This window comes from Prunus avium, chromosome 7 (genome assembly GCF_965620075.1).
Source record: "Prunus avium chromosome 7, drPruAviu1.hap1.1, whole genome shotgun sequence".
Lineage (NCBI taxonomy): Eukaryota > Viridiplantae > Streptophyta > Magnoliopsida > Rosales > Rosaceae > Prunus > Prunus avium.
In genome coordinates this window covers 28,452,502-28,595,261 of record NC_142290.1, presented here as the reverse complement: position 1 = coordinate 28,595,261, position 142,760 = coordinate 28,452,502, and the positions used below count along the sequence as shown (strand labels likewise).

The 142,760-nt window shown below is 37.8% G+C and overlaps 15 protein-coding genes across 18 annotated transcripts; all 15 read right to left on the bottom strand.

Moving 5' to 3' along the window:
• Positions 1-5,149: 5,149 nt before the first annotated feature.
• On the bottom strand, positions 5,150-5,809 carry LOC110759161 (uncharacterized). The gene has a single exon (XM_021961198.1). The coding sequence runs from the start codon at positions 5,807-5,809 to the stop codon at positions 5,150-5,152; it is 660 nt and encodes a 219-aa protein (XP_021816890.1).
• Positions 5,810-7,403: 1,594 nt separating this feature from the next.
• Positions 7,404-8,144, bottom strand: LOC110759135 (uncharacterized). Its single transcript, XM_021961169.2, has one exon. The coding sequence runs from the start codon at positions 8,142-8,144 to the stop codon at positions 7,404-7,406; it is 741 nt and encodes a 246-aa protein (XP_021816861.2).
• Positions 8,145-9,593: 1,449 nt separating this feature from the next.
• Positions 9,594-10,118, bottom strand: LOC110759160 (uncharacterized). The gene has a single exon (XM_021961197.1). It carries the CDS (start codon positions 10,116-10,118, stop codon positions 9,594-9,596), a length of 525 nt encoding a protein of 174 aa, XP_021816889.1.
• Positions 10,119-29,278: 19,160 nt separating this feature from the next.
• Positions 29,279-31,313, bottom strand: LOC110759178 (UPF0481 protein At3g47200-like). The gene is made up of 2 exons (XM_021961213.2): positions 31,187-31,313; positions 29,279-31,022 (listed from the first exon to the last, which is right to left on the bottom strand). The coding sequence occupies exon 2, from the start codon at positions 30,907-30,909 to the stop codon at positions 29,635-29,637; it is 1,275 nt and encodes a 424-aa protein (XP_021816905.1). The 5' UTR covers positions 30,910-31,022; positions 31,187-31,313; the 3' UTR covers positions 29,279-29,634.
• Positions 31,314-34,770: 3,457 nt separating this feature from the next.
• On the bottom strand, positions 34,771-35,982 carry LOC148293285 (UPF0481 protein At3g47200-like). Its single transcript, XM_088244658.1, has one exon. The coding sequence runs from the start codon at positions 35,980-35,982 to the stop codon at positions 34,771-34,773; it is 1,212 nt and encodes a 403-aa protein (XP_088100784.1).
• Positions 35,983-52,933: 16,951 nt separating this feature from the next.
• LOC110744379 (UPF0481 protein At3g47200-like) lies at positions 52,934-55,580 on the bottom strand. Its single transcript, XM_088244657.1, has 3 exons — positions 55,436-55,580; positions 55,158-55,267; positions 52,934-54,301 (listed from the first exon to the last, which is right to left on the bottom strand). The coding sequence occupies exons 1-3, from the start codon at positions 55,578-55,580 to the stop codon at positions 52,934-52,936; spliced, it is 1,623 nt and encodes a 540-aa protein (XP_088100783.1).
• Positions 55,581-57,775: 2,195 nt separating this feature from the next.
• LOC148293284 (UPF0481 protein At3g47200-like) lies at positions 57,776-59,257 on the bottom strand. The gene has a single exon (XM_088244656.1). The coding sequence runs from the start codon at positions 59,255-59,257 to the stop codon at positions 57,776-57,778; it is 1,482 nt and encodes a 493-aa protein (XP_088100782.1).
• Positions 59,258-61,376: 2,119 nt separating this feature from the next.
• EXO70A2 (exocyst subunit exo70 family protein A2) lies at positions 61,377-66,590 on the bottom strand. The gene is made up of 11 exons (XM_021944343.2): positions 66,245-66,590; positions 65,865-65,960; positions 65,555-65,760; positions 64,876-65,112; positions 64,396-64,534; positions 64,062-64,274; positions 62,978-63,183; positions 62,417-62,614; positions 62,239-62,338; positions 61,881-62,110; positions 61,377-61,785 (listed from the first exon to the last, which is right to left on the bottom strand). Exons 1-11 carry the CDS (start codon positions 66,401-66,403, stop codon positions 61,668-61,670), a joined length of 1,902 nt encoding a protein of 633 aa, XP_021800035.1. The 5' UTR covers positions 66,404-66,590; the 3' UTR covers positions 61,377-61,667.
• A 928-nt stretch (positions 66,591-67,518) lies between these two features.
• LOC110763829 (UPF0481 protein At3g47200-like) lies at positions 67,519-70,013 on the bottom strand. The gene is made up of 4 exons (XM_088244444.1): positions 69,942-70,013; positions 69,588-69,716; positions 69,124-69,163; positions 67,519-69,048 (listed from the first exon to the last, which is right to left on the bottom strand). Exons 2-4 carry the CDS (start codon positions 69,628-69,630, stop codon positions 67,686-67,688), a joined length of 1,446 nt encoding a protein of 481 aa, XP_088100570.1. The 5' UTR covers positions 69,631-69,716; positions 69,942-70,013; the 3' UTR covers positions 67,519-67,685.
• Positions 70,014-82,164: 12,151 nt separating this feature from the next.
• On the bottom strand, positions 82,165-83,864 carry LOC110763825 (large ribosomal subunit protein eL21z/eL21y-like). Its single transcript, XM_021966701.2, has 2 exons — positions 83,458-83,864; positions 82,165-82,623 (listed from the first exon to the last, which is right to left on the bottom strand). Exons 1-2 carry the CDS (start codon positions 83,692-83,694, stop codon positions 82,366-82,368), a joined length of 495 nt encoding a protein of 164 aa, XP_021822393.1. The 5' UTR covers positions 83,695-83,864; the 3' UTR covers positions 82,165-82,365.
• A 2,459-nt stretch (positions 83,865-86,323) lies between these two features.
• LOC110763821 (uncharacterized) lies at positions 86,324-88,741 on the bottom strand. Its single transcript, XM_021966696.2, has 4 exons — positions 88,263-88,741; positions 87,966-88,127; positions 87,594-87,783; positions 86,324-86,777 (listed from the first exon to the last, which is right to left on the bottom strand). Exons 1-4 carry the CDS (start codon positions 88,473-88,475, stop codon positions 86,617-86,619), a joined length of 726 nt encoding a protein of 241 aa, XP_021822388.2. The 5' UTR covers positions 88,476-88,741; the 3' UTR covers positions 86,324-86,616.
• Positions 88,742-89,582: 841 nt separating this feature from the next.
• On the bottom strand, positions 89,583-94,364 carry LOC110763814 (zinc finger CCCH domain-containing protein 1-like). 2 transcript variants are annotated; one of them, XM_088244804.1, is made up of 5 exons: positions 94,318-94,364; positions 94,166-94,232; positions 91,545-91,696; positions 90,645-91,459; positions 89,583-90,480 (listed from the first exon to the last, which is right to left on the bottom strand). In XM_088244804.1, the coding sequence occupies exons 3-5, from the start codon at positions 91,579-91,581 to the stop codon at positions 90,376-90,378; spliced, it is 957 nt and encodes a 318-aa protein (XP_088100930.1). In that variant the 5' UTR covers positions 91,582-91,696; positions 94,166-94,232; positions 94,318-94,364; the 3' UTR covers positions 89,583-90,375. The 2 variants fall into 2 exon arrangements, with proteins under 2 accessions (XP_088100930.1, XP_021822378.2); XM_021966686.2 differs by lacking the exon at positions 94,166-94,232 and having other exon boundaries at positions 94,318-94,363.
• A 6,234-nt stretch (positions 94,365-100,598) lies between these two features.
• Positions 100,599-101,968, bottom strand: LOC110763816 (uncharacterized). Its single transcript, XM_021966688.2, has one exon. It carries the CDS (start codon positions 101,766-101,768, stop codon positions 101,034-101,036), a length of 735 nt encoding a protein of 244 aa, XP_021822380.2. The 5' UTR covers positions 101,769-101,968; the 3' UTR covers positions 100,599-101,033.
• Positions 101,969-104,270: 2,302 nt separating this feature from the next.
• CTF7 (protein) lies at positions 104,271-106,870 on the bottom strand. Its single transcript, XM_021966700.2, has 6 exons — positions 106,523-106,870; positions 105,925-106,195; positions 105,739-105,834; positions 105,559-105,627; positions 104,796-105,133; positions 104,271-104,499 (listed from the first exon to the last, which is right to left on the bottom strand). The coding sequence occupies exons 1-6, from the start codon at positions 106,690-106,692 to the stop codon at positions 104,346-104,348; spliced, it is 1,098 nt and encodes a 365-aa protein (XP_021822392.2). The 5' UTR covers positions 106,693-106,870; the 3' UTR covers positions 104,271-104,345.
• A 1,967-nt stretch (positions 106,871-108,837) lies between these two features.
• LOC110763822 (ARM repeat superfamily protein) lies at positions 108,838-121,480 on the bottom strand. 3 transcript variants are annotated; one of them, XM_021966698.2, is made up of 20 exons: positions 121,196-121,480; positions 121,020-121,092; positions 120,500-120,622; positions 120,077-120,246; positions 119,357-119,506; positions 117,371-117,514; positions 116,469-116,529; positions 115,760-116,067; positions 114,723-114,854; positions 113,988-114,194; positions 113,654-113,740; positions 113,353-113,475; positions 113,008-113,125; positions 112,778-112,903; positions 111,891-112,040; positions 111,285-111,451; positions 110,994-111,134; positions 109,989-110,312; positions 109,730-109,858; positions 108,838-109,331 (listed from the first exon to the last, which is right to left on the bottom strand). In XM_021966698.2, exons 1-19 carry the CDS (start codon positions 121,244-121,246, stop codon positions 109,760-109,762), a joined length of 2,754 nt encoding a protein of 917 aa, XP_021822390.2. In that variant the 5' UTR covers positions 121,247-121,480; the 3' UTR covers positions 108,838-109,331; positions 109,730-109,759. The 3 variants fall into 3 exon arrangements, with proteins under 3 accessions (XP_021822390.2, XP_021822389.2, XP_021822391.2); XM_021966697.2 differs by having other exon boundaries at positions 109,741-109,858; XM_021966699.2 differs by having other exon boundaries at positions 109,741-109,858; positions 111,906-112,040.
• Between the last annotated feature and the right edge of the window lie 21,280 nt (positions 121,481-142,760).

The window sequence follows — 142,760 nt, the reverse complement described above, 5'->3', positions numbered from 1 at the left end:
ATACTACTGTCTCTCATCCTCCTCCACCACCAGTACCTCATCATTCTATGGTCACTCGTTCACAGGTTGGTACACGACGCCCTTCTAGTAAATATTCTCTTGACTATGCACTTACAGCTCACCTCCAATCCTCCTTACGTGAGCCCACAACCTATCGACAAGCATCCTCGGATTCCAAATGGGTTCATGCAATGCAGGAAGAATATGATGCCCTCCGTCAAAATAATACTTGGACTTTAGTTCCTCAACATCCTTCAATGAATATTGTTGGCAGTCGATGGGTTTACAAAATCAAGGAAAAATCAGATGGTTCTGTTGAGTGTTTTAAAGCTCGCCTTGTCGCTCAGGGGTATACTCAACAAGAAGGTATTGATTTTGATGAAACATTTAGCCCCGTCGTTAAAGCTACTACGTTTCGCACTATTATCTCTATTGCGGTTTCTATGAAATGGAGTATTCGCCAACTTGATGTTAAAAATGCTTTCCTTCATGGTGTTCTTTCTAAGGAAGTCTATATGGCACAGCCTCCTGGATTTGTTCATCCTACTTATCCGCATCATGTGTGTAAATTACACAAGGCCATTTATGGGCTTCGACAAGCTCCAAGAGCATGGTTTCATCGCTTTAGCTCTACAATTATGGACGCTGGTTTCATTTGTAGCAAAGCAGATCCTTCTATGTTTGTCCTTAAATGCTCCCATGGCACCGTGCTTCTTCTCGTCTATGTTGATGATATTATTCTCACTGGCTCATCCGATTCTTTGTTGAGATCTGTGATTCGCTATTTGTCCTCTCGCTTTGCTATGAAGGATTTGGGGCCCTTACATTATTTTCTTGGCATAGAAGCAAAAAGAACTTTCTCTTCGCTTCAGCTTACTCAAACCAAATACGCTCTCTCTCTCCTATCAAAAATGAAGATGCTTGATTGTAAACCATGTTCCACTCCTGTCCCCAGTGGTCGAAAGTTGTCCATTCATGATGGTACTCTTTTGGAGGATCCTGCTCAATATCGTCAACTTGTTGGAGCATTACAATATCTCACTTTCACTCGTCCCGATATTACATATGCTGTCCAACAAGTATGCCAGTTTATGCATTGTCCTCGCGATCTTCATCTACAGGCAGCTAAACGCATACTTCGTTACTTGAAAGGCACTCTCGGGTTTGGTTTACAATTTTCTGTTACACCTTCTTTATCTCTCACTGGATTTGTTGATGCTGATTGGGCTGGTTGTCCTGATACACGACGCTCCACTATGGGTTATTGTGTATTTTTAGGCAACAATCTCATTTCTTGGTCTGCTAAGAAGCAAGCTAGTGTCTCACAGTCAAGTACTGAGGCCGAATATAAGGCTTTATCTACAGCTACCTCAGAACTGGTTTGGCTTTCTTATTTATTCCGCGACATTGGATTGCCCTTGTCTTTCATTCAGTTATATTCAGATAATATGGGTGCCACTCAACTTGCTGCCAATCCTGTTTTTCATGCAAGAACAAAACATATTGAGGTCTCTTATCACTTCATTCGCGATTTAGTTTTCAAAGGTTTCTTGACAATCCGTTTTGTCCGTTCCTCCAATCAGCTTGCAGATATCTTTACCAAAGGGCTCTCCACTCCTCTTTTCTCATCCTTTCGGACCAAGCTCATGTGGACTTCATCCCCATCAGCTTGAGGGGGCATATTAGAGACAAAGCAATACACATCCCTTTATTCCAGGGGGAACATCCCATATTGGGGAACATTCCATATTGTGGGACATCCCATATTTTAATGCATAGATTTAGGGGATATGTTAGGAATATGTGAGCCATCACTCACGTGCTTGACTTGACTTATGTGCACAACACTTTTGTATAAATATTGGTTATTGTGAATACAACATCATTAAAGTTTTCATCTCCATTCTTCTTCACTCCCTTGTGTTAACAAATGTTCACCATCCACATGTCATGAATTATAATAATATTCCCGGCTCTACCCGAAACACCATACTTGAAATTTTCTCAAATCTGTCACCGTATGTCCGATTGCTATTATCTCCTTCATGCTCAACTATTAGAGGAGAAGCTATGTGGAAGAACATAATTTCCCCATGGAAAATTGTACAATTTTTTTGCAAGTCACTATTACATACATGAACTTGACGTGGCCGTCATTCCCTCACTCCTAAATATGAAATTATCTCTTGATATAGTTGTCGCCCCGCCATACCCACCTACCAACCAAGTTCAAAGTTCCATCTTCAAGGCTTCATCTATTTGGCTCTGTGCAAGTTTCACCTTCCTCCAATTTGCGGAACCTGCATGACGATCCCAACCTGCAAATCAACTGAGTTGGACTTGTCCATGTATCGGTGGTTATAAATCCAATTTACATGATGTGTAACGTCCAACCCTGTCCGATCCTCCAATGCTCATTCTTAATTGAAAGGAGCAAAACAATAATGCTACGAGTACCAACTTGTATACCAACTAATTGATACCAATACATGTGGCACATGACATTGCAATCCTTGTCATTTGCCGTGTCATCTTTTTTTAACTACACATTTTGTTTTTGAAAAAGAAAAAAGAAAAAAGAAAAAAGAAAGAGAAATACCCATCAGTTTTGGTTCAACGGTGAGCCCTTCCCCAACCCCAAAAAAGCCCTAGAAACTCAATAATCACTCCTTCCATTGAAGAGCTCTCATCACACCCTGATTTGTTAAATCCTCAATGTTTTCAGACCAATCATAGTATGAATGTAATTGTCTTGTAGAATTTACAATAATATTAATAATCAACAAAGCAATGATAGTTTTCCAGCCAAGTTCAAAGAGAACCAGTGATTATAATCCAAAGAAAACCAAATATATGGGATGTGATCGGTGAGACTGCATATAGGATCCTATGATTCTTCTTCCTCGCCATACTCTCAACCAAATCCAGGAACCATAAATGTCCAAAACCCAAAATCAGAGATGGGCATCATCTTCATCTATAAATGCAACCATCATTTTGCTCTTTAATGAACAAAGAGATTTAAACTTAGATAAGGAGACATCATCATGGTGGTGGCGGTACTACGATGGAGGAGCTGTTGGCTGGGAATGGATGGTGTTGGGGTGGACGGTGGAGATGACTTTTGAAGAGATAAATATATAAAAGTTAAATAAATAAATTTAAGTTATTCAAATAAAATAGATAATGTGCATTAATTTAAGTTATTCAAATAAAATAGATGATGTGGCAACTGACTTGAATTGCCATGTAAATTGCCACATCAGTTGGTATAAAAAAGTTGATAAAAAGAGTTGGTGGCCGTAGCGCTATTGAGAGCAAAATTCAGTATTTATACAAGAAATTAATCCAACATGGAAAACTAAAAATACAAGAGAATCATACTAAAAATGGTAAATTAGAATGAAAAATACTAGGCTTACCACATTTTTCATACAACATTCATACCACCTCTCTAATAGAGATGGGCCCCATTGTATTGGTAGGCTCTACCTCTATTAAAGAGGTGGTATGAATGTGGTATGAAAAATGTGATAAGCCTAGCATTACCCAACTAGAATATATAAAGGAAACAATCAAGGGAGAAAATGAAGGAATTAAGAAATTAATCGAACATGGAAATAAAAGCCAAAGAAGTAAACAAGGCATGATGAATCATGATTGTGATATTCGAGGACATTTAACATTGAAACGAAGAAAGTGACAAAATCTTGGTATTATTTGACCCTTTTCAAACTTCGCTAGGAAAACAGCAAAGTTATGTAACCTCGTCTCCTTCAGTATGAATGGAGGGTGATGCTGTCAGTTTCATATTTTTCTTTTTTGTGTATTAAAAAAAACAGAGGAGAGTAGAGACTCAAACTCTCTTCTTTGTGTCTGTCTGCTTGATGCCTAATTCTGCGAGGTAATAATTTAAAGGAGGAACAAAACAAAATTAAATAAAAGGGGAAGCAAAAACAAAGATTATTTAGATTGGCATGAGTTGATCATAACTCAAAATTACTCAGGCAATGGAACAAAGCACCATCCTCCCTCACCAATCAGCTTCCCCTCTCCAATCGAAGACACAAACTCAACTCTCAACTCAGAACAAGATTCTTCAACACTCAATCCCCAAAGCCAGGCCCAAATTCTGGTCTTTCCAAACTGGTAAGGCACAACCAGGTCCATTTTCATTTCCAAACGAACCTCCTTCAGAGCTTCCTCTGTCGAAACCCCGAGCCCTTCCTCCCCACACTCACTCATATCAAATCTTATGAACAGCCCATTTGGCCTCCTGAACTCAACGTCCACTGGCTTCACTGAGGCACACCACAGCGGTTCGAATTTCGGGTAGTACACGTAGCCCTGAAAGTGTTTGATGTGAACTTGCAGATCACTGTTTTGGCTGAACTTCAACTCTGCATCCCAAACAGCGCTCTGCATTTCAGAGACGGGTTTCGTTGTGTTTGAGACAGAGAAAGAGTGCTGAGCAATGGCGATGGGATATGTTCGAATGCCGCCGTTCAACGACAAACATACGGTGGTGACAAATGCAAGTAATGTGATGAGGATTGTGGCAGCGGCCAATTTCAAGTACATTTCTTCTGCCAGTGCCTTATGGCGACGAGACCGCAAAGGGCCCATTTTTGTTTTTCTGCAATGGGTTAAGGTTTAATGAGAGTATTGGGGGCAACTAATATTGAAATGACAGTCAAATTCAGAGAATCAGCGCACAATTTGGTACAAAATTTATGTCATTAATTCATGGAGGTCAAAAATGGATAAACTCAGTGTTAATGCTAATTGGCATTTGGCATAAACTCAATGATTTAATACAAGGGTGCTTAAAATTTAAAATGAGAGGAAAACGAGAAAATTAAATCACATTGATTTGATTTCCTTCTACGTGACATCCGTTACTTGTTGAGTTGATAATTCCTTATATAGCAAAACCTTCTACTTTTAAATCACAAGAATTTCTCACAAGTTGGGCCTTGCCTACTTTTTTCAAGTTCTCTGGCCCAAGTAAAAAGGACTCAATTTTTTGAAATGAACAACTTATCTCTATACGAAATTTACATTAGTCCCATTTCATGAGTTTATCTTCGCCTGCTATAATTCCTTAAAATTTCAGAGCCAGCCCTTACCTGCGGTAAGAACTGCATCATCATTTAGGTAATGGAATGGTGCACTTGCGGCCCCCATTTATCTTTCCCTCCCCTTTTGCACCCTCAAACTGAACCTTCAACCCTGAACAGTTAGGATTTAAAGTCACTTGGGTTCCCATTCCCAAAAGCTCCCTCATACTATAAGAAGCATCTATGCGCATTTTCAAACTAAAGCTAAGGTGACCACTCTTTCGATCTTCACTCAACTCCTTCATCACTCGATCCTCCACATACGGCTGTTCTCCTCTGCAACTTGTCGGATCAAATTTGATCTGCAGAGTTTTCTGTTTCCTTGGAGGAACATGCAGCATTGCATCCACAGAAGCACATGATAGAGCCTCACGTTCTTTATAGTACACATAACTCTCAAAGGGGTTGAGGGTAACAGTTAGGCCACCGTTTTGGTTCCCAAATGTCAACTTGGCCTCCCATTCAGCTGAGAATGACGAATTTGAAACCTCGAAATTCGATAAAGAAAATGCATCCAAACGAAGCACAAGGGGGTCTGTTCCTGGGCCGGACTTTGAATCCACATAGTTGCCTAAGAACCAGAGAGAAAATCCGATGGCTGTTGCTAGACTCACCACTATCACAGAAAGCAAGATGTATCCACGAATTTTACTGCAATCTGGAGACTTTTTGCACCACAAAGAAGCCATGCATAACTCTTCCTGAAAGAGAGAATACAAAGTTCATAATGGATATGTTAGGGAAATTTTCACTGATTATTCGGTGAAAGAGAATACTCGTGGTTCATAGTCTAGCAATATACAACATGTTAGAACATCATTTTTTATATATAATCTATAGACCAAATTAATGTTGTTAATTCCTCAATTTAAAAATACTATTTTACTAATTTCACCAAAAAAAAAAAAAATAGTGATCGGCCAAAGCTATAAAAAGTCTAAAAAGAAATTAGAAATAAAATGTAGTAGGTAGTTTGTTCAATAATTTTTTTTTTAGTACAAGTGATAGTCTAAACTAGAGGGGAGGGGAATTTCTCACACACACACTACTGTGATCCCACGGCATCACAGTAGTGTGTGTGTTTGTTCTTAATGCAGTACTGCAGGGGAAGATATATTTGTTGCTACAAACATACTTGTAAGACACTCTCCAAATAGATTATTCACTTGGTATAATTAATCAAATAAGAAGCTTCAAGAGGACAAATCAAAGAGACAATTTGCGAGACTTGGATTTTATAACCGTTCACCAAATTAGTTAACACTGATTTTGACAATTTAATTTCACCCAGAAGAAGTTCATAACAATTTAAGGATAGAGAAAGAAAGCCGTACCTTGTGATGCTAAGTTTTCTTGGTCTTGAATCAATCCAATATGTGTGAAGCAAAATTCCCAGTACTAATTATAAGTTACTGAATTGAAGAATTTATACTGGATGCGAGAAAGGTGGAGATGATGAGAGAGAAGGGAGAGGAACAAATGAGGGAAGATGGCAGCGGTTAAAATCAAGTTGCGTTTGCAGGGCAATTATTTTATTTGTTTGGAAGGATATATATGCGTGGCAGTTGGGGACATTAATTTGGCTTTGGTGAAACGAAGTGATGTTTGCAGTTCGTGCCCTTTCACAAGTGCAAATAGTTTGGAAAGAGTCAAGTACATCTGAAAGGATAGACCCAATATCAACATTTTTTGCCTAAACTACAGAGGGAGAGGGTTTCTACTACCACGGTGCCGTGGAGTTCGATACCTGGAACCAATAGTTTGCAAGTTAAGGCATTTTTTAACTGGACTAGACTCTACTGGCATAAATTACAATTATAATGTAAGTGGAGGATCCAACCTAGAAACAATGAGTGGAGGAAATATTTTTACAAGGAGGATTAGTTGTTTTTAATAGAAAAAAATGAGATTTAAATTTGAGTTATATCCCGATCATTATTTTCTTTTCAGGGTGACTCTAGTCAATTAATAAAAATTCATTTGCACACCCAATATTTAATGAAATTTCTATAAGAATTTATCTACACAGCGTGTAAATTCTAGAAATCTTCTGTTTATTTCACTTATGTAGTGAAACATTTTCTATTTACACAGGTGCAGACAAAGATCATCAAAGAATTTCATAACATCACGTTCATATTCACCTTCAATTTTGATGCGTAAAACAATTTCATTTCTTTGTTCATAATTTACAGGTTCGATTTTGATTCTCCTACATCGATCAAATTAACAATCTAAAACTAAAACCTATAGATGAAAAAAGAAAGAAAAAGTCTAATTTGGTCAATTAATTAATATAGGAACCGAGCACATCATAGGCCCTCCACTAATCCAACTCCCGAACCCAATTCCACGCAAGAACCCAGCCTTCAAATCCAAACACTGAGGGCTCATCACAACATCTTGTGTTCCCCACCAACCAGTCCTATACGTAGCCCAAACAAACATTTGCATGCTAAAATGCACAGCTCCATCCTCACGTCTCCTGCTCATCATTTCATCCAAAACCCTCTTCTTCACCACCAGCTGATGATCACGATCCTCTTCCCTCAACCCCAAAGTCGATATCTTCACGCGCACTGTTCTTCGTTCCTTCAATCCCAACACGAATGGCTCGACGGAGCTTATCGCGAGGATGTTATCTTTGTACGAAATTGAACCCTTGATGTGGTTGAAACGAACCCATGTGACCAGGTTGGGGTTGTCTATTGTAAGGGTCATGTCCCAATTAGCCCCCAATGTTGTGTTGGAGATGTTAAATTTGGACATGAAGAGCGAGTTGAGTTGGACATTTGGGGCTTGTGGATGAACTTGGGACAACAAGGACATGAAAATGCATAGCAATGCCAAGGTCCCAAATATTAATAATGTAGGTGATAATAGAATAATGGGTTGGAAGAGGGATGATTTGGACATGCGTCGTGATTTAAGAGACTGCGAAACGTTGTCGTTTGAAGGGCTATATGAAACTGGAAGCAGAGGCATGGTGGCTGAGTGCTGATTAGCTTTTGCATTGATTTCCATGGCTGATAGGAAATTGAGAGAGAGAGAGAGATGGGATTGAGGAAATGTTTGAAAGAGAGTTGGGATATAAAGTAAAGGCCATATATAGAAACTGTATAACCACTAGAGATTGTTAAAAAAAACTAAATAACTACTAAAAACGGTTAAAAACCTGAATAACTAGATTCTAACAAACATGCGAAAGAAGATTTCTAAACTTCATTAATTTGATAACCGATAAAACTGTTAGTTTGCTTGAATAGTGATATCCGTTAAACATCATTAGTTAATGAAATTAATTCACGGTGATTTCGCAATGGTTCATAACCTGAACTTATACATTGTTTGGTTAACCGTGGGGGAGTGGCTGGCGGTGGCGGCAGCGTGACGCTGGGATTAAATTGTTGCGGTGGCTCTTGAATTCTCACAAGTACTAAATTAGAAAGTTATTGAGGATGTTAAAAATAGATATGATGTGACAAGTGAATATTAGTAATTAAATTAGTTGGTGACAGTAGGATTTAAGGTATAATCTAATCAAATTACATATATTAATAAATGTAATGTAAAATAAAAATTAAATTGTAAGTAAGAGTGTTTTGGATCTAAAATGGACTAAACATAACTTCGATTGACTTAAAATTAATCAAAATTTATTCAATCGCACGTGTATGAGAGCAAAAAAGTATGAACACAACTATATTCAACCTGCTAAAGGCCTTCAAAATGATCAAAAGTGCATTTGATTGGACTGGATTAGTCAGTTTAGGCCATTTTGATTGGATTTTAAGCACCCATGGTCATTTGAAAGCCAAATTTCTTTATAAAGTGTCCAAACTTAAGTTTCAACCTCTCCTCTCTTCAAAGCTATCTACTTCCAAGTAATTCGACATCAAACTAGCTAGGTCACGCGAGTATTTCCACATCGTTAGAGTGCACAAAAAAAACCCAAAAAAGGGTTTCATTTTAAGAGTTCATCTAAAGTTTAATGTGCCAATTAAACAAATATAATAGAATTAGATGTCCAAATTCCACAAATCCATCTGTTCCTTTTTAAAATTTTGGTATGTGTGGTGAAAGCCTCTATTTCGTTAACTATATTTTGAAGGCATCTAGTTAAAATATTTCTAATAGTATGTGCATAAAAAGCATCCTCGATTGCGTTTAGGTAATACATCCACATAGAAAAGGCCTTTTACAAGCATCTAAAAATTTCATAGAGACACAGTTTTATAAGTCCTCCATGCGAAAACATCACCAAAATATTCGTACGTATATAACTTTACTTCTACTCTGATAGATTCCCGTTGGAAACAAAGCTCAACTATACTTTTAATTTGCAAGATCCTTCTACATCGTAACATTACATTACAACCTCCAATTAATAAGCTTAATTTAGGCCCCCTTGTATTGCAACTAAAACCAAAAAGCCTAACTAGGTTACTTGAAAAAGAAAAAAGAAATTCAAATTTAGTCAATTAGCATGGGAACTGCGCAAGTCATAGGCCCTCCACTAATCCAGCTTCCGAACCCAACTTTAGGCAAGAAGCCAACCCTCAAATCCAAACATTGAGGGTTCATTAAAACAGACTTTGTCCCCCACCAACCGGTCCTATACGTAGCCCGTGCAAACATTTCCAGGCTGAAATTCACAGCACCATCTTCACGTTGCCTATGGATTTCTTCCAAAACCCTCTCCTTCACAACCGGCTGATCTTCCTGTAATCCATTCGCGGATATCTTCACTCGCATCATTCTATGTTCCTTCAATCCCAGTACGAAAGGGTCCAACGAGTATGTCATGAGAGCGTTATCTTTGTAAGAAATCGAACCATCTATGCGGTCAAAGTGAATCCACGAGACTAGATTAGGGTTCTCTATTGTGAAGGCCACGTCAAAGTTGGCCCCTAGCTTTGTGTTTGAGACGTTAATTTTCAACATGAAGAGAGAGTTGAGTTTGATTTTCGGGGGCTGTGGAACTAGGGATGTGGCCATGGCTACGCATAGCAACGTGACGATCCCTAACACGAACAACAAAATCTGGTGGAGAAGTACTATTTTTGCAGTGAATCGAGATGTGATAGACAGAGATATGTGAGGGTTTGAAATTGAAGGGTTGTATGAAACTGGGAGTAGTGGCATTGTAGCTGAGCGCTGTGCTGTTCTATTAAAATCCATGGATAATAGAAACTTATGCTTGTAATGCAATAATCAAGCTTACTAGGGTTTCGGGGAGAAAGAGAGATGGGTATGAAGAAATGGGGGAAGGAAAGTTGATATAAAGGAGAAGGGTAAAACTAATTAACTACTACAGAATAGAAGGTTATAAACTGAAACTGAGTCCAACTAACATTTGCTAAAAGGGAGTAACGAATAACTACTTGATTTTCTAAATGTCAGTCATTTGATAACAAATAAAATGGTTAGCTGAGCTAAAACTCTAGAAGTAGAAGGTTGTTCAAGTGTCAACCTACATACTTAATCATACGTGAGAGAAACAATTCACGATTATTCGTACAGGATTTAATAGCAAGGTTGTTTGAAGTATCAATGGGGCCATCTCTGAGATTTATAAGCAGCCTTAAAAAAACAAAAAAAAATTAAATGCTCTTTTTAGCACTTCAATTTATTAGACAAAATAGTGCATGGACGATCTAAACCAAGTCAAATCAAACACATATAATTAGGAGCGAGAGTCTTTACCTATGATCTGAGTAAAAAGTAGACCAAACACTATCATTAAGGTTGTTTTCCTATCAATGTAGAAAGTTCGGCACCATTTTTTGGAAATGTTTTCACAAAATATTTTCAAAAGTGAAAACAAAAGAATGAAATTGTGTTTCCAAAATTGGAGAATCTGTTCAGCCAAAACATTTCCCAACATCACTCACTCTCTCTCTCTCTCTCTCTCTCTCTCTCTCGGTTCGCCAATCTTACTCAGATTGGTTTGTTGAGAGTTTGTCTCACATTGAAAAGTTACCCAACCTGGATTTATAAGAGTTGATGGTGGGTTCGATTGGATGGGGTTTGACTAGGTGATGGGGCCACCTAAGTTTTTTCATTCGTGCATTTTTAAAATTTTATAATCCACGTCTTTTTGTTAAATTTTATAATGAAAAGGAGTTTCATATATGCACCATTCTAGAGATCTTATATACGTTTACTTTCTTTGTGTGTGGTGAATTTTTTTTTCTTCTTATGATTTGATTAAAAATATAGCCACAAACGTTTAGTGGAAAGGTTTTGTAATTGTGATATCCTTTTCAATTTACAAATGGATAAAGATAAAAAAGAATGTTCACATTGTCTCCAATTTTGATGCATGCATTAATCCCTTGAGAAGAAAAGACAAGTTCTTCCTTGTTCATAATTTACAAGCTTCATCTACATCCATCAAATTACAGTCTCAGACTAAAAACCCTAGTCCTGCCTAAAAAAATTCAACAACTTTCCGATTTAATCAACTAGCATACGAACCAGTCGAGCAAGTCATCGGCCCTCCACTGATCCAGCTACCGAACTCAACTTTAGGCAAGAAACCAACCCTCAAATCCAAACAGTGAGCCTCCATGATGACAACTTCTGTTCCCCACCAACCCTTCTTATATGTAGCCCATGCAAACATTTCCATCTTCAAACTCACAGCACCATCTTCACGTTGCCTATTCATTTCTTCCAAATCCGACACCTTCATCGCCTGCTGATCCTGTAATCCGGTCCTCGATATCTTCACACGCAGCAATCTTTGTTCCTTCAATCCCAAGTCAAATGGCTCGACAGAGTATATCGCGAGAGAGTTGTCCTTGTACAGAATTGAACCCTCTATGCGGTCGAATTGAACCCAAGAGACCACATTGGGGTTTTCTGCTAACATTATAGAATTTAGAGAAAAGAATAGAAGAATACTTGAGAGAAAAATCAGAGGAGTAAATCAGAATTGTTATTAAGAAAAAGCCACGAGATATGAAGTCGCTCAGACTTTTTATACATAACAGTTTTGCTTAATCTCTAAGTAAACTTTGTAACTAACTCACATGAATATTACAGCTGTTACAGCTGTGAGCTACACGTGATAGACCCACTTGCCTTAGCTAATAACAGATAGCTAACCAATACTATAAGCTAAGCTAACTAATTCTTATTTTGGTAAACATCCCCCCTCAATCTCAGCTGGGATACCCAGTCTGAGATTGATACAATGTTTAACAAACACAGGGCCATGTAAACCCTTGGTAAGGATGTCTGCAATTTGCTCTTCAGTAGGAATGTATTGCACCAAGATATCCCTGCGTTGAACTCGTTCTCTAATAAAATGAAAATCTATATCTAAGTGTTTTATCCGAGAATGTTGCACAGGATTTGAACTGAGAGCTAAGGCAGAAAGGTTGTCATAGAACAGTAATGGAGGCTCAGGAAGGTACTCATGTAAATCAGCCAAGACTTGTCGAACCCAAGCAATATCGGCAGCTGTATTGGCAAGTGCCCTATACTCTGCTTCTGTAGAGCTTCGAGAAACCGACCCTTGCTTCTTAGATTGCCAAGACACTGGATTTGAACCAATGAAAACCACAAAGCCAGTTGTAGATCTGCGTGTAGATGGATCTCCTGCCCAGTCTGCATCACTGTAAGCATGAAGGTGCATATCACCAGGAGAGAAGGTAATACCATACTCCATAGTGCCTTGTATATACCGTAGGATGCGCTTAACCAACAAGAAATGAGTCTCAGAAGGATTTGTCATATACTGGCAAACAGTATTCACAGAATATGCTAAGTCTGGCCTTGTAAAAGTCAGATACTGAAGAGCACCAACAATGCTACGATATACAGATGGATCTTTCAATTGGTCTCCTTCAGTCGTAAGAACTTGTGTATAAGGCTTACAAGGGGTGGAACAAGCTTTACAAGTTGTCATACCAGCTTTTGCTAGTAGTTCCTTTGCATACTTTTGCTGGCTAACAAAAATTGAACCTGTACTCAGATAAGAGATCTGTAAGCCCAAGAAATATGTTAACTGCCCCATATCTTTCATCTCAAATACAGAACTTAACTCCTCAATTGTAGTTTGAACAAGACTTGGACTGGAACCTGTAAGGATAATATCGTCGACGTATAACAAAAGAATAACTATTTCAGAACCTTCTTTCTTAACAAACAAGCTGGGATCAGACTGAGAAGCTTTGAAACCAATGGCAGGCAGGTATCCTGTGAATTTGGCATTCCATGCCCTAGGGGCTTGCTTTAAGCCATAAAGAGATTTGCGTAACTTGCAAACATATCGAGGATGAGTTGAGTCCTCGAAACCTTGAGGTTGCTTCATATAAACCTCTTCCTCAAGGTCTCCATGTAAAAATGCGTTCTTTACATCCAATTGTCTTAACTACCAACCATGCATAGCAGCTAAGCTAAGAATAAGCCTTACAGTTGTGTGTCTAACAACAGGACTGAAGGTTTCTGAATAATTGAATCCCTGAGTTTGACTAAAACCTTGTGCCACTAGCCGAGCTTTGTACCTAGACACACTCCCATCTGAATTTCTTTTCACCTTGTAAATCCACTTGCTACCAACTATATTCACACCAGGAGTAGGAGAAACCAGTGTCCAAGTACCCTGAATATTCAAAGCTGAGATTTCCTCTTGCATAGCAGTGGCCCACTCAGGAGAATACCGAGCAACTTTATAACTAGATGGTTCATCCAGTTCAGTCAAAGCAAGTAAACTAGTGTGATAACACTCATAATCTGGAAAATCTTTTCTTTGAATGACACCAGACTTTGATCTAGTTTGCATAGAATGATTATTAATAGGAGAGATATCTGAAGCACTAGAGGAATCAAGACTAGGAAACAACACGTCCAATTGTTGATTAGGAAGAACTGGCAGATCAGTGGGAATTGGCGCTGGATCATGAACAATAGATGGAGAAGAGAATAGTAATGTGCTTGGGCCTGAGGAAGAAGACACAGAGACAATAGGAACAGGAGGAGGGGCTGGAGAATCAGACAACGGAGGAGGAACACCTGTGTGAGACAATATAGGTAAAACCACAGAGACATGTGCACTAGAGGGTGATGCAACTGAAGATGAAGATGAGCCTAAAACAGGGACACCTTGTTTAAAAGGAAATATGCTTTCATCATGAACAACATCCCTAGACATAAGCAACTTGGCAATAGACATATTGAAACAAAGAATGCCTTTATATCCCATGAGGTAGCCTAGGAAAACACATAATGTAGTTCGAGCTTGAAGCTTGTTCTGATTGATGGATCTGAGACAGGGATACACAGCAGTACCAAAAATCCTTAAATGCTGAATATCTGGATGTTGATGAAATAACCGAAAATAAGGAGACTTGTGATCAAGAACTTTGCTAGGCATGCGATTGATAAGAAATATAGAGTGAGACATAGCATGAAACCAAAAATGCTGAGGAAGAGAAGCCTCTGACAATAAGGTAATTGCAGTCTCAACCAGATGTCTGTTCTTCCTCTCGGCTAAACCATTTTGTTGAGGTTTGTAAGGACAAGAAAACTGATGCATGATGCCTCTGGAGCTAAAAAACTCATGAAATCGATTGCTAACATATTCACCTCCCCCATCACTTTGAAAATACTGAATAACTGCTGAGAATTGATTCACCACAAAAGCATAAAACTTCATAAAATGAGAGAACACCTCTGACTTTGTAAACATCGGATAGATCCAAGAAACCCGTAAACTCATCAATGAAAGTAACAATATATCGATATCCTTGAAAAGATTTACAAGGGGATGGTCCCCATACATCGCTATGAATCCGATGAAAGGGAGTTACAGCTTTATTATGCTGAGTAGGAAAAGGTAAACTATGCATTTTACCACTCAAACAATACTGGCAAATGTGAGGGTGAGAATCTACTAGGAGAGGTAAGCTAGCAGACTTAAGCATATTATGAACAACTTCATTAGTAGGATGGCCTAACCTACTGTGCCACAAGGAGAACTTGACTTGTTTTCCAAGATAAGCCACTTCATTAGTAGCAACGTTATTAGTAGGTGAGGAGGAAGCAGCCACACCAAGAATCGGATAGAGGCCACTATGACTCCTCCCTGTGAGCAGCACCTGTTTGGTGACCTTGTCCTGTATAGAAAACCCAAACTGATCAAATATCATAGAGCAATTGTTCTCCTTACAAAGCTGATGCACATACATCAAATTAGCAGTGAGTTTAGGGACATGGAACACATTAGACATGTGTAAAATAGAAGAGGAACTAGAAACTGAGGCATGACCAATATGAGCAACAGGCAAACCTTCCCCATTGCCAACTGTTACTCGATTCTCAGAAGCACAAGGCTGAGCAGACTCCAAAGTATTGACATTGGACACCATATGATGGCTAGCACCACTGTCTGCAATCCACATAGTATCAGGAGCATAGGAGACTTGAGCAGTCATAGCATTGAGAGTAGGTGGTGGAGGAGAGCCTTGATAAACATAATTCGAGCGATGATAACACTCAAGAGCACCATGGCCACGTTTGCCACAAATCTGGCACTCCACCACAGAGGAGGAAGAAGATGATGTAGAGGAAGGGTTGCTAGTCCCAATTGGCCCCAAGTGACATTTTTGAGACTTTAAGCTTGGACACGAAGAGTGAGTCGAGTTGGATTTTTGGGGCCTGTGTGGGCGTGAGCATGAAGACGCATAACAATGCGAATGTCCCCAGAGCAACTAATAGAATGCGGTGGACATGTACTAATCTTGCAGTGCATAATGATGTGATCAACTGGGAAGCGATGGGGTTTGAAGTGTTGCTTGAAATTGGGAGCAATGGCGCTGTGGTTGAGTGGTGGTGAGCTTTTGCATTAATTTCCATGGTTAATTAAGAGGAATTAATCAAAGCTTGTAATGTGGTATAGAAAGTTGCCAGGGTGATTATGAGAGAGAGAGAGAGAGAGAGAGAGAGAGAGAGAGAGAGAGATGGGAATGAAGAATGGATGAAAGAGAGTTAATATAAACGAGAGGGGTAAAACTAAATAACTACTAGAGAGTAGAGGTCGTTGTAACTTGAAATTATGATAGCACTTATAACCCTTCTGAGTAGAATAGCCAATGAAGACGCAACAGAGAGCACAAGGATCAAGTTTACTCCGTTGATGGGAGTAGACATGAACATAAGCAACACACCCAAACACCTTCGGAGGTAACTTACAGACTGAAACCGGAGGAGTATGGGCACACAACACATCAAGCGGAGTTTTGAAATCAAGAACCCGACTAGGAGTACGGTTAATCAAGTAGGCTGCGGCCAAGACACCATGTCCCCAAAGATGATGGGGAACAGACATATCCAACATAAGAGAGCGGGCAACTTCAAGTAACTAACAATTCTTCCGTTCAGACACGCCATTCTGCTGAGGAGTGAATGGAGTGGTAGTTGGTGAATGATACCGTGATCACGAAAGAACTGGGTCAAGGTATGATTCACATATTCATCGCCATTATCAATCCGAAATACTTTAACATGAGCATGAAACTGAGTAGACACCATGGCACAAAAATCAGGGAGAATAGAGGCAACATCATGTTTATTCTTCATCAAATACACCCACGTTAAGCGAGTGCAGTCATCAATAAAAGTAACAAACCAACGGAAACCATGAGAAGTCACACGAGTAGGACCCCATACATCAGAACATACTAACTCAAAAGGCTAAGCAGCTTTATTATTACTTAAGGGAAAAACAGTACGGTGGCTCTTGGCCATTACACAAGTCTCACATTTGAAGCTAGACTCATCACACGAACTAAATAACGAAGGAAACAAATGTCTAAGATAACAAAATGACGGATGCTCTAAGCGACGATGCCATAGCCAACATTGTTGCTTGTCTTTGACACTGCCACACGGAACTTTATTAGCGACACAACCACGAACTGCTGCAGCCGGCAACTGTAAGTAATACAACCCCCATATCCGTTTACCATGCCCAATCTTCTCGTGAGTCTTGATATTCTAGAAAAAAACAATGGGTAGAATAGAAAGTAGCAGACGCGTTAAGTGTATCAAGCAAACGACCAACAGATAACAAATTGCAATAAATATTGGGAACCAAGAGTGCATGAGACAGAGGTAAAGAAGGAGTGAGGTGGATGGTACCTTCGCCGGTAACTAGAGAAGGTAAACCATTAGCACTAGTAATATAGGGGTCACGAGGGTTATGCGACAACTCATCAAATATATTATCAGTATAAGTCATATGATCAGAAGCACCAGTGTCAATTATCCAAGTAGTAGAACCCATACCTAGCATAGTATCAGAAGCACACATATTTGCAGACGGGACCGGAGGACGGGCCTCATCTTGAGTCATAGTGCAGGTGGCCTTGGGGCCGTACATACGAGCTTTGTAGTCAGCAAACCAATCAGGGTAACCATGCTCCTTAAAACACTTCTCAGAATAATGATTCCCATTACAATGGCGACATTTAGGTGGACCTTCAAGAGAGCCAGAAGGACGAGACCCAGCAGAAGATCCAAATTTTCTGGACGGAGAGCGACCGGTCGCATCGTGCTGGGTGACCGGTCGTTGACGAGTTGGGTCAACTTTGAGAGCCAACGATCCTCCTCCAAGCATAGCGGACTGACGGGTGTCTTCCTCCATGACCATGGCATAGGCTTCAAGAGGGGGGAAGGGGGGGGGGGGGGGGGGGAACAGGACTAAGAGCAAGAATACGGCTACGGACACCATCATACGGTGGATCAAGTCCACCAAGAAAATCATAAACTCGATCGGCTTCAATTTCTTTCAGACGACGAGCCCCATCAGTAGAACAATTAAACTCATGCGGACGCAGACAATCAATCTCTTGCCAGATAGCATGCAGTTTTTCATAGAATACTTTCACAGATTCACCATTCTGACCTGTGAGTATGGACTGCCGTTGGAGTTGAAACAAACGAGAACTATTCTGAGTCACAGTATAGGTCTTCCGAGCAGGCTCCCATATATCAAAAGCAGTATCACCATGTTCAAACAAGGCACGAACTAGTTTATTCATGGAATTGAGAAGCTATGACTGCACTAGACAATTATCTTCTTCCCATTCGACATAGGCATCAGAATCTAGAGACGGAGCATGCTTCTTCCCATTGATCCAACTTGCCATACGACGACTAGTAATCGTAATACGCGCACCACAAGACCAAGAGGCATAATTGGAGCCATCCAATTTGTCAGACATAATCGGGGTAGAGCAATCACGCGAGGGATGTGCCTCCTTTGGTGTAGACGCAGTAGTACCAATCACAACCTTGGAATCATCACCCATGATAGCAAAGGAAACAAACACAACACGAAGCAGATACGACAAACACAGCACAAGCACGGGCACAAGAACCCTAAAAGAAATTAGGGCACACAGTAGAACACGAGTGGGCACAGGTCACTAGAAACCTGGCTCTGATACCATGTCAAATTTTCCAAGTTAACGGGCCGAGGGCCCACTCCAACAACACCGATACTGTCCCTACTTTACCACCTGCACAATCCTCAGGTGTGGGGTTTTATCACAAAAGGCCTCGGGGTTAGTTAGAGAGGGGTATTTCTATTTTAACTACTTTCTCTTTGGCCATCTGGCCGATGTGGGACAACAATGAGTTCTAACACTCCCCCGCACATGAGACCCCATTTTTATGGGTCACATGTGGAGATCCACATCGGCAACCACATGGAGCCATGTAGGGACTCACCCATCGCCCGGGGCCAAACAGGGACCCACCCATCACATGGCACCTTTGGCCTACGTGGAGCCAAACGGGGACTCACCCATCACGCGGGGCCAAAAGGGGACCCACCCATCACGTGGCAGTACGGGCCCGCAACCTGGCTCTGATACCATGTCAAATTTTCCAGGTTAACGGGTCGAGGGCCCACTCCAACAACACCGATACTGTCCCCACTTTACCACCTGCACAATCCTCAGGTGTGGGGTTTTATCACAAAAGGCCTCGGTGTTAGTTAGAGAGGAGTATTTCTATTTAAACTACTTTCTCTTTGGCCCTCTGGCTGATGTGGGACAACAATGAGTTCCAACAATTACAACTAACATTTGCTAAATGGAAGTAATGAATAACTACTAGAATTTGATAGCCAGAAAATATAACTACTAGAAGTTCTCAACAACAACGGTTTGATAGCAGATATAATCAAGGGCGGAACGTTACCAGGAATTTTTCAACGGGTGGGCTTGCTAAAGTTATTAGCTTAAAATTTAATTATTATTATTTTTTTGTACTTACAATTTCTATAGTATTTCTAGAAATAAAAGTAAACATTAAATCATATAAATCACGCTAGTTCATAGCTCAATAGACTAATTTTCAATAAGTTTTAACATAAACCAAATCAGGTTTAAGCCATAGTGCATTGAACATCTAAGGCTTTTTACCTAGATTGACCTTAGGTTCCTTCATGCATTCATATCATACATGAAAATTTGTTTTATGTAAAAAATATTGACTAAGTATGAAAAATGGGCTTTCGGAATAATTATTTTCTCAAGATAATTTTTGGCGGCTTTTATTCCTCACACATCAAATAAGAAAACTTGATTTTATGGGATTTTAGTATGAAGTATATATTGACTTAATGAGCCATCATTTTTAGCCTAAATCGTATTTTGCACTAAAACTGATTTTTCATATTTTGATTTGGTGGGAATTTGATTTTCTAGTATTTTTATTTGAATCCAAATGGGGGGTACTTCCTTATTTACATTGTAAACTTAAGTAAATGTCTTTGTCATTTTACTTTTATTTATAGACATTTACTTAAATGTTGAAAATAGAAATAAGGTAATCTGTACACTGCCATTGACTGGGCTAATATTGAAAATAAGTTAAATATATAGGTTTTATATATATTTTTTATTAAAAAACCACACTGGCCTACAGCCCATTATAGCCCTTAGTGTGGTTCCGCCCCTGGATAGAATATGATTAACTGAATGATAACAGGAACAGTCTTTGACAAACACATTATTCAGCCTTTATAGATACTTCTCATTGTGGACCATTTTGGTGGTTTGCTCTTGTTGTGGAAACTTGTGGTACATGTTATGACTCAATTAGCATATTGCTAAAAGTGGGTAAGGACTATTTCGAATGTATTGTGCGCTTAATGTTCTTTTGTTGAACCATAAAGCAAATTTATCATATGGATCAAGTGGGAGAATGTAAGAATTTTTTTTATAATATGTTATGTGGCTATGTGTTATGGGAATTATTTGCTATATTACAATTGTTTAATAAATATTATTTGAAAATGTGTGCAGCCATGGTCAAGGAAATATGCTCAAGACAACGTGTGGTTCAATGCCAAATGAAAAGAAGAAGCAATCAATTGTATCTATGCTCTAGGACATGCATGCAAGCTTCCATCATTGAAGAAATAAAGAAAGAATGAATAAACAATGAAGGAGAAGTTCAAATTGACTACTTGCAACCAATGAATGCAAAGAAGAATGATGATGCTTGAGTTGTTATCTAGCTACAATTTGAGGAAAGTTGCTGCAGTTTTTATGAGAAGACACGAAGGAAAGTATGGAAATGCATGATAAAGTGTTCAAGTGGAAGAAAGTTTTGAAGAATTTAGATAAGGAGTCATCATCACAATGAATTAATTAAAGGAAGCAACTTGGCAATTGGTTTGATGGCAAGTGGAAGACATATTAAATTCATGAATAGAGGGATTTAATGAATTTAGAGTTGCTCCCATCCTCCTATAAATAGGTGGAGCTACGGCATTGTAAAACTACACCAAGCTCCACAATTCTTGAGCTTTCTCTCTCTTCCCTCCATCTTCCTAAGTTTTAATTTCTGTTTTAAGTTTTATTTTATTATGGGGAACTAACTCCCTAGCTAAGGCTAGGGAGAAAGCTTTCAATATAAGTGTGTAATTTTTATTAGTTTGATCCAAACTTAAGCTTTAATGTGATTTTGTAGTATTTGTTCAAATGGAATTTGTAGTTTTCTTTTTAATTAATTGATGAATGTTTGATAATCTATTTCATGGGTTCAATCATGTTTTTCCCATTGTGTAGTAAAAACTTTCATGCTTTTAAAAGAGAAGAGAATTACTAAGGATTAATAGAATTTTGATGAAGATTATTTTTTGATAGTTTGTTGCCAATGGTACAAGTTATGCTTAGAATACTTCTAAAGGAAATTAAAAAGAGCTTTAATTATTTTGAACAACTACATTGAAAAATATTTTGTGGATCAAATTATTAAGAGTTGCATGTTTATGTTAAAAGTGGAATCCCAATGCCTTAGTGTTTTAATCAATTAAATTTTCTCTAAATCAAATCTTGCATAAATCTACCTCTCAATCACACTTTTTCTTTTTCATCTCTGTTATTTTCTTTACACTGCTCTCTGTGGATACGACACTCGGACTTCCGAGCTACACTACTATACGATACCTTCCCTTGGGTTTTGCACAAGTGGTACGAACAAAGGGATTTAATATGTCTTCCACTTGCCATCAAACCAATTGCCAAGTTGCTTCCTTTAATTAATTCATTGTGATGATGACTCCTTATCTAAATTCTTCAAAACTTTCTTCCACTTGAACACTTTATCATGCATTTCCATACTTTCCTTCGTGTCGTCTCATAAAAACTGCAGCAACTTTCCTCAAATTGTAGCTAGATAACAACTCAAGCATCATCATTCTTCTTTGCATTCATTGGTTGCAAGTAGTCAATTTGAACTTCTCCTTAATTGTTTATTCATTCTTTCTTTATTTCTTCAATGATGGGAGCTTGCATGCATGTGTCCTAGAGCATAGATACAATTGATTGCTTCTTCTTTTCATTTGGCATTGAACCACACGTTGTCTTGAGCATATTTCCTTGACCATGGCTGCACACATTTTCATCTTTCTTCTATCTTCTTTTCTTGCAACACATTACTTATTCCTCCTCCTCCTCATGCCATTGGTGGAAGACACTTAATATCTACAAATAACCACTCATTAAATATAAAAACAAGATTTGGAATGAAACAATAAAAATACTCTAATAGATTTACATGAAACAAAAGAAAATACTAACAACTATAAATTTAAGGATAAAACTTGTATTAATTTTGTACTCATCATTATTCATATCACTTTCTATTACCGTGGCTGGTGTTGGTGAGACAAGTTTCATTTTCATGTGAGCGGATTTAACTTTTTATTTTGAGGAATAAGAGATAGTACTACTTATACATTGAAAAGCATATCACACGATTTCATGGCATCATTGTGCCATCACTTTCTACGGCTCATTTGCTCACCATTTATCTATCTATATTCGGCATCACTTTCATGGACTAATTCTGAAGCAATCACTTCCATGGTTGTGTGTTCGTTCCACAAATTAGTTCAAAGCTTGAAAATACCGAAAAGCCTAGCAATCAAATATAATCAAATATGCTTGGTGGTGAATGACAGGACCCGTCCCGTATTCCTCGGAACCTAGGACAAATCCCGTGATTTTTCCGAAATTCAACCGATGTCGGGCCCATTTACTAAAGAACAAGACTTTCTGCCAAAATTTCGCAGAGTTTCCCCTGAAAATTGGACTTTTCCCAAATTTTTATTTCGTTTTACAAATAATAAAAAGTTTAACAGAACAGAAACGAAACCAATCTTATCTTACAGAAGCTCGAGGTTCGGAAACTCAGGGCTCGGCTTTGCTTCTCGGCTCAGTCAACTACTGTCTGGGCAAAACAGAAAATGTGTGAGTGGACAAAAACAAAGTTGATTTAGTTTGCAAAACAACATACTAACCCTACTGCTTGGAAAATAATGCCAAAACATGCACTTGATACCATAATTTCTTATTCAATGTGGACTCAACATGTTTTCACTTTCCCAAGAATATATGATCATAACCAAAACAAATCCTTTTAACTTCAATCCAAAATTTTCGAAGAAAAAGACTTCCAACGACATATGTAAGAATATTTTCACACTATTATAAAATGTTATGTAAATACCAAACTATGATAATATATTCTATACAGGTAGATACCTCAAATACCAATAGCATACAAGGTATACAATATACATATAATATATATAAAAAGGTATAAAAGTATCACACCAACTTGAGTACTGGGGAAAAACACTTTGCATCTAGGAATGAGCAATCTAACCGGGGGACAAACACTCTACAGCACACACACTGGAAGTTCCAACGCTATGTGTGGCCAAAACCAATCACTGAATCCTACGAGCGCAGACAACTTTATCACACGCCGGAATAACTAATGCCACGTGTGATAAACTAACAACAAACCATCTATGCCCATATGCCGGAATAATCCAACGCCACGTGTGGGTACAACAAACCAAGGGAGGGTACTTAGCATAGTGCAATCACATATTCACATAACCAATCAATAAAGTACCCCAAACTCATATTAATATTTTACCCAAATACTTCATCATAATATGCATAGAAATTTCTCAAACATAAATCCATATTCAAAACAGCCAAGATACTCCAAATCGAAATAGTAGCAATATATATATATATATCCCATAATCAGAACAATCCATATTGAATGCATATTAATTCAATTGATAAAAACAATGCACTTTCAAAACCCACTCACAAGTAGTCCTATGCTGCTTGACCCTGAGAGGGTCCCGCCTGCTGCGTACGCATGGTCGAAGTATCTATTTCAGAATACGAGCACGAAATTAATACAAAACGCTTCGAACGAGAACTTTAAGTTAAAACCATAATTCCCGAGTTTCAAGTAAGCACGAGAAATGAGACATTCCTAAGGTTCAACTACGTGTTTCGAATGAAGGGATAGCCTCGGAAGACGCTCGATCAACCGGGCGGTCAAACTTTCAAATTGGGTCAACTGGGCCCACGGGACCCACGACCTCCGTTTTATGATCCAAAAGTTCCTAAGGTCTCCACAAGGTTTAGGATACACGTCCTACAAGTTCGGTCCGGATTGGACGGTCGGATCGCTCGCGATCGCATAATCGGACGATTATCGTTTAAAGCAAACTTTAAGTTATTGAATTGGAACATTCGGGGCACCGATTCAGGACCCGTGAATTCTTACGCGATCCTAGGGAAGTCTAGATCAACGTACATTGAAATGAAGTCGATCAAACGGTCCGAACATATCGAACCCAGATAACCAAATTCATATCCGAGCATACCGTCGTGCTCGTGACGACATGAGGATTATTTTAGGACCCTAAGACATGCCAAAAAGTGGCCCAAGCGCGGGCAACACGCGGGTGTCCAAATTAATTTCCGCTGATAGGAAAAACTCCAAACCGTCGGTCAAGACTTATACCTACATGAAGGGCACATAGAGTGGAGCAACTTTTGTTCTTGGACCTACCCCAAAAAGTCACCGGAAGTGGCCAGAATCGGGGGCCGAAACCTGCCAAAACTTCCATCGCTTATTTACATCTCAAAACGCAAAAATTTCTCCTAACTACCACAACCAGCAGCCAGAACAGATTGAAAGGATGAGAAAACATACCAAGTTCGAAGAATTTGGTTGCCATAATAACCCGAACTAGCTTCCAAAAAAGCACGTAAAATCCGGCCTGTTTTTTACATTTTCCAGCAGCGGCAGCGGTGGATCGTGGCTGGGATGGGGTGGGGCTGGTTGTTGGGTTCATTTTTATACATGATTTATCATGTTATTCACCCATTATTTTGAGTTAGTTCTTGACTTTTTTTAGCTTTTTACTTTCATTTTGTGTTTTCATAGACTTTACCTTGGTTAGAATGAAAATGAACTAAAAATGCATTATTGGTTATAAATTCTGTTTTTGTTCATTTTCGTAGGTCAACTTCTTGGCCTTGTATCAGCATGCTCCAGTGCTCGGATGAGCTGAGGATCTTCATGAAACTTGTTCCAATGGATGTTGACTATAACATATCCAAATTTGAGCTCCGTTGGACAAGTATAGCCTATCCAACTTACTTGCATGTTACAACAACTCTAGAGATTTGTCTTGGGCCAGTTTTTACCTCCATAGTGTTATCTTGATTCTTCTTGTTACCATACCATTTGGTAACAAGAAATTACTTTGATGAAGTGCAATTTTCTGAGACAAAGAGCATCTTTGTGAAGACAAAAACTCATCATGACAAGGAGACAAGGAGGAGACAAAGACCAAAGGGTGAGTTGGAAAGGAGGAGAGAGAGAGGAGCATAGAGAAGGCATCAACCACAATTCAACGGATGAATTCATTCGGGCAGATTGTCTTTGAGTTGGAGAGAGCAGATTATTCATTTTTGCAGAGATAGAGAGCAGGTTTTGAGAGCTAGAGAGTTAGAGGAGGAAGACAAGGGCAACCAAGCAAGAAGTGAAGAAGATTTCCACCATTAAAGACCTTGAGCTTCCACCACTTTCACAAAATTTGTAAACTCTTTCTAGTTTTGTTTTGAATTTGTGTTTGAAATAAGTATGAGGAACTAAACTCCATAGCTAGGGCTTAGGTTGAAGCCCTAAACATGAATACTGTTCGATTCATTTTTACACATGATTTATCATGTTATTCACCCATTATTTTGAGTTAGTTCTTGACATTTTATAGCTTTTTACTTCCTTTTTGTGTTTTCATAGGTTTTACCTTGGTTAGAATGAAAATGAGCTAAAAGTGCATTATTGGTTATAAATTCTGATTTTTGTTCATTTTCGTAGGTCAACTTCTTGGCCTTGGATCAGCATGCTCTGGTGCTCGGATGAGGAGAAGATCTTCATGAAACTTGTTCCAATGGATGTTAACTACAATATATCCGAATTTGAGCTCCATTGGACAAGTATAGCCTATCCAACTGATCCTACATGTTACAGCAGCTCTAGAGAATTGTTTTGCTCCAGCTTTTACCTCCATAAGTATCATCTTGATTCTTCTTGTTACCATACCATTTGGTAACAAGAAATTACTTTGGTTAAGAGATATTTTCTGAAGCAATGAGCATCTTGGTGAAGACAAGAGCAAAAGAAACCCATCATGGCAAGGGGACAAAGGCAAAGGCTTTAACAAAAGCAAGACTTTTATATTAAAAGTATGAGCTGGAAATGATGGGCAAGGGAGTGCAATCTGAAATGAAAGGGCTATTGAACATGGGGGAAGCAATTCAATTTCATTTATTCCATAATTTTTGTAGAGATTTTGGAGCTGGAGATGAAGCTTGGAGCTAGGGAGCTCAAGGAGGAAGACAAGGGCAACAAAGCAAGAAGTGGAAGAGATTTCCACCATTGAAGACCTTGAGCTCCCATGTTCACAAAATCTGTAACTTCTTTCTAGTTTTATTTTGAGTTTGTATTTGAAATAAGTATGAGCAACTAAACTCCATAGCTAGGGCTTAGGTTGAAGCCCTAAACGTGATTACTCTATTGTTTTGATGCTTGAGTGTATGAATTTCTAGATTTTGTTGATGAATTTCAATTCACTAAAATAATCTATCCTTGATATATGTTCTTCTTTGATTGATCATCTTTGAAAGCATACTTCTTGAGGTTGTTGGGACCCTGTGAATTAGTTGCTTGAATGCCTAATATAAACATCATGCTATTAGGATTCTTGTGATGTTCATATTCTCTTTGAACTTAATGGGTTTTCCTTGTAATTGAATCGAAGTACGAACCATATCTAGGTTCGGTTATGGGGAGGGCACAAGTATTGTAGCACGAACCATGCACTTTACGTATACTAGAGAGAATCAATGCGTCTTAAGCCACGACCCATGGTTTTGATTGCGAACATCTTCATCAACACATTTAGAGTTCATCATTTGAGTATTCACGAACTTGAGTAGGATTGTTTAGGGTGGATTCCGAAACCCTAGTGTTTGTTACTTGGTACTTTCACATTTTGATAATTCATCTCTGCCATTCTCATTTAAATTCAAAGGTCATTTACTTTCATGCATTAGAAATAGGTCACTTGAACCAAACCAACCCCCCCCCCCCAAGTGTGTTGTGTGTGTGTGTTTGAAACGTTGTGTGTTTTCTTTATTGAATTCTGTTTATTTTCGTAACTGTTTTGGACTTTTAGTCCGCACTATTTCTTCGTTTTTCTGTGCTGAATCCAACCGTATAAAGAACGTGAAATTTGAATAAACGGTTGGAAAGTTATAGGCAAAACACTGGACAGAGGTCGAAACTGGAAAAACAGAGAAACGAATCTGCCACAAAATGACCGGTTGTCACTGTTCATTTTTACTGTTCACAGCACTGTTCATATGTGATAAATATGTGATAAAAGGGTGATAAAAAGTGCTGTTTCTGTTTTTCTTTGGTTTCTTGTTTTGTTTCTTTTCTTTTACATTTCTTTACTCACTTTTAGTTTCCAATTTGTACTGTGTTTGTGTGTTGTGTAAAATTAGTGTTCTTTACGTACTCAAATTAGAACTTATAGGAAGCCGACAAGTTCTTCGTGGGATCGACCCCGTACTTACATAATCTATACCTCAATAGATTCGTGCACTTGTGGGTATTTTTAATTGGTTGTTTGCACATTAATTCGTGTCCTTTTAGGAATACAACAAATACTCTATTGTTTTGATGCTTGAGTGTATGAATTTTTAGATATTGTTGATGAATTCCCATTCACTAAAATAATCTATCCTTGATGTATGTTTTTCTTTGTTTAATCACCTTTGAAAGCATGCTTCTTGAGGTTGTTGGGATTATGTGTATTCTCATGTTTTCCTAAGCAATAAATGGATGAAGTAAGAATTATCCATGTGAATTGGTTTCTTGAATGCCTAATGTAAACATCATACTATTAGGGTTCTTGTGATGTTCATATTCTCTTTGAACTTAATTGGTTTTTCTTGTAATCAAATTAAGCACACCTAGATTGATTATAGGGAAGGCACAAGTATTGTAGCACTAGCCCTGCACTCTACTTATTTTAAAGAGAGTCATGCATTTTGAGCCACTAAACCGGTCTTGATTGCGAACACTTCATCAACACATTTAGAGGTTCATCACTTGAGTGTCCATGAACATGAGTATGATTGTTTAGGGTGGATTCTGAAGTTACATATTATTTTCACACTTTGATTTTCATCTCTGTCATTCTTGTTAAATTTAGAGTTCAATTATTTTCACACTCAAATCAAATCAAACACCATCACCCCCCCCCCCCCCCCCCCCCCCCCCCCCCAAAAAAAAGAAATCGTGTGTATGTGTTGTTTGAAACTTTGTGTGTTTTCTTCACTGAATTATGTTTATTTTTGTAACTGTTTTTGACATTTGGTCCATGAAATTTGGACAAACAGTTAGAAAGTTATAGGTCAAACACTGAACAGAGGTCGAAGCTGAAAAACAGAGAAACGAATATGTCCAAATGATGATAAACATGTGATAAACAGGTGATAAACAGGTGATACAGTGGTGATAAAAGGGTGATAAAAATTGCTATTTGTTTTTATCTTTAGTTTCTTGTTTTCTTTCATTTCTTTTACATTTCTTTACTCATTTTTAGTTTTCAATTTGTATTGTACATTTGTGTTGTGTTAAATAAATGTTCTTTACGTACTCAAATTAGAACTTTTAATAAGTTGACAGTTCCTCATGGGATCGACCCCGTACTTACAAAATCTATACCCCAATGGATTCGTGCACTTGCGGGTATTTTTAATTATGATTAGCACATTTATTTGTGTCAATTATTAATACAACATTGGTAGAGGGAGGAGAGGCGGTCCTTTTGGGACCGGTGCAGCCAAGAATGGCGGCGTGTGACGGCAATGGCAAAGGAGAGAAGCGGCTGCCGTTTCTGTTTGGGGGGCTGTTACGTGGGGAGAGAGAGAGAGAGAGAGAGAGAGAGAGAGAGAAAGAAGAAAAATCAAATTTTATTAAACCCATTTCGCAGAAATTACGGTTATGCCACTGGGTTTATTTTGATCGTAACTTCTTCGTTACAGTTTCGATTAGAGCCCACTATGTGTCTACGGACTCATCTCGGTACGATCTACGTAAAAGTGCATGTCTCCAAAATCCTTCCCAGTTAAAAAGTGACCAAATTACCCCTACCCAGATGGCGAAATTGTAAATTCATATTTAAATTTAATTAAATAATTGAATAGATAAATAAACTAGGGTCGGGGTGTTACAGTGAAAACCGCTTTACTCAACGAATCAACAATTAATTTCATTTAATCACTGACTTTATCTTAGGGAGATTTGAAATCTCGAATGGAGTAGCCAAACCATAGAACATAATCGAAAAATAAAGACAATCACATTAACAGTACTAAGGGTTTTTTTTTTCACACACGCACTACTAAGATGCCATGGGGGTTCGAACTTGAGACTACTAATCTGCAAGTCAGGGCTCTTTTCCACTACCTCGTTGGCAACCTAGAACAACATAAGCTCATGGCATAACAAAATTATTTCAGTTTTAACACTTGGCAAGAACATACGTGCATACACAAGGCCTTAATCTTAAGTTCTGGCCGTGGACCTAATTAAGCGATACGGATAAGATTGAGCATAGGGTTTGGATGAGTGTGAGCACGAGTATAATTGCAGCAACTTCTTTCCATGGAGAGTAGAAATAGTGGCGCTTCAGAATTGATTTCCATCTGGGCCAAGGAGCCTTGCAGTAGTCATTGAGTCTTTGGGAAAGGATAAGGTAATGATAAGTTTGCGAATCGACCGCAACCCCTTGGCCAATGCGGTTAAATAGAGCGGACAGATCATCGTTACTCCCCAGCATATTATATATAATTCCATGTTCAATGAGCAAGTCCACGTCCTTTGAAGTCTTGATCATGGCCCCCATGAGGAACATCAATTGCGAAATGTACTTCACTTGGTGATCGTGGCACTGTTCAAAGGCGATGAGGTTCCTGAAGAGAGTTTCTGTCCAATCGTCAACTCTAAAATTTGGAATTATGAGACTTCCGTTGTTGAATTGTATGTCAAGTGAGAAGGTTGTTCTTCTTGTCACAAACTGAACTCCGGCATCGTCTAGCACTGTCACACTTGGTGGGATAGGGATTTCATAAACCCTTGCATTATATGCATCCTCACTAGGCGGTGGGGGCAAGTAGTAGTATCGTATAAAATCAACAAAATGCTGTACTCCATAATCAACTCCAGGCTCAGGTGCATGATCAGCACCAAACTCGTCGATTTTTACGTAACACTTGAAGAACTCACGCGTAAGCTCGACCAACTTGAGATTTCCTTTGTAGCTGCTATCAACTAGGTCATACAAACCCTCAAGAACAAAGAAGGAAATTTGGTTCTCAATCAACATGACATCACGCATAACATCTTCAATCATACGCAGCTTTCCATATATTCGATCGCCTTCGTCTATATATTGGGCAAACTGATACCTGAGCAAAAGCTCCAAGACAAAAATTGCATCCACCAGTATCAGCTCGGCAAATTCATCACTGCTTAGGTCAATGGGGTCGGCGTAATAACGCCTGGCTTTTTCTTCCCACGTTCTCATAAGGCCAAGGCAATGGTCTAAGCTGAGATGGTTTCGGCCCAAGAAGGCCTCTAAGTATTTGAGTTTAAAGATTTGCATTTGTGGGAAACTGCCTTGGTGAAAGTGATAAGGTCCGATTGAGACCACCAAGGGTTTGTAGACTTCTTCATTTCCTTTGCGAAATCTCTCGGGGACTTTGTAAATACAACAATCTGGCCAAAATGAGGGCGTTTCTCGCACTTTACCCTCGATTAGAATCGCCACTTGATCGCGCGGTTCAACTGCTGGTAGCATCTTTGCTGTATGGATATGGAGGTGCTCTCAAACTAGTTCAAAAGGCTTCTACTTCTTCCACAGCCTCAGCTGGCGCAAAACTTAGATTACCGCATCACCTCTTTCTGTTCATCCTTCAAATTCAAAACATTTTAATTAAAGTTAAGCATTTTCTTTTTTGAAAAATTTTGGTCACAACTTATATATTTCTAATATGTAGAAAGAAATAAATTATGAAATCTTTCAACAAATGTAGAAACAAATTTTTGCATGCATGATTAAAAGACATAAGCCTTACCAGTTTGAGTTCACCCCTGTAGTCAAGATTAGGAAGAAGAAAACGTTAATAAAGCAATCCCTCTGTTTCGACCCGAAAGAAGAAAGAAAAAGAAGAAAAAAAAAAAATCTCTCTGACAAAAAAAGAACAAAACAAGCAGCTTGGGAAGTGGGAGGAGAGGCGTTGGTCGTTTTTTTATAAGCCAGGTGAAAGCCACTTTAAAAATATTATTTTTATTAAATTTTATTTATTAAAGCCGCTTTTGTAAAGCTGAGTGGCCCAAATTATTGGCTTCTTTATTCATTCTCATATTCCTTCTTTTTCTTTTTTCTTTTTTCTTTCTTCTTTCTTCTTTCGTCCAAAAAAAAAAAAAAAATATATATATATATATATATATATATATATATATATATTCCTTCTTTTTATTTACAGTTGTTCTGGTTGTACTACTTTGTACAAAGGAAAAACTACAAAAGACCTCCGAAATTATAGGGTCACCAGTCACACCACCCTCACTAGAATGCCAAAATCAAAAGTGGGTATGAACTTGAAAATGACCTTATAGTTTGGGGGTCTTTTGTAATTTGTCCAAATTAATGAAGTTTCTATTTCTTTATTTTTTAAATAAATAAAAAAACACTTATAATAAGAATCCTAACCACATCAAATATTTGTTTGATGTGGGTAATATAGATGAAAGTTTTGCGTCCGTGTGTGGTTAGCCTCTGCATTCCGAATAGGTGTTCTTAGTTTTTAAATTTGTTATTAATTTATTGGATTGAAGTTCCAGATTACAAACTTCTTAGAAATTTTTTAGGGCTAACATTATTTCACCCCTTTGAGTTTTGGGGTGATTTTTAATATGGGCCATGAGGTTTGAATTTCATCAATTTACACCCCAACGTTATTAAAAGTGACCAATTTACACCCTCCGTTAAGTTGACTGTGTGATCAAACGTTAATTGATGATGTAGATACTGTAAGACCCACATCATGAATTGGTTGACCAATCTCCTTTTAAAAAAGCTGAGTATCAATCACAATAAATTAATAAAATAAAATAAAAACAAAATTTAAAACAAAAACCTATCCAGCCACATCACCCTTGGCCTTCTAATCCTCTCTCTCTCTCTCTCTCTCTCTCCACCTCAAACACCAGACCAGACCCAAAACTCAAATCCACGCCACAATAATGGCTGCCTCCTCTTTAACAACATCTCAACGACCATTAATCTAATTTTTGGTTCTACCAAATAACATAAAACTTTTATTATTTTATATAATTGATTTTAAGTTTTCTTTTTTTTAAAATAGGGACTGGTCAGCCAAGAGTTGAGTCCCACAATATTCACATCATCAATTAACGTTTGACCAGACGGTCAATTTAACGGAAGGTCACTTTTAATAACGTTAGGAGTGTAAATTGATGAAATTGAAACCCCGTAGCCCGTATTGAAAATCACCCCAAAACTCTAAGAGTGTGAAATGATGTTAGCCCAAAATTTTACATTTAATTATTATATTTGTTATATTTGTTCTTCTGCAAATCCATATGTTCTATAATGAAAGGTTTTGTGTTGTCTCTCCACTGATTAGTGTCGTGGGATTTGCCATTCGTCCCTAATATAATTTTCTACTTAGTATTATAATCAAGTTTCAGAGCAGGCTTTTAATTAGCAAGTGCATAATAAGCGATTGTATAGGGCTCCACTTTAAAGGGGACTTCACATTAAATATTATATTTCATTAATATAATGCTATAGCCTAGTAAGAGTATATTAATTTAATAATTAATGCCAAACCGGCGATACGGATTAGGAACACAACCTGATAGTGTTATAGTCACACTAAAAGATTACTCATTTTGATGGCATTTAAACATGGGTAAAGATCAAAAGAAGGTTCCCATATTACCTTCACTTTTAATGCATTATTCCTAGAGAAAGACACACAAGTTCCTCCTTGTTCATAATTTAAGAGAATCTTCTACATCCATCAAATTACAATTTCAATCCTAGTACTACCTAAAAAAATATACAAATTTCCGATATAATCAACTTTCATATGAACTAGTCGAGCAAGTCATTGGCCCTCCACTGATCCAGCTACCGAACCCGACTTTAGGCAAGAAGAAGACAATCCTCAAACCCAAACAATGAGCCTCCATCATGACATCTTGTGTTCCCCACCAACCCTTCTTATAAGTAGCCCATGCAAACATTTCCATCTTCAAACTCACAGCACCATCTTCAAGTTGCCTATTCATTTCTTCCAAATCCGACACCTTCATCCCCGGCTGATTCTGTAATCCGGTCATCGATATCTTCACATGCATCATTCTTTGTTCCTTCAATCCCAAGTCAAATGGCTCGACAGAGTATATCGCCAAAGGGCTATCTTTGTATAAAATTGAACCCTCTATCCGGTCTAAGCGAACCCATGCGACCATGTTGGGGTTGTCTATGGTGAAGGCCACGTCCCAACTGGCCCTTAGTGATGTGTTTGAGACGTTAAGCTTGGACACGAAGAGCGAGACGAGTTGGATTTTTGGGGTTTGTGTGGGGGTGATCATGAAGACGCATAACAATGTGAATGTCCCTAATGCAAGCAATAGAATGCGGTGGACGTGTACTAATCTTGCAATGGATTGGGATGCGATTGACTGGGACACGATGGGGTTTGAAGGGTTGCTTGAAATTGGGAGCAATGGCTCTGTGGTTGAGTGGTGATCAGCTTTTGCATTAATTTCCATGCTTAATTAAGAGGAATTAATTAACGCAAGTAATGTAATAGAAGGTTACTAAGATGATTGCGAGAGAGATGGGAATGAAGAAATGAATGAAGGAGAGTTAATATAAAGGGGAAGGGTAAAACTGAATAACTACTAGAGAGTAGAGGTCGTTGTAACTTGAAAGTGATTACAACTAACATTTGCTAAACGAGAGTAAAATGAATAACTAGTAGAATTTGATAATAGAAAATATAACTACTAGAAGTTCTCAACAACAGTCATTTGATAGCAGATAGAATATGGTTAAACTTCGAGAATCAGAAGTTTGTTGAAATGTCAAAAATAAATTAGGCTCTAATGGTAAAATTTTCAAAAATCCAAATTGCCCACGTTTAAGAATTTTATGTTTTTGCCAATGTGGTATACCTTTGTTGGTTAAGCTTTTCTACCTCCACCTATGTGGGCAAAGGTTCGAAACCCTCAAGTACCCAATGAATATTTGTGTAAACTCCCTCCACCAAATCGCTTGTACTGAAGAAGAAAAATTCTTTAGGATAACTTGCACTAAAGACAAAGTAATTCTAACATCTGGGCCTAATTAATTAAGATAGTCCTTGGGAAGATGCATTTGAACTTTTATTTAATTTACTGTCACTGCAGTCTTTTTCTTCAAAAATGAAAAATATTATAAGGGCACTAAACATAAATGGAACTAAAACACTTTGTTATTATATATGGAGATTCATAAACAATGAGTGCTTTTGAGGATAAAACTTAATGTTTGCAAACCAATTAACAAAAGTGTTATGACCAACGACATTTAATGAGTATGGTGAAAAGATTGTTCTTGGATGTCGATCCGTAATGTCTCCTCTTAGAGGGATAAGATAGAGCATATGGTTTGGATGAGTGTGAACACAAGGAGTATAATTGCAGCGATAGTAGAAGCAAGTTTCCATGGAGTGTTGAAATAGTCGCGGTTCAGAATTGCTTTCCATCTGTGCCAAGGAGCCTTGCAGTAGGCATTGAGTGTTTGGGAAAGGATAAGGTAATGATAAGTTTGCGAATTGACCGCAACCCCTTGGCCAGTGCGGTTAAATATAGCGGACAGATCATCGTTACTCCCCAGCATACTAGATATAATTCCATGTTCTACGAGCAAGTCCACATCCTTTGAAGTCTTGATCATGCCCCCCATGAGGAACATAAATTGCGAAATGTACTTCACTTGGTGATCGTGGCACTGTTCAAAGGCGATGAGGTTCCTGAAGAGAGTTTCCGTCCAATCGTCAACTCTAAAATTCGGAATTATGAGACTTCCGTTGTTGAATTGTATGTCAAGTGAGAAGGTTGTTTTTCTTGTCACAAACTGAACTCCAGCATCGTCTAGCACTGTCACGCTTGGTGGGATTTCTTCAACCCTAGGATGACTATTTGGATTTTCACCCTCCATAGGCATTGTCACGCTTGGTGGGATTTCTTCAACCCTAGGATGACTATTGGGATTTTCACCCTCCGTAGGCATTGTCACGCTTGGTGAGATTTCATCAACCCTAGGCCTATTGTGATTTTCACCCTCCACAGGCAAGTAGTAGTATCGTGTAAAATCAACAAAATGCTTCACTCCATGGTTAACTTGAGGCACAGGTGCATGATCAGCACGAAACTCATCGATTTTGACGTAACCCTTCAAGAACTCATGCGTAAGATCCACAAAGCTGAGATTTCCTTTGTAGCTGCTATCAACAAGGTCATACAAACCCTCAAGAAGAAAGAAGGGAATTTGGTTCTCGATCAACAACACGACATCAAGGAAAACATCTGCAATCATCCGCGGCTTATGATATATTCCATCGCCGTCGTCTATATATTGGGCAAACTGATGCCTAAGCATAAGCTCCAAGACAAAAATTGCATCCACCAGTATCAGCTCGGCTAAGTCATCACTGCTTAGGTCAATGGGCTCGACATAAAAACTCTTGGCTCTTGCCTCGTAGCTTCTCACAAAGCCAAGGCATTGGTCTATGAATCCGAGCTTGTTTCGGCTCGTGAAGGCCTCTACGTATTTGAGCTTATAGCTTTGCATTTGTGGGAAACTTCCGTCGTGTTGTAGTGTTGTTCATTTCCATTGCGAAATCTCTGGGGGACTTGGTAAATAGCACAATCTGGCGAAAACGGCGGCGTTCCTCGCATCTTACCCTCAATTAGAATCGCCACTTGGTCGCGTGGGTTGGGGTTCTCCACTGCTGCAGCAGCTGCTGGTCCAGCAGCATTGGTTGATTCTCTTGGACTTGGAGCACCTCGTGTTGTTGTTGAAGTCTCCTTGGCCGGCCCAGACGACGGCGTTTCTCGCGACGCTAAACCTTCAGATGGAATCGCCGCTTTATCGCGCGGTTTATCCACTGCTAGTCCAGCATTTGTGGAAGCACTTCGAACAGTCGTTGATGAAGTTTCATTTGGAGAAGAAGACGACGCCTTTTGTCGCACCGTACACGCAAGTAGTCTCGCCAATAGACCTGGCCCTTTTTGAATTTTCGGCGCAGCACCCAACCTATTTGGGTCAGCCTCATGAGGACGAAGGTCTCGTGTAAATGTCATTTTATTAAACCTTTTAAACAAAAATAATAATTATCTCGTTAAGTTGTCATCGATTACATAAAATAAATAAAAGAACATATAATTTTAAATTGTATTTGGATCAAGACAATTGCTAGTTAAGTTATCATATTTTAAGATTTTAAGGTATCATATCTTGTTAGTCTACCTGGTTCTTGGAAGAAAAAAGATTCACAAACATCAAGGGTAAGTGCAATTGCCACCCAAAGAAATTAATTTAACGTATGGCACCTAAACTTCACTTTTGGTGTGAATCTATCACCTCCATCTATTTTCATCCATATTTCCGTTAGAAATATTTCTAAGTACACTCTTAAAAATTCTCTAGGGACTAGCATTACTTGACTCGTTTGTTGTTGAGATAAAATACCTCTATAATACAAGTGACGGAGTTAAGCTGAAATCCAACCCAATTGCCATATATATTTCCCACCTTAACTCAGGTGGGCTTGCAGGTTCATTGGTCCATGAATTTGAGCCTGGTATGAATAAGCCTAATTTACGTAGCATCCACTAAAAGGACTTCTAGTCCTAAGCAAGCTACGATACTTTAGGTTGACAAGATACGTCTACTTTAAAGGAATCCTAGTCCGAGAAGGACTAGGTTGTTCTTGAGTTTAACTCTTACAAGGATTAGGTCGTATTGGATACCACAACTTATTGTGCATTTTACTCTCAAACACTAGACTGACTTAAGCATTGGAGAGTCTTTGTGGCATAAAAGATGAACCCACAAGATGAGAGAAAGAGTATTGGTGATTTCTTTTTTTTTATTTATTTAAAAAAAATTCTATTTTTAACATTTAAATTGTCTTCTAAGTGTTTTTTTTTACACACATTGCACTTAGGTGATATACATTTGAGCAAGATAATGAGCTACATTCGTGCCACATCAATATTTGTAACAAACTTTTTTACAAACTTGACAAAGGCAAAGTGAGACGCAAAAACATTAGTAAGAAAGTGGATATGACTTACTTTTAGGGTAACTTATGTAATTAAGCCATTCATTTATAGAACACACTCACGCCACGTGCCTCTTCTGTGTTTTGAAAACATATCTCTATTGTATATCTTTACCCAAAAAATTTGAAGATGCCCAACTCTACTTCAAAGGCTTCCGGTACAGCCTACTCACCTGGCACAAATCTAGATCACCGCTTCTCGTCTTTCCATTCATCCTTACATATTACTAGAAAATAACCTTTCTCTATTTTTTTTTTATTCATTTTCTAACTTTGATTATTATATGAAACGTGTTACTAATCCAACACTATTTTGTTGTTGGGACTGAATGTTACTTATCCAACTATTTTACAACTTTCTTTTGCTACCTACATGGGACTGAATGTCTTTTCTCCTTCCCCGAGGAGGCATTCCTACTTCTTACAAATCACACTTTGACACATATGCAAAAATAATTCATCAAAAATGCAAAAAGAAAAATCTCTACACACATGTCAAATTGTGATTAGCAGGAAAGTAAGAGTTCCTACTTCTAGAGAATGAGACAAATATTTTCCTATTATAAATATTGAAGGTTAAAAAAATATGTTGCCGAGAGTCTCGACAACATGTTGATATTAATAAAAATTGAAGAAAAAAAGAAAACTTTAATAAATTACAGAAAATTGCAAGGAAACTTTTGAATGTTTTTATTTAACCAATTTTTTTTTATTTTTTTATTTTGTCTAATTTAGAAATTTTGACTTTGTTCAAATTCTAAGTTTATCTCATCCATCCAATGCACCCGAATTTGTGGGCCTAGTTTTTCAAAAGTCATGTTTATTATTGTTTCCCCTAAATTGTCATTTTACCTCTTCGATTTTGTTGCAGTAAATAACATCCTTCCCCCATTGGTTGGGTTTGATGTTTTTTGGGTTCATTTCGACGTCTTATCAGAATGCAAAAGAGTATGTTAAGTGATTATGTTCGGGTAGCTAAAAAGATCAAAATTTAATCATGAAATCTTTCTACACATGTAAATTTTGCATAATATATTATTTAAAAGACATAAGGCGTACCAGGTTGGGTGGATGATTTTCACTAGATGACTCCACCTCTGTAATCAAGATATATTATTTTCAAGCAGGCATTTGAGACAAGCTCTGAAAGTGGCTGATCATTATAATTAATGTGTATATAACAGAATGAAAAGTTTCATATTATTCTTTGACATTATTACAAGAAATTTACAAAGTATTATTCATCGACATTGTTACAAGAAATTAACAAAGTATTATCTACTCGTGAAAGAAAAAAAAAAGTATTATCTAAGTTGTGGGAACACATATTTCGGCAACCAATAGATGGGCGACATGTGGAAATGTAATATTTCTTAGGTAAACTGATTATCCTAATTAATCTTATTTAATTAGGGAAATTATCTTTGATTTAAGATGAGAATATCTCCTCAAATCAAATCTCGTTGATTAATTCTAATCTTCTATTTATGGGTAAGAATAATCTTAAACAAATAAGGATTATTCTTCAATCCCTAGCCTACAAGGAGTCTATAAATAAATGGCTACACAACACACAAGAGGTAATTCTAAAACCCTACAGAAAAAGCTCTTTTTCTTGCACGCCACTCTTGGCTCTCTCTCCCTCACGGCTCCGACCACCCACATACACTGTTCTGGCCACCCAGCTCTCTCCGTGAGATAAGACCTGCGTCCTTTCCGTTATCTCCACATCTTTTTCAAGATCATTTAACTGACTTAGGCATCGGAGAGCTTTTGGCCGACACCCCCCGAGTGTGGTCTATTTACTCCAATATTTTTCGCAGAGATTGAGGAAGAAGAGAGAGAAGGAAGCTCAAAGGGCAAAGAATCTCTGTATCTAACATCTTTAGATCACTTTCCTTATCTCACAAATCCATGGACTTTTCAATAGGCTAATGGTCACTGTCTGGACTATTATCTAAGTTGACATCCTTGCCCTTAAGTTTTAACCTTAATGGTTGGTTTAAACAAAGTTTTCATGAAAGACTTCAACTAATGACTGGGCTGGTTTAAACAAGGCTTTCATGAAAGACTTCAACTAATGACTGGCTTTCTGTTTCTTCAATCTTAATACAAATGGCTCGATAAAGTATACTGCGATAGGGTTGTCCTTGTACAAAATTGAACCCTATATGCGGTCAAATTGAACCTAAGAGACCAAATTGGGGTTGTCTATGGTGAAGGCCACGTCTCGATTGGCCCCTAGTGATGCGTTTGAGACGTTAAACTTGGATACGAACATCTAGTCGAGATGAACTTTTGGGGTTTGTGGAAGTCTTGACATGAGGACGCATAACAATGTGATGCAAGCAATAGAACGCAATGGACAAGTCCTAATTTTGCAATGCGTCGCGATGCGAAAGACTGCAATACCATGGGGATTGAAGAGTTGCCTGCACTGGCGTACCCATTTAGGCTCAAGAAGGTGCAGCTGCACCTCCCCTCATCGGAAAAGGCCTTAAAGGCACTAGATTTGCCTCTCTGCTATGCTGCCCACCAACTGTATGAATAAATGCCACAACCATGTTCTTCTTTGTTTGTTGCCCTATGCGAAGCATGCCTTTTTCCTTTTTCTTTTTTAAAGTCTTGGCTAAAATGACTTGTTTTGGACCAGGCAAAAAAATAAATAATTAATTAAGGGAAAGGGAAACGTGCAATATGAAGCCATTGATGAAACAGATTTCCAAGTTGCCATCCCTCCCAGTTTGAAGAATCCTTGCACGTATCACGATGCTCCCAATTTGTATTTCAACGACTTGGTTTGGAGTCATTGGATTGATACTTGAAGAACCCTTTCGTTGAGTCTGTTTGTGCAAATAATCTCGCAGGAGAATATTCGCTTCTGGATCCTTCAACCTTCGATCTTCCTTCTCTCTCATTCTCGATTCCTATAAAAAAAGATTGGAGTAAATAGACCACACCCGGGGGTGTTGGCCAAAGGCCCTCCGATGCCTAAGTTAGTTCGAGTGTTTGTAGGAAAACAATAGCTAAGCAAAGGATACGAAGTTGTATATATGGTGTTAACCGAGCGGCCGGAGCCGTGTGGAGAAAATATGGAGAGTGGAGAGAGAGAGAGAGCTTCAGGTATTTTTCTCGGATATCAGGAGTAGGTTTAGATGTGGGTTTAGATGTGGGTTGAATGATAACTAAAGTCATCTATTTATAGGAGCCTTGGGGCTAGGATTTCGTAGACATTGAGTCGGACTTGATTACATCCTTTTATTATGATAATATTTGAATTAATGATATTATCTCATTAATTATGAGATAATACCCTATAATTAAGATATTATCACCTTATTATGATAATATCCCAATTAATGATATTATCTTATTAAATAAAGATAATATCTTATAATTAGGATATTATCCCTATTAATTAATTAACCAAATAAATAGGTTTAATTAATTAATTTAAGGGATAATCTTCTTTTCCACGTGGCGTGCTATGATTGGAGACGAAAATATTTGCTCCCACAGAGTCAAGGTCTGGTTTCAGTTTTGTTTTTGTTTTGTATTTTTGTATTTTTGTATTTTTTTTCTTCTTCTTAATATGTTTTATTATATATATTTTTTATTCAGTCACGGTCTGGTCCTATCCTAATAATGAAAAACACATATTTGGTAGTTTTAGTTTCGTTTCTTTTTTCTTTTTTTTTCTTTTTTCATAATTTTTTTTTTTCTGTTTGTATTCCCTTTGGATTTGTATGATAAATAGCAAACTCGAAGGAATAAGCTATGCAACAAACGATTGTATGATCAATTATGATTTGTTAGTTTAATTGATAATTTGATATATATTTCAATTAGATTAATTGATATTGCCCCTCTGTTCAAAAATTTCTAGGTCAGCCATTGGTTGTCTGAAACTAGGAGTAGCGGTAGGGTGGCTGAGTGTTGAGTTATTGTTAATGTATGAATTTTGAGTATTTCTTTTGGCTTCCCTTGACAATTTTGTAATACGATTTTTATTGTTTTTATCAAGCTCAAGTTTAGATTAAGAATAGCTTCTCTAGGTGTTCTTAACTATCAACTATCCTATGGAGGTTCAAGCAAATTGACAAAGGTAAATTTTGCATTGCATTTTCCAACTTTTGAAGATTATGACTAGTCAACCTCTGCCTCAATAGGAATTCCAGCTCACTGTTCCAGCTGGATCCTACCCATATGTTTTTGTCTTATTCTGCAAAATTCCGAGCTGTCATTGTACGATTCTAATCTAGGAATTTTGGTGAAAAGGTAAACCAATTCCTTATTTGCAGCCGTCACTTTTGTAGGCAAGTTTTGGAAAGTTTCTTTGTAAACTTTCGCTTCTTCCTCAAGAGCCATCTTCATATTTTTCATCTTTGAGTTTTCCAAATTGTTTCTTTTTGAAAACTACATTTGAAAAATGAAAATCTACATCTAGCTAATTAAAACACTCTCTCATTTATATCTAGGTCAGATTCAAGATTGATTTCTTCAAGAGTATGGTTTCTTGAAGAAATTGGTCATTCTCCTTTGAATCCAAATTTTGGTTTCAGTATGAGTTAGAGCTTGCAAGCTAGTGCCATGGGATGAAAGAGCTGAAGAAGGAGTTGCCATTGCCATGAAGAACTGAGCTTGAAGCTTTGCTAAGTTGGAGAAGAAGATTGCACAAATGAGGTATAGCTCATCTTCCTAAATAGATCTAGGTTTTTCTTGAGCTTGCTTATGTTCCTTTGTAAGAATCTTTTTCTACTTAGTGGATTGCCTGGTCAGTTGATGACCCCCAGTTTTTCCCAATGGTGGGTTTCTGGGTGAACAAATTTCTGGTTTGCAAATCTGAATTTTCTGGGTTTGTGTTCTTGACAGTTGACTAGTCATCACATGCATTTCTGGGTTCGTGTTCTTTCAGTTGACTAGTCATCTTTTTCTGCTGTCTGATGCTTACTTGATTATGATGCTTTCACACACTTTCACCATAGTTGTTGCTAGCACAGGGGATGCCTAGATTGACGGGTTCTTCTGAGTGCCTAGGTTGTCACTAGTAATTCTCTAGGCTTGATATGCTCTGTGTATGTTCTTTGTTGTGATTATTCATGTCTGACAGTTGACTAGTCATACGAGTATTGGTCAAGGTCTAAAGTGTGTGAAGTTTGTTGTGTTTTATTGTTTGAGTGTCATTTAATTTACCCCTCATCACCTAAGTGCCAATTTCAGTTATTGCATTAATTTCCATGGTTGATAACTTAATAGGGAATTAATGTTTGTGATGTAATGTGAAGCTTATTATGCTCCGTTTGGTGTACGGTAGGTTGAAAATAACTAAAGAGCAGCTTCTTGTAAAAATTAAGGGTCATTGGCAGCAATTTTTGGAAGCGGGTGTGATCGGTTCATAATTGTATATCATTTTGTACTCTTCTAGCTTATGATTTGGTTATGTTTTTGAGTTAAACTTGTGCTTTTAATCCTTTTTGTGTTTATCTTTCAGTTAATTGACATTTAGGTAACAATGATGACTTTGGATAGGAAATGATGCAATCCATGCATGTTAAGGCTTGATTTGGGTGAATGGAACAAGGGCTTAAAGACAAACACATTTTGGCTACAGCTCCTTTCCAGCCCAATTTCGTAGGTCAGCTTCTTGGCCTTGGATCAGCATGCTATGGGGCTTGGAGGAGGTGAAGATCTTCATGAAACTTGTTCCAATGGGTGTCTAGTACAACATATCCAAATTTCAGCCCAATTGGACATTTGTGGAGTGCTCAGCCCGCCCAACACTCAACCTTGCTCAGCAGGATTTGCAGCTGCCAGCTTTGAGCCTTGTCTCCTCCTTTAAGCCATGTGCCTCACCCATGCTGCAACTGACTTTGGATCCAACATAATGAGTGAAGTGGGGAGGCATTCCAGCAATGAAATTCTAAAGGAGCAAGTTGGTACATAATGGAGCTATTAAAGAGAAAGCATGTGCATGCATGTAAAGCATAAATGAAATGAAGTCAATTCCAGTCTCTGTTCGGCTGCCAACTTGCAAGGCCCAAAACGCACACTTCTACTGCTCCGATGGGAATACTTTCTTCATAGAAGTTGTTCCAATGGGTGTCTAGTATAACATATCCAAATTTGAGCACCATTGGATACGTTTTGAAACCTATGACCTTCCTACACCAAGTCTGGTTCAGAAGACTCGTTTTTGTTCAACAACCAAAAGAAGACCACATGGGTTGGCAGCAAAAGGCAGCCACAATTGATCACCTTTGATCCCATGTGAAGAAAGCTTGAGGTGCAGCAAAAGGAGTATGGGATGAGATTGATTCCAACCACACTAACATAGACAAGATGAAGTGTGAGTTATGGGTTGTATTAAAAGAGGAATGGTGGTGTTGGATTTCATCATGTTGTTCCTCCCTCTTAGCCCTATAAATAGAGAAGCCTTCAAGCTTCAAAACACACCCCAAGGGGGGGAGCTCTCAAACACTTCTCTAGAGCTCCCTTCCCTTCTCTCCCTCACATTCTCATAGTTTCCTTTCAAGTTGTCAATTGTTGTAACAAATTGATTTTACTAAATTTTCCTTCAAGTTTTCAAGTTCTACTTTAATTTTATTTGTAATGTACATTCTTTCTTAAGTATTCAAGTTTAATTAGTTTCCAAGTTTCAATTATGGTTTTTGTTCTTATTCATTATGCTTATAAGTTAATAGGCTAGTTTGAATGATTGATCACCATTTAGGCTTGCATGTTAGCTATCTTGGTTTGAATTAAGAGTAGACACCATGCTTTAATTCGAATTGAACTATGAATAAGAAGAGTATGTATGGACATTCGACAACAGGGATTAGATACATGCTTGGTTGTTTAAATTGTTCTTCTATGCTTAATGGGTTCCTAATGCTTAGTTTTAGGTTAGACAACAAATGATCAAATTAGGGAATTAGGAACACAAGGTTATGACCAAACACCATGGCTTAATCATACTTTAGCTAGAATCAATCCGTTAATCTAATTGAACTTGGGAACTTATTTGCTTGAGTTATTTCTTTTTTTCTTGTTTTATTTATTTTCTTTTTCATTTCTGTTTTGTGTAGGGAAAATGAATTGGATCATTCAATCACCAATCCTCGTGGGATCGACCTCGCACTTACATATGCTATACTACCAAACGGCTCGTGCACTTGCGAGTATCACAAGTTGAGGATGCAGCTGAATCTATTTTGGTGCAGCTGAATCGAAGCAACAAGTTTTTGGCGCCGTTGCCGGGGACCGGTAACATTGTTTGATTCTATTTGCCTTTCCTACTTTATTTTATTTTTTTTTCTTAACTGCACAATTTCTTGTTTTAAAGTTAATGACGTTAATGGACAAGTTGTGTTTGTAGTCCAACAGAAAAGGACAATTGCCCAACAAGCAAGAGAACTGGGTTTAAGTCCCAGCTTACACAAACCATTGGTGCTTGTTGCTTTGAAGCATGGAATTGGATGGTGTTGATTTTCCTTTTTATTTTAGTTTTTATTTCCTAATCCTTTTAATTCCATTTCAAGTTTGTGTGTTTGTTTTAGCAATTTATGATAGCTTAATAAAAATGGAGAGAGATGGCAACTTCAATCATAAAAATGGGAAGTGTGGAGCAATGGGAGAAGTCGCGCCCTCCAAGTGCATCCATGATCGACCTAATCGCTTCAAGGGGAAGCATTTCAATCCTTTCTCTTCTTTGATTTATGTTTATTTCCGTAATGGTGATAAATAGGTGATAGAAAGTGCTGTTTGTGTTTTTCTTTGGTTTCTTGGTTTGTTTCTTTTAGTACAACAATTTATTTCGTTTGTTTGAGTTTGTTTAGAGTACTTAGTTCATTTTCATTTATGGTTTGTTGTTTCATTTTATCTTAATTTGTTTTTGTTTTTTTATCTTAAAAATTTAAAAAAGAAAAGATTTTTCATATAAGCTAACTTTTGGTAACCCCAGTGAGCACTTCCGTCAATACAGTGTCTAGGAGTTCTATAGGCGACACCTTCGGTGTCTAAGAAGTTTGGGTTTTAAGCGGGACCATTGTGACCCCTCCAACCTTCCCGGATCCCCTAGCTGTGTTTTCTGAGGCCCTTAACTGGTCATCCGTGAGTTGCTTGTATATTTGTGTGTTTTTAAATTAAGTTTATTTTTATTTTCTTTGTTTTCTTTTCTGTTGTGTCTTTGTTTTTGATTTGTTTTGTTTTTATTTTGTTAAGTTAGTTTATGTATTTATTTACGTGGTTTGGTTGGTTAGTTTATTTCTGAGTGTTAAAACACATTTTTATTTCAAACGTTAAATTAAAAAAAAAAAACAAAAAAAAAACAAAAAACAAAAAACAAAAAACAAAAACAAAAACAATAAAAATAAAAAACAACATCATCATCATCTTCTTCTTCATCTTCATCTTCATCATCATCATGGCTTGCCTCTATTGTCTCGCACTTGTAGAATCTGCAGCAGCTCTACATGGTCCTCATTCTTTCTCTGCAGTGCTTCCACATGTTGATTGGCACAGTAAAGCCGCTTCTGAAAGTCTGCCACCATAGCCTTCAAGGAAGCCACTTCCTCGCTCAGCGCGGCACACTCACGTGTCCTCGCCAGTAATCGCATGCCCAAATTGGTAGCCGAGACCGCATGGAGCACAGATAAAGTGTGGGACTCCTCCACTGCCACCTTGTCCGACCGTTGTGCCACATGCAGATGATCTGCCGGTGTGAGTATACTACTAATCATGCCACCCAGTAGCACTGCTCTGTTCGGCATTGCCTCAGCAAAGTTCGGTATTGCCTCAGCAAAGTTTGAGGCCGTGCCGTGATGATATGTGGAGTTTGGGAAGACAGAGGTTGGAGGAGCCCTTGTCTGGGCATTCGGTGGTGCAAGTGAGAGCTCAAGGTTGAGATCATCAAGGTGAGTGCATGAGAATGCCATTTGTTTTGCTTCTGAATTTTTTGATGTTTTTCCTTGAGTTTGCAGGAAGAAATGCTGGGTATCATCCGCTTGCAGAGGTGTGGTTTAAAAAGACATATGCTGATGAGAGAGAGCCAACACCTTTCGGATTTCCCGGGCATGCTCGACCTAATCGCTTCAAGGGGGAGCACCTTTACTTTACTTTTCTTTTGTTTTTTCCTCCGTGTTTTCTGGTGTTTTATATTTTTGCCCGTTACTTTCATTTTCTAGAGCTTTGTGTTTCTGCTTTTTCCTTTCGGCTTTCATCTTTATTTTATTTTAGTTAGGGAACTGTGCTTTCTTTTCCGTTTGTCGTCTTCGTTTGATTTAAGTTTGGGAGATGCGCTTTCTTTTCCGTTTTCTTTTTCCTTCTGCAACTTTACTATTTTATTTCCGAAACAAAATAACCAAAAATAAAAACAACCAAAATAAAATAAAAACAACAATTAGCAGTAGAAATCATTTCTTCACAGTGCTCGGTGTCTCGACCATTGGAGCTTTGAGTTTGGCCCTCTGGCTATCCTCTTCCGGGGCTTCACGCACAGCTTCTTGGGGCTCATCACTTGAGCTCCCAAAGATCGCAATCTTAGCTTGAGCGTAACTACTCTCACGATCTGCTTGTTTGCGTTTACCCGGTCGGTCTAGGTCCTCCAGCTGTTTTCGCATGTCGCGAGAGTACAACTCTACCATTTTTGATAGGTTTTTATTCTCGTCCCGCAATACTTCTAGCTGGTGTCGATTCACCTCTACTATCCTTGCCCTCTCCCTTTTCAAGCTTTTTATAGCACTCTGACACTCTTCAACCATACTTCGCTCCGCCGCCAACTGACCCTTTAGCACCTCTACCTCATGGGACTTCGCAAGTAGGCGATGACCCAAACTTGCGACTGTTGCCGTACTCTGCACGCTCAGTGCCAGGGCATCGCTCACGACCCGGTTGTCATCCCTTGTCCCCAGCACACGTATATCTTTAGGAGTCACTAAATTTCTAGCCACTCCAATGGCAACATCGTTGTCCAGGAGTATTGAGTCAGTTACTGTCACAGGCCCCCGTGCGGAAGCAAAGTAGGGCATCCATACTGGTGCCGCTGCTTGGCCTCGTGTCTGAGTCGGTGGAGCTAGGTTGAGATCCAACGAAAAAGGGTAGGAAGAGGCCATTTGATTTCTCACTCTTTGTTCTTCTTTCTTTTCTGTTTTGTGTGTTTCTGAGTTTGTGTTTTTCACCCGTTCTTTTTACCTTTTTATAGACTTAGTTTGCTAAACCCTAGCCGCTGCGGTTCTGGGTTATGTGCGGCCCTTACGGCTTATCTCTATATATCGCCGCACCCATTTCCCAACCTCCCCTTAATTGCATTTTCACCTTTCACAACCTTCAAAGTGAAAAAGTCGTCCCGCTTCACCCAAGAGGCCAGTAATTCAGGCTTGGGGGATGTGAAAGCGGCCTCTGCGCGCCGACACGTCCCTAACTCCTTTTGCCTGTCACTTCCTAGGAACCGAGGCAGCAGGGACCACACTCTTTCTTTTCATAAAAATAAAATAAAAATAAAAATAAAACAAACGTGTGGGCTTCGGATTTCATTGCGGGTCGGGTTTTCACCGTTGTTAGGTTTCAAAGTGTGTTAACTTCTTTTGGGTTGGGCTTTCAATCGTTTGGGTTTTGGTTTGCGTAAGATTGTTTGTTTAGGACTTACTGTTTTGAGTGTGTTACTGTTTCGTTTCTTTTGTTTGTTTGTTTTGAATTTTTTTTATTTTGTAATTATTTTATTTTTGTATTTTAATTCTTGTGTGTTTTGTGATTTTATATTTACTTTAGTACCTTCCATTTCTTGTTATGACATTGCTTGTGGCTAATTTTTAAACATTGAGGACAATGTTCATTTCTAGGTTTGGGGGTATTGGAGTTTAGCATGTAAATTTGGTTTTTCCTTAATTTAATTTAATTTATTTTTTATTTGCTTGTTTTTATTTTAATTTTATTTTGTTTAAGTCTTGCTTTTATTTTTATTTTATTTTGATTTTGATTTTATTCACTTTCCGAACACATTTGATGAGATTGTGATAAATGTTTGCATTACTTAAATGAAAATTGAATTTTATTTATTTTTTATTATTTATTTTTTCCTTATAAATTTTTTTATTTCAAAAAAAAAAAAATTAAATAAATAAATTTGGCATCGTTCTAGCATGATATGTTCGAAACCTTCTTTGCACTTGCCATTTGTTTCATAATTTTCCAATTAAAGGATTTGCATGACCCAAAGAATTGTATCAAGCATAAATTAGACTTATATAACCATATAATGTGAGCTTTTGAGCCTTGTGCTTCATTTCATGAGTGTTATACACATACTCTTATTTTCTTGTCATCAAAGTTGTTGTTTGATCTCATTATTCATTGATTTGGTTGAACACTTAAAAGTCATTCATTCTTTTGCAATTTGATTTCATGACATTTAAGAAGTGATATTAAGGCCCTCTTTGGATCGTTTGTGCCTTTCAAGCTAACCTTATGCATGCTTAGGCATGATTTTCCATTGTTAACCATTTTGAGCCTACAAGTAAACCTTTTCTTTCATTTTACCAATTATATTTCCTCGCCTTAGCCCGAAAAACAAATATTTACCTTTCTAAGGAACTCATGAGCTCTAATTCGGATGTGTTTTTCATGCTAAGTTTGGGAAGGGATATTACTTTAAAGAAAAAAAAAAAAAAATGAAACTTCACTCAATTGGTGAAAGAAAAGAAAAAAAAAAAAAAATGTTGTGATTAAGTGGTGGTTGATTGAAAATTCATTTTTGGGCCTTCAAAAATAATTGTTGTTTGGAAAGAAGTGTAAACCATTGTAAATGAAGGTATAAGGAGTTTTGATCATGTAAAAGAAAAAAAATCTAATCGTGATGATTCGAAGTCTTGAAAATAATTATTTTATGCTCTTACATTTTTGAGTTCCTTGGACTTTGTATTATCCATACCTTTCATTTCTTACTCACCTTACACCTTTGGCCCCATTACAACCTATGTTAAAGACCTAAATTGATCTTAAATGTCATATGGTTGAATTGCATGCATTTTCTTACTTTTAAGTGTTTGGCATCCTTCTTGAGATCATATTAATGCAAGTTCTTCATCTTCCTATTTTGAGTTAAGTCCTTTATGGTTTAAATCTAATCTCATGTTTATAACTGAGTGATGCATTGTAGCCCTCTTCTGAGTGATTCATTTGTGAGAGGACAACTTTGGTGAGATTTGAAGTTGAACTTGTGCTTTGTATGATTTTTGAAATTGTGTAAAAACTAAGATTGGGGAATTTGTTGCATTTGGCTATCACACTACTACACTTTGAGCATGTTGTGTTTTGAACTTTGCCGCTTTGTAAAAATATTGTCTAAAAACTGAGCTTTTATTTTTGAGTCATGTGCATGAGTCATTTCTCTTCATAAAATGTTCGGAAAGATTGTTTTGAGTTTTTAATTATTTCTGTTTTTATGTTTCTTTTATTTTGCTTTTTATTTTTATTTTTTTTTATTTTGGTTTTGTAATTATTTTTATTTTGGTTTTTGTTTTTGTTTTATTTTGCTTAAGGACTAACAAATTTAGTAAAGTTTTCTAACCACTTTGTTTTGTAGAGTGAGTAAAACGTTTGTGGGTATCGTTTCTGTTAAACCCTCAGGAGACACAACTCCTCCTACTAGGGATGCCTAGAGGTTTAAAGGCTTGTTGCATTTGCTCAATGCAATCGAGTTACCTGCGGAAGTGGTTTAGTTAACTTCTTATTTTGTTTTTAACTCTGTTTTGTGTTGTTTTGCTCGAGGACTAGCAAAATCTAGGTTTGGGGGTATTTGATCGGTTCATAATTGTATATCATTTTGTACTCTTCTAGCTTATGATTTGGTTATGTTTTTGAGTTAAACTTGTGCTTTTAATCCTTTTTGTGTTTATCTTTCAGTTAATTGACATTTAGGTAACAATGATGACTTTGGATAGGAAATGATGCAATCCATGCATGTTAAGGCTTGATTTGGGTGAATGGAACAAGGGCTTAAAGACAAACACATTTTGGCTACAGCTCCTTTCCAGCCCAATTTCGTAGGTCAGCTTCTTGGCCTTGGATCAGCATGCTATGGGGCTTGGAGGAGGTGAAGATCTTCATGAAACTTGTTCCAATGGGTGTCTAGTACAACATATCCAAATTTCAGCCCAATTGGACATTTGTGGAGTGCTCAGCCCGCCCAACACTCAACCTTGCTCAGCAGGATTTGCAGCTGCCAGCTTTGAGCCTTGTCTCCTCCTTTAAGCCATGTGCCTCACCCATGCTGCAACTGACTTTGGATCCAACATAATGAGTGAAGTGGGGAGGCATTCCAGCAATGAAATTCTAAAGGAGCAAGTTGGTACATAATGGAGCTATTAAAGAGAAAGCATGTGCATGCATGTAAAGCATAAATGAAATGAAGTCAATTCCAGTCTCTGTTCGGCTGCCAACTTGCAAGGCCCAAAACGCACACTTCTACTGCTCCGATGGGAATACTTTCTTCATAGAAGTTGTTCCAATGGGTGTCTAGTATAACATATCCAAATTTGAGCACCATTGGATACGTTTTGAAACCTATGACCTTCCTACACCAAGTCTGGTTCAGAAGACTCGTTTTTGTTCAACAACCAAAAGAAGACCACATGGGTTGGCAGCAAAAGGCAGCCACAATTGATCACCTTTGATCCCATGTGAAGAAAGCTTGAGGTGCAGCAAAAGGAGTATGGGATGAGATTGATTCCAACCACACTAACATAGACAAGATGAAGTGTGAGTTATGGGTTGTATTAAAAGAGGAATGGTGGTGTTGGATTTCATCATGTTGTTCCTCCCTCTTAGCCCTATAAATAGAGAAGCCTTCAAGCTTCAAAACACACCCCAAGGGGGGGAGCTCTCAAACACTTCTCTAGAGCTCCCTTCCCTTCTCTCCCTCACATTCTCATAGTTTCCTTTCAAGTTGTCAATTGTTGTAACAAATTGATTTTACTAAATTTTCCTTCAAGTTTTCAAGTTCTACTTTAATTTTATTTGTAATGTACATTCTTTCTTAAGTATTCAAGTTTAATTAGTTTCCAAGTTTCAATTATGGTTTTTGTTCTTATTCATTATGCTTATAAGTTAATAGGCTAGTTTGAATGATTGATCACCATTTAGGCTTGCATGTTAGCTATCTTGGTTTGAATTAAGAGTAGACACCATGCTTTAATTCGAATTGAACTATGAATAAGAAGAGTATGTATGGACATTCGACAACAGGGATTAGATACATGCTTGGTTGTTTAAATTGTTCTTCTATGCTTAATGGGTTCCTAATGCTTAGTTTTAGGTTAGACAACAAATGATCAAATTAGGGAATTAGGAACACAAGGTTATGACCAAACACCATGGCTTAATCATACTTTAGCTAGAATCAATCCGTTAATCTAATTGAACTTGGGAACTTATTTGCTTGAGTTATTTCTTTTTTTCTTGTTTTATTTATTTTCTTTTTCATTTCTGTTTTGTGTAGGGAAAATGAATTGGATCATTCAATCACCAATCCTCGTGGGATCGACCTCGCACTTACATATGCTATACTACCAAACGGCTCGTGCACTTGCGAGTATCACAAGTTGAGGATGCAGCTGAATCTATTTTGGTGCAGCTGAATCGAAGCAACAGGGTGGGAAGGTGCTTTAAGAAGTTGATGTCGTGAGAAGCAAGTGGGTGCCGTTAAAGAAATTTTCAAGTTACCCATAATGCCCTCATGCTTTTAATAAATGACAGTCTTATACCCCCGCTTTACTCTTCTTCTTCCTCGTTGAGAGCTGAAGTTAAATTTCATAACATTTATACAATAAAGACACGTTTAGGTCTTAGGGACGGATAAAATAGAGCATACTGTTTGTGTGAAGGTGAGTACAAGGAGTATAATTGCAACAATAGTAGAAGCAATCTTCCTTGGAGTGTTGAAATAGTCTCGCTTTAGAATTGCCTTCCACCGGTGCCGACGGGTCTTGCAGTATGCATTTAGATTTGCACAAATCTGAAAGTAATAAAAAGGCTTTTCGAAGCCAATGGGTATACTTCTGTTCTGTTGAACCCAATGAATATTTGTGTAAACCCCCTCCCCCCAAATCGCTTGTAATGAAGAAGAAAAATTCTGTATGAACTTGCAATAAAGACAAAGTAATTCTAACATCTGGGCCTAATTAATTAAGATAGTCCTTGGGAAGATGCATTTGAACTTTTATTTAAACTATAATTTACTGTCACTGCAATGTCTTTTTCTTCAAAAATGAAAAATATTAAAGGGTACTAAACATAAATTATGGAACTAAAAACACTTTGTTATTATGGAGATTCATAAACAATGAGTGCTTATGAGGATGAAACTTATGTTTGCAAACCAATTAACAAAAGGGTTATGACCCGCGACATTTAATGAGTATGGTGAAAAGATTGTTCTTGGTTGTCGATCCGCAATGTCTCCTCTTAGAGGGATAAGATAGAGCATATGGTTTGGATGAGTGTGAGCACAAGGAGTATAATTGCAGCAATAGTAGAAGCAAGTTTCCATGGAGTGTTGAAATAGTCTCTCTTCAGAATTGCCTTCCACCGGTGCCGAGGGGTCATGCAGTATGCATTTAGATTTGCACAAATCTGAAAGTAATAAAAAGGCTCTCCGAAGCCAACGTCTCTGCTGATATGGTTAAACAGAATGGAGAGGTCTTTGCTACTCCCTAGCATGCTAGATATGACTCCGTAGTCCATGAGTAAATCTGCGTCCCTTGATGTCCTGATCATGCACATCATGAGGAACATAAACTGGGAAATGTACTTCTCCGTGTCGTGGCACTGCTCAAAAGCGATCAGGTTCCTGAAGAGAGTTTCTGTCCAGTCGTCTGCTATGAAATTTGGAATTTTGAGACGACCATTGTTGAATTCTATGTTAAGCAAGGAGGCACTGCCTTTAATTGTCTCAAACTTAACTCCGGCCTCATCGAGTGCCGTCACGCTTGGTGGAATTTCATGAATCTTAGCGTTATGTTTTTGCTCGTCCTCTTGAGGCTTTGGCGGTGCCAAGTAGTAGCGTCGTATAAAATCAACAAAATGATTCACTTGATCATGATTAGCAGAGACAACATGAGCGGGAAACTTATCAATTTTCACGAAATGCTTGAAGAACTCATGAGTTAGCATGGTGAAAGAAAGATGATGATCTCCTGGAGAGAGACTACTCATACCTATTTGCTCGTACAAACCCTCGAGGATGAAGAAGGGAAGTTGATTTTCGATCAACAAGATGTCGTGGTAAACGTCTTCAATCATCCTCGGCTTGTGAAATATCGGATCACAATTATCTCTGTATCTAGAAAAGTGATGCCTAAGCATGAGTTCCAAAACAAAAGTTGCATCCATCAGCATGATGAAAGTAAATTTATCACTACTTAGTTCAATATGCTCCACATAATAGCTCCTTGCTTTTGCTTCCCATGCTCTCACTAATCCAAGACAATGGTCCAAGTTGAGCTTGTTCCGGCGGATAAAGGCGTCCACGTATTTGGGCTTACACATGGCATAGCTTGATTCTTTGAAGTGATAAGGTCCGATTGAGACTACACGAGGTTTGTAGAATTCTTCATTCCCCTTGCGAAATCTCTCCGGGACTTTGTAGATGCAACACTCAGGCGACAGATCAGGCGTGCGTCGGATAAATTCCTGTATGGCAATCGCCACTGAATCACTCGAATTTCCAGTTATCGGTTCCTCATCACTGGTTGGTATGCTTGAAATACCATCATGCGCTATACCTCTGTCGCCATGCCCATCGAACGGCCCTGTAACATGTGCACGGCCCCTCTGTCATCAAGTGTATGGCAGAGCCAAAATTTTACTTTAGTTAGTAAGCCAGCATCAAACAGTATATGTGCTTTTTAAATTTATAATATTGTATGTCAAAAACTCTCGAGTTAATTGATAAAGTTTGTAGGTCAAATTATGATCATGGGTTGAGGATGATGAAGCTTACCCTCATAAGTTCTTGAGTTGAATCGTTGGCTGACTAGATGGCTCCTCCTTGGTATAAGATATTATTTTCAGGCAGGCCTAGAGCTCTTTCTACAATCTGTGGAACTAACTGAGGAAAGACCTTTGACCTTGTTACAAGAAATTCTCAAAATGTCATACAAGGTATTCTTCAATATTTGCAAAAAGAAAAGTTTCCTTGCAAGAAACTAACAAAGTATTATCTAATTCTTCTTTATATACAAAATCAAAAGTGCCATATTGTTCTTTGACATTGGTACAAGAAACTAACAAAGTATATTATCTAATTCTTCTTTATAAGTTATAACAAAAGAGAGGTTCATTGCAAAGGTGAACGGTGACCACCGTTTAGTTTGATTAAATTAAAAAAAAAAAACATTCGCTGCTGGAGATGCCCCACAAGGCCTTCTTTCTCAAGATTGAATTATTCGCGTGGAACAAAAGAAAGCAACGCCGCTAGGTTTTACATTAATTTGGACCCGAGCTAGATTCTCTATTTTTCTCTCCTTGCATTTATGTAGGTTCCGAGCTTCAAGTCTCGGATTGGTGTTTGTATTTGATTAACTTAATAACATGGAATTCCAGGCGTGAGCTTGCAAGGAACCTTTTCTTTTCGCAAATATTGAAGAATACTTGGATGACACATCCTTTGATGCCTATATATACAGACAATGAAAAGTGCCATATTATCCTTCGACATTGCAAGATGCTTCTCATTAAAGGCATGATTATCTACAATAGGAAAAGGTTTCCTCACAATATCTATTCCTTTTTCTTGTTCTTTTCATGGCCACAAAATTCAACAAATCATAATTTACAAGAATCTTCTATGTCAACCTAAACACTCTAGTGCTATGTAAAAAAAAAAAAAGATCAAGCTACCGAACCCAACTTTAGGCTCAAAACCCAAACGAGCCTCTATCATGACATCTTGTTTTCCCTACCAACCGCTCTTATACATAGCCCATGCAAACATCTCCATGTTCAAACTCACACCACCATCTTCATGTTGCCTATTGGTTTCTTCCAAAACTCCCTCCTTCATCTCCGTCTGATCCTGTAATCCGGTCATCAATAACTTCACACGAATCATTCTTTGTTCCTTCAAACCCAAGTCCAACGGCTCGACAGAGTATATCGCGATTTGCGTGAGGGTTGTTCTTGTACAAAATTGAAACCCTTTACGTGGCATTCCAATTGGCCCCTACACGTGTCAGCTTGGACACAAAGAGCGAATTTTGTTGGATTTTTGGGGTTTGTGGAAGTCTTGACATGAAGACGCATAACAATGTGAATGTCCCTAATGCAAGCAATAGAATGTGGTGGACAAGTGTCACGCCCCGGACCCGGGGGTAGGCGGAAACTCCGCGTCCGGTGCGTGAGAAAATAAAAATAAAAATAAAATAAAAAATAAAAATAAAAGCCGAAACAGAGTTTAAAATAAACTTCTCTTATAAAAATAGATCCCAAAATCTTTACAACTTTACAATAAATAGATAAAACTCTATCACTCTCATCTAATTCAACTTCAACCGGTTTAGTCCTTGTCTTGCCCACTAAATCATCTAAAAAATTAAACAAGGTGAGGGATGAGCAACCACCGCTCAGTGAGTAGATTATGTAATATGCCAGTCAAGCAATGCCGTTTTACACACTCTAGAAAATATCATAAAAAGATACATCAATCCATATCATATCACATCATCCCTTCATATCTCGGTTATCCTTCATAGCATGTAACCAACCACGTGACTCCTATTGGCCTTACTGCCCTATGTCCCCGTGTGGTACATCTATCCCTCGGGTACCCCAACATTGAAGTTCTCATGTTCCATGAATAATACATACTTCATATTCCAATCAATATATATATAGCGTGAAAGATTGCACCAAATTAGACATGCTTGACTTGAAATAGAGAGATATTTGTAAATAGAATAAATCCACGATAATTCATGGTTTTCATATTTTATCATAAAATAAGAACTTTTAGAACACATTACATAAACCACTCACCTCGATAATGAGAGCCCTTAAAGAAATTGGGAGGACAACTATATCTATCTTCATGGACTACTGCGCATGCCATGAGAACAATAATAGGAAAGGGTTCCTATTTATACTACTACATAGGCGGCAACTACTTTCCTTCAATTGGTCTAATGAATGGCAATTGATAAGGTTTGGCTCCAAGTTTAGATAGCTATTATTGGAGTGCCAACACCTCATGCTCAAAAAGAGCTTACTCATCTAGGTACAATGACACTTGGAGTCTAAAGTACGTTTTGGATAATAACTTAGGCAATTGAACTTGGTTGGCAAGAAACAAGAGATAAAGCTGTCATAAAAAAAACAATACATATAAATATTACTATTTTTAATAACTAATAAGATAAATTTATGAAAATATAAAAAAATACGGGGTTTCACAATAAGTCCTAATTTTGCAATGTACGGTGATGCGATTGACTTGTGGTTGAGCGGTGAGCTTTTGCATTAATCTCCATGGCTAATTATAAGAGGAATTAATTAATGGTTGTTACGTAATACCTAGTTACTAGGCTTTTGCATTAACGACAAGCACAAAAAACGTGCCGTAAATATCAATTATTAAAACGACACGCACAAAAAAACGTGCCGTAAAAGCTCCAATTTGGTGTAGTGAAAAAAGGTTACTATAGGCTGATTGCAAGCGAGAGATGAGAATGAAGAAACGGGTGAAGAAAGGTAATATAAAGGAGGTAAAACTGAATAACTAGTACTAGACGACCTCAATCTCAAACTGGTTCCAACATATCATTTGCTAATGCTATAGAATTTGATAACCAGAAATAATATAACTATTTTTATACCGCAGTCGTTTGATATAGCAGATAAAATGATTAACTGAGCTAGACTTTGAGAACCGAAATGTATAAGATAAGGGAGAGGAAAAATAACGAATTCATTTTGATATGCAGTCTCTAGGGTTTATATATGTGGTCTTTAAGAATAAAAAGATGCATTAATTACAGCAACAAAAAGTTAATTAAAACCTAATTTCACTTCAATGGGTCAAATACCCAAAAAAAAGAGTAACAAATCTCCTAATTACAACTCATGGCCAACAAGGAGAAAGAAAGGTATAATAATTTTTTGAGTAATTGTTAATTAGTAACATGAATAACATTTCGAATTAGAAGTACAAATGCCATAAACCATAGCCCACAATTTTGTATAGTAGTGCTTTAGGAACTTGCAATGATGACACAAATTTATGTAATAATTCTAAGATGTGTGCTTAATTTATTAAAGATAGTCATTAGCTAGAGCATAATAATATACCTCATAAATGAAGATGAGTAGGATGAGTATATTGCAACAATAGTAGACATAATCCTCCACAGAGTTTTGAAATAGTTGCTCTTGAGAGTTGTTGTCCACCTCTTCTGCCAAGGGTACGCATTGATTTCTTGTTTCTTCATTTTTCTGGGTCACATATGCATTCAAATTTTTACAGAGACTAAAGTAACAATTTGTCTGACCCAAGCCAACATCTTTTCCAATGTGGTCAAGCAGAGTTAATAGATCTCTGCTACTGCCTGGCCTGCTGGATATAATTTTGTTCTGGACGAGTAAATCCACGTCTTTTGAAGTTCTGATCATGCACCTCATAAGAAAAATATAATGGGAGATGTACTTCACGGCGTGTTCGTGGCACTGCTCGAAGGCGATGAGATTCAAGAATAGAGTTGTTGTCCAGTCATCTATTGCAAACCCAGGAATCTGCAAAACGCCATCTGTGAATTGTATGTCAAGAAATGATGATGAGGAGCATGTCTTGGTCACAAACTTAACTCCAGCCTCGTCAACCGTTGTCACACTGGGGCATTCGCAAACGACATTGTTGTTATCTTCGCGCTGCTCCTCGTCAAATGGAAGTGAGGGCAAGTAGTAGCAGTGCCGTACAAAATCAACAAAATGTTTCACTTCATGACAGACAACATGGCCGGGAAACTTTTCAATTTTCACCAACTGCTTGAAGAACTCATGTGTAAGATCGGCAAAGGAAACATTTAGAGTTCCTCCAATCTGCGTAAACAAACCCTCAAGCACGAACAAGGGAAGCTGATTTTCAATCAAAATCATGTCATGGTAAACGTCCTCAATCATCCTCGGCTTGCCATATATGGGATCCCGCATGTCTATATAACTGGGAAAGAAATTCCTAATCATCAGCTCCAACACAAAAGTTGCGTCCACCAGAAGAATAAATACAAAATCATCACTGCTTAGTTCAAAGGGCTGCGCATAACAACTCCTGGCCTTTCCTTCCCACTTTCTCATTGTCTGAACACAGAGGTCTAAGTTCATATTATACCGACCCAGAAAGGCCTTCACGTAGTTGAATTTAAAGGCTTGCATGACTTCGAGCCCTCCTCCAGCACCAAAGTGGTAAGGTCCGATAGGGACAGCCCAAGGTTTGTAGTATGATTCTTTATTTCCTTTACGAAAGCTCTTTGGGACTCTGTATGTACAGCAGTTGGACCCCCCCGACGATTTTGGGATGCCTTGTAATTTACTTTTTATTAAAATTGCAACTGGATCGCTCTTACTTGTATGGACGCGTGGAGCCGGAACATCCTTCAGCACCCCGTCTTCTGGAGGAGTATATATCAGACCATGCACGTCAGCTTCTGGAATTAAATGCAGATGTCCTTTTCGTTCTCCTACCAGATCATCTTGTGGAGGAGTATATATCGGACCAAGCACGGCAGCTTCTGGAGGCATTAAATGCAGTTTTCCTTTTCGTTCTCCTACCAGATCATCTTGTGGAGGCTTAAAATGCGCGCCAACTGGAGCAGTATGTGTATGTCTGTCATGGTAGAACTAATATGGCAACAAAGGAAACTTGTGCTAGAAATTTTATTTATTTGCATCCAAAGATCCAGATCTACGAATAATCCTTTAAATTTCCAGTTTGTACATCACAAAAGCAGTCCTTTTGAATCAATTATCCTTCTTTTTTTTCATATAAAGTTAGTGTGGAAATGAGGAATTAATGCTTGGTAGCTCTAGCGCTTTTTTTTTTTCTTTTTAAGGTTTTAAATTTTCTTTTCAATCTTACTAGTAAAAAATTGAACACAAATTTTTTCCCAAACCACAACACAAGACAAAAAGAAAAAAATTATTCCCAAAGGCTAAAAACATGTGCCTAAGTACATGAGGAAACAAAATCTGCAATATGGGCAGTTTTTATTTATTTATAGATATATAATTGAAGACACAAAAAATTAGCTTACCTTGATTTCCCATCTTTCTGAGATTATCTTCTCTTCAGGTACTCCTTTCGTTCGGCAAATGTGGGACTAACTGTTTTTATTTTGCAATTTGTACTCGCTTACAACAAGTAGCAGATTATGTTGATGCTACACGTTGAAAAGGCATCCATATTGTTCTTGGACCTTGTTACAAGAAATTAACAAAGTATCAACCAAGTATTAATTCTCCATTGTAAAGATCAGGTTCCTTGCAAGTTGCTTTCCCACTCATGAAGCCATGATGATTATCAAATTAATTCAAAGGGAAAAAGAAACTAAAGTTTGCTCTTATCTATTCTTCCATTTTTTTTACTTTTTTTCCTTTTAGCTTATCCTTTTTTAAATGGAAAATGTTTAGCTCCTTGTAAAGAGTTCTTCCTTCTTTGCAAATGAACCATAGTCTGACATGTCTAGAAAGTTTTCACACACACTGTCAAGATGTCATGGGGTTCGAACCTAACCACTGGTCTGTAAGCCAATACCCTTTTTCAACTGAGCTACATCTTGTTGACACTCTTTTGTAGTTTTAAATGAGTTAGTTTTGCATATGTATCAAACCGTGATTTGTTTGTAAGGAGAAAGGGCTTCTTACATGTAAAGAGCATAGCAACTCCTTACGTGTAAAGAGCAGAGCAATATTCTTTTGAAATAATTGAAGAAGTGTTATTGATTGTATGATTGTAAAACATTAAAAGATATAAATGCGACCGCAACCAACGCCCTTTTCACTTTTCCATGAAACTCAATCCTAGAACGTTGTTAGAGAGAGGATATAGAAAAGCCTGGAGTCTGTTTTCCACCAGTTGAGTGAAAAGCCTCCTCCAAATTATGCCAAAATAATAATAGATTCCGCTGCATAAGCAACATCATGTGTAAATAGATAGAACAGAAGTCGGGAAAGAGTACAAGTATAATAATGCATTGGGAATTGCTTGTACCTCATAATTAAAACGAATACCCGTGGAAAAGAATGCTGAAAACGTAGTTTTATGGTTTCACTTAGATTGGTTACAAGGGCTCTTCCCAATAAGGGAAGTGCCTATTTTTGGCATCTATCCCCTCCCTCTCTTCTGGTCAGGGAGAAAAACTTAGTTGCAACGCGGATAGTATTGTTTTGCTATTCCAGTCCAACAATGTTATGCCATGTGGAAGTGTTATCACGTGTGTAATAGTGTTATTTACGGGGGATAGCAAAATAGTATTATCCCCGTTTCATGAAAGTCTTTCTCCTGGTCATGATCCTCACATTGGATGGCCTTCTTGGTCCTCCTTAAGATAAATGAGTTTTCAAACAAAATGCTGGTGGCCATGGCATTTTCAGTTTTCAAACTAGATGATGTGGTATAATTTTCAGTTTTGCTGCTGCATTTTTTTGGCTAAAAAATATTGAGTTTTTCTTTTCTTTTTCCAATAACTTTGTTTGTTGTGGGTTTTGTTTGTATAATTTTGGGTTTTGTTTGTTCTTTTCTTTTTCTCTTTTTTCCTAAAACTGATGCTACCACTTTCCAGTCTCTCTCTATACACTGGAAAGATATATACAACATGACCTTAATTACAACAAATTATCATTATCATTCAAGTATTCGTCATTACAAGAGAGAAGGATTATCTTTGACGCTAGCACTTCCCTCCAATGATTGTTTTCTTCTAATCTTTTCATGGAAACAAAATTCTAGAAGTGAAAAACATCCTTCCGATATTACACATTTTTCTCATTTTAGTAGCTGAAAAAACAAATAGTAAAAGAAATTGGAAGAATAATGCAAGCTTTACATGGGACATATAAAATTGGACTATTATTTAACCTCATCATTGTACAAAGAATACCAATTGCAAAGCCAGACCCTAGTTTTCAAAACAGGCCTGGCAACTATATATATCTACCGCTTCGGTTCAGTCCAGGTCTTGCTCTCAAAGAATTCATTCAGCATGGACTCGATAGTCTCAGGACGAAACCTTATATACTTCTGTGGGTTCTTCCCATTCTCGATCATAGGCCTGCAACACAGATCACATCCATATTAATGCTGAAAAAAAGAAGATTATGAATTTTATTTTTTGAAGGAACGTTTGCAAATGTGAGAAAAACATGCCCGAAACGATTGACGAATGATCTGTAAGCAGGCAAGAGGACTTCAGCAACAGCCAGCCTCAAAGACTCTCGCAACTCACTATCGGGAACCGTCCACTGAGACTGCCTTTGATGAAGCTCCTCAAATTGGACGTTGAAGGTCTTGAACCGATCTTTCACCATTGCTCTTGAAAGTGAACTGCTGTCACTACCTGATGAATTTCCGCCTTGGACGGTAAGACACTGCAGAATCTGCATCTCACCAATAAAAACAAAAACAAAAAGGCCAAATATAACAGAGCAGCTGAGAATGATTTTCAGCTAACATCCACAATCAGAAAGATTATAATGGAGAACAAGTTTGATCAAATAATCAAAACCTTTGCCCAAGAAACCCTCTTATACTGATTTGCATGCTGCTGCACAATCCTTCGGTGTATCTGCACCCAGTCGTCCCCCAACAAGTCCTTTGCTTCTGACCTGTATATAATTACTTAACCGGCAATGTTAGGATGCAGATAGGATCAGAATCTATCAAAGAGCAAGACTAGTACGAACCTCCGCACAGATCTCACTATATAGTGAATGTTGTTCATGAGAAATAACTGAGTGAGTGCAGGATCTTTATACTGCTTCGATTTTCCATCCAGATTGTTCTGAAGAGCCTGCATAATCCTTGTAGTTACGGCTGTTAGCTGAGACTCTGAATCACCGTCATCAAACTCTTGAAAAAGTTGCTTAAGTGTAGACTGATAACTGCGAACATTAAAACAGTCATGTGGGATTGTTGCACAGTTAATATCGACAAAGGCTGAGGTAGCTAGAAAGAAAACCAAATTTGGAACTGGGGAAAAGGAAGAAATATAAATAATAATCAAAAGTAATAACTTAGCTAATATAGAAATTATTGTAATAATGAACTTGATAAATTAAATATTACCCTCATAAATAAAGCAGATGAATTTACTATAAGATTGGATCGAGCAATTGATACCGTTTATCAGATCATCCAGAAAGACATCAACTATCATGATTACTTCAAATTTATACATACATTTGTGAGCTCCTCAGACTGGGACCAAATAGCAAGAAGCAGAAAGAGCAGGAATCATTACTTACTCGAAGAGAAACTTTACATAGTTTATCACATAGCTTGTCAACGGATGGACAGTTCCATCAAGAACAGTAGTTTTTGTGGCATCTTTTTCAACAGCTTCTTCAAAGTCACCAAAGGTTTCCTGGGCTGTCTGAGCTAGACGTTTTGTCAAACTTACTGCAGATTCCCGCATTTCCATACAAGCTTTACTTCCGAAAAGTAATTCAATCTGAAAAATAAGATCTAAGAATTATATTTAAACAATCAATTTGTTTTCTTAGAAGTATTAAACCAACATTTGATCAACATAAAAAGATAAAGACGAGCCTGCTATGACACCATCAATCCATAGCATCTTGAGCTTCTACGTTTCTGTAAAAGTTCTAACTTCCTTGCAAACTAAATTAATATATGAATTCTGCTTGCCACTACTTATTGCCATGTTACCACTTTTCTACATTTTGGCCTTCAATTTACTCCAGTGATCATCTTATGGAATTAAACGCATGAACTTGTTAATCTGAATGCTATTCCTTGAAAGTTTTAAGGTGTTGTCAGACCTCTTCCAAACTTACACAGTTCCACAACGATTTTAAAAAACGAACAGGAAGGTCATAACCTTGATTCATATCATCACAATAGCATAATTTTCACATTCATAATAAAACCAACACTACATTATGCATTGTATGCTGCAAGAGACTAGAAATATTAATCTGAAGACTGAACAACAGTATAGAGACCGTTCACTAAGCATATAAACAGAGCTTTCCCAAGATGACATGAACTTGATAAACTCCATGTTTTGTCCCAAATTAATATAAATAGAGCAACTTCAGAAACTTTTTCTTCAAGTTGAAGTACTTTCACAAAAAAGAACTGATGCATAAAACTAGAAACTGTTTGTGTGTGTGCGTGTAAAGTTAATTTCCCATAAGCCTCATACCTTAAATACCTGTCATGATGTCATCAATCCCTAATAAATTATCCCCCAAAATATATCACAAGAAACTCCCAAAATTTAAAATTAAGTAAACAACTAACCATTTCCAAACAAGTTTGGTCATGCATGGACTAGTTTTTATGCAGCTACTAAAATTTCAATACCTCTGACTGCAGTTCTCTCATTATCTCATACATGTCTAAAAGCACAAATAATTTTTCAGGTGACCTCTTGCTTCTGGCAATAGCCTCCCCAAAACTGAGAAGCACAGCCATACTGTTTGCCGTAACTTCAGAAAAACATGGATTCCTTAGTGAATCGTCACCTTCAAATATTTGATCACAGATTTTCTTTTCCCCAGCAAACAGTAGCTTCACCTGTATAAATATATATGATATTATAATAATAGTAATAATAATAATTGTAAATAAAAACGCAACAGAAAACAACAAACAAACAGTTTACAATCAACCGAGTCAAAGTCAAAGAAATCCTTACAGCTATCCGCATATAATGTATCCAATTCCCAATCTTAGCCTCTAAAACCTCCCACTGCATTTTCTGAACATCATCCTTACTAAGTCTTTCCACACCTAGTTTCCTCAGGCTCTGCTCCATAACAGCTGCACGAGTATCCCTGATAGATAAATAACATTTTGTCAGTTTATGAATAAAATGTGAAACGAAGATCACAAGGGTTTGAATCGATGAACTTACACTAGACTCAACCAAGCCTTAAATTCAAATAAGTGGGGTTGGCTACAGGAATCGTTTTTCTCCAATTTTTTCTATCTACAGTTATCCTTCGTTACCTTTTTTATATTCATGTAACAAAGAAAAGGGCAAATGGAAATATTTCGTATTCTATCTGGAGAATAAAAATAAAAACTGCAAACTATCCTCCACCATTTTCTTCTTTTTCTAACTTAAGCAATGGTGCAACATAAGATTAACCACACAAAAGAAAATAAAAATCACCTGTAGATCCTAAAGAGCTGTTGTTGATGGCCAGCTAGAATCATTTGTTGGGCTAAATCATGCAGTAATGGCAGAACCCTTGGTGGAATAAGCGTTAGTGGTGCATAAATGACAGGTTGTAAGCTTTTGTTTTGGTGCTCTGAACTCTTTCCATCATTTTTCTGTCCAGGTGGATCTGATGATGGCCGTAGAGAGTCAGGAAGACAATCAAATAGACGATCAGGCTCCACAGGCTTACTGAAATACAAAAGAGATAAATCAAAGAGTTAATTTGATATCAGACCTGATTTCCTTTGTTAGGATTGGCATGGCATGGTTTTCAGTTTTAAATTGCGTTTCATTTTTCATCTATTTCAAACTCTGCTTCTGTACAAAAATAAATATTTCAGATCAAACATTGCAGACAGTCATCCTCTCTAAGAAGGAAACGATACCAAAAAAAAAAAAAAAACACGAATTTAATACACTTAATTCGATATAATGGAAATAGTATATAAATTTTCAAGAAAGCTGGTGCTTGCTTGTCATGTTTATTAATGCAATTCTAATACCACAGAGAGAGAGAGAGAGAGAGAGGGATTAGTATGTAGACTGACAATTTCTAAGCAGGAAGTGGTAATTGGAATCTGGAAAAAGTTCTCGTACATGCCAAAAGTTCAATCAGAAAATTAAAACGAACCTGTAATTTGTAAGCAGCTGTCTAAACTCATCTTCAAGCTTTGAGATGGCTTTTGAAAGCAAGGCATTAGCATGGTTAAGCACCCCATCACTGCTCTTAACTGTCTTGTTTTTACTGAAAAACTGAATGATGCTCCTCAACTGATCAATTGCTTCCAAATAGCTCTCCAGGTCCTCATGTGGCCCTCTCAGTATTTTAGCCTCTGCCTAAACAAACACCACAGTTTCCAATCAAATTCTTCACATAAAAACAAGACCAAGTTACAAATCCTAATGCCATGAGTTGATGAAGAGAAAGAGAGCTAATTAACCTTGCGTGTGAGGTCGAATTGCCCCAATATCACCTCTGCAGCCTTCAATGTCTTATCAATGTTCTCATGGGCCCTCCGAATTGAATGCGTTCGTATCTACCATCCACAATTACCACAAATTCACAAGGGGCACAAGGAAAAAAAACAAATCGGAAGCCTAAATTTCTGTAAACTAAAGCTAAAGCGTTAAGCAGATCTCGTCAGCTCCAGCTACATATACACATATATGCGAAATGCGAAAAGCAGAGATTTTTCACGGAAAGAGACGTAAATTACAGGAGGCGAAACGAAACGCAGTAGATTTTGGAAACATATTGAAGAAGCGTGACATTGTCGTGAGGTTTCTCGGGAAACAAACTGAGAGCGAGAGAGAGAGGTACCTGAGTAGGACGCATGGCGGTCTCCAGAGCGGACAGACGGTGGTCGAAGGAGCCGAGAATGGCGACCATGCTGTCGGTGATGGTCTGGCTCTTGTGCAGCGCGTCTCTTATGGACGATGCTCTCGCTTCCACGGCCGCCATTGCTTGCGGAACCCCCATCTTTTTCAATTTTTCTTTTTCTCGCCGGATTCTCTCTCTGTTTGGCCGGAGAGAAAATTAAAAGTGAAAACGCGAAATGCGTGTGGAGAAATCTGATCAGCTTGGCTTGCGTAAGTCATTCATAAAGAGGATCGTGTTGGTGGACGGCTATTCTATACAAATCTCGTTCCGCCATGTCTCTCTCTCTCTCTCTAATATTTTTGCATTGCACTGCATTCTGTCGCGTTACATTACGTTGCTTAATACGCACATGCTAATCAAACTTATATTTGGAAGAAAAAAAAAGAGTAAATTTTGTCCAACCACTTAAACAAGTACATACAAGAAAAGTAATTTTTTGTCATTCCCTTTAATTAATTACTTCTAAGTTCTAACATTTTTAATGTGTGTAGAAAAAAAAAATAGCTCTAATACAACATTGGATTATAGGGAATATGATAAATAATTGGGACTTCAATAGATGACACCTAGGCTAATAAAGAGTTTGGATACCGAGTCCCTGCATTTAGAGCCTCTGCATTTCATTTCATCTGAGCCATTGTAAAAATCCAACAACTCAAAACATGAAACCTAAGCTAATAAAGAGTTTTCTTTTATATTTTTCTAAAACGAGGTTAAGAAACTCCCCTACTTCTCTCTCTGTGACGTTTCCAATCCGTCTTTCCCGCTTTGCATTAGTTTCTTTCCATCCAAACATAGAGTGCAGCTTCTTTTCATGAATTTTGACTAAATTCCAAATGACAATCAATTGACGGGTAGTGGCTGTAATCAATGCATATTGTGAATTGGGTATTTTCATGAAAATTGAAAGTTATCAATTGGAGAAATTTTATGAAATGTGGGTAAATGCGGGTATTTGAATTGAATCGTTGGCTGACTAGATGGCTCTTTCTTGGTTTAAGATATTATTTTCAGGCAGGCCTAGCTCTTTCTACAACTAACTGATGAAAGACCCATATTTCTCTTTGAACTTGTTACACGAAATACACGAAGTGTGTCCTGCAAGTATTCTTCAACATTTGCAACAACAAAAAAAAGGTTCCTTGCAAGCTTCCCATTCAAGTCTTGATTATTCAATGAAAAAGGTATAACTATCCTCTTTTTTCTTTCATCTATTTTTTTCTTTTGTTTAAGAAATTGTAAATTGATGATTTTATGGCAACAAAATGACTACATGCACAGTACAAGGGATTCTTCCTTGACCTTGTCATCAGAAGCTAATTCGGTGCCGCTTTACTTCCTCAGTTTTAACACTTTGAAAAAGCATATAAATAATGTAAAGCTATAGGGATAAGACAGAGCATATCGTTTGTACGAGTGTGAGCACGAGGAGTACAATTGCAGCAATTGTAGAAACAACTTTCCATGGAGTGTTGAAATAGTCGCGCTTCAGAATAGCTTTCCATCTGTGCCAAGGGGACTTGCAGTAGGCATTGAGTTTTTTGCAAAGACTAAAGTAATAGTTTGGCTGACAGAAACCAACCCCTTGGCCAATATGGTTAAACAGAGTGGACACATCAACGTTGCTCCCCAGCATGCTAGATATAATTTCATGTTCAATGAGCAAGTCGACGTCCTTTGAAGTCTTGATCATGCACCCCATGAGGAACATCAATTCTGAAATGTGCTTCACTTGGTGATCGTGGCACTGTTCGAAGGCAATCAGGTTCTTGAAGACAGTTTCCGTCCAATCGTCTACCCTAAAATTCGGAATTTTGAGACATCCTCTGTTGAATTGTATGTCAAGTAAGGACCTCGTGCTTGTTGTGGCAAACTTAACTCCAGCATCGTCTAGCGCTGTCACGCTTGGTGGGATTTCATAAACCCTATGGCCATATTCGTGCTTTTCGTCCTCCGAAGGCAAGTAGTAGCACCGAATAAAATCAACAAAATGCTTCACTCCGTGGTTAACTCCAGGCACAGGTGCACGATCAGCACCAAACTTGTCGATTTTGACAGAAGCCTTGAAGAACTCATGCGTAAGCTCGACAAAGAATTTGAGAGTTCCTTTGGAGCTATTATCAACTAGGTCATACAAACCCTCAAGAACAAAAAAGGGAATTTGGTTCTCAATCAACAAGACATCATGGAAAACATCTTCGATCATCCGCGGCTTTCTATAAATCCTATCGCAATCGTCTACATATTCGAAAAACTGGTGCCTGACCATAAGCTCCAAGACAAAAATTGCATCCACCAGCATCAGCTCGGCAAATTCATTACTGCTTAGGTCAATGCGGTCTACATAAAAACGCCTGGCTTTTGCTTCCCACGTTCTCACAAGGCCGAGGCATTGGTCTAAGCTGAGCTTGTTTCGGCTCAAGAAGGCCTCTAAGTATTTGAGTTTAAAGATTTGCATTTGTGGGAAACTTCCTCGGTGAAAGTGATAAGGTCCGATTGAGACCACCCGGGGTTCATAGAACTCTTCATTTCCTCTGTGAAATCTCTGGGGGACTTTGTAAATACAACAATCCGGCGAAAACGACGGCATGTCTTGCACTTTACCCTCGATTAGAATCGCCACTTCATCCCTTGGTTTCTGAACTATTACTGCTGGTGCAGCATTGGTTGCACTTCCAGCGGCCCCTTCTGATGAAGTCTCCTCTTCCATGGCCATACTGGAGAAGCCAGCGCCATCCGACAACCTTCGACAAGAATTTAAAAACAAAAAAAAGGTCAACTCATATCCAAACAACACTAAAAAATTCCAATATACATACCAGTCAACATGACCAAGTTCTCCATGAAAATGCGGCATGCCTGTCCCGAAAAACCCAAAAAAAAAATTATCTGGTTAAGTTTTCATCGACTACATAAAAAATTAAATAAAGTTGTAACTGTTAGAATGTGAAGTATGAGTCTCACTCAAGCTAGAGAAGCCGGCAAAAATTAATTATAAGATTTTGCCTAAGGTTGTGAATGGGTTTATTGCACTAAATCGAATATAATGTTGTGGAGGTTTCGAACTTGGGACTTGTTTCAATATATGGGAGAAGAAGTACCATGAAACTAATTGTTAGTTGAGGCATACAGCTTGTTAGATCTGGTACTAATAAGGGAATGATATTTTTACCCTTAGTTATATTTCTGATCATGTTTGGAATCTCAATTACGATGAATGTTGTACTCTTCCGAATTTATTCAACAAGAAAAATAAAATGTCTATATGTTTGAGAAAACTCACCATCATCACGCCCCCTATTTTTTTCCCGTTTTGGTGAGAACATCTTTGCTGTATATGAAGATGCTCAAACTATGTCCAAGGCTTCCTGCACAGCCTCAGCTATTTCCGCTTCTCCTCTTTCCTTTCGTCCTTCAAATTCAAAACATTTTAAATTAAAATAAGCATTTTTAACAAATAATAATAATAATTTGGTCACAACATATCCTACTAACATTTAATTTTTAATCATTTTTTAACTCTAATTATTATATGAAATTTGTTACTTATTTCAGGTAGGTTAAACAAAGACCAAAATTAATAATGAAATCTTTCAACAAATTAATGTACAAAGAAATTTTGCACATATAGGCTTACCAGTTTGGCTCACTAGATGAGTCCACCTCTGTAATCAAGATATATCATTTTCAGGCATGGCCTTTAGACAAGCTTTGGAAGTGACTGACCTTATAATGGATGGCTATTATATATACACAATGAAAAGTTCCATATTGTATTCTTTGACATTGTTACAAGAAACACACAACGTATTATCCAAGTCGTCTTCATAACAAAAGAGAAAGGTTCCTTGCAAGATAGCTGCTTTCGAATTTGGAACATTTTCAAAATTGTAAAGAGAAATACTGCTAGACTAGCAGAGAGTTAATTGGTTACTTCTTTGCTTTCTAATTTGGATCCATCGATATCGACCTATATGAAATTTTTTAGCAACACTACAGTAAATCCAACACTCATCCATGGCTGAGAATGCTTCACATGCCCACACAACTGATGCTAGCTTTTTCTTCCCCTTCAGACATCGTGAAAAGACAGATTCAAACTATGACCTCTCAAGAAATCAACAAAGCATCATTCAAGGATTCTTCATTACAAGAGAGAAGGATTATCTATGACGCTAGCGCTTTCCTCCAATGATTTGTTTCTTTAATCTTTTCATGGAAACAAAATTCTAGAGGGGAAAAACCTCCTTCCAAATGACACAATTTTTCTCATTTATTAGCTGAAAAACAAATTGTAAAAGAACTTGGAAGAATAATGCAAGCTTTACATGGGAAATATGAAATTGGACTATTATTTAACCTCATCATTGTACAAAGAATTGCAAAGTTTTCAAAACATGCCTGCAGCTATATATATATCTACTGCTTTGGTTCACTCCAGGTCTTACTCTCAAAGAATTCATTCAGCATGGACTCGATAGTCTCAGGATGAAACGTTATATACTTCTGTGGGTTCTTCCTGTTGGAAAAATGGCTCACATTAAGTATGCAAGTGAAGGAGGAAGCGACCGGTCGCTGGGTATTTGCGACCGGTCGTTTTGAAGCAGATTCGAAGTCTGAAGAAATCGCAGGAAGCGACCGGTCGCAAGGTATCTGCGACCGGTCGCAAGGTATCCAAAAGGTATCAGCGACCGGTCGCAATGTATCCGCGACCGGTCGCCCGCAGTGCTGTTTCGTTTTTTCATGCGTTTTTCAAGGTGCCTTTCACATGTGCTTGTTCCCTACCTAACTCCAAGTGCCTCCAAAGAGTTTTATGGGTTCTAGGAAGTTTGGCAACATGCCTTAGAAGCTGGAACACAATTTGAATGTTGTTTGTTGACTTGTACCAAAGGGTTTTCTAGGTGGGAGACAAGGGGACAAAGGGTGCATGCTTTATGGCTTGTTTTCTGGTTTGCCTAACCTTGTGTTTAGTTTGGTAGCTGAAAGCAAGAACGTGAAGGAGTAATTGCAGCCCTCTACTAAGTCCAAAGGTCTGCCTACAAAAGAAAGTGAAGATGCAAGACAAAGTGTGGTTAATCTCAAAGTTGTCAAGTAGCTGGGAGCTATTGTGTTCAAAGGGAGGTTATCTCACCAAGGGAGGAAGAGAGAGAGGGCAATCAGTTCAAGAGAGAGCTGAGTTGGGTCTTGAGAGTTTAGACACCAAAGAAGGGAAACACCAAGTGTGAGAGAGTGTTCACAAGTGCATCAAAGTATTGAGCAAGGGGTGAGAGAGAAAAGATTGCTTGGGAGAGAATAGAGTTCTAAGGGGGTTTCTTTGTAAACCAAAGTTATAACTTATTCTTTCATTAGTGAATTTCTCAAGGGGATCACCAAGAGGATGTAGGCAATTGCTGAACCTCTATAAATTCTTGTGTCACTTTGTGCTTGGTTGGTTTCTCAAGTGTGTGTGTGTGTGATTCATCCATCCTTGTGTGTGTCACAAAGTCCATCAACAACAAGATCATTAGGGGAGTGAGTGAAAGTGTTTGTCTATTTTCACAATAAGTGGTATCAGAGCTGAGTTTGAGCAGCAAGTTCTAGTGTGTTGAAGATGGCAAGTGACAAGGAAGCTCAAGGTGGAAGTAGCTCTATGCAACCACAAGCTGTCACCATGAAGGTGGAGTTGAAGCCTTTCACAAGGAAGGAGAACTTCACACTATGGCAAAGGAGGATGAAGTCAGCCCTTACACAACAAAAACTCAGTGTTGTCTTGGGAGGCAAAGAGAAGAAGCCAGCAACCATGACAGATGCGGAGTGGGGTGTGCTAGATGAGTTGGCTAGAGGAGCCATCGAGAACTACATCACCGATGAGGTGCTCATCAATGTGATGCAAGACACAGCGAAGCAAACATGGGAGAAGCTCGAAGAGATGTTTGCAGGGAAGTCGCTGTCCAACAAGCTCTTTCTCAAGGAAGAACTCCTAAATCTTCGGATGGAGGAGGAAGGTAATCTAATGGAGCATTTGAGCAGCTTCAATAGATGTGTTGCTGATTTGCAAAGGATGGAAGTGTTGTATGATACGGAGGATAAGGCACTCATGTTTCTAACATCCTTGCCTCCGTCTTATAAACATTTCCGAACAACGCTTATGTTTGGGAAGAGTACTTTGAAGTTTGAGGAGGTGGTGCAAGATGTGATGACGCATCACCGGATGTCCCAACGTTCGGAGGAGAACTCTCAAGATGCGGGTCTATTCGCAGGGAACCGTTCAAACAAGCGTGAAGTCAAGATAAGCAACGGAAGGAATGCTAAGTCCAAGGACAAAGAAGGGTGCTTCGAGTGTGGGTCTATGGATCATTGGAAGCAAAATTGTCCGGTATGGAAGGAGAAGATGAAGAAAGCTGGAAGTTCAGCAAATGTATGTGATGATGACATTTGTGATGAACTCTTGACGGTTACGGAGGAGAGTAACGGGGAAGTCATGGCAAGTTCTTTGGGTAAGAGTTCTTCTTCAAGTTGGATTTTAGATTCCGGGTGCTCATATCATGTGTGTGCAAATAAGTTGATGTTTGACACATATGAGGATAAGAAATCCAGCAAGATTATGTTGGGGGACAAAACTACATGTGAAGTTTTGGGCATAGGGACTGTGAAGATCAAGTTGCAAGATGGTGAAGTTTGGAGTCTTAGTGAGGTAAGGTTTGTACCTGCACTAAGAAAGAATTTACTCTCACTTGGCTCTTTGGATAGAGAAGGGTACTCTTACAAGGCCAAAGGAGGGAAGCTCATGGTCACACAAGGTACTGTGGTGGTTATGAGGGGGGAAATTCAACCAAACAACACATACAAGCTTTTGGGTGGTGCAGAGATTTGTACCAAGGAAGAGCATGCAACAAGTCTTAAAGTCAAGGAGCCGGTCCAACATAATGGGGAGGATGTTGTTAAAGAAAAGCTTCTTGCCAAGGTGGTCATGGAGGAGTCTCCATTTGAGGTGGAGCTTGACACAAGGGCTGAAGAAGGAGGGCAACAACAACACACTCACAAAGGGGTTCTACTTGAGGTGGAGCCATCATCAATTGCAAGGTCCGGGCCCAAGGAATCCATCAAACCGTCCCTAGGTTTTGGATGGATGGACCAAGAAGTTCCAGCCACGTTTCGGAGTGCTATAGGGAGCATGAAGCGGGAAAGTTGGAGAGGTGCATTGATGAAAAGAAATGTGTTCTTAAATCCAAGAGCAAGGTTGGCTAAGTGGGGATTTAGTGAACAAAGGTTTGGTATGTGGTTTACATATCAAGGCATGTCCAAGATTCAAGGTTCCAAGAAGGCAAGGAGCAAGGAATTTGGCATGGGGGATCTCTCTTCTACAAAAGAGGTCCATGTTCCTCAAGCTTAGACTTGGGTGGAGCACCTTCCACCAAAGGTGCATTGAGGCAAGAGGTGTATTGCCATGGTGGAGCTCTTGGAAATTACTAGAACTATTTCTAAGAGGTTGAAGAGGTTCTAGAGTTCAACAATGGTCCATGGGGTGATTAATGGTTCGCCAAGGTGGAGATTGTTGGAAAAATGGCTCACATTAAGTATGCAAGTGAAGGAGGAAGCGACCGGTCGCTGGGTATTTGCGACCGGTCGTTTTGAAGCAGATTCGAAGTCTGAAGAAATCGCAGGAAGCGACCGGTCGCAAGGTATCTGCGACCGGTCGCAAGGTATCTGCGACCGGTCGCAAGGTATCCAAAAGGTATCAGCGACCGGTCGCAATGTATCCGCGACCGGTCGCCCGCAGTGCTGTTTCGTTTTTTCATGCGTTTTTCAAGGTGCCTTTCACATGTGCTTGTTCCCTACCTAACTCCAAGTGCCTCCAAAGAGTTTTATGTGTTCTAGGAAGTTTGGCAACATGCCTTAGAAGCTGGAACACAATTTGAATGTTGTTTGTTGACTTGTACCAAAGGGTTTTCTAGGTGGGAGACAAGGGGACAAAGGGTGCATGCTTTATGGCTTGTTTTCTGGTTTGCCTAACCTTGTGTTTAGTTTGGTAGCTGAAAGCAAGAACGTGAAGGAGTAATTGCAGCCCTCTACTAAGTCCAAAGGTCTGCCTACAAAAGAAAGTGAAGATGCAAGACAAAGTGTGGTTAATCTCAAAGTTGTCAAGTAGCTGGGAGCTATTGTGTTCAAAGGGAGGTTATCTCACCAAGGGAGGAAGAGAGAGAGGGCAATCAGTTCAAGAGAGAGCTGAGTTGGGTCTTGAGAGTTTAGACACCAAAGAAGGGAAACACCAAGTGTGAGAGAGTGTTCACAAGTGCATCAAAGTATTGAGCAAGGGGTGAGAGAGAAAAGAGAGCTTGGGAGAGAATAGAGTTCTAAGGGGGTTTCTTTGTAAACCAAAGTTATAACTTATTCTTTCATTAGTGAATTTCTTAAGGGGATCACCAAGAGGATGTAGGCAATTGCTGAACCTCTATAAATTCTTGTGTCACTTTGTGCTTGGTTGGTTTCTCAAGTGTGTGTGTGTGTGATTCATCCATCCTTGTGTGTGTCACAAAGTCCATCAACAACAAGATCATTAGGGGAGTGAGTGAAAGTGTTTGTCTATTTTCACAATACTTCCCATTCTCGATCATAGACCTGCAACACAAAGCAAATCCATATTAATGCCGAAAAAATAATTATGATTTCTGTTTTAAGGAACGTTAGCAAATGTGCGAAAAACATGCCCGAAACAATTGATGAATGCTCTGTAAGCAGGCAAGAGGACTTCAGCAACAGCCAGCCTCTCGCAACTCGCTGTCATGAACCATCCACTGAGATTGCCTTTGATGAATCTCCTCAAATTGGACGTTGAAGGTCTTGAACTGATCTTTCACCATTGCTCTTGAAAGTGAACTCCTGTCACTACCTGATGAATTTCCGCTTTGGATGGTAAGACACTACAGAATCTACATCTCACCAACAAAAACACACAAAAAAAAGGGAAGACAGAAAAAAAAAAAAAAAAACAGAGCAGCTGAGAATGATTTTCAGCTAACACACAATCAGAAAGCTTACAATGGAGAACAAGTTTGATCAAAGAATCAAAACCATAGCCCAAGAAACCCTCTTATACTGATTCGAATGCTGTTGCACAATCCTTCGGTGTATCTGCACCCAGTCATCCCCCAACAAGTCCTTTGCTTTTGACCTGTATATAATTACTTAATAGGCAATATCAGGATGCAGATAGGATCATAATCAATCAAAGAGCAAGACTAGATAACTGCGAACATTAAAAACAGTCATGTGTGATTGTGGCACAGTTACTCTCGACAAAGGCTTAGGTAACTAGAAAGAAAACCAAATTTTGGAATGTGGAAAAGGAAGAAATATAAATAATAACAAGTATATAACAAGGCAATAGCTTAGCTAATCGATATTTTAGTTAATATATAAATTATTGTAATAATGAACTTGATAAATTAAATATTACCCTCATAAACAGTTAGAATGGAGACAAACCCTCCAAGTACCTAACAGTTCAATAAATCAGATGAATTTACCAAAAGATTGGATCGAACAATTTATACCGTTTATCAGATCATCCACAAAGACATCAAAGTTATACATATATTTGTGAGTTCCTAGACAGGGAACAAAATAGCAAGAAGCAGAAAGCGGAGGAATCAATACTTACTTGAAGAGAAACTTTACATAGTTTATCACATAGCTTGTCAACGGATGGACAGTTCCATCAAGAACAGCAGTTTTGGTGGCATCTTTTTCAACAGCTTCTTCAAAATGTTGAAACCAATTGTGTCCCACATCGGAGAGAGGGAAGGAGAAAGAGTACTTTAAATAGAATTACCCCACTCCAACTAATACCGAGGCCTTTTGTGATAAAACCCCACACCTGAGGATTGTGCAAGTGGTAAAGTGGGGACAGTATCGGTGTTGTTGGAGTGGGCCCTCGGCCCGTTAACCTGGAAAATTTGACATGGTATCAGAGCCAGGTTGCGGGCCCGTACTTGCCACGTGATGGGTGGGTCCCCGTTTGGCCCCGTGCGATGGGTGAGTCCCCATTTGGCTCCACGTAGGCCAAAGGTGCCACGTGATGGGTGGGTCCCCGTTTGGCCCCGCGCGATGGGTGAGTCCCTACATGGCTCCACGTGGTTGCCGATGTGTGGATCTCCACGTGTGACCCACAAAATGGGGTCTCACGTGCGGGGGAGTGTTGAAACCAATTGTGTCCCACATCGGAGAGAGGGAAGGAGAAAGAGTACTTTAAATAGAATTACCCCACTCCAACTAATACCGAGGCCTTTTGTGAAAAAACCCCACACCTGAGGATTGTGCAGGTGGTAAAGTGGGGACAGTATCGGTGTTGTTGGAGTGGGCCCTCGGCCCGTTAACCTGGAAAATTTGACAGTCTGAGCTAGACGTTTTGTCAAACTTATTGCAGGTTCCCGCATTTCCATGCAAGCAGGGCCAATAACTTAATCTGTTTTTCTCCATACCGAATACATTTTGGTAAGAAATATGGTTTTGGCTCTTTGTTTCTGAAATGTGTTATATACTCCTAGGATTTTAATGTTTGACCTGATAGTCCATGAAAGGAGTTTGTAGTTGCTGTGGTGGCTGTAAGTGGGTCTTTTCCGGTATAGCTGATGCTGCATATGAGATTGACGTGTAGTTCAATATGAACCTGAAATGGTTTGTAATTGCTGTGATTGTAGAAGTTGAACTGGTCTTTAGTTACCTGTAGCTGATGCTACACGTGAGTATTCATTAACCCGGATGCGGATACTGTGGGAGCAAATTTCCTCCCACGGGAATATTCGCCTAAAGATTCCTTCGTCTTCTCCGCCTCTCTTTCTCCCTGCAAAACGAATAACAATAAGAGGACCACACCCGGGGGGTGTTGGCCAAAGGCCCTCCGATGCCTAAGTCAGTTCAATCGATCTGAAGAGAAACGATAGCTAAAATAGGGTACGGAGTTATATGTGTTCATGGGGTAAACCGGGTGGCCGGAGCCTTATGTAAAAGAGGGAGAGAAAGGAGGTGGCTAGGGTTTCTAAGAGATAATTTCTGCAGAGTTTCAGTAGGAGTTTAGACGTACCTCAACCTTTGTGTGTGGCCATCCTTTTATAGAGGTCTCGGGAGCTAGGGTTTCAGAGGAATAATTCCGTAGATGGAAGGGAATTATTCCTCCCCAATTTGGCGAGATTTGACTAATTAGGGATTTGATTTATCTGATTTAAATCAAATCCCTAATCAGGGTAGTAATCAAATCAATACCTAATTTAATTAGGTAACTCCTCCATTAATTGAGAATATCCGTAGGAATCAAATCAATCCTTAACCTAATTAGGTAACCTTCTATTTAATTGGGTAATCCCCAATTAAATTGAATAATTCCTAATTAGGTCAAATAATCCCTAAATGGAAGGAATTATCTGACCTAGGTTTACGAATTAATTAGGTTCCCACAGATACCCGGGATGAATTGTGGATACTAACTATGAAACCTTGTATGCTGGGCTCAACTATGCAGCCACAGTAATGAGAAATGGTAACAAAGTTTACAGTTAATTTCTTCAGGGTATTTAAGACTACTATGTTTAGTCCCAACCTGTTTTAAATTGTATAACCTTTGTGATGAATTTACATAGATCTTGTCTCACACAAGTTCGAGGCTCTAGATGTGAAGTGGCAGCTGATCTGTATTATGTTGTATCGCAATAATGTTTCTTGGTGACTGAAGCTCTAGCGAGTAACCACCTGCAGCTTGCAGCTTGCTGTTGCTGGTATTTTACAATGGGGTCGAGTAGGCTATTACCAGTTGGGGCCTTGAAAATGGCTGATTTGCGTGTGCTGATACTAAAAGATTTGCTTTGTTGTGCATGTTATGCGGAAAACATGGATCGACGGTCGCTGGTCCTATGTTTCGAATTGGTCATCCCCTCCATTAAAAGTGGCAAAATATGTACATTGACAATGCCTGATCTGACAGAGATAAACTATTTTGCTTTTTCTCATATATATAATATTGAAAAATAATTTCCATTTGTGTTATACACAGTTCTAGAAGAATCATGAATACAAGGATGGTTCTAGAGTTGTGGAGATCATACTATGTCGGCTAGACAAAGAGAATTGGAATTGGAAGAACTCTCTAGAGCAAGAACACTCATATTGCTAGATTATGGCGGTGGAGCATGATGGCTAAATAATAGCCACAAAAATAATATTGTAAAACATAGAAGTTTCTAACATAAACTAGGGGTGGGCAATTAGATCGATAACTCGAGAAACTGGCCGAACCAAATCGATTGGGTTGGTTGGGTTCGATTTTTTAAAATATTTTGGTTTATTTTTTATTTTTAAATAGTTTTTAGTTTGAAGTTTTCACAGTGACCAATTTACCTGAACCGAACCTATCACTGTTCACCAGCCAATATTGCAAAAATAATTGCGCAGGGTGGGTTTCGAGCCCCTTCCTCCTTTGTTGCTGGTTATTCCATCATCCACTGGAGCAAGCAAGTTTCTTTGTAAACATTGATATAATAAGTTTATTTAACGACTTTATAGTAGAATAAATATTATTAAAAAAAATGATAGGATCTCTCTTTTTTCGCACCACTTCTTCTCTCTCTTTTTGGATTACTTCTTCTTCTTCTTTTTTCTTCTCTCTCTTCTTTCTTCTTCCCCCCTCTGTTTTTATTCTGTCACAGCTTTTTCATCTTCTTCTTCCTCCCTCTCTCTTATTCATCTCTTTCTTATTGTACGGTAATCCAATAAGAACAAAACTGTACCAGCCATTTTACAAAGGGAATAAATGTAAGATCCCACATCGACCAACAGAGAGGGGGTTGATGTATCTTATATGTACATGCCTGCATCCATCTAGCACGAGGCTTTTTGGGAGCTCACTGGCTTCGGAGTCATGGGAACTTCGAAGTTAAGCGAGTTGGGAGCCAGAGCAATCCTAGGATGGGTGACCCACTGGGAAGTTGTCGTGAGCTCCTAAAAACAAAATCGTGAGGGCAGAGAGGAGGGCCCAAAGCGGACAATATCGTGCTACGGCGGAGCCGATCCCAGGATGTGACAATAAATAAGCTGGAGTCGTGGAGGTGGAGGGACAAGCTGCGAAGTCGTCGAGCCCAGATCCTGCAGGCTCCGTCTTAGTTCTACCGCAACCTCCATCTCAGTTCCTTCGCAACCACCAGTTAATCACCAAAGCCGAGAAAACCAAACCGTTTGACCGGTTAACTAGAGTTGGTGGTTCGGCTCCAGTACCAGAAATCTCTCCACCGAAAGCTACGGTTCGGCGTACGATTTTGGATAAAACCCGAACCAAACCAAACCGTGCTCAGCCCTAGTATAAGCCCCACATTTGTGGCTGGAGTAAAAAATACCAAGTCGGTGGACTTGGTGATGTTGGCAAAGAATGCCTATAAATAGGCATGCAATGCAATAAAGCAAAGTGGAGTCTAACAAAAAGAACTCCCAAACTAATGGAGCCAAGAGCTACCCAAACAAAGCTATGCTGAGGGCCAATAAGCTCACCCATCTAAGCTGGGGCCAAATAGCCCAAACTAATCTTAATCAAGTGTGGTGGCCAATATGCCAAAGCTATGTACTATTCTCCTTCAATGTAATAAAATCACTTTATTTAACTATTGTTCTATTGTCCTAAACCCCTTCACACATAAACCAACAATGGTATCAGAGCAACACACATCACACCTCCTACATTCTAACATATAATGATCCTTCATTAATCATTCATTCCTTTCTAATTATAAGGTCCGTTGCTTCTCTTGTGCTGCATATATCCGAAATTGCCATACAACTCTACTTGTTTCGAGATGTGAACAGCTCATTATTAATTGTGCATTCAGGCTGGTATTTAAACTGGAGCTTGGATCTTGCACGCTCAAACTAACACAATCGATCTGTCCTCAGGCAACTCATTGTCATGCAAATTTGCTCCCAATGTTGCTTAAATTAATAAAAAAAATTGTTCGCTCGTCAGTTTTCTGTGTTCTGGGTTCTCAGAAAATATGAAAAGAGGAAGAAAAAGTTGGAGAGGTTAGGGAGGCCAACCCAAGCTCAACAAATTCGGGTTGAACCCGGGTTATCCAAATTGATCATGTTAGGATCAAAGTTCATGTTATAATTAAGGCTAATGTGATTGGTGAACAACAACATAAACAAGAAGTTGAATGTAAATCTCCCACTATTAACAATGTTATGTGCTTGATTTTGCTTTTATAGCCCGTATGTACGTGTCCTCAGGCCCTCATGAAATGACTCGTCACTTTGGAGGATCCTTACAATAGTATGTGCTAAAACAAACTGTATTTTGGCACACTCCCACACCAGATGGTTCTTTGGAGCATTCCTTAATGCAACTCTGCAGCTCGCATCTGCTTGATTGATCAATCAGCTTATGGCACCAGTGCTCCGGGATCCTCACGGCAAGTGCATCGCCGTGAACCACTGAGCAAGTGCCGAATTCAACTGCCCAATTAAAAGGGGAAAAAAAAAACCCAATAGCTGAATTATGCAAGTTATGTAACCATGAGAAACCCTGAAATAAAGAAGAAAACAATTGAAAACAGTGGGTTAATGGTGTTAAGAGAGATGGTACCTGAGACAAGAAGAAATAACAGGATAGGGTAGAATGTGAAGGAGTCCTTAAAAAAGGCTCCATCATTGTAATTAATTTTTCATCTTCAGTACCTAAAAAACCTCAAAGCTTCATCATTGTAGTTAATTTGTAAGATAAAAGAGTCCTTAAAAAAGGCTGATGTCTTGTTATATACGGTGGCCAAGATTCTTACAGAAAATTCTGAAAAGAAGAGAAAACTGGGCTGTATTTATTTATCTCAGAGACAGAGAATCAGTTCTCAGAAAATAATACTTTGGATAATTACAATCAGAGAAAGATCTTCTTTTGGTCAGCAACAAAAGTAAAGGTACCAATTTTACTTCTCTTTTTCCTTTGGGTAGAGAAAGAAAACAAAATTAACAAGAGTAATTGGAAAGCAAGGTTTCTCTGTTTGAAGTTGGAACCCCAGCCCAGCTCACCTTATATTCTTTTCTTAAACCAATACATGGTAGACTTTAGATTAAATGCTTCTGATTCTATCTTATAGGGAGTTCATCTAGTGTCACATTTAATATGAATTGTCTAGTAGAAAACACCACCTTAAAAAAACAACTTTTATCCTATAACTTTGTTCAACTTTTGGCCAATTCAACAAAAATGTAGACTAGAACCTATCGGAAATGTTGCCACGCTACAAGAATTTCTGCAAACCGGACAAAGACGATTTCTATAAACCATGGTCATGAGTTCAAATCCCATAACACGATAGAGGACGAAAGATTACAGTTAAAACATACATGGTCCTAGGTCATGCGTTCAAATCCCCTAAGACCATAGAGGGTGAAAGATTTGAACCATACATATACATAGCAAACAATGACAGCTGAATCCAAAAATCTAAAAATTCACATGACTTACACGGAGTAAATAGTTTAAGATTTGCTCATTAATCCAAAAGAACCATTTGAAGCTGAAGTTTCTCAAGTTCATACTTGCATAGAAAGTAAGCAATGTAGGATTTATGAACTTTTAAAAAATTCACACGACTTTAGACAAACCATGTGTCAGTGTTTAGATTAAGACAATTGACACAGACACAGTAGAGCCCAGAATTTAGTCCAATCTAAAACAAATATAGGTGTAAAAGAGACTGATATAATTAAACTTTGAGCATTTGAAAAACCATGAGGTTGCTAATTTTTTAATGCAAAAAAGGCAAGGTTGAACCTGCAAAATAAGCATTTCTAAAACCCAGCCACAGCTTTAAGCCAGCCAAGTGCTGGAAATAATCAGAAAAAACTTAAGCACAACACCACAAATAATATAGGTAATTCCAGACAATTTCCACATTCGCACAAAATTGTACTTGAAAACCTCATGTATCATAAAACATTAAGCTAAGCAATTTCTGCTGCAGCAGATGAAAGTACCTCAAACTAAAGAAGCACTTGAATAAACTAGACCAGTTCTTGGAGATAACCAACACAACCGTAAAATAGATCTAGTAGCCTCCTTTAAGATCATTGACGACATCATATGGAATGGGAGTAACAGTTTCCATGACTGCCCCTTCAACCCTGAAACCTGGCTTGGGTCCCTTCGGCTGCCTCTTGGTGCTAATAACCTCATCCTTTGCCTTGGCCTCAGCCTTCAACTGATCATTCTTTATCTTCCTCAAACGGAATTCCTCAGTGCACCTTGAAGGCTGCACATGCTCCACACGCACATGGATCCTCTTCCTAATAATCCTGTTGCCAACCTGATATCATGCACAAGCATACAACTTGTAAACCTTCCAATAATCGATTGCAAAATAAAACATACAACAATCATTTAGCATCAGGGCAAAAGCAGGATAGAATTCCTCAAATCATGAGACAAAAGGAAACTAGATTTATGGCAATGATCAAAATTACAGTGCTCAAATTAAAGCTCCTGATTGATCCAAGTAAAGGATTAACCTACATTATCTCCATTGTACAAAAATGGTTCTTCCTAGAATCACTAACCTACATAATCTTTTATTTCCACAAGTGAAAATAAATTAAAAACCTAATTTCCCGATCCATAAACGAAAAACTGAATCAAACAAGTCATAACACATCCAGCAGACATGCAAAAACTATATATAATCTGCACACAGCTTTCTATAGCTATTATTTCCCAATAGAAGCTGAACATTATTGACAACTTTTCTCCATTTTCCTTGCAGTGAGTTATAAACATCTGACATACAGTAAGCCATTCTCTAATAAGGTGTATTACCCAGCTTCTCATTCAGCATAATCTAGACATCAACAGTACAATTAGCAGCTATAAACTAAAACCATCTGAAACCCACAAACCACATAAACATATACATATACATAAAATCCCAATTTCCACCTAACAACAACCACAACAATGATAGCTATAATGTACCCAGATGTCACTGAACACTGTTAAGTCGAAATCAAACCAAAAGTTCGGAAATTTCAACAAGAACCCACAAATCCAGACAAACATTCCACAGAAGCAAATCATCAAACACCATTCAAACAACAACTCAGAGTCCAAAAATGAAAATACAGAAAACCCAGCGAAAATGAATCACCTGCTTGTTGATCTCCACACCGATGGCGCGCTTGGTGACGTTCCAGACGCGGCCAGTACGTCCATGGTAGAACTTGTGGGGCATACCCTTGTGCACGGCGCCGTTAACCTTGACGTCGACATAGTCGCCGATCCTGTAGGTCTTCAGATAGGTTGAGAGAGGGATGTAACCCTTCTTCCTGAAGGCCCGCGAGAAGAGATCGCGAGTACGAGACCTGAGACCGTGTCCAGCCGGCATTTTGAGCTGCTCTCTCTCTAAGGTTTGGAGGTTTCTTTCTGAGAGTGGCTGCTAAAGCCCTAGACGATGAGAGTGTAGAGTATAACTCCAATTCAAACACGGGTAAGGAGAGATGCTGGAAAGCTTAATTGTATATTGATAATGTTTTTTTTGGGTCTGAATGTATATTGATAATGTTGAACTTAAGGACAAGACTCCACTAATTCACTATTGACACTACTAATAAACTGCTCGAATCCGAGTCTCTACATTTACATGTTGTGTATTTATTCGTATTTTGCAACATCTAAGTCATCTTAATTATTTAACCGTCTAAAACATGACACATCATTTGTTTAAAATTGTTTTTCTCTTTTATCAGGAAAATTGTTTAAAAAACTAATAATTTTTTTATTGTTCAACTAAAAACAAAAGACCAAGCGAGAGAGATGGCAGGTATCTTGGATGGCGTTGTGGTGGGTGTGTAAGAGCATCCACAGTGGGGGGTGTAAATTCGGGGGTGTAAAGTCACTTTTACATCCCCTTTACACCTCCGGGGGGTGTAAATATGTTTTTTGCTCCAGTGGAGGGTGTAAATTCGGGGGTGTAGCCGTGGGTCCCAGCCTTTTATGTTGACTTTTCTTCATTTTTGTTCTCTTTTCTCGGGTGGGTCCCGCCTGCAAGGGATGTAAAAATGGATGTAAATATACATTTTATTTTACATCCCCATGGTGATGATGTATATTTACATACATTTACATCTCACCATTGGAGACGATTCCGGTGACTCGGGGTGTATATTTAACATACACCCCCATATACACCCCCCCACTGTGGATGCTCTAAGAGTGGGGAGAGAGAGAGGGTTGTATGGCGGCTTGGGTGTGGTGGGGATGTGTTTGGGTAGGGGTGGCGAAGACATTGGTGGTACTTTTCTGGTTCTTTTAATTTTGGATTTTATGAATTTTAATTGATTTCTTAAGTTATTAGATTTTGTTTATAAAAATTTAATGATGTGTCATCTCTTAAGCAGTTAGATTATTAGAATGGTTGAAATGTTACGAAATGCGGATAAATACGCAATATGTAAATGTAGAGGCTCGGAATCTACTAGGAGACTCCTAAAGACTTGGTAAAACAAAACAACGTAAAACATAACTTCTTATAGAATAGGATAATTAGTTTATTTAATTAAAAACAACTACAATAACTAGATAAATTCTTAACACCCTCCCTTAAACTAAATGTTCCTTGAACAATCAGTTTAGCGAGAAACCTTCAACATGCACTACAACCAGTGGCGGACCTATTAAGGCGCAAAAAGGTGCAGCTACACCTCTCCTCGCCGGAAAAACCATTGTAGATGCTTCAAATTGCCCTTTTGCTCAACTGGTATATAGATTACCTTATTTCCATTTTCAACATTTAAGTAAATGTCTTTGTCCTTTTACTTTCATTTATTTTTATTTTACTCCATTTACTTAAATTTACAATGTAAATAAAGAAGTACCCCCCATTTGGATTCAAATAAAAATACTAGAAAATCAAATTCCCACCAAATCAAAATATGAAAAATCTGTTTTAGTGCAAAATACGATTTAGGCTAAAAACAATGGCTCATTAAGTCAATATGTACTTTATACTAAAATCCCATAAAATCAAGTTTTCTTATTAGATGTATAAGGAATAAAAGCCGCAAAAAATTAGCTTGAGAAAATGATTATTCCGAAAAACTATTTTTCATACTTAGTCAATATTGCACCTCTGCTAAAAAAAATCTAGGTCCGCCATTGACTACAGCTTCTGTCTTCAAGCACTATCCTTCACAGAGCAAACTCCTAACAATTTCCTTAGCTTCGAAAACATCTCTAATTTGAGAGGCTTGGTTAGAACACTGGTTTCATGAAGTGGTTGCAGTCCCACATCTGCTGCTTAGACAAATCTCAACTCTTTTCTCCTCTATAAAATGCTTCATATCTTATCCATGTTATCCCAGACATGAAGTCCAACCCTCTCTTGGGTCTTTCTAAATAAGGACCACTTGGAATTTTTCTTGAGTGTTTAAAGTTTTTAGTCAACGTTAGATATTTAAATTTGAAAATTTTCTAAATTTTTTGTTATTTATTATCTAAGATTTGGAAATTTCCGAAATTATTAGTCCAATATTCCGAAAATGGAAAATTTCTGGAAGTTCCGAAATTTCCGAAATTGCTGAATATTTTGCATCGGAATGGAGTAATTATATTCCAAATTTTCGATATCGAAATTGATTTCCAGTTCCGAACATGTTTTGGATGGAATTCGGAATGTCTGTTTCCAATCCGTTCTGGCCGAATTACTTTCGAAATCGAAATTGATTTCCAGTTCCGAACATGTTTTGGATGGAATTCAGAATATCTGTTTCCGATCCGTTCTGACCGAATTACAAGCCTATGAACTTTCGCATTTTGAAGTCTCATTTTGTATTGAACTTGTTTCGAAGAATATCGACTGAGAATGAACTTCTCCTCTACACACTTTTTTTCCTACTCACTCCATTTCTTTTTCATTCGAATGGTATTCAGAATCACTTTCATCAGCCTCTCACATTATATTTTGTTCAATATGCATAATTGAACCTCATTTTGTCCAATATGGAGTGATATAAATATAAGAAAAAGAACAAGCTTTTCATTCCCAATACAAAGTTTCTAAAACTTTTACTTATTTCAACAAAGCCTATCTTACAAAACGAGGTTTAAAAAAACCTTTCTAGGGAACCTATCTTACAAAATGAGGAAAAAAACACGACTTTCTAGGGACTTTCTTACATTTTCTTCAGTTCTACTGCACAAACCCCAAACGACAACTGACCTTCTATTCTTCAATGAAGCTTTTATTCTAATAACATTTCAAGAAACAAGACTCTACTTTATAGCAAAGAAAGGTGACCTCTCAGAGCTTTCAGTAAGTCCATTCTTGGGGCAAACCAACATCAGAACGAAGCTGGTTATAGCAATCCCCTCTGCCCCTGCCCATGCCCATGCCCATGCCCATGCCCATGCCCACGCTTTCGATAGGTTTCCTTTGCTGGATGGCTTTAATCTGCTGGATATTTCTGAACCCTGCAACAAAAACATATAACCAATAAGGAAAACAATAACTGCAAAATGAAAAATTGAGATCAAAGTATTGGATGAAACGCACAATTGACAGCCGTTGATCAATGGGGCTGCGGCCAGGCTTGGCTTTGTAGTTTTCATGTAACAATGCAGCATTCAAACAATTCAATGGATTTCTAATTTTGTTTACTAATTCCAAGCAGTGAAAACAAATATTCAACCTATCTAGAGGTCAGCACATGCAATATTACTCAGTTTATATATATATGGACAAGCAGACCCATCAGTCCATATTCCAATAGAGATTACCATTAATGAATAGGTCCACCCAAAATATAAAACAATGGGTTACTATTCTGCCTAAACAAGGTGCTTCAAGCATATGAAGAACCACTCAACAATCTTTCTCAATTAAAAACAAGATGTTCACATTTAAACTTTTAACTACAAGTGGAAATATATAGCATCAAAGAAAGGATAAAACTTCCATTTTTGTATAAAAGACACACCCTTTATTTTGAGAAAACCTTCCATGAAAGGCTAATAACGCTATGACACGCGTGATAACACTTCCACTTGACATAACATTATTGCTTGGTCGGGGATAACAATGCAACTAAGTTTTTCTCCTTTGTTTCAGATTGACACAAAACTTTGCACAGTTGGCACCAAAACAGATACGAAAACAAAAGTGTGCCAGAAACACATCAATACAAATGACATTACGAAAGTACGAAAAGAATAAGGAAAAAGTTGACGAAAATAAAAAAAGAACAAAATCAAAACTTCGAACAGCAGAACAAAGAAATAATAACTCACCCTGTTTATTTTTGACCTGAGGATTACTGGTGGTGGTTGTGGTATTCAAAACCCTGGGATGAAACACACCGGTGCCTCCAGAAACCCTCTCAAAACCACCCATTGATCCAATCCCACTTCCCTGATACGTCCAAAGGCGGTTTTGCTGTCTATTCAAAACCCTCTTCCTAGTTTCCAGAAAGCTACATACCTGCCAAAAATGACAGCACATTACCATTAGCAACTCTCGAAACTCTGCCACTCCATTTATTGAAAGCTGGGAAAAAGCAAAAGCCTTGAAAAGACAGACCAAGAGTAAAAATAAATAAATAAATACATACATGACAGAGAAAGAAGGAAAACCCGGTTCAAGTTTTTTGGTTCATTGTTTACCTGAAGTTGAGCCGGTTTCAGAAACTGATTGTTGTAATGGAGTTCAGCCCCATACCCATGAAAGCTTGGACCTTTCTCTTCAAGACCATGACTGAGGCTGAGATTAACAGACCTCTGAGGCAGAGAACCAAGTTGGTTGTACTGAACCGGCGGTCTGAACGGCTGCAAACCAAGCAAAGACAAAATAGACAATGTTAGTGTTAGATACTCATGCAAAGGACTCATAGAAAGCTAGCTCTGTGTGTGTGTGTGGGAGAGAGAGAGAGAGAGAGAGAGAGAGAGAGAGAGAGAGAGAACCTCCATGGGTATATGTAGCAGAGGTTTTGAAAGGCATTGACGTTGTCTGAGGAAAGAAAGAGCAGCCAAGTGTTGGGCGAGCTCGTCCATGGAAAGAAAATGGTGGGGGTTTAGTTCGGAGGTTGAGGAGGCTACTTCGTTGAGGAAAATGTCTGAGGGAAGCCATCGTTCACCATCATTCAGATTTGGAGGAAACCCACCCATTTTAAGCATAACCCACCAAACTTCAATTCAAACACCCAAAAAAAACAAGAAGAACAACAACAACAAAAATAGCAAGGTCTTTTTGCAAGAAGAAAACAGAGCACAGAGAAAACACAAAAAACAGAGAAATAATTTTTTTTTTTTCAATGAAACAGAGGAAGATAGAGAAGGAAAAGCAGTTTCAAGGGTCTGAAAAGCGGGACTGCCATGGTCTTACTTTCCAAATAACATCGTAACTCTCTCTCTCTTCTCTATAAAGAAGACAGAGACAAGTGTATTATGTTACGGCCCGTTTGGTTCCCAAGGAAAACGAGTTTTTGGAAACTGATTAATGACTCAATGAGCAGTTGTCAATTTCAAGACTCAATGGAATTGGGAAATTTAAAAAACCGTGTATTTATTTACAATGTTGTCAAAAATACGACTATCCCAGGAATATCTTGGTACCAAACAAGCCCTTGAGGTCAGCTTGGGCTTAGGCCCATACTCACACGACCTATTGAGCTTGGCCCGTATTGGTCGGCTCGTTCGCGTTCCACTACTCGGCCGTTTTAATCTTCTGCACAACGCAAAACCTCCTTTCCTCTATACTCACTCGCGTGGGAAAACACGTACTACTCGCAGTAGAAAGCTGACGCGCGTACCCTGGGACACGTGGCGTTGTGTTGATTTCAGGTAGATAAAAGGTCTACGCGGGAGTGAGTGTGCCGTTGCCCGGGAAAGGCTGATACGTGTTTGCAGGCACAAATCAACGCAACGGATGTGACCACCTGCTAAGACTCGTCCCTTTCGCTGACACGTGTCTTATGAAGGATGGGATTTTGTGTGCGTGCATTCACATTAGTTACCGTGTCCCTCTCCCTTTTCTTGTACACTCATCATCTTCTCTTCTTCTTCTTTCTTTAGGGTACTTCTTTTAGTCTTTTTTTTTTCAAATTGTGTTTTATGTTTTTAATTTCACTTATTTAAAAGTGTTTGGACAAAAATGACGTTTCCAATTTCAATTTTAATTGACAAAACTGGTGGAATGAACGAAATAAAACATCTATAAGAGTACGAGAATTTCCAAGCGAAACTAGCGGAATGAACGAAAATACATCCATAAGAGTAGGAGAATTGCAAGGACAATGAAGGGCCAGCTTCAGTATAAATTCATTGGCAATTACACTTGCTAATCCAGTAAACTAGTTTCCACTAATCAACATGGGAGAAACGTTGGATACCACCACAGGATTTCAGTACGCAAATTTATATGGAATGAAATGTGTAAGAAATGTAATAAAAGGCAACAGATTTCCGCCAAACTTCTCATTTCAGATTGGTACCAAAATGCGAAATCCAGGCACTTATGAACAACCACCCACACGCATATTGGGAGATTTGTAGGAAATTCTGCAATCACCCAGCTTGTAGCCAAAATTCCATCTCTTCACAAAACATGAAAAAGGAAATTTTCTTTTCCCCATTCAAGCTTGGAAACACTCAAGGATCAACCCTTTTAAGCAATCTTCAAAAGGCCCTACAAACATTCCCACTACTCTAAATTTAATTCTCACACTGCATATGTTCCCAAATTCAATTGCAGGCTTCAGACAAAAGGACCCATGCCCAAAAAATTTACCTCCAAACTTTGACAATTGCAGTTCCTACCTAAACGACATTGTTTTCTCTATTAGCCAAGCCTTCCAGCTCCAAAAGGGTATCAAAATGTGGTGTATTATATACCCATAAAGTATGTCATAGTAAGGTATACCTTCCTTATCGTATACCAAACTGCATACTATCAATCACTATCACCATCCTCTCCCTCTGTTCACACTTTCTCTTCAAAACTTGGCCAGGGAGTGGGGAAATTTTCCTGCTCACATGCCTTGAAAGCAAAGAGTTCAATAAGTGAATGTAGTGGAAGTTACTTGCCCTCTGCAGCCATCCTTCTGCGTATCTCATGAGCCGTATTGAATATGCCAAGAGTAGGCTTGTCGCACACAAAGCACTTCTTGTTCTTTGAATGATGCTGTAAATGAAAAAGCAGATTAATGTTAGAAAAAGCTTAAAAGAAACTCAACATTGAAACACAATGACTATTATACTTGATCCACAAGTCAAAAACGACATTGAATTCCATTGAGCTATCGCAGCCACAGGAGTTAAGATGACACATTAAGAAAGAGAACTCACCTTTAGTGCACAGTGCTCACAGAAGTAGTGGTTGCATTTAGTCACAATAGGATCAACAAATGGTTGCCGGCAGATGAAACATGCAAATGGCAATGAGCCATCCTCATCATCATCAACATCATCTTCCTCTGTCTGGTCCACATCATCCTCACCCAACGCTAAATTTCTCTTCCTTATTTTCTCTGCTTCGTCCCACTCCCTTTCCATCTGCCACCCAGACTTGTAGTCTCCACGATCATGCATAAACTTGCATGAATCTCCATACCCACAGTAGCCAGTCTCTTTGTAATCCTTACATATGTCTGGCTGATAATCAAATCTTGTGGTAGCTCTGATGTGAGCAGAAGCCCTGAGAGGCCCATGGGAACCTCCCGCTTTCTCACTGGCCACTGTTAGCTCTCTTCGGAACCCAGCCTTGTAATCAGTATATCCGTGGATCCCTTTATACAACTTTTCATCCCCAGAACCTTTGCTCTTCCCCTTCAAATCCTCCTCCGCCAGCTTAAGAACTCTCTCACGAACTGCTCGGGCATCTCTAGAGAACTCAGTCTCAGTCTCCAAAGTCGCAGTTGCTTTACTATCATGTTCAACTTGGATTTCTTTTGAAGACTTGAACTCGAAGATTGCACTGCTATCAGGCGTAGAGCTCTTAGAGAGTCCACTAGAAAAATACAGCTTGCCATCAAGCTTTGAGGCTTTTCTTTGACTTGGTAATGATGTACCCCCCGATTTTGAGTCCTCCTCCTCCTCATCTTCATCAACCCTTCGCTTTCTAATGTTTTGCTTCTTCAATGGCTTCCGGAAGAAGTTGCAAACTGGAAATGCAAAAGAACAATGTTACAAAGTTACAGTGCACACAATGGAAACAGATATACAAAATTCAAACAATAGTACACATACCTTCACCAGGTTCTGCATTTCCATCCAAATCCGCCATATAGGCACAAGCAACCAAAGCAAGGGGGCGAATTCAATCACCGTTACTTGGGTTATTGCAGCTGAGTTGCCGAATTAGGGTTTTGAGGGGTAATTCTTCCTTTTTTTTATGGCCACTGCTGACAAACAAAATTCACTTAATAATTTAACCAAAAAACTCTAACCAAATAGAGAAACCATCATATATTCAAACATGGATTTATACAAGAATGTCATAAAATACAGTGAAACTCAACGAACTTAAAATTTCTCAGAAAAAAAAAAGAGAAAAGAAATATATAAATTCCATTATATTATGTGGTCGATCAGTACTCTAAAATAAATTTAGTGTTTGTTTCCTAAGCAACCTATGAAATAACAGAGAAAAGATCCATGAATGCTTGACCCAGATATACTGTCATTCCAAAGCTTCAATGAAAATCAGCACCAAAAAGTGATGATTTGGTGCAACCCTAGTGCTGAATTTCACCAAATTAGTTCTCTTGACATTTTCCAATACTCCATTATCACATTTTATTATGTCCATTGTGCATGGAAATCTGCTTGCAATGAAAACCCAGGAAGCTAAATCTTTGTAGCACTCAAATGGATTCAAGCTAACAAAGTACGAGTACATAAAATATATACTTCACAATTCATAGGTTATTGATCAAAGACCACATGACAGTCTGTTAATTTGATCAACATAATTAATCTCATAATTAGCAATCACAGTTCTTACTTTGTTAATTTGATCAACATTTCTATATATAGGTACTAAAATAACAAGATTGATATATAACGGGGTATTAGAAAAATGAAAATGCTTGAGCCATAGTTGAACTCCTTTCACAGGATAGCTAGGGTTTCAACAGTGCAACATATTGCTGCTAACAGGTAGAGAGCCATTCTAGTTGAAATTTAAGATAATAGTGAGATGAATCTCAAAGTTTGATTCATTTTTCAGACTAACTAATCTTGATTTGGAAAAATCTAGAAAGAGCTATAACATGCAACTCAAAACAGATTTGCAGTGAGGACTTAATGTTAATATCAAGAATCAGATAAACATGATGTTGAAAGCGTTACACTGGAAACATGATCACAATGACAGCAAGACTTGAGCCAGAACACAACTCTTTTTTTTCTTTCTTTCTTTCTTTCTTTCTTTCTTTTTTTAATGTAATAAAGCATTCACCTAATATGTCATGCTGCATCCCTTTAAGAGAGAGTAAAGTGAAACACGCAAAACATGGAAGCCAGAATTTATGCTACCATTCCTGCTGCCTAATCTGTATCAATGATGGGGTCATGCTTAATTCATCTTTAACTCCAAACCCTTTGTTGAAAAATGGGAAAATCACTGGTTCGTGTCAAATAGCAAGGAAGATCCATGATAGAATTTTTTTTTTCTCTTCTATATTTAAAAGAGGTAAGAATTAAATTTCCAACTCGCTCCACATGCCACAAATCAATTAACTCAATCTTCTCTTTTAAACCCTATCAACACATGCTCTGAATGAGATGGTTTTGTCTTCAATTTCTTGTCTGTTAACTAATAAGTAGTGAATTACAAAGTTACAAAATATCCATATCCATTACAAGGTTTGAAGGAAAGGAAAAACTACATAATCTTAAGAAAAATGTGAAGAAATCTTTTGGCAGTCAATGGAAACAGGTTTTGATTATCTAATGGCTTACATTTGTGATGATATTTAATTAAGTTGAATGTTCAAACTATTATTTTTATGAGGACATTTGTGCAAGAATAAAAATGGTGATGATCCATTTTGTGCAAGCATCTGCTTTAGCCTTTACAAACTACAAGCATAAATAGGGGCACTGCATTATCATAAATAACTGGTTTGTTTGTAAAATAATGCAAAGTTTAAGGATATGGTACAAGCCTATAGGTGCCTTATTTCATTGTACCATTGCCACTTGAAGGAACTCTTAACATATGTTCACAGGCACTAATCTACTGTTGCCTTATTGCACCCTCCACCTAGCCCACCTAACTCTCTAGCTTAAGCTGATACATATCTATCCATCTCCTTTGTAATATTGTCACTTTACACCAGTAGTTCTGAATTTCCATTAGAAGAAAAAAGCCTGAAATCTGTTAGGATCAGTCTCTTTTGCCCAATTTGACTTCCAAATTCCTTTCTCTCTTTTTTCCCCTTTTGGAGATGGGAGTTTCAATCCTCCTGATCAGTCCCTTTTCATTTCCCATGTCAAGAACAAGAACCAACAACACCAATATTTACTCAGTCCCTCACATAAAATAAAAAATTTATAAAAAAAAAAAAAAAAAAAAAGCTGAACCCTTTATTTTGTTTTCATCCTCCTACCAGTGAATTCAATGCAAACCTAGTCACTTCAAATGAATATCCAATAAGCCTCTCCTTCCTATGATTCTATCTCTCTATATATTTGAAGTTAGAGAGCAACAGGGGAAATTATGAAGAGGATATTTCAGTACTCAGTAGCAGACTAGGGAACTAATTTTAGAATGCAGAGTAGAACCAAACAAACAAAAATCACAAAATACAACAGTAGAACCAAACAACAGAGCTTAACCAATTTTTTTCCCTTTGACTACTAACCTTCACAGCAATCACGAAATTCAATCTTTGTCCAATCTCAAAGGCAATCAGAATTTTTAAGCAGAACCTGCCAAATTAATCAAACCCTATCGTTCAAAAAACTTCAATGAAAAACCCACAAGAAATTTATAAGATTTTGCAAACAAAATTACCTAGGTTAAATAAGGGCTTCTGACTTTATTTAATTGGAGACGGCGCAGCAGTAGACGGCGTCACCGACTCACCGACTCAACGGAACCAGCAGTAGACGGCAACCAATGGCAGAGGAGTTACACAGCGCTAAGCTTTTGTCCGGGAGAAAAGAATGCTGTACGAAGAATGCCAAAACGAGCGTTTTGTGTGAGAACTCAAACGGTGTCGTTTTGCAAATGCCAATTGAATAAAAAACAGATAGCTTTGCTCCTTCTTTGCCCTCTTTCTTTCTTTTTTTTTCTTTTTTTTTTTCAATTTATCTTCGTTTACCATGAACTCAAATATGTGAATCATAACCAAGGTCGTTGGTGTGAGTGGTTCGGCACTCTCATTCCTTAAGAGAGGTCAGGGGTTCGATCTCTGCTCTTGTACGGAGTCACCACTTTGGCTAGCACTTTACCCCTTACGGGCCGACCCGGTTAAGGCTTAAAGGTGCCACCCATAATTGAGGCCCATCCAGGATCACCTCGTGGTTCAGATAAAATATATATATATATATATATATATATATATATATATATATATATATATATATATATATATTTGAATCATGATTTTGGACCCATAATGAAAGGCTATGTTGTAAGCAATTTTGAGACATTTTTGGTGTATTTTATGATTTTTATTTAATTGTTTATGAATTTTTTAAGATAAAAAGAAAATAAATAAGCAGATAACACGTTTCACTATCGTATGCAGACACTGTCAAAGACACTGACAAACGCACCTTTCATCTGCTGACACGTGTCGATCTCTTGAAATTTTTCTTATTTTTATAAGATTTAACTTTAAAAGTTCATAACAAATAAATTAAAATTTATAAAAATACACTGAAATTTCTCAGGAACTCCCTGTGACATTCATTTCACCCTAAACCTCCACAAAGCTACTTTCAGCTTACAAAAATGCAAAAAGATAAGAATAACTCAGCTTTGTTTATAAACAAATCAAAACAAGAATTAATGTTCTATCACCTAACACTCTTATTTCTTTGATCCAATTATTATTATTAACTAAAAAAAGTGGAATCATGATTTTAGACTTTCATAATAAAAAGTTATATTGTAAGGAGTTTGTAGCAATTTTCGATGTAATTTTCTGATTTTTAATTAGTTTTCTACGAATTTATTAAATTATAAAAACACAAAAAGTAAAATAAAAGGACACATGGCACTATCGGAATGCGCTACCCGTCAGAAATAGTTATGGCGCACCAGTTAAAAATCGTAATAAATAGTGATTTTGTTATTATATTTTCATCCATCCTGATCTCTTGGGGCTCGTTTGGTACACAGGATTGACTTGGACTGGCTTGGACTAAATTTAGTACCATGTTTGTTTTATCTAATCCTAGTCTTAGATGAGATTGCTAATACCGGGCCCACCAAAAACACCTCCTTAGGAGGGGACTACTAATCTCATGTGGAAAGGGAGGATTAGCTAGTCCCAATGCTCGCCAATGTATAAAATGCAAATATTATATTGTAAAATTAATAACATATATTATTATTATTAAACTTACTTACACATATACTATAATGTACATATATACATGTATATACACATAAATATATCATATATGTATATATATACATATATAATATATATAATATACATATATACATATATACATGTATATTATTATTATAATATACCCATATACACATATATATATATATATATTAATATTATAATAATAGCATACGTGTATATATGTAATATATATATATATATATATATATATATATTATAATACATATATATATACGTATATATACATATATGTGTATATATATATTATACTCATGTATGTATTATAGTATACATATACACACATATATACACATATACATTATATATGTACAGTTATTCTCTTATCCGGATGTCCGCACGTTATTATCGTGCGGATCCTATTGTAAACAGGCAGGAAAACAGAAAGGGGTAGTACAAATTCACTGCGTCCGCACGATAATAACGTCCGGATGTCCGCATAAGAGAATTTCTGTATATATGTATTATATATATTGTAATATACATATATATATATATGTATTTTATAATATATATACATGTATATACATGTATGTGTACAATATAATATAATATATATATATATGTATTTTATAATATATATACATGTATGTGTACATATATATATATATATATATATATATATATATATATACATATGTTTATATTATTTATAATTTACATATATACATGTATATACACATACATGTCACATATATTATAAAATACATATGTACACATACATAATACATGTATTTATACATATATACATATACATAAATAGTTTTGAAAAAAAAAAAAAATCTAGTCCTAGTCCAAGCGTACACCAAACGCAGGATAAGTGTTATCCAACTTAGACCAAGCCAAACCAAGCCAAGCCAAGACAGTCTCGAAGCATAGTCCATGCCAAGACAGTCCTGTATACCAAACGAGCCCCAAGGGTCCAAGAGATTTGTAATCACTTACCATTGGATATAAATTCAACGGTTCACTAACTCTTGCACTCATTTTAAGAAACTTTTTTGAACCATTGGATTAATATCCAACGGTGGATGACCACAATCTCTTGGACTCCTGTTGTTTGTACAATATCTGGCCAAGCATTTCCAAGCTAATCCAAGCAAAGGGAAGGGAGTCCCACATCGACAAAACACAAGAGAAGGGGACTCTCTCTTCCCTATAAAAGAAGACCCCTCTCCTTCAAAGGAGGGAGAGAAAGAAAAAAGGAGTTGGGCAGGCTACTGGGGCCCCATGGGTTTACCCATGAGCCCATTTACAAGCCCACGAATCATCGGCCATCAGCCAGATCCTCAGCCTTCGGTCTTCGGCATCTGCCTTCAACCTTCGGTATTCTTCCTCTTCCCCTTGAGTCTAACCCTATGTACAATGTATACACACATTATCATAATGAAAACATACTTCTCTGTGGACGTAGCCCATCATTCGGGTGAACCACGTACATTTGTCTTCTGTATGCATGTCAATTTACTTACCGAATGCTCTTACATACTGAGGGTCCTCACCTTCAGCATCCACCTCATCTTTAAGTTGGCCTACTTACTACATGCCCAGTTTTAGCGCCAACAGATTGGCGCCGTCTGTGGGAAACGACACAAAACGCTATGTCGTTCTCCTTTTCGAGTGCTCTCGGCAGCCTACAACAAGTGCCCCTTCGGCACCCTTGCATCATTCGGCGTGTGCGATGTTTTCACATCCCCCCAATGATTCGGCATCGGTCATCATCCTTCCGCCTTCGGTCATCAGCTATCGGCTATCGACCTTCGGCTTCGGCCATCAGCCATGTCAAACGGCACCTTCCAGGAGACACTTCTCCAGCGCCTTTTCTCAAAGCCATGCCTTCGGCACCCTTGCATCATTCGGCGTGTGCGATGTCTTTACATCCCCCCAATGATTCGGCATCTGCCTTCGGCCTTCGACATCCTTGCATCATTCGGCGCGTGCGATGTCTTCACATCCCCCCAATGATTCGGCATCTGCCTTCGGCCTTCGGCACCCTTGCATCATTCGGCGCGTGCGATGTTTTCACATCCCCCTAATGATTCGGCATCGGCCATCGACCTTCGGCATCGGTCATCAGCCTTCGGCCTTCGGTCATCAGCTATCGGCCATCTGCCTTCGGCATCGGCTATCGACCTTCGGCTTCGGCCATCAGCCATGCCGAACGGCACCTTCCAGGAGACACTTCTCCAGCGCCTTTTCTCAAAGTCATGCCTTCGGCACCCTTGCATCATTCGGCGTGTGCGATGTTTTCACATCCCCCCAATGATTCGGCATCGGTCATCAGCCTTCGGCCTTCGGTCATCAGCTATCGGCCATCTGCCTTCGGCATCAGCTATCGACCTTCGACTTCGGCCATCAGCCATGCCGAACGACACCTTCCAGGAGACACTTCTCTAGTGCCTTTTCTCAAAGCCATGCGTTCGGCACCCTTGCATCATTCGGCGCGCGATGTCTTCACATCCCCCAATGATTCGGCATCTGCCTTCGGCACCCTTGCAACATTCGGCGTACGATGTCTTCACATCTCCCCAATGATTCGGCGTCTGCCTTCGGTATTCTCAGATGATTCTGCGCGCTCGATTGCTTCCGGCATCAGCTTCCAAGCTTCCGGCATCAGCTTCCAGGCTTCCGGCAGCTTCTGCCCCACCTTGCTGAACGGCACCCCCTAGGAGAATCTTCTCCTTTACGGCGCCAAGCCCACATGCTGAACGGCATCCCTGGAGACATTTTTCCTTTCCGGCAGCTTCCAAGCTTCCGGCATCAGCTTCCAAGCTTCCAAGCTTCCGGCATCAACTTCCAAGCTTCCGGCATCAACTTCTATGCTTCCGGCATCAGCTTCCAAGCTTCCGGCAGCTTCTGCCCCACCTTGCCGAACGGCACCCCCTAGGAGAATCTTCTCCTTTACGGCGCCAAGCCCACATGCCGAACGGCATCCCTGGAGACATTTTTCCTTTCCCGCAGCTTCCAAGCTTCCGACATCAGCTTCCAAACTTCCAGGCTTCCGGCATCAGCTTCCAAGCTTCCGGCATCAGCTTCTAGGCTTCCGGCAGCTTCTGCCTCACCTTGCCGAACGGCACCCCCTAGGAGAATCGTCTCCTTTACGGCGCCAAGCCCACATGCCGAACGGCATCCCTGGAGACATTTTTCCTTTCCGGCAGCTTCCAAGCTTCCGACATCAGCTTCCAAGCTTCCAAGCTTCCGGCATCAGCTTCCAAGCTTCTGGCAGCTTCTACACCACCTTGCCAAACGACACCCCACATGAGACACTCCACATTTATGCTGCATACAATTCAAAGGGAAGAATGAGCTGAAACATTACTTGGCCAGTGCATTGATGACTACAAGTCCCCAATCAAGAAGTACCTCCTTAATCGGGAACTTGGGGGACTCCTGTTTGTACAATATCTGGCCAAGCATTTCCAAGCTAATCCAAGCAAAGGGAAGGGAGTCCCATATCGACAAAACACAAGAGAAGGGGACTCTCTCTTCCCTATAAAAGAAGACCCCTCTCCTTCAAAGGAGGGAGAGAAAGAAAAGAGGAGTTGGGCAGGCTACTGGGGCCCCATGGGTTTACCCATGAGCCTATTTACAAGCCCACGGATCATCGGCCATCAGCCAGATCCTCAGCCTTCGGTCTTCGGCATCTGCCTTCAACCTTCGGTATTCTTCCTCTTCCCCTTGAGTCTAACCCTATGTACAATGTATACACACATTATCATAATGAAAACATACTTCTCCGTGGACGTAGCCCATCATTCGGGTGAACCACGTACATTTGTCTTCTGTATGCATGTCAATTTACTTACCGAATGCTCTTACATACTGAGGGTCCTCACCTTCAGCATCCACCTCATCTTTAAGTTGGCCTACTTACTACATGCCCAGTTTTAGCGCCAACACCTGTGGTCCAAGAGATCGGGACTGATATTTTCATATTTAAATTTCCAAAATTCGTAATAAATAAGTTAAAAATCCAAAAATTACAAATTTGTAGAAACTCCTTTTGACATTTTCTTCATGATAATCCAAAATTATCATTTTGATTAATAAAAGTAATTACCCAAACTCAATTTTGTAGAAACTCCAATAACAATAACCTAAAGATGATTAAACTTCCTGTTGAAACTCTGGTTTCAATTGGTACTTTAAAATTTCCATAACTCAAACTTTTATTTTGGCACTTCATTATCGAAGATAAGATCGTAAAGAATTTGTAGCAATTTTTGATGTATTTTTCTTATTGGACAACACCACAGAATTTAGGCAACTTTATATGGCAAGAAATGTGTAAGAAATGTAATAAAAGGCAACAGATATCCGCCAAACTTCTCATCTCAGATTGTTACCATAATGCGAAATCAAGGCACTTATTATGATCAAACAACTACACTCGCATACTGGGGGATTTGTAGGAAATTCTGCAATCACTCAGCTTGTATGACCTCATCTATATCTTAATCTATATATATAATTTTTTTAATTATATAAAGCATCTTAAATTATAATAATAGGGATAAAAGCTAAGTTTTCAACCTGGAAACAGAGGAACAAAGAAAGAAAGAAATCCTGTTAGGTACTGTGGAGCCCCATCCTTCAATATCGATGAATTAATTCTGGATGGAAATTGGAAACTAACCCATGGAAAATACAAAATGAGACAAAACCAAAACCACACCCAAAATTCCATCTCTTCCCCAAAACATGAAAAAGGAAATTTATTTTTCCCCACTCAAGCAACTACACATTAGTTTCAATTCCAGCTTGGAAACACTCAAAGATCAACCCTTTTAAGAAATCTTCAAAAACCCTACAAACATTCCCACTACCCTTAATTTAATTCTCACACTGCATATGTTCCCCAATTCAATTGCAGGCTTCAGACAAAAAGGACCCGTATGCCCTAAAAATTCACCTCCAAACTTTGACAATGGCAGCTCCTAGCTAAACGACATCGTTTTCTCTTATATACCCATAAATTATGTCATAGTAAGGTATACCTTCCTTATCGTATACCAAACCGCATACTATCAATCACTATCACCATCTTCTCTCTCTGTTCACAATATCAACAAGTCCAGCAAATCAAAAAAGGAAAAACCCCATAAAGCCCCGATTTTCATGAGCTTTACCCTTTGGCGGGTCGGGAAATCGGACCCGCCGGAGACCTGAACCCGAAAGTCACAGCGTCGTAAGCGCACCAGTGGAATCCGACTTCTCTCCCCATCGCTTTTGCTCTTGAACACTCCTCGCACACCACCGCTACGCCACCTCCTCGGCCCAGCCCAAGCCCAAGCCCATCCGATCTTCCCAGGCCCATGTTCATCAAATATCTCTCCTTCTCCATCTGCAACTCCCTGATCCGATTCTCGTACTCCACCCGACCCGCAAACGGAAAACCCAAACCGGTGACGTGTTCGATCTCCATACCCCGCCTCAGTAGCATAACGTTCTCAAGACTGAGGCTCTTGTTGACCGGATTGTGAGCTCCGAACGACGCCGTGTTGTCGTACTCGTTTTCTTGAAAATCTTGGTGGTGGTGGTGTTGAATCTGGCTATTCTTGGAACGCCGCTTCTCGCGTCTCGACCGCTTTAGCTCCACGAGAAAGAAGCAGTTCTTCTCGCGAGAAATCGCGCCGAAGTTGACCTTGCCGGTGATGGGGATTCGCCGGCGGGTGTCCGGCGAGGAGAGGAAGACCGTGAACTGGTGCGGCGAGATTCCGATCTTGTTGCTCAGGAGCGACAGGAACAGCTTGAACTCTAGGGCGTCGTTAACGACGACGTTTCCGATATCGGTCTCGGTCTCGCCGTCGGAGAAGACGATCGGAAACGAGACGCCTCTGTCTCTGGGGGCCTCCACCATCTTCCCAGCGGTTTCCGGCAAGATGACGTCAGATTCCGGAGCTTGGATTCGTCTAAGTTTGAAGCTCGAAATGAAAATCAGAAGAAATTTTGGTGTTTGTGGAAAGAAGAAATGAACAGGGGTAAGGGGTTTTATATAGAGGTGTGGGGTTTAGGACGGAAGTAGTAAATACGGTAAGGAGGTAGGGGTATTTAAGTAATAAAAGTTTTGATGTTTCGTGAGGAGCCAGGGCGATCGTATCTTCCAGAGCACACACATGCCTTTTATGTAATGACTGAAGGCTTGGGGCCCAAGCAATCGAAAACGGCGCGTTTCGGCTCCTGTTTCAGAAATTAACTTTTTTAGTACCTACATTTAATTTAACTCTGACAATTCCGTTTTTCGTTTTTTTGATGCACTGACAATTTTTATTATTATAATAAACTCTTATAATAATCAGGTCCTGATTTTTTCTTTTTTCTTTTTTCTTTTTCTGGGAAAAACAAATTTCTACAATGAAAATAGAAAAAATAAAATAAAATATATATTACCATTTATTTATTTTCTTGCTTCTCCCATTTCTTTCTACCCGTCACGTCACCTCTTTCTTCTTCTCATCTGTCTATCCTGCCAAACCAACGATGATGTACGTCATAGGTCCTAATGGCCAATATTGGTCAGTCTGGTCATGGTAGCAAATCTTTTTTTTTCTGACCAGATAAAAAAGACTATCTTTTTTAGTTTCAAGCAAATTTAAATAATTAAAAATATATGACATTGAATTAGGAGACTTAGCAGCACCCACGGAATTCATCATCACACTCAATTTCATTTATCAAATTTATCACAAATTTAAAATTTTACATAAGTTGTACTGCTTTACTCGTGATTTACTATTTCTTATTTTAAATCAATATTAAGAAGAGAGGTCTCAAATTCAAGTGTCCTTACTATGTTGATAAAAACAAGCTCCAATGTTACTTGAGCAAGAGCTCATAGACTTTGAAAGTTACCATTTTACGCTTTGTGCGTTGAGTTTGGTAAAAAGTCTAACTCCAATTATTTCACCAAAATAACATGAGAGTTGAAGCAAGGTGCACCATTGAGAGGTTCTTAATTCAAGTTCCTATTGGATGAGAAGAACTTACATGTAACATGGATGTTCCTATGGTGTTATCCCGAACCAATCATGCATGTCAATGTTGGAAAGTTCAAATACACGGCAATAGATAATTGGCTCGCGATAGCATCACAGTTGTATCCCCGATATAGGGTATAGGTAAGTTTTTCTCCTCTTGGATTGATTAAAGCAAAACTTAAGCAAGAGTGTATGTGTTGGTTCCTACCCTAATCCGCTCCTTCCATCCCTTTCCATACCCATTTGCAAAAACCAATTCATGCCATTTCTATACACTTCCATATCTTCACGTTCTTCTCCTGTCTGCTAGTTTAAATAGAAGAACGACAATCCTAATGTTGCCATTGAAATTTTGCCAACCAGTGACGTTCAAGTGAGGCCTAAACCGAATTGAACAACATTGGGCAGCATGGGTCAAACAACACTTGTCAGAAATTTGGCCCTAATCAATTTGTTGTTCTTTGTTTTCATCAATTACAACAGAGGAAAATTTTGAAACTCCCTAAAGAAAAATTAAAATATAAAAATGAAAACTATAAGTTATAACCACCCTTTTTTCCGGAAAAATATTATTTATTCTTTAATTAATCGAAAGAAATTTAAAATTGAAATTTCTAACAATAATAATAAGAAGAGAAATTTCACTAGACGAAGCGTTAGTTGGTGATAAAGCGGAGAGAGATAAGGCCTAGTGAGGGTCAATTGTTGTTGAAAAATTCTATATAGATAGCTTGTACAAGTAAAAGTTACATATCTTTTACCAAAGTTGGACTTTTTTTCAGTAACTTGAATGATATTCGTTAGGCTAACCGTTTTACATGTAAACATCATTTCACGTGTTGGTCACGTGATAAATAATCTACGTTTTATTGCTTAACTGGACTTAATTGCCCTCCTGGTTTGGAAAAACGTAGGCACTTGCCATAAATGTCAATGAGGTTGTTCAAACATCTCTTTTGGTAATTGGACGTCATCCATGGAGGAGGCTGCTCCTCCCAATGGGTGCAGGAGAAATGCGGTGGAATTTTTTTCTCATTTTTTAAACCCCTTTGGAATTTTGTAAAGGTCTAAATTAATAAAGCTTTTTGGGCCTCTCTTTCTCTCTGTATTTGATTATAAATATGCTCAAGGTTTGCAGCCTCCAGGCATTATGGGGTCCCTAAAACATTTTACAAATGCCTCAGGAAATATCAATGTGCAGCCTTCTCTGGGTGTTAATTAATCATTAAATATACACTATTAAAAGTAATTTGGTTATATTATTATGAATTATTCATTCTGTTGTTGAACTGTTCAAGGAGGGAGAAATCATTGTCTTTTTACCTAACTTGACCGAGCATTTACCCCCTGCATTCTAGGTCCTAGGTTCGATTCCGTCAAAAAAATATGAAAACTTGGAAATAAGTTTAATTTCGTACTTTTATAATTGAACGAGCATGTAAATTGTAATGAAGATTCATTTAAATAGAATCTGGACCTTTAAGATTGTTGGTTTTGTACACCAAAAAATATCCACCACCAATATAATTGGATGCCAAAGCCTTTCCAGCTGATGTTGGTTGAGAGAATGCCAATTGAGAGTGTTCAAGGACAAATCCCATGCAGAAACTTTTCCTGTGAGAGAGAAAGTGTAAGAAAACAGCAAAATGTTAATCAAACAAATTCCAAGAAAAGCAAGCAATTCAATGTCAATTGTCCAGCAAAAGGAACTTACATTTCTGTTTAAGAAACTTGGACAAGTTATTGTGCTAAAATCTACTTAAAGTTAGCTGACATGATATGGCTTGCAGCTTGGGATCCAAACCACAACATTACCATATCATACATTTGGTTTCCATTTGATGAGAATATAAAGAAACTCCCCACCTAAAGAAAAGCCAGAGGAAATAATACCAAGGAGTTGAAGTTACCTCAGGGCATCCAGTAACTGGGTGGCTATGTGTTTTCTTCTGTTAGCTTGAGTGACCCAAATGGCTCTGATGCCGCAGACAGCAGGCACTGCTTCCTCTTCACAAAATATAGCACCGTTGAGATTCTCGTTCAAAGCTTCAGGAACAGAAGGGGCTTTTCTCATGACTTCCCTTTGAAATCTGATATCCCCAAATTGGAGAGTGGTTAGTTTTGGTTCATTTGTAGTAGTACCATCAGAACTTCCATTAACTGCACATGAGAGGACTTTGTGTGCTTCTTTTATTGGCTCTGCAACTAGACACCCAACAATCCTTTGGGACAAAATGAACAGATACACCTGCAAACATAAGGGTGAGATACCACACCGAAAATGGAGCTAATAGCTGAATCATACCATAGAGAGAGAGAGAGAGAGAAAAAGAGATACGAAAGCATTATTGTACTCCTAAATTGTCAGAAGACAGATGGATTTATTACAAAACAAAATTTGAAAAATAAATCCAAAGCATTCAACATTGTCCTGGTCCGGGAAAACATAATCATAAAGACTATAGCCATTTGTACTATTGTGGAATTACAAGGCGCCACTGTGTTCGTAAAAGTCCTATGGCCAAGTCTTGAATAGATGGAAGTGTGAAAAGAACCAACATAACGCAAAAACAAATAGTAGTTCAAGAATTTTCTAGACATTTGATGCAGCAACGATTCTGGTAGCGTTTTTCTGATTCATTAAGTAAAAGACTAAGAGTTATTGTCAGTCACCTTACACAACTTGTGCATAATCCATCCACTTCCAAGTTCACTCTCCATCATCTTCACAACTTCCCCAACCTGCCAGTACAAAACAGTAGCTTAGTTAAGCAAATCTTTGAGTTTCCTTGAAACAGTGCCCCCATTTACATAAAGTATCAGATTCAAGAAAACAGAATGTTGAGTTTGAACCTTGTTTCTCTGAGCAGGAGGGTCACAATCTAACACCAAAACAATCCGACCTCCTTCAGCCGAAGGCGTATGTACAACCCTTTCATTGCACCATCCCTGCAAAACATAGTCAGCAACTTTGACAAAATAAGCACCCAAATGGACGTAAGAAACTCATGGAGACACATAATCTAAAACCATTTGCACCTTGAATTGAATTCCACGGGTATAGTCCTTGTGAAATGCCTTGTGAGCCTTCTCATCCTCTTCTTCTCCAGCGGTATACTTGACCCCACAGGTGGAACATATGTGCAGATTAAAATCAGACTGACCAAACTCTAAATAAAACTGAGCATAACTTCTCTTCTTGTTCTTCACCACTGTTCTTCCCAATGTGGATGATTTTGGCTTCCCAGAATTATTATCTAAAATGGGTCTCTCCGCCAACTGGTTAACTGAAACTTTGTCACTTTCACCCCTTCATTACACAAAGAAAAGATTGGAAAGGGGAAAAAAAAAAAACGAAAAAGGGTCAGTAAATCATTACTGATATTCCTACAAAATCCTAGATTTTCTGCAAGAAAAACCCCAGAAATTAAATCCACGCTAAACCCAATTCCTAAATTTCTGAATTGAAGCTATTTGATTTTTACCTTTCGTCTTTGTAGATTCAATAACTCAGAAACGAAATATAAAAAAAGATAAACTGAAAAGCGAAAAATCCATTTTCGCCCTCTGCCTTTTCTCGCTATTTCTCAGCACCCAAACAACACCCAGCCCAAGTAAAATACAAAAAACAAAATACCTTTGAAGGTTTCGATCTCTTCGCTTGTAGGTGTTACAATATTGGTGCTGCGTCTTTTCCCAGATGGCCAATTCGTTGTCGTCTCCGTCGCTCAAAGTCGGAGGTGCGTCTGCTACTTTTATTGAAAAAGAAGGAGAGGGTTTGAAGAAGGCACTGATCTTCGATTGCATTGCATGAATTGCGTGGAATTTGATTTGGGGTTCGATCTGATTGCATTACGCCTCAATCATCATTTACTTTGATTTTGGCGCCCAGAAATTTGGTAGACTCCAGAATGAATTTAATTTTCCCGCCTAATTATTCTAGCCTTCTCGGGCCTGTCCGTTGACGATGAACCCTAGATATTTCTTCTGTAGACCCCTACAAAGGAGGCCCAATTCTTTAATTTGATCAGTTCATTTGATTTGGGCCTGTCCGTTGACGATGAACCCTATTTTAACGCACATGTTGCCGAAACTTATAATTTGGATTAGACATAATAAGAACTTCGGGTTCTAAGATATTTAAACTTCAGGTCATATGAGGAACTTCAGGTCCTTAAATATAAATTATTAACATGAAAACAAATAACTAAATATAAGAATAAAAATAAAATAAATTGTTGGAACTTCTGGAACCAAGTTGGAGAAAAATCAAAGAACTCCAAGTCTTGATTTACTTTCTGAGAATTGCAGAAATCCAAGTCCTTATATAGATATTATATGGATTGAGAACTAAGAGACTTCGGGTCTTTATTTAATTATATAATTTAGGGACTTCGGGTCCTTGCATAAAATAAAAATAACACTAAAGAAAAGAACTAACTAAAAATAAAATACAACAAAAATTAAAATATTACAATAAAATAAATTGTTGAAACTTCTGGTTCCAACGAAAAATGAATCCAAGAGCTTCAGGTCTTCATTTGCCTTTTAAGAATTGGGGGACTTCAAGTCCACAAATATTTATATTATAAGGATTGAAATCTTAGGATCTTCTGGCCCTTACATGATTGAATAAAAACTAAGGAACTTATAGTTCTCCATTAGTTATATAAAATTGAAATTCTTGAGTATATCTCTTTACATGATAAAGATTGGTGACATGAAATATTACATTGGTATTGATCTTTATTCTTAACAAAAATCTTGAATTTATGAAAAATAACAAAATACAGTTGAAATCTTGTAAGTAGATAGACAAGATAGATATCTATAATAAAAATGCTAATTTCTTTGTAAAATATTGAATTTCATATGCACTAGATATGTAAATAAAAATAAAATAATTCTTATCTGTTTGGAATCTTGCCTCTACATAAATAATTCTTATACAAAGAAAATTCCAAAATAAATTATAGACTCCGGCTAGATAAGAGCTTGCCTCTACATACTACAATTAATCACTAAGGGACGCCAACAATATCAGTTTGTTATCATCACGAATTAAGTTATATATCCTATGAGAGGCAGAGTTGAAAAATAAACTCAATCCATAATCTTAGCATTCAATGAATAAATCAAGGGGATTACTTCATTCGCAAGGCTTCAATACTGCATTATTTAAAGAGAAGCTAATCAAAATTCTTTTACTGAACAAATACAAACAAGAGACAAGATACACATGACATGTTGATCATTCAAGTGGAAAGAATAACTTGTAATATCAAACAACAATTGAAATACCTGCTTAATAGGCCGCAAATTCAATAACAAATCACTTAGTTCTAATTCAACCTCAAGATTTTCAGAATCCGAAGTATGGTACAGAAATAATAATTAAATAATAATTACTAATTAAAGTAATTAAAAAAAGCTAAGCTATTACTTAATTATAATAAATAAATAAATAGCCATTTTGTGCAGTATAGCCGCGCAACTATATTTTTGATATATTTGAATATATTTAAAGAGTACAGTCGTTCGGCTATACGCTTTAAATATTAATATGTTTTAACTGTACATCCGGTAAGCAATACTGTTAAAATATTCGAATATATTTAAAGCATACAGCCGCACGGCTATACTCTTTAAATAAGAGTAATTTATAATATATAATTTTCCATTTTAATTATGCGTTTCTCTTAAAATAATAATAATAATAATGAGTTGGAACATTCAAGTACATCATAGAGATATGAAACTAATTTGTATATACAAATCAAAGTTATATTACCTTAGCACCAAAAATATGTTAGATGACCTTAATTACTTTTAATTTAAAGTTGAGTTGAGCTGGACTCTGAATCCCAACTATTAGGACTTTATAATTTGTTATTTCTAAGAAATTTATTTTGTTATTTTATTAAGATAAAAAGTGAAACTATTACACTAAGATTAGGGATGGCAACGGGCCAGTTCGGCCCCGTTCAGTCTCAGATAAAATTATTTCTAAACAATTAGTCTGTTTCAAACTTTCTACAACAAAATCTGACTCCCAACATAACCCCAAAACCCCAAAAATATGCTAGGTGTTCGAGTCTCAGATAAAATTATTTCTAAACAGTTAGTCTGTTCCAAACTTTCTACAACAAAATCTGACTCCCAACATAACCCAAAACCCCAAAAATATGCTAGGTGTTCGACTCTTTTTCTTCTTTTCCTTTTGATCTGCTTAGCATGATAATCATGGCTTTGCTATCTAGCTCATGAGGAAGACAAGCCGGCCATCGGAGACGTGCATTCAGTTCATGTCTTCGAGTACCTAATCTCAACCAAGTCAAGGACCGTTGACCAACATTGATCCAGAAGCCATTCCCTAAACTACTGTCAGGATCTTGATCATCTCCTTCTCTTCCCAGTCCTTGCACTTCCACCACAATTAGATAGTGCTGCAATGTTGGGAATCAAAATGTAAAGAGATGTCGAAAAACATGATACAAATCATTTATCTAAAATGTCCACCTACAAAATAAAACATTTAGCTATAAACCTATAAAATTTGTTTTTTATTTTACCACTTGTCCACTGATGGACGATGATATCGTACCATTCTGACTTCGTACAGTCTTTGTTTCTCATAATTTAAAAATGAAAATTATATATATAAAGCACGCAGATAATTTATTTATGTATGTACCCAAGTACGTGCACCTCCAAGTATGAAAAGAACATTCCAGAAACAGGGGCTCCATATACTCTAAACAAGAATGAATTATGGGAGCCCTATCGATAAATGAATGAAACAAGCATGCGAAAACTAAAGATGGTTATGAAGTAGAAGACTCACAAGGCACCTACTTAGATTAGGAACGTCCCTCTAGACTGGCTGCATGCCACTATGCAATGTCCTTAGTCGACCAAGTGCACATTGCACCATGTGCCTTCCTTCAATGGTCATGCTGATTTCTTTCGAGGACTGCATAAATAAAGTAGGAAAATATGACGGATAATAATTAAAGATCTCACTACGATGCACACAGGTATTCCGCCAAAAAAAGAAACTAGATTCTCTGGATATACAAGCCTCAGGGTGCAAATGAAAGTACCTGTAAAACGATGATGCTTTCCAAGATACAGTCAATCTCTGCCTTGAATGAAGATATGATTTGCCAAATTTTGTCATCCTTGCGCATCAATTGAAGCAGGGAAACGACCGCATCTACCCTACTTGAAATTTCTGTTGTGTAGCGGGTTTGATCAGGAGTTAAACATGCCAAACTACTTTTAGTTATCCATGACCTCAATGTTTTCAATACAACATTCAGAAGTTCGTGACTTTTATCAAATAAGACAAAGCAAGGAGTAAGATAATAACAGCAAGCACTTGAACAAATGGAACCCGGGACCTTCTTATCCTCTTCAGCAGTGCACTGCATCAGAAGGCAGAAAACTGAGAGAGCGATAAAACTCAACAAGGCAAAGGACCTTAATTATTTGGAAAAGAAATACTATGCACAGAAGCATTATGCAACAATTTAAAAGTTCATGCAGAGGGGGCAGAAAATGTGAGACGACTGCAAACATATAGAAATCTGCATAGCAAGATATCTTAGTAATGTCAAATTGATAATTATACAGACATCTCGTCCTCATCTCCATCCTCTAGACCAGCCTTAGTATGCAATTAAAAACAATAAATAATTTTGTTGGCTTTTTATTACAGGAATAAGATCCATAGAGATCCCAATTCATTGATTCTTGTGTCACAACATGTAACTATGAGACAATGACAAGGGAACTAGCAACTTACAACACAAAGATAAGTTCAAAGGTTCTTATTTAATTTGATTCAAACTAAAAAAGATATGCTCTATTTACTATGACAAAATAACAATGTAACAATAAACCAAAACATCTTTGTTAGATGTCTTTCTCTTCCCCAAGGATAACGAGTGCATGCATGAATTACCGTAAGGGTTATAAAACTAGAAAGATAATAAATATCCTAAATGGTAGACGAATATTGGTACCATAATCTTGTTGCCTTGCATCTTCATTGCTACTGACATTTATAAACATGATATGGTAGCAAGAAAAGAAAAGAAACTTACATGCACAATGTCTATCAGATACCACGGAAGGATATTGCCTAGGCTTATAAAAGCTTGTTGAGAAATTATTGTGGCTTTAGAGTCCAGTGTAATAAGCATCCTAAGCATAGCACAAACATTGTCTAGAGGAGGAATTTGTGACTGCAACATAAACAAAACCATAATCAGGAAAAAAAAAACAATCAATTGTAAATTTCAAATAGAAAATACAGGAAAAGTATCCCAAATAATAAAAATTAAGAAGACATCCATGTAAAAAACATGAGAAATTAAGTTATTTAGTCAACTTGCCATTTGCTCAAGTATCACTTTCTCTAGCATCTGAAAAACAAGAGAATTATCACCCATCTCTGACAGGCATGACTGAACAATGCGAGTGAGTGACTTCAAAGCCTTCCGATTTAAGATAATCACATCACTCATATTCACATCACTCTCTATAACACGATAAACTTCTTCTGCAAGGATGAAGCCATTTTAGGTTTAGAAACCAAATAATTACAATAAAACTGCTGTATTCTTCAGGAATTAATACCAAGGCATCAGATATCTTGGCAGCAAAAAGAATAAATAGTTTAAAATTGTCCCGAGCAACATCTTTTTGAGTCCAAAATCTAAGAGCAAGCTAAGATGCTCTTAAGTAGAGCAAGATAATTTTTGTCCTCAATCAGCTTTTTAAAACATAAGTTAACAACAATATCTCACACTTCCGATTTAATTACCTTTACAATAAAGCATGCAAAAGGATAATCATTTGATATATATATTGGTAAATGGAAAAACAAACAAATCATTAATAGAAATTCAGAAAATTGAAACTTGACACAAGATGTGCATCAATACAAAGAGAATGCTTGGTAATTAATTATATACATAACATGAATAGGCCAGACTTACTTTTGTCAGATGTACCTGGGAAAACACTGAAACTGGAGAGCAAGGTGATAAGGAAACTAATGTGATCAGCAATCTGGATATGCCCAGATTTATAAGATGAATGCAGGACCTCTATGATTCGAAATAATACATGATGTTCCAGATGCGGACCTGCAATGAATTGGCAAGAAATAAAAATGTCAATTAAAAAAAAATCCAATATTGCAAGTAACTCTTCATACATAAAAAATGTTCATACATCTCCTGGAAAGCAGAAAAGATAACATTTATATTTACTTCATATTGTTAGCAAATAATATGAATCACCCTTTGATGTTTAATGGCACATCTCACCCTTTTTATATTTCGACCAAATCACAGAATAAAAATACAATTTCGACCACAAAATAAATAAATAAAAAGACAGTTACATAGAGACTTGAATGACGAGCATCTATCCTCCAGTTGAATGAGACTCCTTTTGAGCGTTGTTTCTATCTACTATTATCTAGAAAATTGCCTTCATTCAGCCACAGTAATGTCCACCAAAATGGTTTTCTACATCAGTTTTTGAAAAATATACTCTTTCAACAAAGAAACTAAAGCAGATAGAGCGCTTTCCTGATTCTTGCAGCAAAGATAACTCTACCACCAAACACGACCACTGAGGAACATATTTGATACCTAAGTGACTTCAACTCAGAATACTTTTGGAATTACAAGGTTCCTTTATGAGTGTTATAATAAAAACAAGAGTAGTTTGCATATTAAGTTGACCAATTTAGTTGTGTAGCGCATGAAAATTATAAAAAAAATGTCTAAAGATGATATGAACTGCTTACAGCATACCAAACCCTAAGCTGTCAAATCGATCCAGAATCTAACCGAGGCAGACATGAGAAACTTACAAAGGCAACAATCAGCTATTGTCTTCAGCAAAAGGGAATCCAAATGAGAGAAATAAAACAGGCAGCAAAGAGAGAGTTCCTGAGAATCTCTGGGAAGCTTTACAAAGGGTATATACAATTTATCTCCTGCAAGAACAAAAGAGAGTACCATAAGAAGCCGAATCGTATGCTGATGGATGATTAATCCATAAAAAAGAACACAAGTGTCTCTATTGAATTGGGCTCTTTACCATAATTTTGATTGCTGAAAAACGGTTGCAGTGAGAATTGCATGTTGTCATATTCCCATGCAAAGGAAGAGTTCATTAATGAACGTTGTCCCAGGCGAAGTAGAAGGCGCAACACAACCTGAAAAAGCATCTAATTTTAAAGGGGGGAAAAAGCATATGTGATATAAAACAATGACGATGCAAAAAATAAAACGATAAATAATGAAATATTGCAGATCAGGTCATGACACAGAGATACAAGATGCAAAAAAATTCAGGCGTTTTAATCTTTAGCACTGTCAACACCTAGTGTCTTGTTTCTGCTGTGTCGCTACTATTGTTTCACAATGTTAAGCAAATAATCACCTGGGAACAGGATGGGTTTTCGTCACCCATCAGGATCAGCAACATAGGAAGCTCTCTTATCCAGGCAATCTGAAAGTCTAATATCTCAGGAACACTAGGATCCAGGTACAGCACGTCTTGTCTCTATTTTTTGTAGAAAAATATATCAAAATTCAAATTGAAAGAGATATAGATAGATAGATAGATAGATAGATAGACAGTCTGAACTTTTATTTATTTTTTGGTAGTAAGAAATGCCAACTGGTATACTGAGAAAGAATCTTGGAGAAACTGCAAACAGAAGGTATACAATCAAGCTTACAGGAACTAGCATCTCCTCCATAATGGAAAGGCAAGCCAACTTCAAAGTGGACTTATGATTGCAGTCCTTGAATGCCTCAGTAAAAGCCTGCAATCAAAGACAATTAGATCACATTATTTTCATAATTCAAAAGAAGTTAATCAATTAACACTACATAATGGTTTATGTATAACTTCTTTTTTTGGGTCGAAGGTTTATGTGCAATTTAGGAACCTCTAATTCTTTGAAGAACAAAATCTAGAGTTACACAACCTTATAAAGAAAAAGGGCAGCTGACAGAATACGCTGATGATAAGCTCTTGGGATTCAAATTATTATTAAGCACGAGTCACACCTGAAGAAGGCGAGACTTCCAGTCATCTGGCACTTGGGAAACAAGTTTTGGAACAAAAGGAAGAAGTGAAATTAAATGCTTCTTCTGCTTCTCCTGCTTCTCCTGCTTCTCCCGCTTGTCCCGCTTGTCCCGCTTGTCCCGCTTCTCCCGCTTTTCCCGCTTCTCCTGCTTCTCCCAAGCTTTACCAATACGTGTGTCAGGGCAGACCTGTAAAATAACAAATTCCCAACTATTTAAAAGAAGCTTTACAAAGAGTATCTGGACGTTATAATAACCTGAAACATAGTACAGTACAATACCACTAACTTATTGTCTATACCTCCCAAAATACTACATACAGTAACTAAAATAGGATGCATTTGTGTTTTCTAAACTATCATGGCAAGATGAGCGTAAAAAATTTCCTAAAAAGATTAATACTGCAAATAACAATCTCTCAGTTGTATTGTTCTATCAAACACATTAATCATAACTTTTCCTTCTGTAAAATAGCGCTACAAAATGCATCAGCTCATTACATTAGAAAAAACAGAAAAACAAACCACAACTGCACTCCCTCTTTTTTGGTCAGAACTGTGTCCCTCTTTCCCATTTTTATTAAAAATAATCAAGCATAAAATGTTATCATGCCTAAATCAGTGCCTTCGAGAAAATACAGAGTGCATGATGCAGAATTTTGAAGAGCAAGCAATGTAACTTCATAATAAAATATTATGGTACAAGAATCAATCAGACCTTTCGAAGCAGAGAATTTTCCAGAAATTCTAAAACTTTTTCCAATAAAATAGCAGGAGGGCAGATCCATTTGCTTAAGTACAAAAATATTTCTGTCAACTCACTGTTCAAGCCAAAATATTCAACATCATCCTGCCAAACAGAATTTGGAAAGAGCCAATTCAAGTTACAAAAAGAGCAAGAACAGTTAATAGAGAACTTTTAATACTGACAAGGAAAGATCCCTCATGAAAAGGGGTATGAGCTACTACACAGAGAGAGAGAGAGAGAGAGAGAGAGAGAGAGAGAGAGAGAGAGAGAGAGAGAGAGAGATTATTAAGAATGAGCCTCACATAGACAGACACCCTGAATAGGATAATGGATGACCATATAGCACCTCCCCAGATCCTAAACTTTGCTTTTAGTTTTTTGAACCCAAGCACAAATCATAGAATTGGGTTCTTATTCACTCGAGTTTCAAGAAAGCTGCCAAGGTGTTGGCTTAATATAATACTTCCATAGCACAAGACAAGACTTCTTTCTGGAAACATTCTACAACCTTCTATGAAAAGGTCAACATGTTTTGATACTAATAAATTGTAATGGACTCAAGATACAGAACAGAAATGTAAAGGTCAAACACACATTATTCATGCCATTAGTACTATAGTCTATAACAAATTTATGATTTTCACAATGTATTAAACATCAATGCTAATGAAATATCCAGGGTCTGAAAATATGGATATATCGATGAAAATATGGATATATCAATGAAAATATTGAGAAAACATCAATATTGAGAGAAATTGGACGCACATGATGAAAACTTTGACTGATTGTACAAAAAGAAAATATCGGAAAAAAAAAAATTGCAGCCAAAAAGAGAAACATAAAAAATATCATTAATATTCAACAGTACATGCCCACGTTTGCTGAAAATTTAAAACAGGAAGGCTATTAAACAGATGTAAAATAAAGTGACACCAACCAGGAGTCTCTAAAGGAAGTCATTTGCAGTAACAATGATGAGTTTAAAAGTTATATTAAGGTCATACCTTTTCTGAAAGTTGATTTGTCACGGTAAGGGGAAACAAAACTAGTAACTTCTTCAATAGTGTCATAGAGATAGTCAACATAGTCACATCAAGCCCCTCTTGAGCAGGTCGTGATTCCAATTTACCCTCATCAGTCATATAGAAAAAGAACTTCACTGCAAGGTTGATACTGTGAAGTATGGACAACATACAATCAAATGATTGTTTATCAAGAAATGAACCCGTCTGAACTTCCGGAATAAAATCTTGGAAACAATTGACTAGAACTGGCACAAGGTCTTTTAGTTTTGGGATGATGTCAGAACATCCTACAAAAGAAAGCAAGAAGATGATATGCCAATAAGAAAAGAAGAAAATAAATAAATAAATAAAATGGAGGAGCTTGGATTGTGGATTGCTTTGTCCCACTAAACCATAACTTATTAGCAGAATATAAGGAATAAGCTATTTTATAATATTATTATCAGAGAAAACTTTCATTTCTCCCACTCTAAGAATACATCCAAATGCAAGGCATTTGAAACTAAGAAGTACAAACTAATAAAATTATATAACTGAAGAAGTACTATCATGTAAAAGTTCAGGCACTTCAACTATCAAAGTCATATTGATCTATGCAGTGACATGAACCATGACTAGACAAATGGTGCCATCAGTAGAACATAACCGATAACAGCATATACACACAAGGCACCAGTGTTTCACATACCAGCAGATTTTGCAGGCAAATCGGGCTCAAAAGCATGCAGTATCCTTTGTCCAGCATCATTCTATTAAGAACAAGAAAAGATATCAGAGACAGAGTGCCATTAGCATAACAAAGGCAAAAGACTGGTAAGCACAATTCAAAACAGTTTCTCCCTGGCTACTGTGAACAACTGATCTTTCATGATGTAATTGGAGATACTAGGGCCTGAACTATTCCAAGATTATTTTTTCCTTTCCTTTCGGTCTCTGGCCACCACTTTTACCCAATTAAAAGAAGAAGAAAAAAAAACTTTCTCCCATTCAAAATGGTTCATCCAGCTTCAGAAGTCAGATAATGCTTTTTTTTTTTTTTTGACAAGCAGATCATGCATAGCATTAGTGAGTATAAAAAGAATATTTATTCAAAACTTTCACATGTCTAAAGTAACTAAGTAAAGGAAAGTTTTTACTACACTAACCGCCCCCCAAGTGCAAATCGAATCCATTGCAAACTAATACATAAATTAAGATTCACTCAATTCATGTGCCTGTTCCTGGTGCCATGTATCCACCCCCTGCAACGTGACAGTCTTTATACGTCTTAAGCTAGCAACATGATTGGTGAATTATTCGTTGCAAACATCATGCTTCCCCACAACTCCAGAAAAAATATCACAAGTTCAATAACAGGACCAAAGTAAAACCAGCCAAATCATCTACATATATAGATTTATTGTGTGACCAATAAAACAATGATGATAATAACAAAATTTAGCAGCAGAAGTTCCACCAGTAACATGCAATGAAGGAATGCAGATAAAGAAATCCAAGGAAACACGCAGTTTCACGCCACACAATACAAACAATAAAAGAATACATGCAAACCAGTTAGTAGTCTTCCAAGTTTAAAAAACTAAAAAGTACCTTTTCTAATGAGCTGACTTCTCTCTTGTTACATGGCAACAGCGACAAGCATTGCTCCAACCCAGCAAGAGCAGTCTTGAGCTTCTTCTTGTCCTCTAAATAAAACTGGTTCCGCCGCAGAATATCCTCAAAGTTTTGAAGAATCTGTCAACAAAGCAATCATTGAAACAGCCTTAAAAGTTATCCCTAAATACAAAAGAGAACAATAACACGGAAAGAGTCTCTTTTGAGTTCATCTAAACTTTAGACTGATTAGCATCCAAAACAAAATATTTAAATCACCGAGTGACAGGAAACACACATGCACAAAGGACTAAGCCATAATTGATTGATGAGAAATAAAGCAATGACCAACGAAACAAACTAGATCACACATGCAAACCCTGGATAAAAATTCAATTAAGAATATCTTCTTATAGGGAAAAGAGGTTAAGTAACCTAAAGCTCAACATCTATATGAAAAACCCAGTAACTTGCCTAATATTGAGCAAAATGTAAGCAAAGAACATACCAAGAATTACAGAAAGACAAGTTATCCATCAGTCTTGGAGAAAAAGAATGTCATTGAATAAGGCAACAATCAGTAATACATGACCACAGAGAAGTACCAAAACTCTAAGTCATTAATTTCCATTAAATATTAGTAAGGGGTTTTTAGGAGCAGTAGTCCCTGAATTATAACCCGATTTTCATTTCAGACCTTCAATTTCCAAAATGGTTGTCATGGTCCTTCAACTCCACTTTTGATGGCATTGTTGGTCCTGACGTTAGTTCTGTTATCTTTTTCGTTAAATGTAAGGGTACAATGGTCTTTTTAAGTTATTTTTAGTTCCCAGCACTCTAAAACCCATATTCCCATTCGCCAAAAACAAAAACAAAACCCTATCTTCCCTTTCACCCGGAAAAAAAAACCCCTTCATCCCATTGTCGCCAGAACCACTCCAACCCAACCCAACCTAAACCACAACCCACACAACTGCCAACCCCTCCTCACCGTCACCGTCACCACACCACCCCAATCCCAATTCTCCCCAGGATTTCTCTGCTGACCTCATTCCCCTCCCGCCCCACCCCTATTCCCACATTCTTAGCTCATCCCAACTTAGGACCTCACCCCCACAACCCACACAACCGCCAACCCCTCCTCACTGTCTCATTTTTATTTTGAAAACAGTTTGAGCAAAAATGGGGATGGTGGTGTTCTCCATGACCAACCACACAATTATTGGGGATCAACCTTTGGTTTTGGGTCAGGGAATTTGGGATTAGTTGAGGTTGAAAGATTCAATTCGAGGAAAGGGAGGGTGGGTATGGAGTGTTGGGTGCCTATGGAACACTCTGGTGGAGGATCCTCGTGGGTGGCTATGGCTGGTGCTCCAGTGGGGAGAACATTTTGGCAGAGGTTCAAGTCGCTGGTATCTTGCTGACTGGAAATACAGAGAGAAAGCCTGAGTTAAAAAACCAATTGAAACAAAAACAAAAATACATGTGTTACCTTGTTAGTGGGCCATGTCATCCTTCAAGAGGAGATACATCATGAGCCAAGTAATTTCCGTTCTTGACCCTCAATGGTACACCATGTGCCATGCACATGCTCAAAATTGACAGAAAAAGTTAACGGAATTGACGCCATGACCTTTATTGCTAACGAAAGTAGAGATGAAGGATCACGACAACCATTTTGGAAATTGAAGGACCAAAATGCAAATCGAGTTATAGTTTAAGGACTATTGCTCCTAAAAACTCTATTAGTAAGAGACAATGTGCAGTTTCAAAAGATGATGATGCAACATCCAAATTTTGTGACAGGTACAAGCAGATGCCCCAAACTCCACCCCACTAGAACAATAAAATAAAAGCATAGGAGAACAACAAATCATATAACAGTTCATAGTTAATGACCAAAACATAAATCAGAAATTCTTAGGTTGCATTCATCAGAAGAACACATCTAATAAAAAAAAATCCAATAACAACATTGGATACCTTTTCAGCATACAAGAAAAAGGAAGGTGGATGGTACTGGATGACAAGCGCCAAAAATTCGAAAGCCATCAACCGAACATCAATTGCTAAATGTGTCATTGCATTAAATATGTAGGGCATCATCAAGGAAACGAAAAGCTCTTGATTATCCTGGACAAGAAAATAAGGAAACAAATGTCACATTAAATTCATTGGCTATAAACATCAAGATAACACCAAAATAAGTCAAACAATGTTGTAACTGAGTTGAATCCATAAGTGCAGCAAGAGAAGCAGCACAGATTTGAAACTATCAAATTGTCCTACGGTATTGAAGATCTAATTGTTCTACAGTACTGAAGATGCATAACAATAAGAAAAGAAAAGAATAGGAAGTAAAAAGAATAAGCGTTATAAGGATAATTTATGTGAAGCTCTATAAACTGAAACATAATTAATTCCATTCACCCAGCTAGGAACGGCTTCGCAGATCCAGAATTCTGGCCTGGCTCTTTAAAATCTTAAAATAAGTGATGTTTTACATGGCAACAATTGAAATTCGTTATGGGGAAAAACATCTATCATGAAAGAATTATGCGGAAAAACAGTATAATCAACCACCCAAATGTTTCTTCAACTGAGATTAATCAAATATAATCGTCTTTCTTTTGCATTTATACATTTAATGCAGAACCAAGTTTTCACCTGCTGCATTCAGACAAAAAAGAAAAAAAAAATTACCTCCTTACAACCAGCGTTAATTGCTGACTTAAAAAGTTCATGTAGTGTTTTTTGAGCTACTCCATCATCATCGCCAATGCGTTCACGCAGCTTTTCAATAACAGCATACTTGTGCAGCCTCAACTCTTCTGGATACTTTTTGAATAAATCCTTAATACCCAACAATGCCTCTTCACAAAGAAATAAAGCTTAAGAACATTAGATACAGTAGAAAAAATAACTATTGGAAACAGCTTCCAAGACAACATAATTATTGAAAAGGAAGTGACTTCTACAATTAACACATTAAAAACCCCAATGAATGTGCAGAAATACATGATCAACAATTAATCTATTCAGGTTAAAAATAGATTAATGCTCATATTTTGGAAGGTACTACTAAATTTTGCATCAAACTGATATTATAAAATAACAACAAAATACCTTTACGAACTTTTGAGCTGTAATGGGATGTTTGCTGAAGAAGTTCTTTCAATGTTAAACCTCTCTTATTCACTGCTAATCCTGCCTTCTCCGATGCCACACTCTGCTCGGGAAGAATAATTGCTGCTCACAGTAACCATTACTTAATACTCATTAGAGATGCTAGTTCACAACAATATTTGACAACTCAAAATAGGAGCACACAGGCTACTCATTCATTTTGGTGGAAAAAAAAAAATTTAAAACTATTTCAAATAATCAAGAGAAAGAATTTTCACCTTAATTCCTCTCATCATCCCAAAAAAAACACCTTTTCAGTTTGGAATAAAAAATAATTCTAAAAGAATTCCACCATCAAAAATAAAAAAATTATGTTGAACAGGTGACAGAATTTTCCTTTTGATTAATTTATGAGTCTTGTCTAATTATCCAGGGAAAGAACAGAATCAATGAACAAACGACACAGCTGTACAAAGAAATAATAGGAACATATGAATGCAAAAACAGATTAATTCAGTACCTTTGGATTTAATTTCAGTATTTGTAGCATTCTTTGCTGGTGGCAATTTTTTACCAATCTTTCGCTTTATTTTCTGAGGAAAATATAAAAGAAAAATAAACAACAGATGCAAACAAAGGTTTCACATGTTGAATTTCCAAAACACAGCAGACTCATAATATCAAAAAGTTTATTACTTTGAAGTCGACACCGCGCTTTTGCTGCTTCTTTCCCTTAGGGCCTGCCATTTATAACTACAGCTTACACAAAGAAAAACAACAAAACAAGTTTATTTAGTTTCTGAATAAAAACCCATTACACTGACGGACCCAGGAATCGTATCTCGTAGGGTCATAGTGTAAAAGTTCAAATTTTTTTTTAAAGGCTTGGTGAGGGAGAGGGTTAACTTAAAGGTTTGTGGGAGGTGGAGATTGGGGAGTTAGGTTAGAGGTTTAGGAAATGGGGGTTTTGGAGTTCTGAGGGTCTGTTACAATCTGTTTTTTTTTTTTTTTCAAAGACCTGGACCAAAACGACGTCGTTTTGGCCAGGTCTTTTTAAAAAAAAATATTCATTGCAGCTAGTCCAAAACGACGGCGTTTTGGCCAGCGCGTTTTTAAAAAAATCGCTGGGCTGGTCCAAAACGACGCCGTTTTGGCCCCAGCGCGTTTTTTTAAAAAAAATTCGCTCGCTGGTCTAAAACGACGCCGTTTTGGCCAGCCTGTTTTTAAAAAAAAATTAGAAGCTGGGCCAAAACGACGCCGTTTTGGTCAGCTTCTTTTTTAAAAAAAACAGAACCTCTGTTCAGCTTCTTCTTCCTCAGATCTGCAGCCTGCTCTTTCACCCATTCATGGGGTCACACACCAATTCAAAGGGAGCTTCTACCTTGCGTTCATGGAGTCCATAGGGTCGTTTGACCCCATTGACCCCACTGTGGGTCCGTCCCTCTGGTACTGGTAATGCTTAAACTGCAATACGGCGACGTTTCCAGGAGCACTAAATCAGCTCCTGTTTGGCAGCTGAGAAAACTTGGGGAAGTAAAAAAAAGAAAGAACAAGAATTCTACGTATCTAAGCAATATACTGTTTAAGTTTCTATGACGTGAAAATAAAAGTCGAAGTAAGCTCAAAATCAACTGAAACATGCGCGCCGACAGCAACCATTCGAGGCACAGAGAAAAATAAAAATCAATGAAATTTTATTTGGTCTCCACCTTTTCTCGGCAACCACACAGAGGAATGGTGTATCTCGGAGATGCGAGTTCTCTTGACGAGGACGAGGACCAAAACGGGGTCGTGCTTGCACTGAATCGACTTGAAGAGGGGCCTATAACCTTTTCGAAGGTTTGCCGTCGGGGCGGTGGGAACTTTGGGTGGCTGCGTTTGTTCTTTAATTTTATTTTTTATTTTGTATATTTTTGTTAGGCTTAAATGTCAAAATGGTCCTGTGTTTTACCCATCCGGCCAATTTAGCCCTGTGTTTTTAATTTAGCTAATTTAGTCCATGTGTTTACATATGTTAGTCAATGTAGGACAATCCATCAAATAGACATGTGCATAGCACATGAGTGGGCATAAAGGTATTTTAACACAAACTCAATCTCTGAAACACTTCTTTTCCTTGGCGTTCATGAGAATTGGGGTTTTCAAATTTAATTAGTTCCCTTGAATATTAACCAATTCACGTGAGTCTACATAAAGAGAGCAAGGAGACAAATCAAATCTAGAGATCTCTCTCTCATGGTGATTGCTGTAAATTGCAGTACCATGGTGTTTGGGTTTGCTCCCTCTCTCATGTTCACCATACGTGAACAAAATAAGGCCGATGATGCCTTAGCTGCCAAGAGCTATGATTTCCTTTTGGGCCTTCATGTTTTGGATATGGAACCTTTCTTCCTTAATGATGTTCTTGCTGCTGATGCTAGCAGTACCCCTAATTCAAGGTTGATTCCTATGTAGTTTGTTTAGTTTTGGGTGTTTGGTCCCGTATTGTACCAAAAAAAAAGAGAGAAGGAATTTAGAGATCTCAAAACCAAAACCAGGGTCCACCAAGCTTGGTTTGTTAAGTTTAAAAAAGAAAATAAAAAGTTGCATGAAACATCCACTGTACAAAAACTAACAGGGTTGGTGGGCATTGAAGGTCATCCTTGGATTAACTTGGCTTGTCAAGAGTGCTCTGTTTATATGACAGTGATGACTGGTATTTGGTATTGTGTGAGGTACTTAATTTGTTACATAAACAACTTAAATAAAATCAAAGAAAAAGCAAATTCTGTTATGAAACTAAAGAAATTGAGGAGAGAATTTAGAGAATTCAAATAGCGATAGGAATGCTCTTATGATATTTTCATTATTTCTTTCTTTCTTTCTATATTCTCTATCTATCTTACTTACAAAATGAGAATGAAGCCATAGTTTTTATAAACAAAACTTTGGCTAACTATTCGGTAAATAGAAAACTCGTGAAGGTGTGTGAGATTCCCTTCTAATCATGTGGGCTCCACTCAAGACTTTACAACACTCCCCCTTGGAGACCACTATGGAATATGCCTCGTTAAAAACCTTGCCAGTAAAACCCAGTGGGACAAAAACTGGTCGAAGGGAAAAAGAGTACATAACCATGTGTAACATAAAGTTCTGTGTATATGGACGCGCGTGCGACACTGCCTCGTTAAAACCTTGCCAGGAAAAACCCAGTGGGATAAAAACCTGGACGAATGAAAAAGAGTACAGTGTGTGAAGGTCTTTAGTGACAGCACGCTCCCCCTGATGCTTGGCAAAATATCTTTAAGCCGTATTGTTGATCATCTTTCTGAATAGCATAGTTGACACTGCTTCTGTGAGTCAGTCTTATACTATTGTTGGATGCTCCCCCTGAAGAGTATCTCCTCCTGATATCTTCATGACTATCTTTCTAAAGAAAAGATCTTTCGGATTGAGTGAATGATGTAGCCACCAACAATTCATGTAGTTGAGTAAGTAAATATATTTTCACTGAGCTATCTCTATGTAAATCATAGAAATTTCCAATGTCCGCTTATCTAACAAAGCATGGGCTATTTGTAAGTTCACTTGAAAAGAATATGCCCGTATATGGTGTTATGCGGAGATAGCATCAAATATGCCTCACATCATCCCAAAGTGGTGGTGATGGAGCTGAGCTCAATATGGAAAATACAATGTCCAGTCCAGTATATTTCCGGAAAATCATTTAAGTGCTCAACGGATAATCCACATAAAATGCTTCAATACTTTCTTAGTATAAGCAAGAATCTCGTTGGCATAATGCTCGATCTTCAAGCCGAGACAAATGTTACTTGAACTTTTCAGGAGTTTTAACCAAGTATTAACTCTTCATGAGTTTTGATCAATTATCAACTCTTTAAGAGCTGTAATGGGTTGCAACCATATCGTAATTAGTGTACTCACTGAGGCAATTTATACATATTAGTATTGAGTACAAAATTTGTGCTTCAGGCACACGTCCTTCAAGGACTTGCTTCATGCAATTTCAATCCTTCATGGATTTAAGAGATTATACTTCATGACACATTATATAGCTTTATATCCAGCTATTTGTTTTGCTTATACATCTTTAGGGAATCGCTTCTGGCGATATGCTCCGTGCATTTAATAACCCTTAAAGATAATATGTTGGTCTCAGTAGATGTGCAATAGGAAAGCACAATTGCATCTGTAAATATGGAGAAACCCAACATTCCTTGTTTCTGCCAGAAACATTGTGTCATACAAAATGGGTATATTCCCATTTATTCTGAACACCCAAGTATATCTTTCAGTATAACATCTTTTGGGGTTCGTACTATGGGTTTGTTCTTTCACGTTCATTCTCATCTGTAATGGAATTGCCTCTTTCCATTTTGGCCAATGATATTGTCGACATTTAATAATAGAACGTGGTTCCAATCAACACAGCCCATTGATGATTTGAGTAGCTACTCCAAAACCAAAATTTTTATTCATCAATTCATGATCCCACCATTCTCATGTGCATGCGCATGCATCAATTATAAGCGTTTCTTTGCTTTTGGGTACCCGAGCCACTTCAAGAGGCTTTTACTGTCTCTTTCCAGACAGACATATCTTATAGAATGAATTATGTGAGAATGTGGATCATAACCTCCAGTGGAGCGTTATTTTACAGTAGGGCGTGGATAATCTCCATTTAAGGAGTTGGAACATTTAGAACCCATATATCTGTCATGCTACAGGCATGCCACAGATTAATACATACATGTCAATTAATTGTCCTTATGGAACTTGAAACCATATAATTTGCTACGCATCAAGCGTGCACTGTATTACCATTGACATGTTAAAGGATTGTCCTTTAGGGACTTCAATCCATATCATTTGCTACGCAACAGGCGTGCATCATATTGATCACTGCTATACCCATATTCTATTCTTATGGGACTTTAATCTGTGCAGTGTATTGTCAATGTATCCAACTTGCAATCTGTGAAATTTGCATTAATAATTCATGGATACATATTAGAACGATACAAGCCACTCTTCTGGAATAGCCATTTGCACGGCGTTCTCCCGGAACTGCCTTATCTCCTCATTTGGTTACCTTTAAGGATGTAGTACAAAATATCAAAATAATAGTACAAGCATGAAATAACACAAGTATTTCTTACATCATTAGGTGGGAGAAACTTTTCTCAAGTATCATTCAAGCTCGTATCGGCCCTGCAAATATGATGTGACACTTGATGATCTAGTTATATCCTGCAAGAGCAAAAATCACAATTCTTCTGTCAAAAATATAACTCTCAGTGTTAGGATCACTACATGGATTCTTTCTTCGGATGTTCATTCTAAGGAAATAGAATCCCAGAGAGTTATAAAAGAAAGAAAAAAATACAAAAATTGTGATATTGATTGCAAGGTAAGGTAAGCAATCAAGGAAGGAAGCTGGTGGGAACAAACAACAGACTCTCATCTCTCCTAGTCAAGGAGAACTTCAGGAGATCAGAGCATGTGTTCATTCTAGCAGTTCCCTGATGTAGCGGAAACGTGATCAGGGATAATCTCGCTTCCAGAATGGATGATCAGAGATAGTCTCGCTTCTAAAGCACATCGAGGGCTCACTAATATGAAAAACAAGTAGATATTGCATCATTGGATATGAAGAAAATTGGAGGAAACTAAGTGTGTTCTGCAAAGAAAATTTCGTTAGTAACATATTTATACACAAATAAGGGGAATAAGTAAATTCGGTGAATTTCAAATTAACCGTAGAGATTTGCGAGATTCTAGGGGAGCTTTTGAAAAAGTAGCTCCGTGAAATCCGCAAAGCAAGATCGGCTTTGACGAAAATAATCCTGAAAACGCCGAAAGTGCCAACAGACATTACTGGAGACCACGTGAAGTTTTTGGAACCTGGGAAAAGAAAAAGAATATGGGGATCCGGGGAAATATTGGGATCCTGGATACGGTGCCACATTTCCACCTATAGATATTGCATCTGTAACATCTGATTGGAGTAACTGCGTTTCAACTCAATTCCCTTTTATTCTCTGAAAGTTCAGTTTTTCTAAGGCTTTTCTCAAAACCTTCTAAAAATGGCTTCCTCTTCTTCCCGCCCAAATCATCTTGATTTAAATGTTGACCCCAAAACAGCTCGTGACATCAAAATATGGCAGCCATCCTTTGCATCCAAAGATCGTCATCTCATAGTTGATGATTCTGTGATGATGAATGATGCTACTGCTGTCACAGTAGCTAGGAATTTCCTTATTCCTATGGATGACATGTTGTTAACCTGGAGGTCTGAAGAAGAGGCCATTGATGACTCATTGGCTTTTAGCATTCAGAGTGCTGCTTCTGTTTCTAACATGGCTAATCGTTTGCGTGCTAGAGCAAATGAGATTCAGGAGTTGAACACTGAAAATTCTTCTCTTCAGAGAAAGCTTCATGAGTCTCAACAGGAGGTTGAGAAACTTAAAGAAGAGAATAATGCCTTGTTGAAACTAGTGAGTTCATACTCCACTGATACGCAGACAATGCTTGACATGCTGCAGATTTCCAATGAAAAGATTCTGGAAGAACACGAGTGGCTCATGGCTAAGCTTAAGAGGCGTCGTCCTCTTCCTGCAGAGGCTTCCAGAACATAATGGAATTTTATAGATTTTACAGAGCCTGCTCCTTTCTTGCAGGTGAAGAAAATCTATCTGTTGTATGCTCCTTTTCTGTTATAATAATTGGGCAAATTTTTAAACTTGCACCTTGTGGTTTTTGCGTCTTTTCAAAATGACGGTTTGGAACCTTGTGCCTTATAGGTTCAAATAACCACAACAAATCTCTCAACTTACATATTTCTATGCATGTGAGTCCGGAACTTCTGCCCAGGGCTAAACACGACTTCAAAATTTATTTGCCTTTTTCAAATGGGCATGAAATATGAATTGAGTAAAAGCCATGATAATATTGCAATATAGTAGTGAGGAGCATTAACTACTATATACCCAAAACTTCAAGTTCGGGATCTCTCATATATTTGGATCCATGGGTTTCTGGCCGAGATCATATAATATAACAAAATATGTGGGGAGCCTCAATTCATCCTTTGAGGTTTATCCTGATATTATCCATTTCACGGTGTATTCTTAACAACCGGAATTCACAAAATATATTTCTTTCTTGAGGTGGCGATTGTAACAGAATCGAACTTTATCAAATTCATCATTTTCTTATGCCCAAAGAAATATGTGGTGTTCCACAATTCGCAATAATACCTCAAGGGTTGTCCATTTAATTGTTGGAACTTCAGGTTCTCAATATTGCCAGATTTGAACTTCAGGCCAAAATCACATATTCTCATGGTATGGACATTTTTATAAATTCCTGTACATATTTCAGGACTTTAGTCTTTTACATAATTGTCCATGTTTTGAGGATCTCCTGGCATCTCATTTAATTACTCATCCATGAGTTTAAGGAATTGCAGGTTCCCTTTTGTATATAGTGACGGTTTACCCAAAATGGTTAATATTTATGCATACGTCACTATTCATGTATATGGTACTATTCATCAGGTCATGAATACGTATCTATTCATGCGTACAGTACATTTGCCAGTACAATTACTATTCATGTGTACGGCACTATTAACCAATACGGTACTGTTACATTATCAAGGAACTCCAAGTCCTTATTTACATGTCAAGGATCAAGGATCTTCAGATCCGATCTCTTATTTACAAATACAGTACCGGAGAGACTGCCAGCTCTCATATCATTATTATCATCAAGGATCTTTCAAGTCCTGATGTAGTTATATGATGAGGATCAAGGAACTTCTGGTCCTGATCTCTGTATTCTGTAAAAACTCATCATACCACACAATTAATTCATAAAATAAATAGCTTGTAAATAAATTACTGGTAAATAAATTGCTGATATGGACGATAAACCCGTACCATACTTTAAATAAATGTAAATGTGCGGTAAAGTAAATTCATAAATTAAATTGCTTGATGTATGGACGTTAATTCCGCACCATACTTTAAATAATAAAGTAAATATGCGGTAAAGTAAACGTGCTGGTATGGGCACTAATTCTGCTCCATACTTTTAAATAAAAGTAGAGGCAGTTGTGTGGACGATAAACCCGCGCCACACTTTTAAATAAATACTGTTGTATGGGTAATAAACCTACACCATACAATAAATAAATTGTATGGGTAATGAACCTACACTATACAGTAAATAAAATAAATGCGGGGTTAAAAACCACCGCAAAGTGTAACCGTCCATAGAATTACTATGTATATATGTATAAATATAGAATATTACTATGGTCAGAAAAACCTCTAGCAATAATGCTTAATGCTAAAAGTTGCAGGAAGCTTTTTCACCCTATTTTTGTTTTTCGTTGGAATCTTATCAACATCATGATAAGATAATATAATATTATTATACTAATATATAAGTTTGAAAGCTAGACAAATCATGTTGGCTTTTCTTCTTTTCACCTGCAAACATCACTAGCTTTGAGATGTTAGAATGAGTATTAAATTGTGTATAGAAATAATAAAGTAATAGGAAAGATAAGGGGGCAACTTATCCCTTCGGTGTTGTTTCCTAAAACTTGAGAGCAGTCAGGGCCTCTATTACAAGAATTGCTTCCACAAACAGGTTCCTTCCCATCAGGAACAAGCCCACCCAAGTACTCTTCCACGCCCCATGGTGCTAAAGGCATCAGATCCTCCGTAGAAGGTGGCATGAGCTGCTTCCATGCACCCCCAGTGTACACCCGTGGGATTCTTGCTTCAGCCACCCATATGAGTGAGATGAGCAGAGAGGCAAGGCAAGCAGAAATACTTACCACACCCATTTTTCTCTTCTGAAGTTTCCCTAGAATTAAACAGAGTGAAAGAGAAAAGGGAAAGACAGAGAGGGAGAGAAAAAGACAGTGAGGTACTGATAGGGTGTGTATGCGAGTATGAAGGTTTGGAAGCAGAGATCACCCCATGATGATGGTGGTGAGGAAGAAGAAAGAGGATAAAAGATCTGGGTTTCATCAGAGAATTCAGCTGGTATTTTGAGAGCGAATTCGTGCTGATAACGTGTTATGAAACTAAAGAAATTGAGGAGAGAATTTAGAGAATTCAAATAGCGATAGGAATGCTCTTATGATATTTTCATTATTTCTTTCTTTCTTTCTATATTCTCTATCTATCTTACTTACAAAATGAGAATGAAGCCATAGTTTTTATAAACAAAACTTTGGCTAACTATTCGGTAAATAGAAAACTCGTGAAGGTGTGTGAGACCTCTCAGGTCTAGTTGCATCTTTATTCATATACAGTTAATGCTACCATTCATTTCTAAAATGAAAAGAGACCATCAATCAAAATTGCATAAGCAACGATTTGATTGATATGTGAAATAGAACAAAGCATTTTGTCAAACAAAACATCAAATCCATCTCTTAAATAATAGAGACGGATATTAAGTTCTTTACACATCCAGAAATGAAATAACAATTATTTCAAATTCAGGTCTTCTTCGGATGGTAGTTTGAGATGTTAGGTGCCTATTGCATTGGCAACTACATTAGTGCTATTTCCCACGGTTAGCACCATTTCTCATTTTCCAAGTCTTCTACTCCCACTAGTCCATGCACACAATTGCATATATGTTGACTAGCTCCTGAATCAACTATTCAGTTTAGAAGCTTTAACTGTAATTACTAATTTTAGAACAAGAGAGTGACCTTCTAAAGGTTTTTCTCTTGAGGCTTGCAAGACATCTCTTGCAATTTCTCTTCCAATGTCCATTCTTGCCACAGTGAAAAACAAATATCTTTCAGTTACTTGTCTTTCTTTTGTATTCTTTCTTCTTTGGGTTTTTGGAAAACATTTCTTCTTCTTTCCTTTATCCTTACCTTTTGTTTGGATTTGGAAGAAGAAGAACCCTTCTAAAAATTGCAACTATCCTCTTAACCCTTTATCTTTTGAGATATTCATTTAAGCTACTATAGCTATATTGAGTAGCTCATATAGGGTATCATTCATCTTTCCCATATTATAGTTCATAACATACTGGGATTAACTGATGATATGGATGAAAGAAAGAATCTTGTTGAACTTCAACATCAAAGAAAAATCAATATTTTCCAATATCTTATGTAATGATATTACATTGAGATCATGTTGATTAACCGGGAACCCACTTACCATTCTTGTCATAACAAGTTCACATATGGTAATGTAAGCTATGAGTAGCTTCACCTTTTCATGGATGCCAACATGTAACTTTTACCTCGGTTGTCATCCGACACATGCTTCTTATAAGCCTTTGTCTTCTCCTCAATGACATATGGACCAAGAGGGGTATATGGTGGGGTTTTTCTTATACACAACTAATCTTATCCAATTATAGGACAACTTGGTGTTTGTGCATCAAACCGGATAGTTCGTGTCATCTTGGACGTTTGAGTCAAGTATCTTTGAGATCGGGTTTGTGATGGTTAATTTGAAATTCTGCAAAACGTAAATAGATTTTAATTTAGATTAATCTTCTACCAAGGACTTAGGGTCTTTAAGTCATGATGGTAGCTCCCACTATTTTTGGCAAATTTCATATCCCTCCTGAAATCCGAGAGTTTCCGTTGAAACTCTTAGTGGGGATCGGAGTCTCACTTTCACATAGTTTTCCTCAACCTAACAGTTTGTTGGATTGCTATGATACTAATGAGAGGATACTCTTATCCAATCACATCATTAATGTGAATACCCATCATTATAGCCTCTAGAGAACTAGACCTCAACCTAACAGTTTGTTGGTTTCGTTCGTCTTAGTTAAGTTATTCCCACCATGCTTGTGGGTATAGGGTTTCAAGTATGACCTCAACCTAACAGTTTGTTGGCCACACTCGTTATCTATCCGCACTACATCAAGTATGTGTAATAGGCTTCCCTTGGATGGTTACAAGTACTGGATGTTGCCTCACTGAGGTACAACAATGTGTAAATGTGCCACCCAATAAGAGACTACCACGGTGGAAGGCCACAAAATAGCATTCTAAGTGCCATTTCGCTTATCAACTTAATATTGCTTTGAGGGTAGTTAAATTGGTCTCATTTTAATCCAATTTTAATCCTATTAAAATTACTTATCTAATCTCATTAAATGGTTCCCATTGCAATATATTAGTAGCACATAATACTCCCACTAAATGTTTTAGAAACCATTTGCTTAAGATAGTGGAAATACATGATACTACTAATTGATTAATTATCATCATTACCGAACATTCCAATTGCATTGGGCTTGTAGGATGATTATGGACTTTCTTGTTGATCCAACACGAGCCACCATGTTGGATCATGGTCTTGGATGGTGATTCATTTTAATTACGCGCGCATAAAAATAAATTAGGCATGAAAGCCATTTCATTATTACATAGCCAATCAAAATCGAATACATATCCAATAAGCGGCCAATCACATAGCTCAATTGTTTGGTCTAAGTCCATAACCATCCTTTAATTATTTAAACGCTTTAAACAATTAAACTAGCAATGTAAAAACATGCTCTTGGGTTGCATACATATATATGGGTTTAATTCAAGTGGTAACCATATTCAAATAAAATAAATTTACCATGGAGTGAAAACATTTTACTACAATAGTAAATGTAATTGTGGAAACCTTTTAGGCATAGTTACATTTATCATATATTGCAACTAGGTCTAAAACTATTCAATAATTAATAATGGATCCAAAGTTGATTCACTAGGGTGTGGGGTTAAAGCATGCATTTGTAAAATACAAAGTGGTGATCATGATTTTTCCAACAAGGTGAATAATCATGAATGTGACTAGGTAGGCCAACCACACTCATCAAAGTAATCAAAATTAATTTTAGTGTGGTAGGTAAATAATTAGTGATAGGAATAATTTGATCAACTTTTGCATTTTATATCAAATCACCATCATTTACATCTAGATAGTCCCCACACACTCACCAAAGTAATCTTATTAATTTTAGTGTGGTGGGTAAATGTTTATTGAGTGGAAACATTTTTGAAAAACTTTTAATTTTATAATAAACATCATCATCATCTTTTGACCTATCTTGGTGGAAAATTCCACTAAACACAATCATCAAAATTAGTCACATAACTTATGGATCAAAAAGATCCCATAACAAGAACATCAAGAACACCAAGAACATGCATATGAACTAATATGAATGTTCATGCAATTTCCGGAAAATCCATATTCCATTTTAACTATCTCATGCTCTTAATATCATATATTTCATGAAGTTAAAATCAAGGGGGTTTTAATGCAACTATGCTCTAATATTCATATATACAATTATGAATACAAAGAGAGCATCAATCATCAAAACATAAATCCGGAAATTCAAAATCCCAAACAACCCCTTTCACTCCATTTGATTTTTATTCAATCATATCAAAATAAATCAAGTATAACTATTATACTTTTAAATGAATTCACAACCCATATATGCATCTCTAAACCCCAAAAACATATCAAGTTCATGACCTATGGCTCTGATACCAATTGTAGGATTTTCAAAATATTTTTCCAAAGTTCATTTGAATATTAAACACGCATTTAATCAAATTAATCGCAGCGGAAGTCTAAGGTGGTTGTTTAAATCCAAAAACAAAACTTCTTCCAAGTATCTTAAGCCATGAACATTGATATGTTTTTCATAAATGAAAATTCAAGAGAAAGGATAAGATCTAATTACCCTTGAAGCAATTATATGAACCAATTTGTGTTTGGTCTTCTCTTGATGATTTCCTCTTTGTTGATCTCCTCTTTGATCTTTGATCTTTGCTCCTTGATCTTTCTCCTCCATGTGAGCCACAAAAGTATATGGCCTCTAAGTCTCCACACCAATGGAACCTTGAGATGAGAATAAGTATCTTGAGAATACTTGGATGCTAGTGCAAGATTCTCAAGATTGGTTTCAATCTAAACCACTTTGAAAGATGAAAGTGTTTCACTCTTGAAAACTATCATTTTTCTCTCTTTGATCTCCCAAACCTATTTGGTTGATGTTGGATTGTGTTTGTGTGTTAATGAGCTTATGGAAACAATTCCCATACACATTCACTTAAGCATTTTCGGCCAAAACCCATTGGGCTTCCAAAATTGGGCCTTATGACACTTAAACCATAATATTTAGTTGTCTTAAGCCCTTGGGCTTAATGCCCAACCATTTGGGCTTCCCGTTAACTATTACCGAGGCCCAAATATGTTTTTACACGTAGTAAATCATCCACATCAAATCAATCAAATTGATTTCCTCATTCTCATTTGTATTACTCAAAGTTAACCATTTAAGGTGTGCGATCCATTAGGTTCTAATTAGCAAGGCAGTGGGAAAATATTAGAACTCTTTCTAACCAACTAGAATTAAAACCCCTTTTTAATTCTTCCTTTATTTGGATCGATCACAATCAATCCTAGGACTTCCACAAGCCAAGAGTGACATCTAGCAATATATCAAGGCTACCCAAGCTAACCAGAATAGATGAAGAACCTATTCAGTTGGAATTGCAATGCAATACGATCATTCTCTTATACAATGTTTCAAATCATATTATTAGAGTACGGATTGTTTATGTCAAACCCCTAATATGATTTATAACCTCATGTGATTCAAAAGAACATGATTAAGAACAACTTTCTAAATCAAGCTCAAAATACTTTGGCCAAAGATTTACTGAATCACATCTTGAAACATTCTCCTTCTTTATCGAAAGTAGAGATTCCTTATTGTACATTCACATGCCCCTATGATGAATTAAGAGATCCCAACAACACTTAAGATAAATCTTTTACGGCTTGCCTTTAAGAGCTATCAAAGATCAATAACGCATCACAGGACAACCATGATGCCTCAGGTCTAAGGACTAATTTGCATTATTGCAACTATGAGTTCTCATTTGACATATAGATAAATACTCCATATGAGAACTACGGTTGATCGCGTTCAGTGTACTCATTCACTAATGAGCACCCACATACTTGTATTAGTGTCAACTACACAAATGGTTTGAGACTAACCATCCTCCCAATTGAGCATACATAATATGTGCTAATCTTGACGGTTTATCAATGCCCATTTGATAACCTTTGATTAGGAACATTTTGGGATACTACAATTAGAGATTAAAGGTCTCATGAATCTAATCTTCTTTAGATTACTTTATCTCTTATTTAGCATACCCTGGACATTTGTTTCTTTACACGATGTAAAAGATAACAAATTAAGTTTGCCCTTTATATATCATATACGAAATATATTCTAAGGAGATTACATCAAATGTATTGGCTCTTAGGGCACATTTCTAACACTAAATTGGCCGAATGGGTAAAACACAAGGACCATTTTGACATTTAAGCCTTTTTGTTAACTTTGTCTTTATAAATAAAATATGATGTTAGAATGAGGCTTTTTTTCATTTGGTCGCACACAAGAGAGCCTTTGGTTAGAAGAATGGGGATTTTTAAAATTCGGTTCTCAATTTTTCCCGAAATCTTTTCTTAGGGCGGTCCAACTCGACGGGTATTTATGTCATCTTTATTTAGTCACTAAGTTAAATATGTTCTTAGTTCTTATGTTATATACGAAATTTCAATTTAGGGGTGTATTCATGTTCGGTTCATTTTTACACATGATTTTTCATGTTATTCACCCACTATTTTGAGTTAGTTCTTGACATTCTATAGCTTTTTACTTCTTTTTTGTGTTTTAATAGGTTTTACCTTGGTTTGTATGAAAATGAGCTAAAAGTGCATTATTTGATATAAATTCTGTTTTTGTTCATTTTCGTAAGTCAACTTCGTGGCCTTGGATCAGCATGTTCCGGTCCTTGGATGAGCTGATGATCTTCATAAGACTTGTTCCAATGGATGTTAACTACAACATATCCAAATTTGAGCTCCATTGGGCAAGTGTAGCCTATCCAACTGATCGGACAATTGATGCTGGCTCTGGATGTTTGTTTTGGCCCAGTTTTCACCCCCACTTAATAGCATTTTATTTCTACTTGTTACCACACCTTTTGGTAAAAATGGATTGCATTTGAGTGGCATTTCCTGAGTCAATTGGAGCCTTGGATTATACCTTAAAACAAGGCTTCATCATTTGCAAGGGGACAATGGGCAATAGCTTTAGAGAAAGAATAAGTTTTATACTAAAAGCAAAGCTGGAAAGGAGGAGAGAGGGAGGCAAAAGGGATTGCAATCAGATTTGGGGGAGCTTTGCAACGGGAGAGAGGAATCTATCATTCTACACAATTGAGAGAGCAGATTTTGGAGATTTGAAGCTAGGAGAAAGCCAAGGTGCAGCCAAGAAAAGTGGAGAAGAAGACTTCCACCATTGATGATCTTGAAGCTTTCATCATTTTCTGAAAATCTGTAAACTCTTTCTAATTTCATTTTGAGTTTGTATTTGAAATAAGTATGAGCAACTAAACTCCATAGCTAGGGCTTAGGTTGAAGCCCTAAACATGATTACCTTATTGTTTTGATGCTTGAGTGTATGAATTTCTAGATATTGTTGATGAATTCCAATTCACCAAATTAATCTATCCTTGATGTATGTTTTTCTTTGATTGATCACCTTTGAAAGCATGCTTCTTGAGATTGTTGGGATTATGTGTATCTTCATGTTATCCTAAGCAATAAATGGATGAAGTAAGAATCATCCATGTGAATTGGTTTCTTGAATACCTAATGTAAACACCATGCTATTAGGGTTCTTGTGATGTTCATATTCTCTTTGAACTTAATGGGTTTTTCTTGTAATTGAATCAAAGTACTAAGCACACCTAGATTCGATTATAGGGAAGGCACAAGTATTGTAGCACTCGTACTGCACTTTATGTACATTAGAGAGAATCAATGCGTCTTGAGCCACTCGTACTGGTCTTGATTGCGAACATCTTCATCAACACGTTTAGAGTTCATCACTTGAGTATTTATGAACATAGGTAGAATTGTTTATGGTGGATTCCGAAACCCTAGTGTTTGTTACATTTTGATTTCACATCTTGATAATTCATCTCTGCCATTCTCATTTAAATTCGAAGTCCATTTACTTACATGCAATAGAAATAGATCACTTGAACCAAATCAAACCCCCCCCCCCAAAATGTGTGTGTGAGTTGCGTGTTCGACACGTTATGTGTCTTTGCTACTGAATTTTATTTGTTTCCGTAATTGTTTTGGACTTTTGGTCCGCGTTGTGTTCTTGGATTTTCTGTGCTGAATCCAACCGTATAAAGAACGTGAATTTTGGACGTACGGTTGGAAAGTTATAGGCAAAACATTGGACAGAGGTCGAAACTGAAAAACAGAGAAATCGACTCTGCCCAAAAACGACCGGTCGCTTTTACCTGACGACCGGGTGCTTTTACCTGACGACCGGTCGCTTTTCACGTCAAAATTTGAGTTTCGACTCTGCCCAAAAACGACCGGTCGCCAGACCAAAAACGACCGGTCGCTTTATGATCGGTGCATAAATTACATATCATTTTGTACCCTTTTAACTTATGATTTGGTTATGTTTTTGAGTTAAACTTGTGCTTTTAATCCTTTTTGTGTTTATCTTTCAGTTCATTGAGCTTTAGGTAATAATGATGGCTTTAGAGAGCATAATTCATGCAATTCAAGCATGTTAAGGCCTAATTTGGATGAATGGATGAAGAGCTTAAAGACAAACTCATTTTGGCTACAGCCCCCTGCCAGTCCAGTTCCGTAGGTCATATTGCAAGCTTTGTTTCAACAACCTACATAGCTCGAATGAGGCCACATTCTTCATGAAAGTTGTTCCAATTGGTGTGTACTATAACATATCCAAAATTCAGCCCCATTGGATAAATCTGGAGTCCGTTACCTAGCAAACACAGAACCATGCTCAGGATGGATCTTATCAGCGCGGAAAATGAGTTAGCAATTTGTTTTGGCCTTAACTTCCTCCTCCGACCTTGGATTGGCCCAAATGATATATGGCTAGAAAGAAGACATTCTGAACTTCAATTTTGAGTGCTTAAACTCCTAATTTGATTAAGAGAAGCCCAAGTTGTAAGCCCTTGAAGTTTCTGGTCATGCTGACCTCAGCATGTGCTGGTTGGATGCTTGGTCATGGTGAGCTAGGTATGAGCTATCATTTCTGGTTGGAAGCTTGGTCATGGTGACATGAAGATGAGCTAGGGCTGCTGGTGGGATCTATTGGTGAAGTGCATCAACCAATTCAAGATTTTCTAACACAAGTGCATCACCCAATTTAGATTTTCTAATACAAGTGCATCAACCATTTCAGATTTTATAAAACAAGTGTTGTATGCATTAGCCATATTGAATTCAGATTTTCACTTCCCCTAGGCCTATAAATAGGGAAGTTCTCTAAGCTTGTAAACACACCCCAAGGGGGGGGAGCTCTCAAACACTTCTCTAGAGCTCCCTTCCCTTCTCTCCCTCAAATTCTCTTAGTTTCATTTTCTAGTTTTCAATTGTTGTAATGAAATATTTGTGCTGAAATTCTTCTTAAGTTTTCTTAGTTCCACTTAACTTTTCATTATGTAAATTCTTTTCTTTAGTTTCAAGTTTGATTAGTTTCCAAGTTTCAATTATGGTTCATGTTCTTATTCATTATGCTTATAAGTTAATATGCTAGTTTGAATGATTGATCACCATTTAGGCTTGCATGTTAGCTATCTTGGTTTGAATTAAGAGTATACACCATGCTTTAATTCGAATTGAACTATGAATAGGAAGAGTATGTATGGACATTCGACAACAGGGATTAGATACATGCTTGGTTGTTTAAATTGTTCTTCTATGTTTAATGGGTTCCTAATGCTTAATTTTAGGTTAGACAACAAATGATCAAATTAGGGAATTAGGAACACAAGGTTATGACCACACACCATGGCTTAATCATACTTTAGCTAGAATCAATCCATTAATCTAATTGAACTTGGGAACTTATCTGCTTGAGTTAGTTATTTTTTTTCTTCCTTGTTTTATGTTCTTTCTTTTTCATTTCTGTTTTGTGTAGGGAAACTAAATTGGATCATTCAATCACCAATCCTCGTGGGATCGACCTCGCACTATACACCATGCTTTAATTCGAATTGAACTATGAATAGGAAGAGTATGTATGGACATTCGACAACAAGGATTAGATACATACTTGGTTGTTTAAAATGTTCTTCTATGCTTAATGGGTTCCTAATGCTTAATTTTAGGTTAGACAACAACGGCGCCAAAATTTGTTGTTAATATTATGTTAACTCGCAATTGTACGGGGCAATTAGTAGTATAGCAAGACAAGTACGAGGTCGTACCCACGAAGACTGAGAAGTTAAAACTAGTTATGTACTTAGATTCCCAAATTCAAGAAAGTAGGAGGTTATGTCTAAAACAGAATTTAAAACAAAAGTGGTTGTGATTGTTGAACAAAAGAAGGAAAATGAAATTTCAAACAAAAACAAGTAAACAAATGTAACAAAGAGTGGTTTTAAGAGTTGGAAAACAGATTTTGAGACTAGGGCATTCGAATCACCATAACAATTCAATTCTGGGTTATAAAGATTCAAGTAACAAGTCTAATTCAGATTCAAAGATTGATTCTAGCTAAAGTATGATTAGGCCATGGTGTTTGGTCCTAACCTTGTGTTCATAATTCCCTAATTTGATCATTTGTTGTCTAACCTAAAATTAAGCATTAGGAACCCATTAAGCATAGAAGAACATTTTAAACAACCAAGTATGTATCTAATCCCTGTTGTCGAATGTCCATACATACTCTTCCTATTCATAGTTCAATTCGAATTAAAGCATGGTGTATACTCTTAATTCAAACCAAGATAGTTAACAAACAAGTTCTAATGGTGATCAATCATTCAAACAAGCATGTTAACTTATAAGCATAATGAATAAGAACATGAATCATGAATCAAACTTGAAACTCCAAACTTATAAACCCAGAATATTCATGTTAGGTTACATCGAAGCCCTAGTTATGGATTTAGCTACTCATAATGGAAAAGAGACTTGAACAGAAATGAGAAAACATAATGAATGCAATAAGAGTAGAAAAACCCTTTTTCTGAAGTTCTTGTGGTGTCCAAGGCTTCTCCAAGTGCTTCTCCACTTCTAATGCTTCTCCAAGAGCTTCCCCACTTCTCGAAAGATGATGAAGGATATGGAGGTGATTTGGGATGAGTTTGAGTGAGTGGTGATGGCTAAGGAAGATGAAATTCGTAGGGAAATGGAAGAGAGGTTTGCTGGAGTTGTTTTGGTGATTGTTGGAGTGTTTGGGATTTTGAGAGTGTTTGAGGATGGTTGGAGTGAATTGTGGGGTTGTGAATCCTAGGATTTGTTGTGTCTTGAATGTGGAATGGATGTGGTATTTATAGGGAGAGGGGAGTGATAAATCTGAATTCAATATGGCTAATGCATACAACACTTGCATTATAAAAGATGAATTGGTTGATGCACTTTACTAATGCATACAACACTTGCATTATAAAATCTGAATTGGTTGATGCACTTCACCAATAGATCCCACCAGCAGCCCTAGCTCATCTTCATGTCACCATGACCAAGCATCCAACCAGCACATGCTGAGGTCAGCATGACCAGCAACTTCAAGGGCTTACAACTTGGGCTTCTCTTAATCAAATTAGGACTTTAAGCACTCGAAATTGAAGTTCAGAATGTCTTCTTTCCAGCCATATGTTATTTGGGCCAATCCAAGGTCGGAGGACGAAGTTAAGGCCGAAACAAATTGCTAACTCATTTTCCGCGCTGATAAGATCCATCCTGAGCATGGTTCTGTGTTTGCTAGGTAACGGACTCCAGATTTATCCAATGGGGCTGAATTTTGGATATGTTATAGTAAACACCAATTGGAACAACTTTCATGAAGAAAGTGGCCTCATTCGAGCTATGTAGGTTGTTGAAACAAAGCTTGCAATATGACCTACGATACTGGACTGGCAGGGGGCTGTAGCCAAAATGAGTTTGTCTTTAAGCTCTTCATACATTCATCCAAATTAGGCCTCAACATGCATGGATTGCATGAATTATGCTCTCTAAAGCCATCATTATTACCTAAAGCTCAATGAACTGAAAGATAAACACAAAAAGGATTAAAAGCACAAGTTTAACTCAATAACATAACCAAATCATAAGCTAGAAGGGTACAAAATGATATACAATTATGAACCGATCAAATACCCCCAAACCTAGATTTTGCTAGTCCTCGAGCAAAACAACAAGAAAAACAAAGATAAAAACAAAACAAGAAGTTTAACTAGACCACATTCGTAGGTAACTCGATTGCATTGAGCGTATGCAACAAGCCTTTAAACCTCTAGGCATCCCTAGTAGGAGGAGTTGTGTCTCCTGAGGGTTTAACAGATACGATACCCACAAACGTTTTTCTAACTCTACAAAACAAAATGGTTAGAAAAACAACTTTGAAATCAACTAATGAAAATGAAAGAAAACTTTAGTCATACCTCTTGGGGCTCATCACTTGAGCTCCCAAAGATCGCAATCTTAGCTTGAGCGTAACTACTCTCGCGATCTGCTTGCTTGCGTTTACCCGGTCGGTCTACGTCCTCCAGCTGCTTTCGCATGTCGCGAGAATACAACTCTACCATCTTTGATAGGTTTTTATTCTCGTCCCGCAATATTTCTAGCTGGTGTCGATTCACCTCCACTATCCTTGACCTCTCCCTTTTTAAGCTCTTTATAGCACTTTGACAATCTTCAACCATACTTCGCTCCGCCGCCAACTGAGCTTTCAGCACCTCTACCTCATGGGACTTCGCAAGTAGGCGATGACCCAAACTTGCAACACATGCTGTACTCTGCACGCTCAGTGCCAGGGCATCACTCGTGACTCGGTTGTCATCCCTTGTCCCGAACACATGTATATCTTTGGGAGTCACTAAATTTCTGCCAACTCCAATAGCAACATCGTTGTCTAGGAGTATTGAGTCATTGACAGACACAGGCCCCCGTGAGGAGCCAAAGTAGGGCATCCATACTGGTGCTGCTGCTTGGCCCCGTGTTTGAGTCGGTGGAGCTAGGTTGAGATCCAACGAAAATGGGTAGGAAGAGGCCATTTGATTTCTCACTTTTTTCTTCTTTTCTCTTTTGTGTTTCTGAGTTTGTGGTTTTGTTTTTATCCCCTTCTTTTTCCTTCTTATAGATATAGTCTTTGACAAACCCTAGCCATTGCAGCGTCTAAGCATTTCTGAATCTCCAGCATTCATCGAGTCCCACAACCTTCTCGCTTTCCAACCGTACCCAACACATTTATCTCGACGTGACCTTTCTGAACGGACGCGTTCAATAAAGTCATCACGACTTTGTATGGCCCCGTAATTTCTGCTTGTGGAGTCTGCGGCGCCTCTATGCGTCGACACGTGGCTCCTGCTTTCTGCCCGTGACTATCCATGAGACGACATTAGGGACCACACTTTTTCTGTTTCGTAAATACCCGCCTTCGTACTCCCAATTCACGTTTTATTAAATTAAAATAAATAAATAAATAAATTAATTAATAATAACATGTGGGCTTCGGACTTCATTGTGGGCTTCGGGTTTTCACCGTTGTTAGGTTTCAAAGTGTGTTAACTTCTTTTGGGTTGGGCTTTCAATCGTTTGGGTTTTGGTTTGTGTAAGACTGTTTGTTTTCTGTTTCGAGTGTTTTACTGTTTCGTTTTTTTATTTTTATTTTTTTTGTTTGTTTGTAATTTTTATTTTGTAATTATTTTATTTCAATTCTTGTGTGTTTTGTGATTTTATATTTACTTTAGTACCTTTCATTTCTTGTTATGACATTGCTTGTTCCTAATTTTTAAACATTGAGGACAATGTTCATATCTAGGTTTGGGGGTATTGGAGTTTACCAAGTAAATTTAGTTTCTCTTATTAAAAAAAATATATATATATTTCTTGCTTGTTTTTTTTTCTTTTTCTATATTTTGAGTCTTGTTTTGTTTTGAGTCACTTTCCGAACACATTTGATGAGATTGTGATAAATGTTTGCATGACTTAAATGAAAATTGGATTTCATTTTATTTTAGTGTTTTTTTTTCTTTATTAAAAAAAAAATTATTTGGCATCGTTCTAGCATGATATGTTCAAAACCTTCTTTGCACTTGCCATTTGTTTCATAATTTTCCAATTAAAGGATTTGCATGACCCAAAGAATTGTA

Bases quoted from the DNA above. Each gene is read 5' to 3' on its own strand.
- LOC148293284 (XM_088244656.1), bottom strand. From the start codon at position 59,257: ATGCCTCCAGAAGCTGCCGTGCTTGGTCCGATATATACTCCTCCACAA.
- LOC110759161 (XM_021961198.1), bottom strand. From the start codon at position 5,809: ATGGCTTCTTTGTGGTGCAAAAAGTCTCCAGATTGCAGTAAAATTCGT.
- CTF7 (XM_021966700.2), bottom strand. From the start codon at position 106,692: ATGCAATCGAAGATCAGTGCCTTCTTCAAACCCTCTCCTTCTTTTTCA. The intron at 105,628-105,738 runs GTTCAAACTCAA...TTGTACTGGCAG, and splicing joins CTCCTGCTCAGAGAAACAAG to GTTGGGGAAGTTGTGAAGAT. The intron at 105,134-105,558 runs GTGACTGACAAT...TTATGTTTGCAG, and splicing joins TTATGCACAAGTTGTGTAAG to GTGTATCTGTTCATTTTGTC.
- LOC110763822 (XM_021966698.2), bottom strand. From the start codon at position 121,246: ATGGCAGGCCCTAAGGGAAAGAAGCAGCAAAAGCGCGGTGTCGACTTC. The intron at 111,135-111,284 runs GCAAGTTGACTA...TTTATGTTGCAG, and splicing joins AAGTGATACTTGAGCAAATG to TCACAAATTCCTCCTCTAGA. The intron at 109,859-109,988 runs GTACTTTCATTT...TTATTTATGCAG, and splicing joins AAAGCATCATCGTTTTACAG to TCCTCGAAAGAAATCAGCAT.
- LOC110763814 (XM_088244804.1), bottom strand. From the start codon at position 91,581: ATGGCGGATTTGGATGGAAATGCAGAACCTGGTGAAG. The intron at 91,460-91,544 runs GTATGTGTACTA...TTGCATTTCCAG, and splicing joins AAATGCAGAACCTGGTGAAG to TTTGCAACTTCTTCCGGAAG. The intron at 90,481-90,644 runs GTGAGTTCTCTT...TTTCATTTACAG, and splicing joins GTGAGCACTGTGCACTAAAG to CATCATTCAAAGAACAAGAA.
- LOC148293285 (XM_088244658.1), bottom strand. From the start codon at position 35,982: ATGCAAAGCTATAAGCTCAAATACGTAGAGGCCTTCACGAGCCGAAAC.
- LOC110744379 (XM_088244657.1), bottom strand. From the start codon at position 55,580: ATGATTCGTGTGAAGTTATTGATGACCGGATTACAGGATCAGACGGAG. The intron at 55,268-55,435 runs GTTGGTAGGGAA...GGCCATGAAAAG, and splicing joins ATGGGCTATGTATAAGAGCG to AACAAGAAAAAGGAATAGAT. The intron at 54,302-55,157 runs GTCTGTATATAT...ACTTGATGACAG, and splicing joins ATAATATGGCACTTTTCATT to AGGGGCCGTGCACATGTTAC.
- EXO70A2 (XM_021944343.2), bottom strand. From the start codon at position 66,403: ATGGGGGTTCCGCAAGCAATGGCGGCCGTGGAAGCGAGAGCATCGTCC. The intron at 64,535-64,875 runs GTGATTTTTATT...TTTATCTATCAG, and splicing joins CAGCTCTTTAGGATCTACAG to GGATACTCGTGCAGCTGTTA. The intron at 62,615-62,977 runs GTAAGTAATGAT...TAATGTTCGCAG, and splicing joins TATGTAAAGTTTCTCTTCGA to TTATCAGTCTACACTTAAGC.
- LOC110763829 (XM_088244444.1), bottom strand. From the start codon at position 69,630: ATGTTCTCACCAAAACGGGAAAAAAATAGGGGGCGTGATGATG. The intron at 69,164-69,587 runs GTGAGTTTTCTC...TTTTCGGGACAG, and splicing joins AAATAGGGGGCGTGATGATG to GCATGCCGCATTTTCATGGA. The intron at 69,049-69,123 runs GTATGTATATTG...TTCTTGTCGAAG, and splicing joins GAACTTGGTCATGTTGACTG to GTTGTCGGATGGCGCTGGCT.
- LOC110763816 (XM_021966688.2), bottom strand. From the start codon at position 101,768: ATGGTGGAGGCCCCCAGAGACAGAGGCGTCTCGTTTCCGATCGTCTTC.
- LOC110763825 (XM_021966701.2), bottom strand. From the start codon at position 83,694: ATGCCGGCTGGACACGGTCTCAGGTCTCGTACTCGCGATCTCTTCTCG. The intron at 82,624-83,457 runs GTGATTCATTTT...GCATGATATCAG, and splicing joins GTGTGGAGATCAACAAGCAG to GTTGGCAACAGGATTATTAG.
- LOC110763821 (XM_021966696.2), bottom strand. From the start codon at position 88,475: ATGCTTAAAATGGGTGGGTTTCCTCCAAATCTGAATGATGGTGAACGA. The intron at 87,784-87,965 runs GTAAACAATGAA...CATTTTTGGCAG, and splicing joins TGAAACCGGCTCAACTTCAG to GTATGTAGCTTTCTGGAAAC. The intron at 86,778-87,593 runs GTGAGTTATTAT...TTTTTGTTGCAG, and splicing joins TCAGGTCAAAAATAAACAGG to GGTTCAGAAATATCCAGCAG.
- LOC110759178 (XM_021961213.2), bottom strand. From the start codon at position 30,909: ATGCTACCAGCAGTTGAACCGCGCGATCAAGTGGCGATTCTAATCGAG.
- LOC110759160 (XM_021961197.1), bottom strand. From the start codon at position 10,118: ATGGCCACATCCCTAGTTCCACAGCCCCCGAAAATCAAACTCAACTCT.
- LOC110759135 (XM_021961169.2), bottom strand. From the start codon at position 8,144: ATGGAAATCAATGCAAAAGCTAATCAGCACTCAGCCACCATGCCTCTG.